At 42.6% G+C, this 144,179-nt stretch overlaps 4 protein-coding genes across 13 annotated transcripts; all 4 read left to right on the plus strand.

Annotated features, from left to right (window-relative positions):
* Positions 1–25,587: 25,587 nt before the first annotated feature.
* Positions 25,588–55,180, plus strand: LOC132884740 (membrane-spanning 4-domains subfamily A member 4A-like). Of its 3 annotated transcripts, none has more exons than XM_060918639.1 (8): positions 25,588–25,680; positions 45,172–45,362; positions 48,136–48,249; positions 48,341–48,397; positions 50,888–51,034; positions 52,082–52,195; positions 52,798–52,878; positions 53,377–55,180. In XM_060918639.1, exons 2-8 carry the CDS (start codon positions 45,201–45,203, stop codon positions 53,464–53,466), a joined length of 765 nt encoding a protein of 254 aa, XP_060774622.1. In that variant the 5' UTR covers positions 25,588–25,680; positions 45,172–45,200; the 3' UTR covers positions 53,467–55,180. The 3 variants fall into 3 exon arrangements, with proteins under 3 accessions (XP_060774622.1, XP_060774621.1, XP_060774623.1); XM_060918638.1 differs by lacking the exon at positions 25,588–25,680 and adding an exon at positions 42,942–43,046; XM_060918640.1 differs by lacking the exon at positions 25,588–25,680 and adding an exon at positions 44,874–44,895.
* A 2,256-nt stretch (positions 55,181–57,436) lies between these two features.
* LOC132884742 (membrane-spanning 4-domains subfamily A member 15-like) lies at positions 57,437–76,436 on the plus strand. Of its 2 annotated transcripts, none has more exons than XM_060918641.1 (8): positions 57,437–57,524; positions 61,176–61,354; positions 65,785–65,895; positions 66,052–66,108; positions 72,236–72,361; positions 73,157–73,270; positions 75,823–75,903; positions 76,083–76,433. In XM_060918641.1, exons 2-8 carry the CDS (start codon positions 61,205–61,207, stop codon positions 76,173–76,175), a joined length of 732 nt encoding a protein of 243 aa, XP_060774624.1. In that variant the 5' UTR covers positions 57,437–57,524; positions 61,176–61,204; the 3' UTR covers positions 76,176–76,433. The 2 variants fall into 2 exon arrangements, with proteins under 2 accessions (XP_060774624.1, XP_060774625.1); XM_060918642.1 differs by lacking the exon at positions 57,437–57,524 and adding an exon at positions 61,529–61,599 and having other exon boundaries at positions 61,274–61,354; positions 76,083–76,436.
* A 1,176-nt stretch (positions 76,437–77,612) lies between these two features.
* LOC132884261 (high affinity immunoglobulin epsilon receptor subunit beta-like) lies at positions 77,613–94,551 on the plus strand. Of its 2 annotated transcripts, XM_060918081.1 has the most exons (8): positions 77,616–77,693; positions 80,497–80,569; positions 80,701–80,773; positions 81,566–81,673; positions 81,770–81,826; positions 82,086–82,232; positions 94,059–94,169; positions 94,314–94,551. In XM_060918081.1, exons 3-8 carry the CDS (start codon positions 80,732–80,734, stop codon positions 94,317–94,319), a joined length of 471 nt encoding a protein of 156 aa, XP_060774064.1. In that variant the 5' UTR covers positions 77,616–77,693; positions 80,497–80,569; positions 80,701–80,731; the 3' UTR covers positions 94,320–94,551. The 2 variants fall into 2 exon arrangements, with proteins under 2 accessions (XP_060774063.1, XP_060774064.1); XM_060918080.1 differs by lacking the exon at positions 80,497–80,569 and having other exon boundaries at positions 77,613–77,693.
* Positions 94,552–103,888: 9,337 nt separating this feature from the next.
* LOC132884262 (membrane-spanning 4-domains subfamily A member 4A-like) lies at positions 103,889–139,389 on the plus strand. 6 transcript variants are annotated; one of them, XM_060918084.1, is made up of 8 exons: positions 103,916–103,951; positions 118,355–118,415; positions 118,640–118,742; positions 118,828–118,947; positions 120,048–120,104; positions 132,424–132,573; positions 134,258–134,366; positions 138,433–139,389. In XM_060918084.1, exons 2-8 carry the CDS (start codon positions 118,357–118,359, stop codon positions 138,552–138,554), a joined length of 720 nt encoding a protein of 239 aa, XP_060774067.1. In that variant the 5' UTR covers positions 103,916–103,951; positions 118,355–118,356; the 3' UTR covers positions 138,555–139,389. The 6 variants fall into 6 exon arrangements, with proteins under 6 accessions (XP_060774068.1, XP_060774070.1, XP_060774067.1 ...); XM_060918085.1 differs by lacking the exon at positions 118,355–118,415 and having other exon boundaries at positions 103,889–103,951; positions 118,635–118,742; XM_060918087.1 differs by lacking the exon at positions 118,355–118,415 and having other exon boundaries at positions 103,912–103,951.
* Positions 139,390–144,179: the final 4,790 nt, after the last annotated feature.

Below are 144,179 nucleotides of genomic sequence, written 5' to 3' on the forward strand. Positions count from 1 at the left end.
CAACCTTCTTGAAAGAGGAGTTTGAAGAGTTTATGCTTTGTGGGTTCTTGGTAAACTGACAAGCTGCATTTTTCTTTTAAAAGAAAAATGAGATGATGGGGGTGACACGGTGGTGTAGTGGTTAGCACTATCGCCTCACAGCAAGAAGGTTCTGGTTTCAAGCCCAGTTGCTGGCGAGGGCCTTTCTGTGTGGAGTTTGCATGTTCTCCCCGTGTCTGTGTGGGTTTCCTCCGGGTGCTCCATTTTCCCCCACAGTCCAAAGACATGCAGGTTAGGCTATTTGGTGGCTCTTACTTGTAGGTCTGAATGTAAGTGTGAATGGTTGTGTGTCTCTATGTGTCAGTCTTGCGATGATCTGGCGACTTGTCCAGGGTGTAACCCGCCTCTCACCCATAGTCAGCTGGGATAGGCTCCAGCTCACCTGTGACCCTGTACAGGATAAGTGGCTACAGATAATGGATGGATGGAAGTTCAAGAAGCAGCTTTGTGACCAAAAGGTCACCAGTTTGATTCAGCTGGACAATGTGTGCATGGGGGGAGTGAATGAACACATCCATGGGCAAGACACATAACATCCCCCCCCCCCCCCCCCCCCGCTCCTCGGTAACAGACGCCACTGCTAACATCCCCAAATGGGTTAAATACAGAAGAGAGAAACTCGAGAAAGAGTTTCATTGTGCTCAAATGAACATCTCATCTCATCTCATTATCTCTAGCCGCTTTATCCTTCTACAGGGTCGCAGGCAAGCTGGAGCCTATCCCAGCTGACTACGGGCGAAAGGCGGGGTACACCCTGGACAAGTCGCCAGGTCATCACAGGGCTGACACATAGACACAGACAACCATTCACACTCACATTCACACCTACGGTCAATTTAGAGTCACCAGTTAACCTAAGCTGCATGTCTTTGGACTGTGGGGGAAACCGGAGCACCCGGAGGAAACCCACGCGGACACGGGGAGAACATGCAAACTCCACACAGAAAGGCCCTCGCCGGCCCCGGGGCTCGAACCCAGGACCTTCTTGCTGTGAGGCGACAGTGCTAACCACTACACCACCGTGCCGCCCTCAAATGAACATGAGATGAATAAAGTCTTTTAAAAATTTTCCTAAAAGTAACGTTAACTCGGTTCCTGTTTCCCCTTTGGGTTATATGAGGGTTTTCCAAAATCAGACATTTACCATTATGAATATTTGAAGTAAAACAAACATTTTTTTGTGTTTATTAAATTAAATACTTCTGAGAACAGGATCAGTGTTATACTTTAATGACTTTTTGAAAATGCTTCTTTTTCAAACTGGCTTCATTTTAACCTTTGCGCTTTTGCTTTCCAAATATTTTTGCCATTTTACAGTTGGTCTAGTGTATCGTTATGTAGCACTTTGAGATTTGCCTCAAATGTGAAATGCAGTATACACTCCCCGGCCACTTTAATAGGAATGTGTTGTTGATTCTAAGATCCCTGATCTTGGCTGCAGGAGTGGATAGACTGGTACCAAAATCCAGAATTGTGACACCCAAAGGCATTTTTGAGACAAAGTCGGCAAACAGTCTCATTTTGTCAGTTTGGGTGTGCCGAATTCAAATCTGCAATATGCCGAGCTCTATCTGATCTCTGTTGACCTCTAGAGGTCATTGAACTTTGGGCCTGTAAACGTCTCAGCTGAACCCAGTTTCTCAGCTTTCTCAGGAATGAAATGTACTAAAATGATTAATGAAGTTAGCAAATGGCCTTGTTTGTTAAATGTTTGGGTGCTGAATTCATTTTTCATTTGTAAAACGACATATGACCTCTGATAACCTCAAGGTCATTAAACTTGGCCTAAAGGCCTATGCATTTAACGGCATTTTTAAACTGACTTTACTCCCCCAAAAAGAATATGAACAGACAAAAAACAAATAGAAAGGAACAAATACAACATGAAATGCCAGTCCATGTACATGTGACTTACTTTTCACAATGAGAATGCCTAGGCGATCACCTTACATAACATTGCATTACATTTAGCGGTTATTATTTATACAAAGCTACTGAAAAAAGGACAGATTCAGCAGCATACAAAATGTGGGGGTATACAGGGTATACAGGTTAATCAGTGTTAGTATATATGAGAGTTTTTTTCTTTGTTGTTTGTTTTTTATTTTGTTTTGTTTTAAACGGGGTAAAGGCTTTACGCCGTGAACAATGCACACCTGAATGCAATTAAGGAATTGTGTATACTTAGAAGAGACATGAAGACTGTTTACAAGATCACAAAGAAACTATGTGGAAACCAGAGCACCAACCAAGATCAGCCAGTCAAAGCAGCAGACGGCACTACCATCACAGAAGAGAAGGGAAAGCTGGAAAGAACGAGAGAACATTTCAGGGGTATACTAAACAGACCAGAACCACAAGTACTCTCAAGTATAACAGAGGCAGACAATGACCTTGACATCAACATGAATGATATTACTGTTGAGGAAGTTAAAGAAACAATTAAAAAATTGCAGAATGGTAAAGCCCCTGGGGAGGATGGGGTGTGCCTGGAAATGCTTAAGGCAGAAAAACAACTTACACCTCAAATACTAAGAAACATTTTGCAGAATATATGGGACCATGAAGCAATACCAGCTGTCTGGAAAACTGGAGTGATTGTGAAACTACCCAAAAAGGGGAAATTGACAGATTGTAATAACTGGAGGGGTATCACCTTATTATCAATTGCAAGTAAAGTCTTCAGTTGCATCATTCTTCAAAGGATTAAAACAGCAGTAGATAACATATTAAGGCCAGAACAGGCAGGTTTCCGGAAGGGACGCTCATGTATTGATCACATTTTTGTACTGAGATAGATTTTAGAGCAGTCACAAGAATGGAACAGCCCTCTGTATGTCGTGTTTGTGGATTTTGAGAAGGCGTTTGATAGCCTACATTGGGATTCTTTGTATAAGATACTCCAGCATTATGGAATACCTCAGAAGCTGGTAAACATCATCAGATCAATGTACGAGAACTTTGAATGTAGAGTTATCCACAACAACATGTTGACTGATCCGTTTAATGGAAATACTGGGGTTAAACAGGGTTATATCCTCTCCCCTCTGCTCTTCTCATTGGCCATTGACTGGATAATGAAAAATGTCACCCAGGAAAATCAACATAGCATTAAATGGACCTTAAACAAAGTTTTGGAAGACTTAGATTATGCTGATGACTTAGGACTACTAGCACATTTACACCGTCATGTACAAGAGAAGACAGGAAGACTCCACATAACTGCTGGTACCATAGGGCTACGGGTAAATGAAAAGAAAATACAAGTACTTAGAAACAGAACTGCTACAAAAGACCCGGTTAGTTTGAATGGCAAGCAGTTTGTAGATGTGAAAGAGTTCACATACCTAGGCAGCGTGGTAACGTCTGACGGGGACTGTACTAAAGAAATAAATACACGGATTAACAAAGCAAATCGAACCTTTGCAATGCTCGGCCCACTCTGGAGAGACACCTCAATCCATACTAACACAAAAATTAAGATATACAAGAGCAAAGTGCAAAGTGTTTTATTGAATTGAGCAGAGTGCTGGAAAACCACAGCTACTATCAGACACAAACTTAAAGTCTTCCAAAATAAATGCCTAAGACACATATTGGGGATCTTTTGGCCAAACACCATTTCAGATGAGGACCTTCACAGCAGAACAGGAGTGGCGCCCCTGGAGAAACCTATTGCAGCCCGCAGATGGACCTGGCTTGGCCATGTATGTCGAATGACTCCCAACTCAATAACAAGGAGTGCATTAAAGTGGATGCCAGTTGGAAAAAGAAACAGAGGCCGCCCCAAAGAGACCTGGCAAAGAACAATAGAATGAGACCTAAAAGAGAAAGGACTGACTCTGGATACAGCCCCAAGTATTGCCTCAGACAGGGCCAGATGGAGAGCACTCTTCCTAATGCCTCAAGGACCACTAGGCCCAGAAGAGGATTGAGTGAGTGAGTGAGTGAGTGAGTATACCTATTTAAGGACTGTGCTGATGCACTATCAGTGCGAAGTATTACGATACACCAGTATGCATTACCGAGCCTTGCTACCCGTGTTCTCGATTTCCTGGTTTCTTGATTCCTGTGCCTGTTTCTTGTTCTTGTTCTCATTTTTGCTTTGCCTCTGATATCCAGTTTGCGCCTTGCCCGACCCTTTTGCCTTTTATCACGTTTTTGATCTTGCCTGCCGATTTGGACTGTTTGCCTGTGTGTGTTTTACACACTTGTGTGTATGTGTATACAGTGCAATGCAATAATGAGTACACCCCCCCTGAAAAATGACATTTTTCACAGTATTAAAATGAACACAAACAATATGTCCCAAACAGTTCCTTGATGATGTTTATTGCACTATGTTCTTACATTATAACTCAAGCAGAAAGGTGAAAAGATGCCTTAAATTACATATTTTTCTGTTTCCGTGAAAGTGGGGTGGAGCAAAAGTGAGTACACCCCACAACAAACTCAATTACATCCAGTACATTTAGTACTTTGTATGGCCTCCATTATTTGCAATGACAGCCCCAAGTCTCCTTGGCATGGAGTGCACAAGTTGACAACATTTGGCTACATCAATCTTTTTTCATTCTTCAAGGATGACATCTTTCAGAGCCTGGATGTTGGATGGAGAGTGATGCTTAACCTACCTCTTCAGTATTCCCCAAAGATGCTCTATATGGTTCAGATCAGGTGACATACTTGGCCATGGAATCACTCTCACCCTGTTCCTCTTCAGAAAGTCAGCAGTGGCCTTAGATGTGTGTTTTGGGTCATTGTCATGTTGAAAAATGGCACGACGACCAATGGCCCGAAGTGATGGAAGCATCTTAGCTTTCAGTATAGAGCAGTACATTTGAGAATTCATGATGCCATCAATGAAATGCAGTTCTCCAACACCCGCAGCACTCATGCAACCCCACATAAGAACACTACCCCCTCCATGTTTCACTGTGGGCACCATGCATTTTTCCTTGTACTCCTCACCCTTGCGACGCCAGACTGTTTTGAAGCCATCAGTTCCAAAAAGATTGATTTTGGTCTCATCACTCCAGAGTATAGAGTCCCAGTAGCCTTCATCATTTTCAGCATGTGCCCTGGCGAACTCTAGACGGGCTTTTTTGTGACTGGGCTTTAGGAGAGGCTTCCTTCGGGGACGACACCCATGCATGCCATTCCGCTGCACTGTACGGCATATTGTGTCACGTGACACATTCACTCCAATTTCAGTCTCTACTTCCTTAGATACCTGTTGTGCACTTGCATGCCGATTTTCCTCAACTTTTCTCATTACAAGCCACTCCTGCCTGGGTGTTAATTTTCTTGGCCGGCCTGTACGTCTCTGTACTTTGGCTGCAGTTCCATCTGTCTTGAATTTTTGGATCACTTTTGCAACCATGTTCTTACTGATAAGTAAGGCTTTACTGATCTTCTTGTAGCCCTCACCTCTCGTGTAAAGCAATAATCCGCTTTCTCAGATCCAGAGACATTTCCTGGCCATGAGGTGCCATTGCTGATGTAGTAAGCGGCAGTAAGGAGAGTTTAGTTTATGTCGACTACGCCACCCACGGGAGGTCTAATCTCCACCTGAGAAGTTACTGGTGCTCAGACACCAAGTTATCAGTCACCATGTCTTTTCACATCAACAAAAGGCAACCAGGTTCGTGCAAAGATGAATCAGAGACAAGGAGTTCTATTTCCAATCATACAAATGTTTATTTATTAACAATGTAAATTGAGTAACAATGTTCAGAAAGTGGAATTTAAAAATTGGCATACACATTCACACCCATACACGCAGTCACAGACATGCACCAGTTGTGGGATAGATAGCAGGTTGTACCGGCCAACCTAAATCATACAAAAACACAATAAGCCAAATAAATGTAAAAAACCAAACTAGCAGGAAGGGCTTACCAGAGGGAGACTCCAGCAAGGAAGTGGGCTGGAAGGACCACACACACACGAATGCTACACTGTCCACCCAAGTGACACTACACTGCAAATAAAAGGTGAAGGACACAAAATACCCACCACCAGATGCTCGGGGCCCCCTACTGGCCGTGCCTGATCCTGCCAAAAGGAGAAAGGAAATAAAAAATACACAATAAAAACCAAACCAACAACGTACACTTGCACACTGCCGTTGTGCGCAGCCCCTTTCAGTTAGGACCACCAAGGCACACAATTAGCAGGGTCTTCAATAGACTCAAATTATTAAAATGCCATAATAAACAAAGAATGAATAGCGACAAAGCAGCAGCTGGTGAAGCAACTCGCACAGCCAGGTCCAGGTAATGATGGAGGGAGGTTAGCTGCACCTTCCGACCAGGTGCACGGAAGCCTAAGAGCAACGATAGTAAGCATTACTGACTAGCTAAGTATCAATACAACAGTGACTCTAGGGGAAGAGAATTACTTACCAATAACCTGTCACAGGAACAAATAAGCCAGTCACCACGGACACGACGCAGATGGCTCGAAATGCGTTACACTACAAGTAGGAAAACATTAGCCAGCCAAACACCAAAACCAAGCTGAGCAATTATGTTAGCCACAAACGCACAAGAGTAGCCACATACCGGAGCGCCACAGGTAGAGGTCTAAGCAGGCAATGGAAGACACGGGCAGAGATCTTAAACAGACAACGGATGACTGCGGACAACAGAGCCTGCAATGTTTTGCATCTGCGCTGTAGATGTAGCCACATCAAACGCGGCCAAAAGACAAGCAGCTCAAACCACAGACAACAGCCAATGAAGCAGACAACTCGCTTGCTTGGCTGCCATAGCGTCGCACTTTTAAAGAGCTAGAATTAAATCACATAATGACGTCAGTGTAACTGCGCACTCTGGTGACATCAGCTTAAAGTGCAGGGCACCGCTACACTGACAGCAGGAAATGGGAAAGGGTGGTTTGCTTTAGGTAACAGCCTTTTGTAGCCAACTGCCTAATTAACACCTGTGTAATGACTAATTAGACTCACCTGTGGTTAATTGTTTGTTCAGGACCACATTGGTAGCCTAAAAAGTTGCTTTACTCAGAGCCCTTCAGTGGGGTGTACTCATTTCTGCACCACACAAATTTCACTAAAACTGAAATAAAAATCATTTAAGTTATATTATTAGCCTTTGTTTTGAGTTCAAAAGCTCAACAGAACCTGTGTTTAACTTAGTCTGGGAACATTTTGGAAATATATCTTTGTGTTCCTTGTCATATTGTGTGAAATGTTACTTTTCAAAGAGGGTGTACTCATTATTGCATTGCACTGTATATAGTCATGGTTATTATTAAACTGATATCCTTCTGCACTTACATCTGCCTCCCTCACGGACCTGACAGAAAACTTCACCATACAATGGAGGTAGCAGAAGCATTTCAGTACGCGATTCTACAGCGCTTCCGGGTTTCCATGTCTTAGCCCCTTGCCTCATATTTCCGTCTGAAGTCTGACTGGAGTCCCCCAGCACCTTACTATGAAATATATCATCCTAGGGGATTCAGTCTTCATTGTGAATTCTTCTATGAGGACCTCCAAGAGTTCAAGCCACCAGAACCCATCTGGGTAAGCTTCATCCTCACGTTTATTGTTAGACGAGCATGCAGATGGGTGGATTACCTGATCCAAGTTGAGCATCTGTGCAATTGAAGCTCACAGACTTTCTTTGCCATGCTCAAGTTCATTTTTGAATCTTTGGAAAAGGAGGAATCCCATTAAAATTTTTGGGGAGGGGCAATCATTCCGATGACTGATGCAGTGGAGGAGGCTGTCGCTCCAGAGCTCCCTACAGTGGCTGATGCAGTGGAGGAGGCTGTCGCTCCAGAGCTCCCTACAGTGACCGATGTAGAGACAGCAGAAGAGGCTGTCTCTCCAGAGCTGGTTTCTCAGCCAGAACCAGCACTTGAATTCATGCCTAAACCATAGTCTGCATCAGAACCCATGCCTGAACCTGAGCCAGCACCAGCATCCATTCCAGTGCCGGCGCCAGCATCTGTTCCTATGCCAGCATCTGTTCCAGGGCCAGCGTCTGCTCCAGAGTCAGTGCCAGAGCCTGCACCAATATCTGCTCCAGAACCAGTGCCAGAGTCAGAGTCGGAGTCAGCTCCAGAATCAGTGCCAGAGTCAGAGTCAGCTCTAGTGTCTGCTCCAGAACCAGGGCCAGAGTTGGAGTCAGTGCCAATATCTGCTCCAGAACGAGTGCCAGAGTCGGAGTCAGAGTCAGCACCAGTGTCTGCTCCAGAACCAGTGCCAGCACCAATGCCAGAGTCAGCGCCCGTACCAGAGCCAGTCTCGGAGCCTGCATCAGTGCCTACTCCAGAGCCAGAGCCTGGGTCAGCTAGAGCATGAGAGCCTATGCCAGAGTCGGCACCTGTGCCAGCTTCAGTGCCGATGCCAGAGTTAAGGCCAGTGCCAGAACCTGAGCTTGTTCCAGAACCCATGTCAGAGGATGTCAGAGTGACCTCTGCCTCAGCTGGCAATGAAGACATCATTGTCCTGCCACCACCCGGCTATGAAGACGTCGCCTTTGCCCCACCATTGCCAGGCCCTAACCAGGATGGAAGTAACATGCTGACAGAGCCCGAGCCCATGCCTGAGTCCAGTTCTGAGTCTAAGTGAAGTCTGTAGTTTGAGCTAGAACCAAGTCCGGAGTCCAAGCCAAATCCTGAGTGTGAACTAGAATCAAGTCCACAGTCCAAGTCTAGTCCAGAGCTTGAGTCCTCTACAGAGCCTGAATACAGCCTTGAGACTAAGTCCAAGCCAGTTCCTGAACTGCTACCTGAGTCTTAGCCAGAGTCCAGTCCAGAGCTCCAGCCATCTCCAGAGCTTAAGTCATCCCCTGAGCCCAAGTCATCTTCGGCACTTGAGAACATTTGCAGCCCTGTGTCCAAACCAGTTCCAGAACTTCAGCTTGAGTCATCTCCTGAGCTGGAGCCAGAGTCCAGCCCAAAGCTCAACTTGTCTCCAGAGCTTAAATCCAGCCTGGAGCTTGAGTCCACCTTCAGTCTTGGATCTGAGCCAAGTCCAAGACCCAAGTCAAGTCCGGAGTCTGAGCATGATTCCGGCCCAGAGCCCAAGTCAAGTCCTGAACTCAAACCCACTCCTAGTCAAGAATCCAAGTCTTGTCCTGAGCCTGAACCCCCACTGGGGTCAAGTATGATGGATTTTCATTCCCAGTGGGAGCTCTTTGGGAGGGGGTTCTGTCAGTCCTGCATGCTGTGGTGTGTGCACGTGAAGGCATGCCTCGGATTGTACATGCGCTGAGTGGGCTCCAGCATGCGCAACGTGAACAATGCGCCCCTGAACTCAATTAAGGAACTGTGTGTGTACCTATTTAAGGACTGTGCTGATGCACTATTAGTGCAAAGTATTACGATACGCCAGTACATATTACCGAGCCTTTCTACCCGTGTTCTTGATTTCCTGGTTTCTTGATTCCTTCACCTGTTTCTTCTTCTTGTTCTCGCTTTGCCTCTAATATCCTGTTTGTGTCTCGCCCAACCCTTTTGCCTGTTATCACATTTTCAAGTTCAAGTTTAAAAGTGTTTATTGTCATATGCACAGTCAGGACATGTCCTCTTGCTCAATGAAATTCTTTGTTTGCTGTCCACCATGAATGCCAAATACGAATAATTAAATAGTTGGTCAACCACCTCCCATATGCTTTGGCTGCATGTGAACCAATCCTCCACTGACTGGACTTGGCTAGGAGTGTCATCCCAAGGGAATAAGGGAGGCTGGTAGCCAAGTATGCACTGAAACGGTATTAGCTGTGTAACAGAATGTCTCAGAGAATTTTGTGCATAGTCAGCCCATGGGAGATAATGTGCCCAGTCCCCCTGATTGCACATGCAAAAAATTCTGAGGAAGCAGCTGAATTCTTGGTTAGCCCTTTCAACTTGCCCATTGGACTGGGGGTGGTAGCCGGAGGTAACGCTAACTGATACCCCGAGTCTATCCATGAAACTTATCCAGAAACGAGAGATGAATTGGGAGCCCCAATCACTGACAATGTCTTCTGGGATATGGTAGTATCTAAACACATGCTGGAAGAGGATCTCATCTGTTTGAGATGCACTGGGGATGGCTGGTAGAGGGGATAAGCTTGAGACCTTTCGAGAAAGAGTCTATGATGGCTGTGTTGCCTTCAGACAAGGGAAGGTCGGTGATGAAGTCGATGGCAATATGTGCCCAAAGTCTTTGAGGTGTTGACAGAGGACATAACTTGCCAGCGGGAGGCATTCTGGGAACTTTGGCCTGAGCACATGTGGAACAAGAGGCAATGTACCGGTTAATGTTGTAGGTGCAACACAGTCCCTTTAAGAAACTACAAATCCCATCAACCCACTTCTGCGTTGACCTACGTCATGCCTGGGCGGGATCATCTACGTCACTTCCTCCACGTCTCCATAAGGGACCCGGAAATCCGCCATACTTCCTCTTTGGCTTCTGTAACCATGCAGGAACAGACATAAAAAGAGGCACTCTCTCATCGGACCGTCCGAAACCACAACTTCTTTCTTGCAAGAAGAAAGATTCAGCGCGGTTTTTGTTTACCTTTGGCCACGGTAGACACTAGAATCGCACAATTTTAAACTCAGATTGAGTTACAACTGGTTTTTTATTCGTATTATAGTAATGTTACGAACTGCTGCCCAAGCAGTTTAATTTAAAAAGTTAGAAGCGACCGGATCCTTCTAATTAAAGCGCTGTGCACATTATTTGATCAGAGACTTTCTTTTCATCACAAACTACGAAGCATTCAGACCAAGAAATCCTCTGCTTTCCACAGAAGCTTCAAGGAGGCCTTCACAATGATGAAACTCCAAAAGTTTTGGAACATCTCTTTAATCTTCCACTGGGAGCAAGATACTGAAGTAAGAGACTGGCATTCAGGCAGAAAAAACTAGTCTTAGGAATTAGCTTTATGAAGAAGTGTGAATTTAAACTCAGGAACGGTTTAAATGTGTACAGTGTAGACCCTCAGGGTATTGAATTAATGATTGTTCTGTTTTTGTCCTCTCAGTTGTTTAATAGATAGGCTGTTGCATGCTTTCCTCTTTTCCTTTCTAACACTTTAATTTCATTATTACACATATTTTGACCTCATCAAGATTTCAGTGTTTTTAGTAGTGTTATAAGCTAGCTTAGCTAGCAACACAACACTAGTCTTTGCCTAGGCCACAAGGCCTCCACCACGTGGACTCACACTCACTCACAAACACACCTTAGCTAGCATTCCTTTGTCTTAGCTAGCAACACAAGGCTAATCTTTGTCTCCACATGTGGCCAACACATCTTAGCTAGAAACCAAAGCTAACTCCTTTGTTCTCCTCAAATCCCACGTGGTGACCCCTACACCACATGGACACACACAAACGTACCTAGCTAGCATCCCACAGTAGCCTTTTGCTTAGGCCATAAGGCCTCACACACACACACACACACACACACACACACACACAAACACATGCCATATCATATCATGATTCCAACTGCTATTATTCATTTTTATCTTTGTTATAATAAATTCAATTATTATTGAAACTGTGTGTTTATTTGTTGTGCCTATATACTTGAAGTCGCTCAATCTCAAAAGAATTCCAAGGTGCATATGAGTTATGTAATATGGTAAATGATCATAATAATATGGAATATACCATAATTTAGCTGTTTGATAATTTATTATTAAGCACCAAAATTAAAGGTATTATTTAATGAGACTGATTTAATAAATTAATGAGATTAATTAATGAGACTGATTTAATATTTAATGAGACTGATTTAATGAGATTGATCACTTAATTACCAATTGCACCTACAGTACAATGTCGATCAGTATATTTTCCCACCAATACTTGTATCTAAGCATTAGGTGTGTATGCTGGCTGCCTGGATGACCTGTGGTGGGAGATGAATGAGCCCAAGTAATGAGACGACCTCGAAACAGTTTTGGCACATAGAGCAGGCTGGGTGGTAGATTGTCAGGTAATGTAGATGGTTGGGAATGTCTTATCTCTCTGTCAAGGTCCCATGTGATGAACTGTATGAAGCATTGAGATGGAAGAATGGGGTGACTGATGGACTTTTGGTGTGCTGAACTGAAACTTCAAGAAAGTGCATCTGCCTTAGTGTTCTTGGAATCAGGGTGAAATGAAATGGTGAAGTTAAATCTGGTGAAGAAAAAGGCCCACCTGGCTTGGCAAGGGTTCAGCCTCTTGGCTGACTTGAGGTACTCAAGATTCTTGTGATCGGTGAGGATAATGAAGGGGTGCATAGCTCCCTCAAGCCAGTGTCTTCATTCTTCTAGGGCCAATTTTATGACCAGCAGTTCTCTGTTGCCAATGTCATAATTTTTCTCAGCAGAGGAGAGCTTCTTGGAGAAGGTGGCTATGGGATGGAGCTTTTGTTTTTCACCGAAGTGTTGGGATAGGACTGCCCCTACTCCCGTGTCTGATGCATCCACTTCTACAGTGAAAGGTTTGGTAGGGTCTGGATGCTGTAGGACTGGAACAGTGGTGAAGGACTTTTTGAGATGCTGGAACGCCTCTTCGGCCCAGGGATTCCACTGGAGGCATCTGGGTCCTTTCTTAAGTAGCATGGTTAGGGGGTTAGCGATGGTGCCAAAACCCCTAATGAACTGGCGGTAGAAATTGGTGAAACCAAGGAAGCGCTGAAGTTCTCTGATTTAGGTAGGAGTCGGCCAAGAGGTCACTGCGGATACTTTAGAGGAATCCATGCTGACTCGTTCAGCACTAATGATGTACCACAGGAAGATGTGTTTCTGATGAAACTCACATTTCTAGGCCTTGACGTAGAGGTGATTTTTGAGAAGACATTGTAATACATGTCAGCATGCTCTTGGTGACTGCTCTCATCAGGAGAGTAGATTAAGACATCATCGATATATGCGATGGCATACTTACCCAGCATGTCCCGTAGAACGTCATTGATAAGACACTGGAACACATTGACCGCTGAAGAAAGACCATATGGCATTACCTGGTATTCAAAATGGCTGGTGATAGTGCTAAAGGCGGTCTTCCACCCATCACCCTCTTTGATCCGGATCAAATTATAAGCACTTCTCACATCAAGTTTTGAGAAGACTTTGGCCAATCTTAACTGCTCTAGGGCTGCAGGAACCAGAGGAAGAGGATATTGATACTTAACAGAGACTTGGTTAAGTCCACGATAATCTATACAGGGCCAAAGTCCACCTCCTCTCTTCTCAACAAAGAAGAAGCCTGCAGAAGCTGGAGACTTGGACGGTCAGATGTAACCCTGCTTACACACCTCCTGAATGTATTCCTCCATGGCCACTTGCTCCTTCTAGGACAAAGGATATATGCGTCCATGAGGTGGTGACATGCCCAGCAGTAGATCTATGGTGTAGTCATAAGGTCGATGTGGTGGTAATCCACATGCCTTTCCCTTGCTGAAGACCTCCAGTAAGTAACATTCTTGTAACATTCCCTTGTAACATTCTGGAACCTTGTCCAGGGAATCTGGTTGAGGGCTTTCCACAGAGGTAGAGGCAAGGTTGATTCATGGGTGTGAAATGCAATTCTGGAAGCAGGTGGAAGATCATTGGAGGATTTCCTTATTTTGCCAGGATATCAGTGGGTCATGAAGTTGAAGCCAATGGTAGCCAAGGATGAGATTGTGATTGTCAGTGGTGGTGACATAAAGGGAGATGTGCTCTGAATGAAGAGCTCCCACCTGAATGTGAATAGGTGTGGTCCTAGTGGTGACTAGGCCATCTCCTTTAGGTCCTCCATCTATGGTCCGTATGTTGAGCGCGCTTTGCAAAAGGGTTGTTGGCAAGTTGAACTTCTGCACCACTGATAAGGTTTCCTTCTGCTCCTGAATCAATGAAAGCACAGCGTGTGTGTACGTGGCATCCGTGAGCTTTAATAGTACCGGAACTTTAAAGGATTTAGAGTTAAATCTTCTTACCAGGCTTGCTGTGCATGTAGGCTCTTCTACTGGTGCCTTACGGGGATGACGAATGGGACAGTTATTCAGTTGATGTCCTGAGTTTCCACAGTAAAAACAGTCTCTCCCTTCTTCTCCTCTCACGCTCCGATCGACAGAGCCTGGTATGTGAAACCTCCATGGGAGCACTGTCATCGGAGTTTGTGTTGTGAGGGAAATTTAATGGACGAACATTATTATTCTCTGTGTTTCTGTGTGTTGAGCTTAAGTGGCCTAGTGTACTGAGAAAGATGTTTTTCCAATGTTGTAATCGCCTTTCTGTGACCTCGGTGATGATAAGCAGGGAGCTTGAGTTCTTCCTGCTTGCATCTGCCTGCACATACCAAAGCATGCCAGGTGCACTCATGAGCAAAGCTTCATAGAAAATCTTGAGCCAATCATGTGAAGACACAGGCAGTAAAGCGAATGCCTTTAGAGTACATAGATAACAGCCACTAAAACACAACTCAGAGCACACGCATACTCTGATATCACTGGAGGTGATGTTCTGCTTTAATTTTCTTTCTTTCCTATCTTATAGTTCTTTTACATGATTTACCATAATAAATGACTGAAAAGACAACTGCTAAGCGATCTGAAGTGTTTATTAGAAATTTCCATTTCAATTTGGCATCCCCTGGGTGGGCCATATGTGTCTGATCCTTGGACAACGGAAGACTCCGAAGGTTACGGTGCGGAGCTGAGAACTCGGACGAGAGACTGGACCGTCAGGTCTCACCGAACGTGTAAGTGATAACTTTGCATTCTTGTGTAAAGAAATTAGTGGAAACAGTATTTAAAGAATGATACAAGATATGGACAGAGATTTGTCCTAGTATTTAAAGAATGATATAAGAGACAGACAGAGATTTGTCCTACTCAATGAAGACTAAGAGATGGATAATAAGAATAGTCCACTAAGAATAAGAGATGGGCAGAGATTGTCCCAGTCAAGGAAGACTGATATCAGAGATGGACAGAAGTTTGTCTGAGCCCAGGAGGACTGCTAAGCTGTGGTACCATCAATATGTTTGCCGAAACAGATAAAACACAATTTTGAGACAATAAACCGCGAGTAGTTTATTGGGTTGTGGAAGAGAAAAATCCGCCCAAGTGCCGACTGGGTAATGGCTCACCTACTTGAGCGAGGGAAGTACAGGTGCGTGTCTCAATGGACTCATGTTCAGCGATTCATAACTGGGAGAGAATTGAGTTTTGCTCCCTTTGTTCTGTGTGAACAACTGGCCCGTCGTAGGAATGGGATAGAGAGGCTCGATGACGACGTCGCAAAGACACACCGGTGTGCATGCAAAATATTGATGAATTAACAGAGTACTGTCCTCCTCCAAATTCTGAAACAGAGAAACAGATTTTGTACATGTGCGTGAGTTGTCTTTGAGGTTGTTGTGCTAAATGATACCTACTTTAGTTTAAGGCAAATGTCAGATAAATTGTTTACTAATAAGAACACACCTAAAGGATTATTGTGTCGCATTTTTGGACATAGTCCAACCTGTTCTTCTTGTGATCCTGATAAAGAAACTCAGCCGCTGTTGTCACAGCCTATTAATATAACAGTGTACAATGGGGAACAGAAGCAGCAAGTTAGGGAAAGGAAAGGAAGAAGCAAGTAAGCCTGAGGCTACATGTGCTATAATAAGTGGGTGTTCCTATGACAACCCAAACATCCAGCTTATGAAAACCTTGTATGGCGAGGATTGTTTGGCACAGTTTGATATATGGATAAAGGACTTAGAATTCCCTGAAAAGGGCAATTTTAGTCCCAGGCAGATAGAATGGTTAGAAGAAAAGTTGAAATGGAAGGAAAAAGAAGAGTCTGCAGATAACGTTAAGTTCTTAGGGGACTGGAGGGCGTTTTCTGCATGGAAAGAAGAAACACTTAAGAGAGAGTACAAAAGAGAGAAATGACAGGCAGGGCTCTCACCCTCTTCTCAGTGTTTGAAATTTCAGATGGACCCTGACCTGGAGTCTGCCCCACCACCCCGACACACACTGCCTCCTCAGTAAGACGGAGCATCATTCCCACAAGCGCCTCACCCACAGAGAAGGGGAGAAGTCAAGACAAAGAAAAAAACTGAGCCTCTGGAATCTCTCCCAGCCTACCAGCCACCTCCAGCATCAGCGCCTCTCGCTTCTCCATCACACACGAGATCCGGTCTTGCATATGGCGATGGAAGAGACACCCTCCTGGACCTGACCACATGCTCACCAGTGGGTCCACAAGGCCGTAAACTAAAGTCTGAAGTCCTTCATCTTCCAATGGTGGAAGCGGCTGGAGCTGACAGCATGCTTCTAGTCCACAGACCCTGGACAACAGCTGACATGAAGGAAAGCATAGCTTCTCTTCCCAATGTGAGAGAGGTAGGAGGAAAGAGATTTGGTAATGAGCTGTTGATATTTTGCAGAGAATTCCGACCAACCACCCATGAACTTCGCCGCCTACTCATGATCAAGATAGGTATAGATTGGAACAAAGTTTCCAAAGAGTGGCCGGAAGCTGACCAGCGAGCGACTACACCAGACTGGAGCGTGGCTGTCAATGGTGAGTATAGAGATACCATCACTGCTCTCTGTGCTCGTCTGGACAGTGCTTTTCCCTTGAACATAGACATGACTAAGATCAATATGTGTAAGCAAGAAGATGGAGAAGGTGTGTCAGCGTTTCTCGCCTGTCTCACCGCCGTGCATGAGAAACACAGTGGCCTGACCAGACCCGTGATCCTGGCTGGAGTGGAAGACACTTCTGAGGTCTGGGAAGCGCACCTGCGGAACAGTTTCATGAACGGTATGAATCCAACAGTGGCCAAGTCAGTAAAGCAGCTCTGTCTCCTGTGGGAAACCGCCAGCCTCACCAAGATCAAGCAGTACACTGTGCATGCAGAAAAGCTGCTGAAAGAGAAGGAGAAGACAAAGTCGGCACAGAGAGACCAAGACCTACACACCGCCACTCTCACTCTTTTCCAGACTGTTCAGCCTGAACAAAGAGGAAGAAGAAGAGGAAGAAGAAGAGGAAGAGGTCGAGGTAGGGGCCGAGACAGGACGACCTGGAGTGACTCGTCCTGGATAAAAGGTGCAACCTGCTACAACTACAATCAGAAGGGACACATTGCTCAAAATTGTCTCCACAGTAGCAGCCAGAGGCCCTGTGAGGAGTACAGCAAAGCAGACTGATGAGCGGGCTCCGGGAACGGGCCCCACACAGAGAACAGGGGAGGTAACACATACACACACCTGATGATACACATACACATAGACAGGAGCATTCACATAACGTTAAATACAACTACATTAGTAGCAGCACCTGCATGCAACAGCAAGACTACACAGAAACGCCCGATACACCAGTCCAGATAGATACACCTGAAGTTGCATTGAGTTTGTTAAAATACACAACTACTCCCTTCTCTAAACTCCCTTGTATACCCCTCACTGTGTGTGGGCATGTGTTAACATTTTTAGTAGATTCTGGAGCATTACACTCAGTGATACAACATGGGGTACTTCCAGTAGACCCACCACTCAGCTCAAATTCTATTCAGACAATGGGCATCTCAGGACGACCTGTAACCAAAACTTTCTCAGTCAACCTCCCGTGTAAAAGCGAGGGAGGAATAGTCACGTCCCACTCATTCCTCATCTCACATACATGTCCAGTAAATTTGTTAGCACGTGCAAATTAGGAGTAAATCTCACATCCACTCCAGATGGACTAACTATTGAAGTAAGTGAAATGTGCGGTGTGCAGTATGGGTTTGGAAGCCCCCTCTATGTGTATGTCTGGTGGCTCTGCTCAGATCAACTCACACAAACTCCAAAACACCTTGTACAGCTCACACACTTGAACACCTCATCAGTTGACACAGATTATATGAAAGAGGAAGATTAACATTGTACAGCACATGTTCACCAAGGGCAAGATGTAGAGTTTGAAAAGACTTGGTTTGCAGACCCCCATATACGTGAAAGATTGACCCTCAAAACTACATATTGGTCTAAACATTATTGCGCTGTGCAGGTCCATTTTACTCATTGTCCAAACAACTGCATCAATGTTCATCGCAGTGTTCTCAAACATGTTATACGCGGCCTCGTGTCAGAAGATTCTGAGGTCAACTGCTGCCAACATGATTTCTTGACATCGTTAATTCTATACCCCATGTCTCGTTAGCAAAGCCACGAGCCACCCATTAGAAAGACGTGGGGAAATGGGTCAAGAAGTGTGTAGTCAATGGCAATGAATGGTCCCAAACAGAGGACCCTAGTGTGTTGTTTTGCCAAAGCTTGGAGTCTACAAACAAAGTCATACTATGTGTGTGTATGTTAAGCGCAGCGTAATATTAGTCACTGATGACCGGGATCCTGGGGACCCCGGCCATAGTGGCCTGTTTGTCTCTGTTTCCACAGCCATAACTCCAGCAGAGGTGCACCCCAAATTGGCGGGAGTTCCAAATTCCGTTTGGGTGAAGGGTAAACATGATGTATGTAGGCCTAATAAAGAATGCTGAACCAGTGGTGATCACCCCCAAATCAGATTTCAGGCCTAGACAGACCCAGTACCCACTCAAACCAGAAGCAATCGCAGGTATAAAACCGGTCTTTGATTCGTTGCTGAAGGCAGATGTAATTGTCCCTTGCCAGGACTCTCCAGTGCGCACTCCTATTTTCCCGGTTAAGAAGGCAAGAAAACCGTCCCAGCACGATGAGTGGAGGTTTGTCCAAGATCTGCAAGCAGTCAATGCTGCGGCTTTCCTTCATGCACCTGATGTCCCTAAAGAGCGCTCTGCAGACCACACCCACTCTGGGACTGCCTGACCCCAATAAACCATTTGTTCAAACTGTAGATGAAAAGAAGGGTTTATGACATGTGTTCTTTTGCAGAAACACAGGGATAGATTGAGACCTGTAGCCTATTTCTCCAGCAGGCTGGATCCAGTGGCGGCTGGACTTCCTGTTTGCCTGTGTGCAGTTGCTGCAGCTGAAAAGGCAGTAACTGCCTCCAGAAATATTGTGGGGTATTCTAACCTCACCCTTTTGGTCCCACATGCTGTCTCCCTGCTTCTGTTGGAGAAAAAGACGTCACATTTGTCAGCACAGAGATGGTTGAAGTATAACACTGTCATACTTGATATCCCTAACATCATTGTGAAACGTTGTATTGTTCTGAATCCTGCCTCTCTTCTCCCTACAGAGGACGATGGAGAACCACATGACTGTGTTGCTCTCACTAACAATTTTTGTTCCCCCAGGGCAGACTTAAAGAGTGACTGTGGCAGCGGGGGTGTGGTCAAGCGCCGGTCTGTGACAGGAGGGCGGAGTCAGGGAAGGTAAGTGGCAGAATCACTACACCTGACGTAAATTAACCTGCGTTTGTGTGTGTCTTCCCAGTGACCGTGCCCTATTTAAAGAGGGAGAGCAGAGAGCAGAGGGGCTCTCCCCCGAACCAGACATCGGTTGTGCATGTGGCTGTCTGTGTGTTTGATTAAATTGTTCGCTGAAAAGTGTGACGATAAAACCGTTATCAACCTGAGCTCTGTCCTGCCGTCTTCTGTGCTCCGCCCATACAAGAGAACTGCCACAGCGACCCTTTAGGAAATCCAGACATGGTCCTCTATGTGGATGGTTCAGCCTCCAGAGACTCAGAGACGGGAAAGAACAAAGTAGGTTTTGCCGTAGTGTCAGATCACGAGGTCCTCAAGGCATCGTGTCTGCCCTCAAACCCGTCGGCGCAGGCCGCAGAGCTCTGTGCCCTTATCGAGGCATGCAAATTGGCTGCAGGGCAATCTGTCAATATTCTTACGGACAGTAGGTACGCATTTGGTGTTGTGCACGATTTTGGCACCATTTGGAAACACAGAAATTTTCTCACTAGCACAGGATCTCCCATCGCACATCATAAACTGGTCTCTGAGTTGTTGGATGCTATTCTACTCCCTAGAGCCATTGCTGTGTGTAAGTGTGCTGCCCATACTAACAATACTGATCTTGTGTCTCAAGGGAATGCCAGGGCGGATGCGGCAGCTAAGTGTGCAGCCTCAGCTTCCAGTTCACCCTCTAACCTTGCTTTTCCTCAGGTTTCTACCCCCTGTTTAGAGCTAGCAGATCTTCAGAGCACTGCCACCCAGGACGAGAGACAAGTCTGGAAACAGGCCGGCTTTATCTTTGCAAACTTGGTCTGGGTTTGTCCCTCGGACCGTCCCTGTCTACCAAACGCATGTTACCTTTCTATGCAAAATTGGCACATGGGCTCACCCATGTGTCAAAAGGGGGGATGGTAGCAGAAGTAACAAAGAGGTGGGTCACAAAGGGGTTTTCAAATTATGCTGCGAAATTTTGAAAGCAATGCTTGATATGCGCACAACATAATGCAGGTCAAGGTATCAAACTAACTCAAGCAGCACACCCAATACCAGACAAAACATTTGGTCTTCTCCAAATGGACTTCATTGAACTGACACCTAGTGAAGGGAAAAGGTATTGCCTGGTAATAGTTGACATGTTTTCAAAATGGGTTGAAGTATTCCCCACAGCTAAACAAGACTCAGAGGCAGTAGTCAAAGCACTCCTGAGAGATATAATTCCTAGGTGGGGTATACCTAGAAAAATCTCAAGTGACAATGGAACACCCTTTGTTAATGCAGCCCTAAAGAATATAGGAGCATTCCTAGGGATAGACGAGAAACAACATTGTGCCTACCATCCTGCCAGTGCGGGAGCAGTAGAGAGGGAAAATGGGTCACTTAAAAATAAACTAAGCAAAGCTTGTGCAGAAACAGGGCTAGGATGGACAAAGGTCCTCGCTGTAGTACTCACACAAATGAGGATGCAAATTAGGCCTAAATATGGGTTAAGCCCATTTGAAATTCTGTTTGGATGAGTACCCAACATGGGGATAGGGCCAGCCCAAGGAACACTGCCGGACACCACACTGTGTGATGATGCAATGTTGAATTACTGTGCAATGTTGTCCTCTGCTTTGAAATCTATCCACAAACAGGTAAAAGAAGCACTTCCCAAGCCCACTGAGGGACCTCTGCACGATCTACAACCATGGGATTGGATAGTGGTGAAGGACTTCCGACGAACCAAGTGGAACAAGCCACAGTGGAATGGCCCATTCCAGGTCCTGCTCGCAACCCCAACGGCAGTGAAGGTCATGGGCAGAGTGATGTGGATCCACGCTAGCCACTGCAGGAGGGTTCCTGAACCGGCTGAGCAGGAGGAAGAGGAAGGCCTAAGTGACCCAGACGCTGACTAAAGCTCGTGAGGAAGAAAGGCATCACTGCATGGAACAGTGCGAGTATCACATAAATCATGCATACACCCTCAATAGGGAAGAGTATTTCAGTGTCTAGCCGATAGATAAGTCTTAGGGTTTTGAGTTTCCTCCAAGTCCCGGTGAGGTGGGATGAGGGCTGATAGGGCGTGCCCACCCTCTGAGCACCAATAAACATCAAAAAGGGCAAGGGTTAACTCGGAGACATAGTTAACATAAAATGAAGGGGGTAAATCATTATAAGCTAGGTCCTGTCATGGGCCTGAGCGTCCTGATCCTGCTGGGGCTCATGGGAGGATTCGTGTGGTGGTCGATACAGGGAACCCAGGCTGACACAGAGTCAAAAACAGTTGGTTTAGTGGATGGAAGACTCTGATTCCGTCCACCATACCGGTCCTGGGCTTAGTGATTGTGATGCTATGTTTGCTCCCTGTTTTCTGTCAATGTTGTATGTCTGTGTTTCAGAGGCAGCTGACAAATATCAGTTACCAGATGGTGAAAATTGACCCAGATGACTTGCCTGACTGGCCTCCAAACCCACACGAAGACTACAACCCACCGTTTGATGACGTCAGCACAGCTGATATAAAATTAGCCCTACCTTAAAACACTTTCATTTATGGTTGTTTCCTGTTCTATTGTTTCCTGATCTATGTATATAGCTTGCTAGCATTAACTTAAGACGTCTATGTCTTACAAAACAGTCTTATCATTATCCCTGTACCCTCAATAACGTGTTAAGTCGAATCTTTCTGGGAACTCTTACCACTGAAATTGTGTACATTTCTTTCTTTAGCAATTACTATCCTGTAGGATAAAAAGGGGGGAAATGTGAGGGAAATTTAATGGACGAACATTATTATTCTCTGTGTTTCTGTGTGTTGAGCTTAAGTGGCCTAGTGTACTGAGAAAGATGTTTTTTCCAATGTTGTAATTGCCTTTCTGTGACCTTGGTGGTAATGAGCAGGGTGCTTGAGTTTGTCCTAACTACGCATCTTCTCATGATGTAACCACCTCTCCTGACCTCGGTGGTGATAAGCAGGGAGCTTGAGTTCTCCCTGCTTGCATCTGCCTGCACATATCAAAGCATGCCAGGTGCACTCATTAGCAAAGCTTCATAGAAAATCTTGAGCCAATCATGTGAAGACACAGGCAGTAAAGCAAATGCCTTTAGAGTACATAGATAACAGCTACTAAAACACAACTCAGAGCGCGTGTGTACTCTCACATCACTGGAGGTGATGTTCTGCTTTAATTTTCTTTCTTTCCTATCTTATATTTCTTTTATATGATTTACCATAACAAATGACTGAAAAGACAACTGTTCTGAAGTGTTTATTAGAAATTTCCATAACAGTGTCAGATTTAGCGCTTTCCTGAATGAAGGGTCTGTGAGTCAGCAGATGATCCAGTTGAATCGCTAGATCAATCAGCGAGTCCAAAGTGAGCCATTCATCCTGGCATGTGAGTTCACTTAGAACTGTGGGGTGTAGACCCTGGCAGAAAACAGCTTTCAAAGCGGGTTCGTTCCATCCACTAGCCGCCGCTATTGTTCTGAAATCGAGAGCATATTCTGCTACACTTTGGGAACCTTGTGAAATGGTTAACAGACTGTCTCTGATTTCAATTCCCTCTGGTTTGTGGTTAAAAACTCTTTTTAACATGGAGAAGAATTGCTCATAGGAAATCGACTGATCTTGTTCTTTGTCCTAAATTGCACTGGCCCAGTGCAGCGCTTTGCCTGTGAGAAAAGTAATAAACTTATCAATCTTGTGCTTGTCAGAAAGGGTAGGCATGGTAGCGAAATACATTGAACACTGAAGCAAGAAACCCTTGCACTCGGTGGGGTCTCTGGCAAATTTCCCTGGAGGTGGAAGTTGTAGCGCAGAGTTGGAGAGGGACTCAGGGCACTGTAGGAGGGCCTGTGACATCACAGTTGCTCACTGCGACATGCGGGTGTTGAGGTCCACTAACATCTGTTGATGTTCTCCTAATAGGCATTCCTGAGCATTCAAAGCTGTCTGCTTCGCATCCTCTGCTACATCCATAACTGTGAAGTATCTTGTCAGAGTTCAGACACTTGCTAATGTATGCACAGAGGAGAGTGGGGAAGTAGATGGTTGACAAAGCCAAGACAGAAGTGAGATCAGGAAACAGGCATAGGTCAGGCGATCGGCAAACGACGTAGAATAGGCGAGACAGGAATCGTAGTAGAATAGCACAAGCAAAACATCAGAAAACAGAGCCAAATGGGAGAATGCAAGACTTGGCATGTATTAGGCAAACAGGATGATACTTCGCAATGGGGTGTTGTGTGAGTGTGACTTAAGTAGGGTGAGTGCTGATTAGGGGAATGTGTGACAGCTGTAATTAGTACTCAGGTGACAGACGGCACTGTGGTTCTTGGGGAATGTAGTTCTGAGTGTCCATGTTTGTAGTTTGTGTGTTTTCAGTGGAGTTACTGACAAACAATGTCGTTAATCGTGACTCATAGTTTTACCGCTTCCAACTGGCAAAAGGAAGTGAGGTTTATAAAACAACTTTGTTTAAATTCTCCTCACACTGGATTTATCAGAGTTATAACAAGCATGAAAACATATCCATCATTCTAAACATATCACATCGTGCAATCAGGAAGCGTGGCAGAACTCCACTGCACATGGCCCATAGGATCACATGTATGTTCACTGATGTGACATCACATCCACATGTCAGCACTCACTCATGAAACAGGCCTCTGTGCACCCTTACCCTAGGCTGACACTTGCACGACTTTTGGCCACGATTTTGTCGTGGCAATTCGTGCCATTTTGGGGCACGAACTGGGAGGCTCCTGCACTGTTCACGACTAGTTCACGCATAGTTCACGACGAGTTCACGAATGCGTGCCCGTCCACATTCACGAACTGGCACGACGAGTTCACGCATAGTTTGCACATAGTTTACGCCCTTCCCGCATTGGCACGATGAGTTTGCGCAATTCGGACGGTGTCGTGCCGACTTGGGCATGCCTGTGTCATGCACAACCTCATCCTCATCAGATACCCACACGCAATTTCAGAAGTGGACCGCGAAGATCCGGACACACATGATCTGATCCCTGGTGGATGGAGGACTGACCGACACCTGCAGGGGCTGCTGCCTCTAACCGGCCATCATACCCAGAAGGATGCAAAGGATCAGCGAGACTACCTGTCACATTACTACATGTCCCCTGCTGGTGCTGTCCCTTGGCAAGAAAGAATGGTAGTAGCTTCATGAGCTGCACCCACAGTTGTTCCATTTTTGAAATAAAAGAAACGAAACTCCCCCCCCAAAAAAAAGTCATAAAGGAATAGAAAATAAAAGACATTAATGAAAAAAGCAAGAAAAAAAATTGCGAATGGCGAGAAGTGTCCGGGAAGCCCTATATATACCCCCGCACCGATGCGAGCGCCACTGTCGCGCAGTAGTCATGAACTGCTCGTGAACTCGTCGTGAACTGCTCGTGCCATGCTCAAACTGTTTGTGAAGTGCGTAAACTAGTCGTGAATTGCTCGTGCCATCAATGCGTGACCATGTCAGTGGGAAGGCACGGCCACGCTGCGACGCACACCAATTCGTGAACATGTCGTGAACTACTCGTGAACTCGACGTGAGCTGTTCGTGAACTATTTGTGGCAGTTCGTGACAGTCGTGGCATGGCGCGCACTTCCACGCACTGGCACGCATCCTCCCGCATCGTCCCGACGAGTTCACGACGAGATCACGAACAGTTTGCGCATAGTTCACGACCCGGTCGCGAAATTTTGTCGTGACCAAAATTTTGAACATTTCAAAATTCTCGTCCCAACATGGCACGCAGTCACGACGGGTTTACGCACACTTCACGCCAGTTTACGACTAGTTTGCGCACTGGCACGACTCGAGTCGTGCCAATGCGTGCCACGGAATCGTGCAAGTGTCAGCCTAGCCTTAGTGCTTGGGCCCACGAATCCCTGCTTGCAGTTATATTTATCATTGCAGTCATGTTCCTGTTGCTGTGGACTTTTAAAGTTTACTCCAGGTCATGTTTCTAGGCAGCGCTGATGGTAATCGTTCTGCTCCTGCTGAAAATACTTCTGCTCTGTGGAACAAAAACAACAGCAGGCTTGGCTCTGATTCTCTCTGGAGCTCTGTGTCATGTTCAGACATCACATCTGGTTGCACAACTGCTTTGTGGGATTTTTTTTCTTTTCTTTTTTCATTCAGGTCTTGTATCTCGACTCAATCTCGAGGCAGGAAATCTGCGTCACTGGAACTGTAAACATCATTTCTGAAGAATAGGAGGAGTTTAGGATAACAGTACACTGACGAAATGAAAGTGTTGAGAGAGAGAGAGAGAGACTGCACTGCTAAAGGACAGGAGGTAAAATAAGCCTTTTTGTCTTTATTAAACTAAATGATTTCTATTGTTTTTAACAGACATGTAACAGGAGCAGATCAGTGTTTTCTTTAAAGAGAGGTAAAGGAGTGAAAAATGTTTTAAAATGGCTTCTTTTTCTGGTTTTGTCTTGCAAACTGGGTGACTGTAGAATTTTACTCCATAGTTTTACCTCAAATGTCAAGTTCAGTGTGAATAAAGTGATTATTTTCAGGATTGGACACAATACTGAGAAATGATACTGAAGTGAAAGTATAAATAATGTGTTAAAAAGTCTTGGTTAACAATGGATGTAGAAAGTCAGAAGAAAAAAAAAAGTAGTCCAGGGTTATTTTGAAATGCATTTGATTATAAAAATTAAATATTTTCAACTGATTTGATCTGATGAAATTAATGTAAGGTCACATCTAATATGTTGAAAAAAATGTTAAAATGTAAAAAAAAAAAGTCGTCAAACCTACCTAAGGACTCTTTGCCCTCATCAGTCCTGGTTATTTATTTATTAAACATACTTAAACTGAGAACCTTTTGCAAGGTCTTCCTTCACTGTAATTTATCAGCTTTAAGCTTCCCAGCTCAGAGACATGAATATCAGAAAACCTGTGACCATTTCACCATTTCAACACAAACGAAGGCAGATGTTTTAGCTCAGATTAGCTCATCTACAGAGAGCCACCCAAAACTAAAACACACTTTTACATGGTGATAAAAAAGGATAATGTGTTAAACTTTATAGCATACATGATATCATGGTTCAACAAAAAAAGACATGATGTGATAAATGGTGAAAAAAAATCACAATTTAATATACTGTGTGTCAAGATCACGAACATCATGGGTGGTAACTAGTGGGAAATACACCACTCGTACTTTTCATAGAAACTATGTCCAGGATATTGAGTATCATATGTCTCAATATTCTCACTCATGAGGAAATCGAGGAATTGTTTTGATAAATTTGGGGACTTTTTGCTTGTGAATGTCTCGATATAAAAAAAGAAAATCATACATTGGATTGAAGATATGAAGTTTATCTTCTTGTGTTGAAAAACTTGTATTTTTCAGACAAAATACATCACGGATCTGAGTGAGATATTTAAATAATATTGGCTGGCTTTTTTTCATGGTCTATCAGATATATTCCATTCAGCTAGCATGATACTGAACGAGTCGAAGGCGAGTAGCTGAATGGAATACAGTGGATATAAAAAGTTTACACACTCCGGTAAAATGATGAGTTTTTCTGATGTGCAAAAAATGAGACCATGATAAATAATATCAAAACTTTTCCCAGCTTTAATGTGACCTATAACCTGTACAATTCAATTGAAAAACAAAAAAATCTGTTTGGGGATAAAACATAAAAAGTAAAAAATGTACAATAAGCTGGTTGCATAACTGTGCACACCGTTAAACTAATACTTTGTTGAAGCACCTTTTGCTTTAATGACAGCATTCAGTCTTTTTGGGTTCACACCTGCCATCAATTAAAATGACTCTGATTAACACCAAATAAAGTTCAGACATTTACTCAGTTGCATTCTCCAGCAAAAGCAATAAGCTGTATATCTGATATACCATGAAATAAAGCCATTATTATTATTATTATTATTATTATTATTATTATTATTATCCATACACATTCATTTCAGGTGTTCAACGCGTCTTTCTCTTTCAAAATTCTCTCAAAATCTTACATATTTAATGAAACAAAACTGGCGGCCATGTTTGTTTACAAACTGTCCCAGTCGCTCGCTAGTGCAGAAGTTTTATGTCTCTGACGTGTGATGTCATGTTGTCTTGACAACCATGCAATATTGTAAACCATATTCAGTGTTCAATCTCCACTGGGTAGAGTGATGTAATACATGTAGGATAAGCGATATGCTAACAATATTGCATGCTATCAAACTGAATGAATGAAATCTGCTCGAAGGGAATAGAACACATTTTTATTCCATCGAACAAGTTTCCTGTGTGTATAATAACTCCCAGTATTTCACTCCGATAACATCACTCCCAGTGTTTTCCCTCTGACTAGACGCACGTTGTCAAAATGGTGAGTCCATTCAAAATTAAAAATCTTTTTATTTTTATTGACGTGTTTTTTTTTCATTCCGGTCACTTGTGATATATACATTAACCACTTGAAGATAAACTTCGCACCACCGTGTAATATCCTTTATACACACACATACACACACATATTATATATATAGGTGGCACGGTGGTGTAGTGGTTAGCGCTGTCGCCTCGCAGCAAGAAGGTCCGGGTTCGAGCCCCGTGGCCGGCGAGGGCCTTTCTGTGTGGAGTTTGCATGTTCTCCCCGTGTCCGCGTGGGTTTCCTCCAGGTGCTCCGGTTTCCCCCACAGTCCAAAGACATGCAGGTTAGGTTAACTGGTGACTCTAAATTGACCGTAGGTGTGAATGTGAGTGTGAATGGTTGTCTGTGTCTATGTGTCAGCCCTGTGATGACCTGGTGACTTGTCCAGGGTGAACCCCGCCTTTCACCCGAAGTCAGCTGGGATAGGCTCCAGCTCGCCTGCGACCCTGTAGAACAGGATAAAGTGGCTAGAGATAATGAGATGAGAATGAGGTGAGATAAAATGCTTTCCTGTGTTAAAACGCTGACTGCTTGCTGTGCACAGAGCTGCATTTCTCTCCTGGAAAAACTAATTCATTTAAAAAATGCTTTACAACTCATACATTTACTGCACATTTTTTTTATCACTCGTAAATGACTTTCCATTGCTGTTAGCTCATCCGGCTGACAGGAGATGAGTTTATGCCATCATGTGTCATCCATCATCAGGCGTCATCCACATTTCATGAAAATCGCTTCTTGTTTCTCAATTCTTCACTGATCTTTATTATTTTTTGGCAGAAAGGTAGGTCCACCTGGGGCGCATATAGCTTCTACCTAAATGTGCATAATTGCAATTAATAATGAATATACGGAGTAATTAAACAATCCCTAATGAGCAGTTTCCACACAAATCACTTCTCCCTCAATTCTTCACCGATGTTGATTCTTTCTAGCAGGAAGGTAGGTATACCTAGGGTGCATATAACTTCTACACAGATTTGCTTCATTATAATTATTAATGAAGTTACAGATTAATTAAGCCTTAATGAGCAGTTCAACAAAAATCGGTCAATTCCTCTCCATTTTGGAAAATCTTTCAGGCATTTTAAATCAGGCATCACTCTGCTGTGGTCCTTTAAGCTGCACTTGATTATAACTCCTGAAAGTGTGTCGGCTTCATTGCAACATCTTCATTGAGTTAGATGAAGTGAAAACTGCAGCATAGGAGACAAAGATGTTTGAGAAAAAGGATGTTTATCAGCACTTTGTGTCCTACTCTGCAATTTTCACTACATCTACACTCACCGGCCACTTTAATTGGAACTCGTTGTTGATTCAAAGATCCCTGTTCTTAGCTGGAGGAGTGGAACCCAGTGTGTTCTTCATGTCTGTTGTTGCATGCTGAGATGCTTTTCTGCTCACCATGGTTGGAAAGAGTGATTATTTGAGTTACTACAGTGGATATAAAAAGTGTACACAGCCGGTTAAAATGATAGGTTTTTCTGATTTAAAAAAATGAGACCACAATAAATTATTTCAAAACTTTCCCCACCTTTTATGTGACCTATAACCTGTACAATTTAATTGAAAACCAAACAAATCTGTTAGGGGTAAAAACATAAAAAATACAAGCATGTACAATAAGGTAACTGCATAAGTGTGCATTGCTGGGGGCTAGCAGAAACACCAGCATGTCCACTGTGCCCGGGACTAGGCTCCCTAGAGCACATCCTAAGCTGTTGCCCTAAAGCCCTGGGAGAGGGGAGGTACACCTGGCACCATGACCATGTGCTGAAGGCAGTAGCTGACGCCATCTCCTCAGAATCCAGCAGAGGAAACATCAGCTCCCATCAAGGCACAACATCACCTTCATCAGGGCAGGGGAGAAACCTCAGGCGACACACAAGGTCTTGACTAGGCTACTAGCCACAGCCCATGACTGGCAGTTGAAAGTGGACCTTGGGAGGCAGCTGAAGTTCCCAGAGTGCATTGCAAGGACGTTACTCAGGCAAGACTTGGTCTTAACATCTGAGCCCACTAATCAAGTAGTGCTGATGGAGTTTACAGTCCCCTGGGAAGACCGGATGGAGGAGGCCCACAAACGCAAGAAGGCCAAATACCTGGAGCTGGTAGAGGCCTACAGACAGAGTGGCTGGAGGGCCCACTGTGAGCCAATTGAGGTGGGCTGCAGAGGTTTTCTAGGGCAATCTGTGCACCAGGCATTCAGGCTCCTTGGCATCAGTGGGTTGCTAGAAAGAAGATCCACCAGAAACATCAGTGAGGCTGATGAAAAAGCCTCAAGGTGGCTGTGGATCAAGAGAGGAGATACATGGCATAGCGCACTGCTTGGCCACAAACCGGGGACTGATCATCCCTGGTTGGGTTGCCCAGGTGAGGGTGTCTGATGATGTCAGACCCGAAACACCCAATGACCCTGGGTTCATCACTGACTATGTGTCCAAGCCCCACCGTCAAGGTGTTTCATGGAACTATCATTACTGGCCTGCCAGTGACTTCCAGGAAGGGCTGGGTGACAACCATGAATACTGTAGTGTGGTGACGACTGGAGAGACAGTGGCCAGCACAGAGAGATGACAACCTGGGCAGCGAGGGTTAGCACCCTGAGCTGCAGCTCCTGTGAGGGAGCCCCTACACTAAGCTACAGAAAGTGCCAAGGAAAGATACCCCCAGGGGTGCCCGGGGGGGGGGGATGAGCATCCCAAACAGACGGATCTCAGGGTACAAGACATGAGCGATGGATCATCGACACCAAGAGCAATCTGTTTCTGTGGCAAGGTCTGTAAGAACCTGAGAGGCCTGAGGATCCACACAAGGAGGAAGCAAGTTGAACAATGCATAGAGCTAATGTCTAGCATTGATCCTGGTGAGACAGAGGAGGAGCAGGACCTGAAGCAACCCCACAGTGTCCAGAACCTCCACACTCTACATGCTGCCCCTAGCAAGCCATCGGAACATCGCCGGATCTTATGGCCTGCTGCACACAAGGAGACTGAGTGGCGCCAGTTGGATGAAGACGTTAATGCTACCTTTGAAGTAGTGTCCAGGGGGGGAGTTGATCAGTGACTCCAGCTGATGTCTTCTCTGATCATCAGCATTGGCACTGAGAGATTTGGCATCAAAGAACCAAAGGCCAAGAACACCGTCAGGCCAAACTGGCATGAGACCAAGATCTCCCAGCTCAGGAAAGAACTGAAGGCCCAAAAACAGCAATACAGGAAGGCAAGTGAGGAGGAAAGACCAGCCCTTACAGAGCTTCGGAACAACTTAAGACAGAAGCTTATCTCCCTTCGACGTGCTGAGTGCCACAGGAAAAGGGGCAGAGAGAGGGCTCACAAGCGCACTGCCTTCATAGCAAATCCATTTGGATTTACTAAACAGCTGCTAGTGCAGAAGGGAAAAGGGACACTGGCCTGCCCAGAAGAGGAGATGAATCAACACCTCTGTGACACATACAGCGACAGCAGGAGAGAGGAAGATCTGCCCCCCTGCAGAGAGCTGATTACAACCCCCAGAACCCTCCACCCCATTCAACATCAAAGAGCCCACCCTGGCAGAAGTCAGGGGCACAGTGAGAGCTGCTCGGACCAGTGCAGCCACAGGGCCAAGTGGAGTGCCATACAAAGTCTATAAACATTGTCTGAGACTCCTTGAGAGGCTATGGAGACTTATCAAGGTAGTATGGTGGAAGGGAAAGATAGCCAAGCAGGGGCGATATGCTGAAGGTGTCTGGATACCTAAGGAGGAGAATGCAAGCAGCATCTCACAGTTTCGCACCATCTCCCTGCTCAGCCTGGAAGGCAAGATCTTTTTCAAGATTCTTGCTAACAGGCTAACTGAGTACCTCCTGAGGAATTCCTATATTGACACAACAGTGCAGAAGGGAGGAGTTCCAGGCATACTGGGCTGTTTAGAACACACAAGAGTGGTCACTCAGTTGATAAGGGAGGCAAGGGGAAACCGAGGGAACCTGGCAGTTATTTGGCTTGACCTTGCCAATGCCTACAGATCCATTCCACACAAGCTTGTTTCAACAGCTTTAACAACATACCATGTACCAGAGAAGATCAACGAACTCATTTGGGACTATTACAGCAGTTTTAGTCTGAGTTGCTAGGTCCTAACCAGGATGGAAGTAACATGCTGACAGAGCCCGAGCCCATGCCTGAGTCCAGTTCTGAGTCTAAGTGAAGTCTGGAGTTTGAGCTAGAACCAAGTCTGGAGTCCAAGCCAAATCCTGAGTGTGAACTCGAATCAAGTTCACAGTCCAAATCTAGTCCAGAGCTTGAGTCCTCTACAGAGCCTGAATACAGCCTTGAGCCTGAGTCCAAGCCAGTTCCTGAACTGCTACCTGAGTCTTCTCCAGAGCTTGAGCCAGAGTCCAGTCCAGAGCTCCAGCCACCTCCAGAGCTTAAGTCATCCCCTGAGCCCAAGTCATCTTCGGCGCTTGAGAACATTTCCAGCCCTGTGTCCAAACCAGTTCCAGAACTTCAGCTTGAGTCATCTCCTGAGGTGGAGCCAGAGTCCAGCCCAAAGCTCAACTTGTCTCCAGAGCTTGAATCCAGCCTGGAGGTTGAGTCCACCTTCAGGCTTGGATCTGAGCCAAGTCCAAGACCCAAGTCAAGTCCGGAGTCTGAGCATGATTCCGCCCCAGAGCCCAAGTCAAGTCCTGAACTCAAGCCCACTCCTAGTCAAGAATCCAAGTCTTGTCCTGAGCCTGAGCCTGAACCCCCACTGGGGTCAAGTATGATGGATTTTCGTTCCCAGTGGGAGCTCTTTGGGAGGGGGTTCTGTCAGTCCTGCATGCTGTGGTGTGTGCACCTGAAGGCATGCCTCGGATAGTACATGCGCTGAGTTGGCTCCAGCATGCACAACGTGAACAACGCGCACCTGAACACAATTAAGGAACTGTGTGTGTACCTATTTAAGGACTGTGCTGATGCACTATTAGTGCAAAGTATTACGATATGCCAGTATACATTACTGAGCCTTTCTACCCGTGTTCTTGATTTCCTGGTTTCTTGATTCCTTCACCTGTTTCTTCTTCTTGTTCTCGCTTTGCCTCTAATATCCTGTTTGTGCCTCACCTGACCCTTTTGCCTGTTATCACATTTTCAAGTTCAAGTTTAAAAGTGTTTGTCATATGCACAGTCAGGACATGTCCTCTTGCACAATGAAATTCTTTGTTTGCTGTCCACCATGAATGCCAAATACAAATAATTAAATAGGCAGAAGAAGTAATACAAAGTAAAGTCAGTATAGTGCAAAAATAAAAGCAAAGAAAAGCAAAAGCAACAAAATAAAAGAAAATCCAGTATAGTACAAAATAAAGGTAAATGTAGTGCAAAATAGGTAGTGTAATACAAAAATAAGGCAATGATCAGATGTAGCAGCAGAAGGGCAGTAATGTGCGAATGTGCAAACAATGTAACCAGATGTAAACAGTCAAGGAAACAGCAGCAAAAATGGCAGTAATGTACAAACTATGTAACCAGATGTAAACAGTCAAGGAACAGCAGCAAGAGGCACAATAATGTGCAACCATGTGCAAACAATGTAACCAGTTGTAAACAATCAAAGAACAGCAGCAAAAAGGGCAGTAATGTGCAAACAAATGTAAAGAGATGTAAACAGTCGAGGACAGTTTACAGGGAGTTAGTCCATGGCTATAGACTCTTGTCAGCTGTTCAGGAGTCTGATGGTGATGGGAAAGAAAGAGCTCTTTAGTCTGACAGTCTTACATTTCACACTTCTGTACCTCTGGCCTGAGGGTAGAAGTGTGAACAGTCCATGCTGGGTGGGTGGGGTCTTTGAGGATGGAGGCAGCTCTCCTGTGGACTCTGCAGTGGTAGATGCTCTGCAGAGAGGGCAGTGGAGTTTTGGTGATCCTCTCAGCAGTCTTCACCACCCTGTGCAGATGTTTGCGGTCCATAGCTGTAGCGCTGCTGTACCACACAGTGATGCAATTGGTCAGGATGCTCTCAATCACGGAGCTGTAAAAGTTGCTGAGGATCTTGGGCAACATACCAAACTTCCTCAGCCTCCTCAGAAAGTGCAGTCACTGTTGAGCCTTCCTAACCAGCTGTGTGGTGTTAGGTGTCCAGGTGAGATCCTCACTGATGTGAACACCCAGGCATTTGAAGCTGCTCACCCTCTCCACCTCAAGCTCCCGGATGAACAGTGACCAATGAGGTGAAGACACCAGACTGGCCACCTCCTTCCTGTAGGGCGTTTTGTCACCACCAGTGATGCGTCCTATCACTGCGGTGTTGTCCGCGAACTTCAGGATGACGTTGTCCTTGTGGGAGGCGACACAGTCATGGGTGAATAGAGTGTAGAGGATGGGGCTGAGGACGCATCCCTGTGGGGTGCCAATGTTTGTGATGATGCTGGATGAAGTCCAATTACCAATCCTGACAGTCTGAGGCCTGCCAGTCAGGAAGTCGAGGAGCCAGTCACAGAGGGTGGGGTGCAAACAAAGTCTGGAAAAGTTTATGGATGAGTTTGTGGGGGATGACCATGTTGAAGGCAGAGCTGTAGTCAACAAAGAGCATCCTGAATTTTTTTTTTTGTCTTGCCTGCTGATTTGGACAGTTTGCCTGTGTGTGTTTTACATGCTTGTGTTTACATGTGTATATATAGTTACTGTTATTATTAAACTGATTTACTTCTGCACTTATATCTGCCTCCCTTGTGCACCTGACAGCTTTTAACACCAGACATAATCACAAAGCAGCTTTACAGAAAATTAAAGTCTTTAAACATATGATATAATTTTATCCCAAAATAAATTTATTTATTCCTGATGATGAAGCCTGAGGTGATGGTGGTAAGGAAAAAACTCCCTCAGTCGACACGAGGTAGAAACCTCGAGAGGAACCAGACTCAAAAGGGAACCCATCCTCATCTGGGTGACAACAGATAGCGTGATTATAAATTACTCACTTCCATAACTGTGTCCTAAAGAGTCACAAAGTACAACTGTGTCACCAGGAAATTTATTATAGTTTTAACAGGAAGTCTGTTTTGTTGAAGTTATAAACTTCATTGATGGAGACTTCAAGTGAAAAAAGTTATCAGCCATCACAGCAAAACTGTACGTTTTCAAAGGTATGTTCCAAGTGAGACTTTCAACTGTCCACATGGGGCTGTCCTCCACAATACAGGAGCAATGTGATGAGACTCCAGCCAGAAGTAGGGCATCAGGATGGATCAAGCAAGTCTGAAGAACAGAAGAGGTCGGCATCTTACTGGTGTCTCAGGATTGACATGCAACTCAGAGAGGGATAGACAGAGGGAAGTGATGCAGACAGGGGAGGATCATGTCCATAAACCATCAATAAAACTATTCCTCTTCTCTATGTTTGTGCCTGCTTGCATTTTTATTCATAAAATCAGAAAATTACTTCATAATCCACGATCCATTCCAAGTTCCAACCAATTCCAGGTTCATTAACATTAACATTCATTAACATTATTTATAATCAGGAGCCACATGGGCCCATAGGGGACCTTTTTTTTTTTCATGATATCTTCCTTCATATTCATCATAAGTGCTAATGGGCGAGGTTTGCTGTGCCTGGCAACAAATTATTATTATTATTATTATTATTGGGTGGCATGGTGGTGTAGTGGTTAGCGCTGTCACCTCACAGCAAGAAGGTCCGGGTTCGAGCCCTGTGCCTGGCAAGGGCCTTTCTGTGCAGAGTTTGCATGTTGTCCGCGTGGGTTTCCTCCGGGTGCTCCAGTTTCCCCCACAGTCCAAAGACATGCTATTAGGTTAACTGGTGCCTCTAAACTGACCGTAGGTGTCAATGTGAGTGTGAATGGTTGTCTATGTGTCAGCCCTGTGATGACCTGGCGACTTGTCCAGGGTGTACCCCTCCTTTTGCTCGTAGTCAGCTGGGATAGGCTCCAGCTTGCCTGCGACCCTGTAGAACAGGATAAAGCGGCTAGAGATGATGAGATGACAATAAGCTGGTTGCATAAGTGTGCACACCCTTAAACTAATATGTTGTTCCATAAGTTCCAACCAATTCCAGGTTCATTAACATGACACAAATTGAAGATGATGTCCTGTTGCTTTTTAATCCAACCTAAACACTGCCACTTGTACCATATTTCTTTACAAAGAAAATAAATATGCTAAAATGCTTTCCTGTGTTAAAATGCTGACCGCTTGCTGTGCACAGAGCTGCATTTCTCTGCTGGAAAAAAAAATTTCATTTTAAAAATGTTGTCCAAATTATACATTCACTGCACATGTTTTTCATCACTCGTAAATGACTGTTAGCTCATCCAGCTGACAAGTGATGGTTTATGCCATCATGTGCTGTCCGTCATCCAAGTCGTCCACATTTCATGAAAATCACTTCTTGTTTCTCAATTCATCAATGTTTATTCTTTTTGGCAGAAAGGTAGGTCTGCCTGGAGTGCATATGGCTTCTACCTAAATTTGCATAATTGCAATTAATAATGAAGATATGGAGTAATTAATCAATCCCTAATGAGCAGTTTCCACACTAATCACTTCTCTCTCAATTCACCAATTTTGATTCTTTCTAGCAGGAAGGTAGGGGTACCTAGGGTGCATATAACTTCTACCCAGATTTGCTTCATTATAATTATTAATGAAGTTACAGGTTAATTAAGCCTTAATGAGCAGTTCTACAAAAATCGGTCAATTCCTCTCCGTTTTGGAAAATCTTTCAGGCATTTTAAATCAGGTGTCACTCTACTGTGAGTCAAATTGTGGTCCTTTAAGCTGCACTTGATTATAATGCCTGAAAGTGCTTCAGCTTCACTGCAACATCTTCACTGAGTTAGAGGAAATGAAAACTGCAACATAGGAGACAAAGATGTTTGAGAAAAAGGATGTTTATCAGCACTTTGTGTCCTACTCTGCAATTTTCACTACATCTACACTCACTGGCCACTTTAACAGGAACTTGTTCCTGAGTCTAAGATCCCTGTTCTTGGCTGCAGGAGTGGAACCCAGTGTGTTCTTCTGTTTGTTGTTGCATGCTGAGATGCTTTTCTCGTCACCATTCTTGGAAAGAGTGATTATATGAGTTACTACAGTGGATATAAAAAATGTGTAGACACCCCGTTAAAATGATTTTTTTTTTTTTACATCAGAAAAATCTGAGACCACAATGAATAAATTCAAAATTTTTCTCACCTTTAACATGACCTATAACCTGTACAATTCAATTGAAAATCAAATAAATCTGTTGGGGGAAAAATAAAAAATAAAAACATGTACAATAAGGTGGTTGCATAAGTGTGCACATCCTTAAACTAATACGTTGTTGAAGCACCTTTTGATTTAATTATAGCATTCAGTCTTTTGGGGTTGGAGTCTATCAGCCTGCCACATCTAGACTTGGCAATATTTGCCCACTCTTCCTTGCAAAAGCGCTCCAAATCTGTCAGATTGCGAGGGCGTCTCTTGTGCACAGCCCTCTTCAGGTCACCCCACAGATTTTCAATTGGATTTTAAAAGGCCCAATGTAACATGGCTGGAGTTTTTTGCAAATGTTGGGTTCTCGGAGGTTCTTTGTGGCCACCCACACTCTGTTGCCAGGAGAAAAGTTAGGGTTGTCTCCTCGGTGTTTGTCTGCATATTCCTTATATTTGGTATTGACCATTTCGAGACATTGGTCAACCTCCTCCTATATGCTTTGGCTGCATGTGAACCAATCCTCCATTGACTGGACTTGGCTAGGAGTGTCATCCCAAGGGAATAAGGGAGGCTGGTAGCCAAGTATACACTGAAATGGTATTAGCTGTGTAGCAGAATGTCTCAGAGAATTTTGTGCATACTCAGCCCATGGGAGATAACGTGCCCAGTCCCCCTGATTGCACATGCAAAAAATTCTGAGGAAGCAGCTGAATTATTGGTTAGCCCTTTCAACTTGCCCATTGGACTGGGGGTGGTAGCTGGAGGTAAGGCTAACTGATACCCCGAGTCGATCCATGAAACTTATCCAGAAACGAGAGATGAATTGGGAGCCCCGATCACTGACAATGTCTTCTGGGATATGGTAGTATCTAAACACATGCTGGAAGAGGATCTCAGCTGTTTGAAATGCACTGGGGATGGCTGGTAGAGGGGATAAGCTTGAGACCTTTCGAGAAAGAGTCTATGATGGCTGTGTTGCCTTCAGACGAGGGAAGGTCGGTGATGAAGTCTATAGCAATATGTGCCCATGGTCTTTGAGGTGTTGGCAGAGGACATAACTTGCCAGCGGGAGGCATTCTGGGAACTTTGGCCTGAACACATGTGGAACAAGAGGCGATGTACTGGTTAATGCCGGTCAGCATATTTTCCCATCAATACTTGTTTCTAAGCATTAGGTGTGTATGCTGGCTGCCTGGATGACCTGTGATGGGAGATGAATGAGCCCAAGTAATGAGACGACCTCGAAACGGTTTTTGGCACATAGAGCAGGCCGGGTGGTAGATTGTCAGGTAATGTAGATGGTTGGGAATGTCTTATCTCTCTGTCAAGGTCCCATGTGATGAACTGTACGAAGCATTGAGATGGAAGAATGGGGTGACTGATGGACTTTTGGTGTGCTGAACTGAAACTTCAAGAAAGTGCATCTGCCTTAGTGTTCTTGGAATCAGGGTAAAATGAAATGGTGAAGTTAAATCTGGTGAAGAAAAAGGCCCACCTGGTTTGGTAAGGGTTCAGCCTCTTGGCTGACTTGAGGTACTCAAGATTCTTGTGATCGGTGAGGATAATGATGGGGTGCATAGCTCCCGAAAGCCAGTGTCTCCATTCTTCTAGGGCCAATTTTATGACCAGCAGTTCTCTGTTGCCAATGTCATAATTCTTCTCAGCAGAGGAGAGCTTCTTGGAGAAGGTGGCTATGGGATGGAGCTTTTGTTTTTCACTGAAGTGTTGGGATAGGATTGCCCCTACTCCCGTGTCCGATGCATCCACTTCTACAGTGAAAGGTCTGGTACGGTCTGGATGCTGTAGGACTGGAGCAGTGGTGAAGGACTTTTTGAGATGCTGGAACGCTTCTTCGGCCCAGGGATTCCACTGGAGGCATCTGGGTCCTTTCTTAAGTAGCATGGCTAGGGGGTTAGTGATGGTACCAAAACCACTAATGAACTGGTGGTAGAAATTGGTGAAACCAAGGAAGCGCTGAAGTTCCCTGATGGAGGTAGGAGTCGGCCAAGAGGTCACTGCGGATAATTTCAAGGAGTCCATGCTGACTCCTTCAGCACTAATGATGTACCCCAGGAAGATGTGTTTCTGATGAAACTCACATTTCTAGGCCTTGACATAGAGGTGATTTTTGAGATGATGTTGTAATACATGTCAGCATACTCTTGGTGACTGCTCTCATCAGGAGAGTGGATTAAGACATCATCGATATATGTGATGGCATACTTACCCAGCATGTCCCGTAGAACATCACTGATAAGACACTGGAACACATAGGCCGCTGAAGAAGGACCATACGTCATTACCCGGGATTCAAAATGGCTGGTGGTAGTGCTAAAGGCGGTCTTCCACCCATCGCCCTCTTTGATCCGGATCAAATTATAAGCACTTCTCACATCAAGTTTTGAAAAGACTTTGGCCAATCTTAACTGCTCTAGGGCCGCAGGAACCAGAGGAAGAGGATATTGATACTTAACAGAGACTTGGTTAAGTCCACGATAATCTATACAGGGCCAAAGTCCACCTCCTCTCTCCTCAACAAAGAAGAAGCCTGCAGAAGCTGGAGACTTGGATGGTCGGATGTAACCCTGCTTAATAGCCTCCTGAATGTATTCCTCCATGGCCACTTGCTCCTTCTAGGACAAAGGATATATGCATACATGAGGTGGTGACATGCCCGGCAGTAGATCTATGGTGCAGTCATAAGGTCGATGTGGTGGTAATCCACATGTCTTTCCCTTGCTGAAGACCTCCAGTAAGTCCTTGTAACATTCTGGAACCTTGTCCAGGGAGTCTAGTTGAGGGCTTTCCACAGAGGTGGAGGTGAGGTTGATTCATGGGTGTGAAATGCAATTCTGGAAGCAGGTGGAAGACCATTGGAGGATTTCCTTATTCTGCCAGGATATCAGTGGGTCATGAAGTTGAAGCCAAGGGTAACCAAGGATAAGATTGTGATTGTCAGTGGTGGTGACATAAAGGGAGATGTGCTCTGAATGAAGAGCTCCCACCTGAATGTGAATAGATGTGGTCCTAGTGGTGACTAGGCCATCTCCTTTAGGTCCTCCATCTATGGTCTGGATGTTGAGTGCGCTTTGCAAAAGGGTTGTTGGCAGGTTGAACTTCTGCACCACTGATAAGGTTTCCTTCTGTTCCTGAATCAGTGAAAGCACAGAGTGTGTGCGTGGTATCCGTGAGCTTTAATAGTACTGGAACTTTAAAGGATTTAGAGTTAAATCTTCTTACCGGACTCGCTGTGCATGTAGGCTCTTCTACTGCCGACTTACGGGGATGATGAATGGGACAGTTATTCAGTCGATGTCCTGAGTTTCCACAGTAAAAACAATCTCTCCCTTCTTCTCCTCTCACGCTCAGATCGACAGAGCCTAGTATGTGAAACCTCCATGGGAGCACTGTCATTGGAGTTCGTGTCAGGTTTAGCGCTTTCCTGAATGAAGGGTCTGTGAGTCAGCAGATGATCCAGTTGAATCGCTAGATCCATCAGCGAGTCCAAAGTGAGCCATTCATCATGGCAGGTGAGTTCACTTAGAACTGCGGGGTGTAGACCCTGGCAGAAAACAGCTTTCAAAGCGGGTTCGTCCCATCCACTCACCACTCTATTGTTCTGAAATCAAGAGCATATTCTGCTACACTTTGGGAACCTTGCAAAATGGTTAACAGACTCTCTCCGATTTCAATTCCCTCTGGTTCGTGGTTAAAAACTCTTTTAAACATGGAGAAGAATTGCTCATAGGAAATCGACTGATCTTGTTCTTTGTCCCAAATTGCACTGGCCCAGCGCAGCACTTTGCCTGTGAGTAAAGTAATAAACTTATCAATCTTGTGCTTGTCAGAAAGGGTAGGCATGGTAGTGAAATACATTGAACACTGAAGCAAGAAACCCTTGCACTCGGTGGGGTCTCTGGCAAATTTCCCTGGAGGTGGAAGTTGTAGTGCAGAGCTGAAGAGGGACTCAGGGCACTGTAGGAGGGCCTGCAATATCACAGTTGCTAGCTGCGACATGCGGGTGTTGAGGTCCACTAGCATCTGTTGATGTTCTCCTAATAGGCCTTCCTGAGCATTTAAAGCCGTCTGCTTCGCATCATCTGCTACATCCATAACTGTGAAGTATCTTGTCAGAATTCAGGCACTTACTAATGTATGCACAGAGGAGAGTGGGGAAGTAGATGGTCGACAAAGCCAATACAGAAGCGAGGTCAGGAAACAGGCATAGGTCAGGCGATCGGCAAACAACATAGAATAGGCGAGGCAGGAATCGTAGTAGTATAGCACAAGCAAAACATCAGAAAACAGAGACAAATGGGAAAATGCAAGACTTGGCATGTATTGGGCAAACAGGATGATACTTTGCACTGGGGTGTTGTGTGAGTGTGACTTAAGTAGGTGGAGTGCTGATTAGGGGAATGTGTGACAGCTGTAATTAGTACTCAGGTGACAGACGGCACTGTGGTTCTTGGGGAATGTAGTTCTGAGTGTCCATGTTTGTAGTTTGTGTGTTTTCAGTGGAGTTACTGACAATGTCGTTAATTGTGACTCATAGTTTTACCACTTCCAACTGGCAAAAGGAAGTGAGGTTTATAAAACAACTTTGTTTAAATTCTCCTCACACTGGATTTATCAGAGTTATAACAAGCATGAAAGCCTTCTTGACAGGTTTTTCTACTGATGTGTAGGAAAGCGAGAATAGACAGATGAGGAACTTCTGAGATTGAACTAGGTGGCAATTTGAGAAAGAACTTTCACCTCAAAGTTACCATCTGGGGACTAGTACTAGTACAAACAAAGACCTGTCGGTCAGACAAGTCAAATAATTTGGATGTACCGTAAATGTGCCCAGGTTACAATATTGGTTAATTTTCTGAGAAAATTAAGCGTTAAAGAAAAATGTCCTCTCCTGAACAAATGCCCAAGACTCCCAACACTATTAATTCTCTCTCACTGACTAGATGTTAAATGTTCGCTCTCATCAAATGCATAGTTTAACATATGAAATTTGTGGCTCCAGGTGTTTTGGATGTAAATTGCTAACTTATATGTTAAGTACTTTTAGGATAATAAGGATAAATAAACCTTCATTATTGTAAAGGTCCAAGAAATAATATAATGGTCCAAGAAACTGTCCAAAAGGTTCTTTTTTCAATCAGAAAACATGTTCAAAATTGTTGCCATAGTTTTCCTGAGTAATTTTTCATTTGAAAAGTGATGTTAAACATTCTGTCCTCTCCTGAACAGAAATATGGATTTTGTGACCTGATTTGATTTGCGCGGTGACCGGAAAGTAGATACAGTATGAAGTTGAAATTTTCTAGTCACCTACCAGATTGGTGTATCTTTCTAAAAAGGCATTTTAGCTGATTTCCTGGACCTATTTCTCATTTCTAGCTCTATTGATATGTGAAGTGACTCCTAAAATAGACTGAAAAAATTCACCAAAAACTAGATTTTCCAAAATATGTCCACCATTGATAAATATTTTGGTGTCTCTTTGTTCCATTAACATCTCTGCAATAATTAGGTGGAATGTAGGGGACTCAATCCACCAATTAGGCTTAAATCTGAATGATAATGTAAAAAAATCCAAATTTGTGAATTTTACCTTCCTGCTATGTTAAAACTAATAAATTTTGGAATTTGAAATGACTTGTAGCCTTGATACTTGAGGTACATGTTACCCAATATGTATTCTATGGAATTCAAGATGGATTTTTGCATTACATTGAAGTTCATTTTCAACTGTTTTTGGGACTTTTAAGGCAACCTTTGGTGTGAAAGTGCCCAATTCAGCAGGCTTGGCTCTGATTCTCTCTGGAGCTCTGTGTCATGTTCAGACATCACATCTGGTTGCACAACAGCTTTGTGGGATTTTTTTTCTTTTCTTTTTTTCATTCGGGTCTTGCATCTCGGCTCAATCTCGAGGCAGGAAATCTGCGTCACTGGACCTGTAAACATTTCTGAAGAATAGGAGGAGTTTAGGATAACAGTACACTGACAAAATGAAAGTGTTTAGTCGCAGAGAGAGAGAGAGACTGCACTGCTAAAGGACAGGAGGTAAAATAAGCCTTTTTGTCTTTATTAAACTAAATGATTTCTATTGTTTTTAACAGACATGTAACAGGAGCAGATCAGTGTTTTCTTTTAAGAGAGGTAAAGGAGTGAAAAATGTTTTAAAATGGCTTCTTTTGTGGTTTTGTCTTGCAAACTGGGTGACTGTGTAGAATTTTACTCCATAGTTTTACCTCAAATGACAAGTTCAGTGTAAATAAAATGGTTATTTTCAGGATTGGACACAATACTGAGAAATGATACTGAAGTGAAAGTATAAATAATGTGTTAAAAAGTCTTGGTTAAAAATGGATGTAGCCAGACAGAAGAAGAAAAAAAAAAGTTTTCCGGAGTTACTTTTAAATGCATTTGATTATAAAAATTAAATATTTTCAACTGATTTGATTTGATGAAATTAATGTAAGGTCACATCTAATATGTTGAAAAAAAATGTTAAAATGTAAAAAAAAAAAGTCATCCAACCTTCTGGACTCTTTGCCCTCAGGGCTCTGATCCACGTCCGTTTAGAAGGTGGGATGTTATCAAATTCCCGTTAGCACTGTTTACACTCATCAGTCCTGGTTATTTATTTATTAAACGTACTTAAACTGTGAACCTTTTGCAAGGTCTTCCTTCACTGTAATTTATCAGCTTTAAGCTTCCCAGCTCAGAGACATGAATATCAGAAAACCTGTAACCATTTCAACACATACAGTGGTGCTTGAAAGTTTATGAACCCTTTAGAATTTTCTATATTTCTGCATAAATATGACCTAAAACATCATCAGATTTTCACACAAGTCCTCTCACCACTCGTACTTTTCATAGAAACTATTTCCAGGATATTGAATATGTCTCACTATTCTCACTCTTGAGGAAATCGAGGAATTGTTTTGATAAAATTGCTTTTTTTTTTGTTTGTGAATGTGTCAATATAATAAAAAGAAAATTACATGTTGGATTGAAGATGTGAAGTTTATCTTCTCATGTGGAAAAACTTGCATTTTTCAGACAAAATACATCACGGATCTGAGTGGCATAATAATAATGTCTGGCTTTTTTTCATGGTCTATCAGATATATTCCATTCAGCTAGCATGATACTGAACGAGTCAAAGGCGAGTAGCTGAATGGAATACAGTGGATATAAAAAGTTTACACACTCCGGTAAAATGATGAGTTTTTCTGATGTGCAAAAAATGAAACCATGATAAATAATTTCAAAACTTTTCCCAGCATTAATGTGACCTATAACCTGTACAATTCAATTGAAAAACAAACAAATCTGTTTGGGGATCAAACATAAAAAGTAAAAAAAAACATACAATTAAGCTGGTTGCATAAGTGTGCACACCCTTTAATACTTTCTTGAAGCACCTTTTGCTTTAATGACAGCATTCAGTCTTTTTGGGTTCACACCTGCCATCAATTAAAATGACTCTGATTAACACCAAATAAAGTTCAGACATTTACTCAGTTACATCATCCAGCAAAAGCAATATATCTGAGATACCATGAAATTAAGCCATTATTTTGGGGGGCTTTTTTCAACTTTATTGGATAGGACAGTGTAGAGACAGGAAATGAGCAAGAGACGGGGAGGGATCGGGAAATGACCTCGGGTCATGACCTCAGTTTGGAATTGACCCCAGGTCCCCAGATTTATGGTGTGGCGCTTTATCCACCTGAGCCATGACACAAATATACACGCATATATGGCTTCTAGGGGGCCAAAGAAGACTCCTTATTTTATATGTTTCCATCAGTGTAACAATGAAATAATAGTGGATTGTCTTTATGTCCCTATTTTTAAAGCACACATGGAATGGACCTTTGAGATTCGCAACAAGTTCTTTGTAAGCCCAGTAACAAAATACAGTTCCTCAAATTTTCCACCCTTCTCTTCCTCTTCTTCTTTTTCTTCCACTTCTCCTTTTTCTTCCGCTTCTTCTAACTTTATATAAATATTATTTTCTCTTTAAAGCCTCAGAAACAACATTAGACTCTTGGAGTTGATTTAAAAACCTGTCCAGAACCAAGAAATAACATTTTAATGATGTTGTCATTTCTACTCCAGTTTCGTCTCACATTATCCCATCACACTGATAGTGAAAGTGTTTTTTTGTTCACAGATTAATCACACAGAGGTGCTTTATTAAAGATGGCCAGCGCTTCGATCCCGCTCACTAATGTGGGAAGTGGCTACACCATCGTCACTGACGTTCTTCCATCATCAACAGCCCCGACTACAGCCGGACAAAATCCCTGTCAGACAATCAGCCCACTGCAGAAATTCCTGAAAGGAGAACCGAAAGCTCTGGGAGTAAGTTATACAATTACATCATAAATAAATTAATAATAATAATAATAATAATAATAATAATAATAATAATAATAATAATAATTATTATTATTATTATTATTATTATTATTATTATTATTATTATTATTTAATCTAAATGGTTTTTTAAGTGTCAGACATTATTTAACAAGAAAATGCAATAACTAACCTCAAAAAAATGAACATAAAAACTTTGGTGTTTTTCTTCACATTGTTCATATTAAATTACTGAATAAAATATTTTAACCTCTCAAATGAATACACAAATATGGAATAATAAAATAAATAGGAAAACAGACAGTAAAAAAAGTAATTCAAAATAAAAAAATAAATTAACGCAGTGTAACCAGATATGAAGCAAAACAGTAATTATTATTATAATATAATTACAATATATTTAAAAATAATAATGACACATAAAATACATTTAAGCCTAAATGAAATTCATACATTAATAAAATCTGATTACATTTTTAATTAATTCTGTAAATATTAATATAAATAACCTAAAAAATATAAACTTTTTCTAAGACTATTTGATATCATCTTTCCATTTTATTTTATTACATAAAAAAATTAACTAAAAAGAAAACATCCTTTACACCAGCGAGCCAAAACTGTGTGACCTCCTGTCAAATTTGCTGTTGGTCATCTGCGTGCCGCAAAAACAGCTCTGACTCACTGAGACAAAGAATCTACAACAAGACCTCTGAAGGTGTGCTGTGGAGTCTGGCAGCAAGACGTTATCAGCAGATCCAGGACACCACCTGGAGCTCTTCATCATGTTCCTCAAACCATTTCCAATGTGCAGTGAAGGGGTGTACCTGGTCCTCAGGAATGTACGAGGTGAATGCAGGACCCCAGGGAGCATCACACCAGCTTTTCTTCTTCACATTGTGCATCCTGGTGCTTCCTGGTGACCTGCTTCCATCGCTTCAAGGTCCAGTTCTGACACTTTCATGCCCATTGTAGATGCTTTCTCAGGGCACAAGGGTCAGCATGGGGTCGGTGACTGGTCCTGCAGATACACAGCTTCATAGTCAGCAGTGTGTCGTGCCTCATTCCTCCTAATCGTCATTAATCATCAGTAACCTTTCCAGTAGCCCTCTTGTTGGTTTGGAGCAGATGGGATTGTCTTCATTACCCTCAGCACCGTGTCCCATATCCAACACATCGACACCAAGAACCGACTGTCACTTACCGTCGAGTCGAGTACATCGTACACACTGACACGTGCCGTCATTACAGGACACCTGTGATGGTCATCATGTTTTGGCTCGGTGATGTAAATGAGTGTGGTTGGGCATATCAGGTGAAAATTCAAATAAAATCCAAATTGTGCAACTTGAAACTTGTCTCATTGAATTCAGAATTGAATGCAGAACAACAGACTTTTTACAGAATTAAAATATGTTTATCCGTTCTTGAGATATTACAAATCAAAGGATGAAGAAATGGTTTAATTTTTAGAAAACTGTATGAGGATCACATCCAATCAGAACAAAAGGGTTTTTTTCTTAATAACTTTTCTATTTTTCAAGATATTTACATGGAAATTGGCAGCACATAAATGGTTGTATAGTGACTACAACATTTGAAAAATTAATAAAAACTAATTATGTAAATTAGTATTCAATTAGCATTAATTATGCTAATTAGGTAAGCCATTAAACCAGTCCACTCTCTTCTTCAAAGTTTCACCAAATGGCTTTATTTGTGCAGTATAAAGGTGATCATAACTCTCATTTATACATCACAAAGAAGGAGAAATCTATGTTATTTATAAAATCTGCATCAATAAGCACTGAACATCTCACATCTACCATTCTCTATTAAAATAAAAAAGTCATAAAAGGTTATTTCTAATCCCCTCTTTGTGCTCTGTAGGTCTTTGTATTTCTCAGTAGGGCCGACTAGTGTTTATATGAAAGAATATAAATGATTATTTCGGTTAATATTCACAGCTTTCAAGGCGAACCTCGAAAAAACTGTCTGACCCACATCCAATAAACAATTCACATTAACTGAACTGAATTGATGCTTACGTTTCTTAAAATCTCACTGCAACCACTAAGATCTCAATATGTTTCATCAAAACAACTCCAGTTTTGTTCGAAAATAGTTATTTATTTACATGAATCAGTTTGATTTGAAAAAAAAAAAAGTCAGTAAAGCTCTGAAAACTCACTTCAAAGTCTCAAAACTAGCAGAGGGAAAATTTTGCTGAATCCTTCATCAGAAACAATGAGAGCGAGAGAACAACGCTATAAAAGTGATCTGATTGATACTGATGAGTAATCCAGGGGGAAATCGATCAGGAGACAGAGAGAGAGAGAGAGAGAGAGAGAGAGAGAGAGCCTGACAACTTTCCCGTGACTCAAAAAGAAAAGCACCGGCAGTTTCCTGACGTCCCGTGAGCGGAGATTTTACTCTGTTGTACCGACTTCAACCTGCCGTTACTCCGAAAGCACTGAACACATCTTAACCAGATACATTTCTGTGGAAAGCAGAGATTATAAGCTTTTTAATGAGAGGATTCATGATAGAAAATATTCAAGAGTTAATCAATAACAGGTTTGGAAACTTAGATGAGCGTCTGCATGGACAATTTTCAAAGCGAGCGTCTGATACGTCTACCGAGTGTGATCATTTATTTGTTCTTCACTACAAATACTTTGCATAAGAAACATGAATATAGTTTGCAAAAATACTGCAAGTTTATTTGTGTGTTTCTGTTTTTTGTTTTTAACCACAGACTGTCCAAATAATGGTCGGTGTGTTGATGATCTTGTTTGGTATCGTGCTCGCGATCTCTCCTCCCAGCATCAGCGTGTTCTCTGGAGTCGTGTTCTGGGTTGGCTCACTGTTGGTAAGGCTTCTTCAGTTTTCTTGACTTTTATGTGTATATTATTCAGTGTCAGTTTCAGGGGGAAAATATATATATATTTCTGCACTTGCAGCACATCAGCGCTGGTTCTCTGGCTGTTGCAGCAAACAACAAACTGAATCACTGTGTGGTAGGTAAACACCAACAGCATTTTTACACCAACAGCATTACCTTCTTTCGTGTGGACACACCCACACACACACACACAGAAATGGATGAAAAGCAATTTGTCTTATATCGATTCTTTATTGAATTGCTGAGTGAATTAAATTAATGCTTTCTATCTTTTAATTTACTTTACGAATTAATTTCGCTATTAATTACATATGCTCCTCCAGTATATTGAAATGTGACCTATAATCACAGTTTAAGCCACCCTAAAATGAAGAGTACACCGGTGCTTGAAAGTTTGTGAACCCTTTAGAATTTTCTATATTTCTGCATAAATATGACTGAAAACATGATCAGATTTTCACACAAGTCCTAAAAGTAGATAAAGAGAACCCAGTTAAACAAATGAGACAAAAATATTATACTTGGTCATTTATTTATTGAGGAAAATGATCCAATATTACATATCTGTGAGTGGCAAAAGTATGTGAACCTCTAGGATTAGCCGTTAATTTGAAGGTGAAATTAGAGTCAGGTGTTTTCAATCAATGGGATGACAATCAGGTGTGAGTGGGCACCCTGTTTTATTTAAAGAACAGGGATCTATCAAAGTCTGAGCTTCACAACACATGTTTGTGGAAGTGTATCATGGCACGAACAAAGGAGATTTCTGAGGACCTCAGAAAAAGCGTTGTTGATGCTCATCAGGCTGGAAAAGGTTAGAAAACCATCTCTAAAGAGTTTGGACTCCACCAATCCACAGTCAGACAGATTGTGTACAAATGGAGGAAATTCAAGACCATTGTTACCCTCCCCAGGAGTGGTCGACCAACAAAGATCACTCCAAGAGCAAGGCGTGTAATAGTCGGCGAGATCACAAAGGACCCCAGGGTAACTTCTAAGCAACTGAAGGCCTCTCTCACACTGGCTAATGCTAATGTTCATGAATCCACCATCAAGAGAACACTGAACAACAATGGTGTGCATGGCAGGGTTGCAAGGAGAAAGCCACTGCTCTCCAACAAGAATATTGCTGCTCGTCTGCAGTTTCCTAAAAGTCATGTGGACAAGCCAGAGGGCTATTGGAAAAATGTTTTGTGGATGGATGAGTCCAAAATAGAACTTTTTGGTTTAAATGAGAAGCGTTATGTTTGGAGAAAGGAAAGTACTGCATTCCATCATAAGAACCTTATCCCATCTGTGAAACATGGTGGTGGTAGTATCATGGTTTGGGCCTGTTTTGCTGCATCTGGGCCAGGACGGCTTGCCATCGTTGATGGAACAATGAATTCTGAATTATACCAATGAATTCTAAAGGAAAATGTCAGGACATCTGTCCATGAACTGAATCTCAAGAGAAGGTGCATCATGCAGCAAGACAATGACCCTAAGCACACAAGTCATTCTACCACAGAATGGTTAAAGAAGAATAAAGTTAATGTTTTGGAATGGCCAAGTCAAAGTCCTGACCTTAATCCAATGGAAATGTTGTGGAAGAACCTGAAGCGAGCAGTTCATGTGAGGAAACCCACCAACATCCCAGAGTTGAAGCCGTTCTGTACGGAGGACCGGGCTAAAATTCCTCCAAGCCGGTGTGCAGGACTGACCAACAGTTATCGCAAACGTTTAGTTGCAGTTATTGCTGCACAAGGGGGTCACACCAGATACTGAAAGCAAAGGTTCACATACTTTTGCCACTCACAGATAAGTAATATTGGATCATTTTCCTCAATAAATAAATGACCAAGTATAACATTGAAATGAAACCACGAGTCCAAGAAAACGGATGATGTCCATGTTGGAAAAAAACAACAACAAATTTTAAGAACCCTAAGAAGGATTTTTTTTAGGGTGTGGAATATTGGATTCAAGAAGAAAAATTCATGAGTAAGATTTTAATTGGTGAGAGGCGGAGTTATCGTCATTTGCCTGAACATGGATATGAATATGAATCCTCTCACTAATTAGAAATCATGTACTGTATCAGAGTTCAGGGAGTGACTGCAGTCTGTTCATGGCAGATGGAGTGAATTACGTGAAGTTTCCAGAGAAACAGAACATTTCTGATAAAAGTCCTACATTTGATTTGTGTTTATATTTCATATATGAAGAACATGGGTAAAAAGTTGAAGGAGGGGGTGAATATTATGCAAGACACTGTAAATGGAGCTAGTAAAATGAAACAGGACAGACCGCTTCAGATAAGTATTTGATTCAAAAAATAAATCAATAAATCATTAAACAATTTTAATTTAAATCCATAAAGAAAATGTTTATGTTTAACATAAAGTACATCGCTGAAATCACTTTGTAATTATAAAAAAAAAGGCTTACTGTGGATGAGCCGACTGCTGATGGAAATTTATGTTAAATGTTTGCTCTTGTTCCTTCAGTTTGAGTTTCATTTCTAGAATTTTTATGGCTTCTGATTGAGAACTAGCTGGGGTCTGATGGGTTTTTTAATGTTTATTTATATACTTATTTATTTTACTCCTTTTTTTCCCCGCAGGTGAAAGCCACGATGGTGGTCAATATTTTGAGCACGATAGCTGCAGGAATTGCCATCATCATACTTTCCATAACTTTGGTGATTTTATCAATGTTCAGATCCTGCTACTATGGAGAGGATGATTGCAGGAATTGGTATCTTGCAATGGTATGATTTATTTATTTATTGCTATTTTAGCATGAGGTGTGTAATGGAAGAACATACCCAAATAAAATAAATTAAAAACAATACAAATAAAATGAGAAGGGCTCCACCAAGCCACATATTAGGATATACTCATCTGGGATGTTGATCCATACATGTATGGGACTATTGAAGACACAGATTTCAACTGATTATATCAGAATTTGGATCCTGATCTGGATCAAGATAAAAATCATATCTTGAACAAAGGATAATGCTCAAGCTGTCCACCAAATTTCATCCAAATCCATTCACTACTTTTCGAGTTATGTTGGGAACAGGCAAAAAAAAAAAATCCTGGATCCGCATACATACATATCTGGATTTGGATAAAAATTTAATCAATTGTTCCTCAGCCCATGGATCAACTTTCCTCCAAATTTCATCCAAATCTGTTCATTACTTTTTGAGTTACATTGGGAACAAACAAACAAAAAACAAACAAACAAGAAAACTCATCTCATCTCATTATCTCTAGCCGCTTTATCCTGTTCTACAGGGTCGCAGGCAAGCAGGAGCCTATCCCAGCTGACTATGGGCGAGAGGCGGGGTACACCCTGGACAAGTCACCATTTTATTGCAGGGCTCACACAAAGACAAACAACCATTCACACCTACAGTCATTTTCGAGCCACCAATGATCCTAACCTGCATGCCTTTGAACTGTGGGGGAAACCGGAGCACCCAGAGGAAACCCACACAGACACGGGGAGAACATGCAAACTCCGCACAGAAAGGCCCTCGCCGGCCACGGGGCTCAAACCCAGAACCTTCTTGCTGCGAGGCGACAGCGCTAACCACTACACCACTACACCACCATGCCACCCCCTATATGGTGTATATATATATATATATATATATAAAACACACACAAATCATAATTTTAAAAAAGTTAAAATATTTTCTGCATATTTTAATCCAAAAACATACAGTTCTGAACAAACAAACAAAGTGACTAAGTGGCAAGACTTTTTGACGTATTTTTTTTGTGATGGTGGATCTTCATTTCAGAGCTATAGCCATGGAATCACCGGCGTTCTGCTGGTTTTCTCTGTGCTCCAGTTTGCCGTCTCTATTGCAGTTTCAGCTTTCACCTGCAAAGCCGTCTGCTCCAGTGAACCAACCGTAAGGTTTTTTTTTTAGTAAAAGATGCAATATTGTCATGTGTCACATAGCTTTCATTCTCAGGAGATGGCAAGCTGATAAACAGACATGATTGCTTGATTTGATATCCGAACACATGCTTTGCCCTGCTACTGTCTGTTCACAATAAACTCATCAGAGCTCAGCTCCAAGCTAACTCAGCTGTCTGGACACTCGGTTACATCTTTCACTGATTAAACCCACCCGGTGAAAAAGCCTTCACTGGAATAGAAGGTCAGCTGTTCAGTGAAGCTCTACGTTCCTTCCATTTTTTAATTTCCTGTCCGTTTTTGTAGACAGCTTTCAGCAAATATTCATTTTATTTCTGGCTTCAGACAGCCAAGTTTGCTTGAACACTCACACAGTGTTAGAAGCATGATGACCTTGAGCCAGGAAATGTCTGTAGCTGTTAGGAAATGGAATCTGGTTCAGCCATGTTCTGAGATTCATGACAGCAACGAATGCGACCTTTATATTTCACTGGGATTAATATCGAGTATTGGAAGTGTAGTGAACAGTTTGAACTGTTGTGATGTGTATATTTTATTATTGTGTAACTGAAGCTCTGTGATTGTGTCCAACAGCTGAGCATCGTCAATGTGGTTCAGAACCCTGAGATGTATGTTCCTGTGGTCAATTCCTATCCAGCACAACAACCTCAGCCGGTAAGAGAAACCTGCAGGACGCCGTTATGAAGCGCCACAGCACTGAAGAATCCAGAGTCACGTTTACACACCAAACACATTTTAGTTTTTTGATCGATCTTTTTTGATTGAATAAAATCCCAACACGCCTGTTTGGTTGAAAAGTCCATCTTCAATGAGGAACAGAAGTTTATAAATCTTTTAGTTGTGGAAGTGAAGCTCACTGAAAGAGCATCTCCTCAGAGTGTGCGACATCTTCCAGTAATGCAGCTCAGCCATTTCAGTTAATCGTCACCACACACACACGACCCGACCGTGAGTACAACTGACGATCTCCCGGTTGAGAGGCGGATACAGTAACCACTAGGCTAACTCAAGGTCTACATAGTGTATGACCAACACCAACAGTTTTTCCTCTTTGTGATCCATCATTTACTCTTTACACCATTACGAAGCATAGCTGAGAAAAAATACATCGTGTTCTCCATTTCTTTATTTCCTTCTTTATTTATTTTACAGGGGGTCAGTACAATGAACGCTGTCGCCATGAGCAGTGCACCCATGGAAAGTCCTCCAGCGTACTGTGAGAAAGGCCACCCAGATGACTGAGGATAATTTGAAATAAGAAATGATTCTTAACACTGTTACTTCACGCATGATGGAAAACACAACCACGCTCTGTAGCGCTTACACAACACGACTTCCTGTAACCGCTAAACACACTTTCAACATTCATTTATTTTATACGGATATCGATTTGTTTGTTTGTTTGTTTGCTTCCTGAAGACTTTGCTTCTTTAAGATTTGCTCCAGTCCTTCTGAACACATATTTTCTGGGAAACTTAATTGTTTTCCTGGAAAAACAAAAACAAATAAAGAAATGTATACCACAGCGCTGTTGAATTCTGGATCCTGATTGATCAGAACAAAGGTGTTGATTAATTTTCTATAACAGTACCGCTGACTGTAGTGCAGCTGCAAATTATGGATTTATACATGGAGCTCCCGATGAGTGAAAAATGTGTTCGTAAATACTATTCGAACTGAATTATGACAACATTCATTATTCTTCTGATTCTTAATGTTTTGAGCAGGAAGTTTTCTTTTTCAGCAGAGACAGCTGGCAAACAGCTCTCATCTCATCCTCTCATCCATGCCATCGTTTTAAAGGGTCCCTCAGAGAAAAATAAACAAACATCGGCTAGAAACATTACACATTTTGTACAAATGTATTGTGATTCCCCAGTACTGTCGCACTGTATCACATAAAGCAGGGCTTTAAAATGCTTTTGTACTCCCGTTCACTTAAGTTCCACTTCAGGGCGTCGCCGTATTGCCATTTTGTGGGCGGTGTTAAAGGTCAGCAAGACGTACAATTATTGATAGGTTTCCTGCATCCTGATTGGCTCGCTGTTCCTGACACTGCGATGTCATCGGATGAACAAAACATTGTTGAAAACATGGCAGAATGCAAAGCCTGTGGTTGCAAAAATAATAAACATGATAATAAGGCAAAGCATTTTTTCTGTGTTTTATTGTCAACAACCAAACAACATAAACGACTTGCTAAACAGCAAACAGCAGCTACACAACTTGGGAACGGGTCACACTTTAGAAACGCTGGCTTTTGATAGAAATTCTGCTGTTTGCGAGGACCAATTTGAGCCCGATTGCTTTGAAAGGAATCTCCAGGTCGAGCTCTTGGGTCACACAGGTCGCGTTCAACTCAAACCCAGTACTGTGCCAACAATATTCCAACACCGTCCATAGAAAAGGGATTCAGGCCATGCTAGCTGATTAGCAAGAACAGTACAGACATTCAAATCTAATATATATTTCGGCACTGCATTAACAGAGAGCTCCCAATGAGCGTAAAATGTGTTCATAAATAATCCCACGTTATTTTTTTAAAGCAAATTAAAACAAGCACTGAATAAAAAAAATCTTGTGGAAATAAAGATACAAATTTCATTGTCTGGTGGTCAAGTGTTTATGAGATGTTGCCTTATGATTGGGTTCCCTTTGGTGCTACATGTACGTCGTTTGTACAGACATCGTACTGTCGCAAAAGCCATCAAAGATCAGGTCAACCATATTATCTTACATATGTAGCTTCACACGTGAGGAGCTCCGCTATTAATGCACTCACTTTAATAGGTTATCGTTTCCATGGTAACAGCTCGTTCACAGGGATTTTTCCAGTAGATGCGCCATATTTAAAACAAACAAACAAACAAACAAACAAACAAACAAAAAAACCTGTGTAATTGTTGATATGGTGAATTTTTCTGGTAAAGGTGATGTTTAATAAACATTCATGGAAGGAGTCTCCAGTGTCAGTCCTTTGTAACAGTCAGAGGTAAAGCTGTAACCACGTCATACGCCATCTTCAGGAAAGAGGAGTTTGTGCTTTGTGGTTGTCGAACCCTGTTGTGTGAGGTTGTGGAGGAAGTCTGGGCTGGAACAAGAATTAAACACCATGATAAAATTACTGGATAACAATTCCAAAGTATAAATCAATGTTAACTAAACCAGTGTTAAGTCAGTCTTATTCTCGTCTTGATATTCAAATAAAATCAGCTGTGTTTCAAATTACCGGATGTTTTTAGTCTTGGCTCATGCAAATACTGACATGGACAGTGTCAGACATGGCAACAACCAATAGATGAGCTCTGTCCATCTACAGGAAGCAGTAAACTGGGTACAGGAACACCTCTCAAAGGGAATCTATAAAGTGTCTGACAGGGCAGATGAAAACAGTGAAGGGCAGATGTTCTGATCAAGTAAAACAGTAGGTTATCATCCTGCGATCCTTATTTCTGCTTTTTTCATCCTGCAGGTGGCAATATCGTAGCATTTTTGACTCGATGTGAAAATTCCAGACATGACCTTTTCCGTGGGTTTGTGCATCAAGGCTGTGATATGAACTAGGAATATTTGGGCAGGTTGTCAGGTCATCACCTAAATTTGGTCTGGTGGTAGGTTTCATGAAATTCATTGATTTAAAATGAGATAGTTTCTGTCTGGCTAAATAATAACAATAACATGAGGCTCCTGTTTCAATATTCAAATAATGCATTTATTTCACAGCAGTAAATCTGTAAAACCAGAGGGACACATGAGCGACAGAGAGAGACACACGAGAGAGAGAGAGAGAGAGAGAGAGAGAGAGAGAGAGAGAGACATGAGTGAGAGGGAGAGAGAGACATGAGTGAGAGGGAGAGAGAGAGACACATGAGTGAGAGAGAGAGATGAGAGACACAAGAGAGACAGACAAACACGAGAGAGAGAGAGAGAGAGAGAGAGAGAGAGAGAGAGAGAGAGATACACGAGCAAGTGAGAGAGTGTGAGACTGAGACAGACAAGAGTGAGAGAGAGCGAGACACATGAGAGAGAGAGAGTGAGACACACACAATTTATGGAATCCGAGAACTCGGAACAGAGGTCTACCTACAAGACACAAAATAAAAGCATTCTAACCACCGAGACATGACCGCTACAAATCAACAAAATAATCACCAGCGGCATCAGGGTCATAAAGTTAAAAAAAAAATGAACAGATTTTCTCTGTCTTTCTGCTGATGCCATGCATCTCTCTCTCTCTCTCTCTCTCTCTCTCATTTACTGAGCTTTCACTGTCCATCATTTCCATTCTGTACTTTTCTCCATTCTATTCTTTTAAAAGAAAAATGCAGGAGGTTTTCTGGTGTGGTTTACCGCCAGCTTTCTGTTCTCTAGTTCTTGAGTATTGATTTTTGTTGCCATGATTACGCCTGCGGTATTCAGGAAAGAACTCAAGCTGCACCTGCATCTGAGTCCACCTGCTCAGTTTGTGGCAATCTTCTTGAAAGAGGAGTTTGAAGAGTTTATGCTTTGTGGGTTCTTGGTAAACTGACAAGCTGCATTTTTCTTTTTAAAGAAAAAGGAGAGGATGGGGCGGCATGTTGGTGTAGTGCACTGTTGCCTCACAGCAAGAAGATTTTGGGTTCGAGCCCCGGGGCCGGCGAGGGCCTTTCTGTGTGGAGTTTGCATGTTCTCCCCGTGTCCGCGTGGGTTTCCTCCGGGTGCTCCGGTTTCCCCCAGTCCAAAAACATGCAGGTTAGGTTAACATGGGGCAGCCAGTACCTGAGGTTGGGCTGAACCCACAACTGCTCCCCGGGGGCTCTAGCATAGCTGCCGACTGCTCTGGGTGTGTGTGTGTGTGTGTGTGTGCTCATTGGTCACGTGTGTGTGTGTGCTCAATGCTCACTTGTGTGTATGCATGTGTGCGTTCACTGCTTCAGATAGGTTAAACGCAGAGGACGAATTTCACTGTGTGCTCAAGTGTACATGTGACAAATAAAGTCTTCTTCTTCTTATCTGCCGTCTCTATCGACAGCAAGTCAGATAATGGAATAATTTCTAAACAGTCCCATATTGTGCAACTGGATGATTTCATTCACTTGTACAAGAGCTTTGATTAAATTGCTTGTTTGTCTTGTCTTGCACTCAAGACTGGAAATCTACCTCACTGGAAATTCTGGAATTTTTTTTCTGGAATACAGGAAGTGGGACAGAGGACAACAGATCAGCGATGTGAAATATACTCATTCAGAGGAGAGAGAGCGAGAGAGAGAGAGACGCGCACACACACACATACACAGACTGCACAGCTCAGAGGACAAGAGGTAAATGAGTATGAGATTTTTTTGTTTATTAAACTAACAGGATCAGTGTTTGCTTTAATGAGTTTTTGAATTTCTTTTTTTGTTTCATTTAAATGTAGGGGTTGGTGTTAGATGGCAATTGGGACGCAAGTCCTGTTCCTTTCTCCTGCCACATTTTGTTTATTTAAAATAAGTACATTTTGATCTGTGAGAATATAGCGAACTCAGTAACCTTATGTCTTCATTTTAACCTTCGTATTTTTGCTTTCCAAATATTTTACCGTTTTATGGTTGTATACCGTCTTGGTCTTGTGTGCTGTAATGTCGCCCTTTGAGATTAACCTCAAATGTGAAATGCCGTATAAATAACAAAATAAAGTTTAAAAAAAACCACACAAAGTCATATAAAAGATATAAAGTCTAAAAAAGACACATTATTAGAGGTAAGCAAAGTACTGAGAAAAGGGAAAGTATTGATAATGTGTAAAACTCTTACTGAATGAAAAGTGAAAGTAACAAAACAAAGATTGTGCTCAGGTGAAAGAAAAGAAAGTTGCGACATCTCAAGAAATAGAACATAAGGCTTTAACTGATGATAATGTCATGCTTTCATTGTAGGTGCTAAAGAATGCAACTGGACTTATTTGAAATTCTTGATGTTTCACCTCCCATCCAAAAGGCTTCTTCAGTTCTGTCTGACTAGTGGGGAGTTCCAGGTATTTATTATCTAGTGGACCAAAAGCAACCCAAAAGAGAGTCACTGAGGTCACATGGGTTGTTGACCCTCTCAGTCATCCTGTTGGTGTTGGGGTCACTGGAGGCCAGTGGCATGCACAGACATTTTGGGGGGCAAGTGCTCTGGGGGGAAAAAAGGGCACTTTTTTGCACATGTGGAACACCTTATTATAAAAGTCTGAGATTTAACCCTCCTCTTGTGTTCGGGTCGCCACTGACCCGTTCTAGTTTTTAAAGGTGTAAAACAACCACTTAATGTTAATTTATTACATCAAGGCTTTTTGACTTTGCCAGGAATCTCTAGTTGAACAAAATAGAAAAATAAATTTTTGTTTTCCTAAATCTGAAAATGGTCTAGCAAAAAATATAATACTTATGTGCAGTTGTTTCTGTATGCGACGGGCTACTTCACAACAAAATAATTACAGCTTGGGCTTAGAGGGCAAACAATACATTTTCACTTGATTCATGTGTTACCTGGCTGGTGGGGCAGGGGAAGAGCTGACTGACTGCCCGATGTGTTGTCTGCGCTACGACAAGGCCGTGGCTTCCAGGACGCTATGCTGCTGCAACCTCACATTGAATGCACTGCACGCTTGTTCACGTGACAAAGCAAGAGAGACAGAGGTCCGGTGTGTGTGCGGAGGGGGCACACATCGGGACATTATTTTCACACACGCTTTTAATGCTGCGGCTTTTCTAAAAGATCATGTTGACATTAGCCTCAGTAAACTGTAAAAAAAAAAAAATCAAAAGGGCACTTTTTTGGACAGAGGGCAGAGGGGCAGGTGCTTGAGCACCACCTTGTGTCTATCTGTGCATGCCACTGCTGGAGGCCGGGTGTGAATGGTGTTGGCAGCCTAGAGGGTCGTTAGGGTGATCTATGGGTCATTGAAGTCAGCTGAGTCTTGGGCCAAGTTTACATTAGACCGTATCTGTCTCGTTTTCTTCGCGGATGCACTGTCCATTTACATTAAACCGCCTGGAAACGCCGGGAAACGGTAATCCACCAGGGTCCACGTATTCAATCCAGATCGTGTCAGCTCTGGTGCTGTGTAAACATTGAGAATACGCGGATACGCTGTGCTGAGCTCTAGCTGGCATCGTCATTGGACAATGTCACTGTGACATCCACCTTCCTGATTCGTTGGCGTTGGCATGTGACGCGACTGCTGAAAAACGGCGTGGACTTCCGCCTTGTATCACCTTTCATTAAAGAGTATAAAAGTATGAAAATACTGCAAATACTGATGCAAATACTGCCCATTGTGTAGTTATGATTGTCTTTAGGCTTGCCATCCTTCCACTTGCAAGTGGTAAGTGATATGCGCTGGGATCTCACACACAGCGGCTCAGTCCCGAATCACAGCTTGTGCACTTCACTCGCACGCTCTGTGAGCTGCGCAAGGCCAGAGTGCGCACCCTCCAGAGGGCACTCACTGTTCAGGGCGGAGTGATTTGGAGCGCAGGATGCCTGCGGAGCCGAGCGTATCCGTGTATTGGTGTTGCTGTGTGCACGCAAATCGTGTATTGGTGTTGCTGTGTGCACACTAATCGTTTTAAAAACGTTAATCTGATGATCCGCTGATACGGTCTAATGTAAACATGGGCTTGGTGTGGATGTGTATTCAGTTTTCTGGGAAGTGTGCCAAGGACTGCATTGTAGGTGTCTGGTGTCTCAATAGTGTCTCAGATCACCTCCTCTGTTCAGTGATGGTCATTCCAGGTTGACAACGAGGGCTTCTTTTACTCCTCTTTCAAACCACCGGTCTTCTCTGGCTAGAATGCATACATTACAGTCCTGAACAGTGTGTTCTTTGTTATTGAGATGACTAGGCCAGGACTCTGTCGTCTATCTCCATCTCAATAACAAAGAACACACTGCTCAGGATGATAATATATGTATTCTAGCCAGAAAAGACCGGTGGATTGAAAGAGGAGTTAAAGAAGCCATCTTCATCAACCTGGAATGGCCAATCACTGAACAAAGGAGGTTGTCTGAGACACCACTGAGACATCAGCCACATACAATGCAGTCCTTGACACACTTCCCAGAAAACTGAATACACATCCACACCAAGACTCAGCTGGCTTCAACGACCCACAGATCACCCTAACTACCCTCTCAGCTGCCAACATCGTTCACACTTGGCCTGCAGTGACCCCAACACCTAAAGGATGACTTAGATGGTCGATGACCCACATATCACCCTAACGACCCTCTAGGCTGCTAACACCGTGCACACCCAGCTACCAGTGACCCCAACACCTACAGGGTGACTGAGAGGGTCAACAACCCATGTGACCTCAACGACTCTCCTTAGGGTTGCTTTTGGTCCACTAGATAATAAATACCTGGAACTCCCCACTAGTCAGACAGAACTAAAGAAGCCTTTTGGATGAGAGGTGAAACATCTTCAAGGAGTTCAAACAAGTCAATTTGCCTTCTTTAGCACCTATGGTTTACGATGACCTGGGTGACTGAGAACCTTCACAGACATGTCATGTTTTCATGTGAAAAAAAAAATTATGCAACTCTACCATTTTCCCTGAAAATATCTTTCAATCTCTGCAAGTTTGTAATATTTACCATTTGCTACAATCGGAGGCGAACTCATGTCAGCTTTTAACATTGATGCCAGTCTGCTCTTCCCAAATTGAAACCTGGGAAAGTGTGTGTGCATGAGAGTGAGTGATTTGTAGTTGCGAGCTGACTGAGCCCAGGTGTGTGCACTCAGTTATCACATGATCTTGTACATGAGCATGATGACGAAATGGAATCAAGCTCGGTCATGTTGTGATCGCTTCCCATGGAATTCACCAGAGTCTGACTCTGTGACTGAATTCAGTCCTGACGTGACACATTTTAGTGACGTCATCATTTCTACTCTGATTTCTTCTCACGTTATCCCATCATGCCATGTTTGTTGTTCACAGACTAATCATGCAGAGGTGTTTTATTAAAGATGGCCAACGTTGAGAACCCACTCACTAATGTGCAAAGTGGCTACACCATCATCACTCAGGTTCTTCCCTCATCAGCAGTCAGACAAAATCCCTCTCAGACACTCAGCCCACTGCAGAAATTCCTGAAAGGGGAACCAAAAGTTCTGGGAGTAAGTTACACAATTACAATGCAGCACTGAACATGTGCTTTTATTATTATTACCTCACCTGCAATGGAGTAAGCAGGGTGAGGTATTGTAATCAGTGTGGTTTGTTTGTTTGTGTGTCTGTTTGTTAACAATCTAGCATCCTGATGGTTGCACTAATTGACTTCAAATTTTCAGGGCAGGTGGGCAATGGACCGTAGATTACCTGGTTAAATTTTGGGAGTAATCAGGTCAAGGTCACCAGAAAGGTGAAAATATTTTTTTTGCGATAACTTTCTTCAAATTCATCATTTTCACTTCAAACCAAAACCAACATGTGCATCTTTCAATTCTGCTTCCAGCCATATGCTGCATGATGGGGTAGCTTGAACAGTCTCTGTAGCAGTTGGGAGTTAAAGGTCAGGGGGTCAAGGTCATCAGTCAAAATAACATTTTCCATTATAACTCAAAAATGGTTGCCGATAGACAAATGTTTACTATTATGACCATCTAGGAACTCCCATACGGCCTTTTATTTGGCACCATGATCTTGGACTTTGAATGACCTTGAAAGGTCAATCTCAAGGTCATGGAGTTTCAGAGGCCTATAACTTGAAAACGGTTGATGGTAGACAGATATTTACCATTATCAACTTATAGGAAGTGAAATATGGGCTTTCATTTGGCACCATGATCTTTGACCTTGAGTGACCTTAAAAGGTCAAACTGAAGGTCATGGGTTTTCAAAGGGCTATAACTTTAAAATGGTTCATGGTGGCCAGATGTTTACCATTATCAACAGACAGAAAGTCCCAAATGGGCTTTCCATTGCCACCATGACCTTTGACCTTGAATGAATTTGAAATGTCAAATTCAAGGTCATGGATTTTCATAGGACTATGTATAACCTGACAACTGATGATTAAGAAATATTACCATTATCAACATAGGTATAAAATAAGTGCTGCCGGGCGAGGTTTGTTTTGCCTGGCAACACTTCTTGTTGTTTTCATGATTTACGGCTTATATATTTAAATTGAGATATAGTGTTTAACATAAAAAGCACATTATTTTTTGAGAGTATTTTTAATATCAAGTTACTTCATAAATAAATGAATAGCATTACATGAATAATAAATAAAACTGTATGAAATAATGTGATGAATACGGAATAATATAAAGTGAATAAAATCTGGAAGATCAACATTGTTCAGGGAGATGAACATGATTTCAGAAAATCTATGAAATAATAAATATGAATAAATCTGAACTGGATGATATGAACTGTCCATGCTGTTTGGTGAAACATCTCAAGCAACCTCACTTATCATCATCATCATCATCATCATCATCAGGACATCTTGTAGAATGTGTGCTCAAACCACTTCACAAAACTCTTGACTCATCACCAGTCTTGAACTCAGTATCGTTGTTCACTCTGACCTTTCTTCAGGACTAAAGTTCTTGACTTACTGGGTCTAAAGGCTATCTTTGCCCTGGACCACCATCCATGTGCCTTCTATAATTGACCATGTTTTCAGGTCATCCATAAATGCTCGTGTTGGTGTCTGGTGCACATTTGACTTCATCACTCGTCAATAGCTTGGTCTCTAGGCAGATTCCACATGTACATGACCTACAGCAGATCTCTCAACATAGTCACTCTGTAAACATACTGTACATCTTCCGATGCTGCCTCTGGACACATTCTCAGTGATGTTCCTGGAATCACTGGGTGTTTCGGGTCTTTCAACATCATACACCTTCCTCCAGGTGACCCAGCCAGGGCTGATCAGACCCCAGCTTGTGTCCAGGTGGCTAGCTACTGGCTCCATGGCTCTTCTCTTTTGAGCCACAGCCATCTTGAGGCTCTTTCTGCCATGAGGTAATACTGCAGATAGCTCTCCTTCTCCTCTCTCCTACGATGCCCAGATTGCTAATGGCTATGACTCAGGAACGAGCTGCAAATCCTCTGCACCCTACTTCCATTGGGAGACACCTTGCTCTCCATCCAGCCTGCTAACAGGTGTTAACCAGCTCTGCGTACTTTGAGAGCTTCCTTTCAAAAGCTTCTTCCAAGCGATCTTCCAATGGAACTGTCAGCTGCAGCATCACAGCTTGCTTGGTTGACTCAGACAATAGGACAATGTCTGGTTGCATGGTGGTGGCTGTGATGTGGCTGGGGAACTTCAGCTGTCATCCAGTGTCAACCAACAGCTGCCAGTCTCATGCTGAAGTAAGAATGCCTGCCGATGCTGTTCTTTTGGTAAGATTGGTCTGCTCTCCCACTCTGACAAAGGCAACGGTCTTCTTGGAGGGTTTGCACCCCTTGGCCAAATCAAGTCCTGTGCTGATGGCTTCAGCTATGGACTTTAGGACTTGATCATGGCTCTGTCAGTACCGTCCCTCTCCAAGTGCCTTTTTGCAGCAACTGAGGATGTGTTCCAGGGTTCCTCACTTGGAACACAGAGGGCATGCTGGTGACTCTGCAATGCCCTATGTGTGCAGGTTTGCTGGACTTGCGAGTACATCGTACACTGCCCGGATGAGAAATTTGATGCAGTGAGGCTCAGCTTTCCAGACTTCTGCCAAGTCAAACTGCACTTCTGGTTCAGGAGGGTCTATCAAGATGTTGCACTCTCCCAACTCCTGCTTTCTTTGTGGGTTGCTGTATGCCTGCCTCAGATGTTGGTCTATATCCTCCTGCAAGCAGACCAGTTTCCCACTGTGCTTTTGCCCCAGCAGCTCCTTTGTGAATTTAAAGGGGTTAACAATGAAGGCTGCTCATTTCTGGGCCCTTTCATGCCACCACCTCCAATGCAACTCAGCCCAGTGGAGGACCTTGATCTTCTTGCAGAGGATGCACATCAGCTGTGTCAAGCCGGTGCATGCTTCCTCTTCCTCCTTCTTGTACTGGGCTGTCAATACTTTCATCTCCTGCTTGATGTTATGGATCCTCACCTCCCTGTGGTTCTTTGTGTGTGATGTTCCTGAACCTTTTTTCTCTTCCTCTCCGAACCGTTCAGCTGTGAAGCTGACAATGATTGTTGTCAGGCCTAGTAGCTGCCCGTTGGCATCACCCTTCACTGCCGCCTCTAGGATTCAATTGCCATCATTCTCAAACTGTTTCCACAGAGTGGTCATGTTAGCTGCAGGCCATTTAATCCACCTCCGGGTAGAGTTGATGCTCAAGTGATCTGTTTGCAACACTTGGAGGTTCCGGGTGCTATGGGTTGACTACGGACCTGGCTTCTTCTGCATCTCACCAGATTGGACACCTGTGCGATGTGTTGCTCTTGCTCCCACCAGACTTTTCATCTTCGCTTAGTGGATCTTCAGGCCGTGCTTGTTCTTGCAAACTTTGCCACATGCACACAGCTTGCTCATTATTGTTTGTCCGTTGCTTGGGTCTACCACTGTTGTGTCCATCCGAATGGGGTGCTCATCCTCCCCCCATCTCGGGTGCCCCTGGGGGTATCTTCCCATTGAGTCCATTGTAGCTTTATTGGGGGTCCTCCTCACAAAGTACACAGATTGGGTTGCTTGCCTGTTCATTCCCATATGCTGTCTCTCCAAGCTGTCACTGACTCTCCATTAGTCACCACACTTTTTGTGGTTGTCATCCAGTCTTTCTTGGCTGTCACTGATGACTCAGGGTGTTAGCTGTGAGCATACATCTTCCGATGCTGCCTCTGGATACATCCTCAGTGATGTGTCCAGAGGCAAGTGTTCTTGTACCTTCCTGGGCTCATGTTATTTCTTCAGTTGATGAAGAATTGAGTCATATTGAACTGGACAGATCCATTATGGAGTGTCAGGTTCTTCCTCAATTGATCACTGGGATCACCGGGAATATTTCCCCACCACGTTGTGGAGTGATATGGAACTTTATGAGTGCTGCATCATAGAGTCTTCTTTCACAGTCACCAGTTTGCTGGCATTCTTGCCTTCCTCTCGATGGCCTTCAGCAGCTTCCTGATCTTTGTAAACTTGGGAATTACATCTGGGCCTCTCTGATGATGATGTAACGCCATTTAAACCTTAAAGTTAGACAGCCTTTCAATTTCATAAAATCAAAATATTTTTAAAAACATGAATAAAATTGGAAGTCTGTGATTCGAATTCAGTAGCTTTCGGTCCACTAACAAAAATAATTGGGTGTCGGGGAAAATTCTTTTTATGACCTACACTTGAAAAATCTGAAAGGCAGTCTAGCTTTAATGAAATAAATCAATCAATAAAAATTCAGAAATAATTATTTAAAATAAAAAAGCAGATCAACCCTGCAACAAATCAATACTTAAATCTATAACTAATACAATTTGTAGCTTTAAAAAATAATAATATAAATCTTAATTCAGTGAATGTCAATGCTTAAAAAATAAAATAAAGTTGCATAAAATACCGAATAGTTCATACAAAAAAAGTGAGTATTTTTATTTCTTTTTCCACAGGTTGTCCAAATAATCTACGGTTCGTTGATGCTGATATTTGGTTTTATGTTCTTGGGCAGACCGTTTCTCAAATTTGTAATTATTGGAATTCCATTCTGGGGCTCGTTGCTTGTAAGTGTTCTTCAGTCTTATTGACTTAAATATACATTAAATAATAATAATAATAATAATAATAATAATAATAATAATAATAATAATTTTGTAGTTCCAGAAATTAATTATACAATTAAATTATATAATAACAGAAAAATATTTTCTTTCTCTCAGCACATCACAGCTGCTATTCTGACTATTTCTGCAAGCAAAACACTCCACCCCTGTGCGGTATGTAAACACAAATGACAAGGTTTTTCTTTTTTCCTTTTTTTTTTTACATTTTTTCACATTCTTGTTTATTAGACTTCATTTAAAAAAATGTGTTTTATGTTTGAAATAGTTTTGTTTTGCATCTTCAGATTTAAACCAGATGTGAGCATGGTCTAGTTGAGATTTTGTTACTGTCTTTATTATGCCTGAGAAAGACTGAAAAAAAAAAAACACTCAAAATAGGACTTCTGGAATATAGTCATTTACATTCACAAATTATATAATTTTATTCAACTCCTGAACCAGACACCCTGTGGAACCTTCTGGAAATCTTTGTCCTGATTTCTCATTGGATTGCACATGATTTCCAGAGTAACAGGATGCTTTAGACAAAAATAACTCATCATCAGCTGTGCAAGCAAATATTACAGCATAAAACACTTCACTTCTTCTTTTGATCCATAAAAGTCATTGCATTTTTTAAAGACAAATGTTATAACGTGTTAAATATCCACACTTATGGATTCTTTCAAAATGTTCATCAAATTGTGTAAGCCAACTGGAACGTAAAATTATGACCAGTCATGTTTGTGGTGAAGGTCAGAATTCACTCTCAAAGTTTCAATTTAACCCTCTGAGGTCTGAGGGTATTTTCTGGCACTCTAATGATTTTGTCATGCTCTGATTTTGTCAATTTTAACAAATCTAAGCTGTATTTTCAAAGTCATATGAAATTCATTTTTCAAATTAATTCAAAAGTCATTTTTGCATTCAATACAAGTTCAGTTACAATAATATTTCTGTAGTATGTAAGTCATTATTGTACTATTTAAAAAACAGATAAATGAAGATGCTTTACATCTTCATTAAGCAGTTTTAGAACTGTGTTGGAATTTGTGGAAAAAAAAAAAAACATGACCCATTGTGATAGACTGTTTTGGTCACTTGAGGTGGTTCTGTTCAGTCTCAGGAATGGATCAAGCACAAAAACTTAAATCTGCTCCATTGTTTTGGACAAATAACTGGCCATAAAAAATGTATGTCCTATTGTTTTGGGATAAGGGGTTGGCAGTGGGGAGGGGTATTCAATGAGAAGAGTAAAAATTTCCATTCATTCAATGAGAAGAGTGAAAACCCCTCTGACTGCCAACTCTTAATCCCATCAGGTCAAGTCCCAATGGGTAAGGTCATGTTTTTTTTTTTACACCTTCCAACACAGTTCTAAAACTGCTTTTAAAAAATCTTCATTTATCTGGTATTTGACTGTATTTTGGTATTTGACTCAATTCAGTGTGTCTTGAAATTAACTCTTGTACTATTTTACTCAGTTCAGAGCCACAATCAACTCTGTTAGTCTGTTACACAATTACTCTAATTTTGCTCCCGTTCCAACTCCACATTTTACTCTCTAAACTCAAAATAGAGCAAAATTCACTATTTTTGAGGAAAATACTTTTAACTCTAGAAAAAATTGCTGTCATTTTTCCTGTGTATGCACCATAGCACACGCATATCAATCAAGCGGCTCATCAGAAATAGAAGAAAATTTACACTTACTTGAGTTGATCTTTGGCTGGATCAAGTCGAAGTAAAAAAAAAAGAAAAAAAAAGGCACTGCTCATCATCAGTGTCGCAGTTCTCAAGACTGAATTGAATCGCTGTCCTGAATCATCCAAAGTGCCTCCTGAGCACCAAATCCACGTACCATCTTGCAACAAGTTTGACCTCCAAAGAGGTCGCTTAAACTATGTCTGATGTATTTTATCCTGTTTACAGTGGGCGTTCCCACAGTGAAAGAGAAACCAATCACTTTCACTCTTTCAGTTTTATCATGCCGTTACCATGTGAACAGTCTTTTATGAATGCATAAGTGGGCTCTCAGCACTCCAACTCCGGTATGACTGAGGAAGGTGACAAGTTTTATGTTTCATCTAATTTAGGTTATATAAAAAAATATATATATTTTTTTTATTTGGCAGTGGGCACATAGGAAAGTGCAAAGTATAAAGTTTATTTTAATATGTTTATCATGCTTGTAGGATGAAAAACTCGAAGATATTTATCTAAATACATGGCTTACTCATTCTAAACCTGCTGAGCTTCGTCGGAGAAGCTCTCGACCCCAGAAGGTTAAAGAGCATTATTTTGGAATTTCACCTTCAAATATCAGCTTCAAGCCCATTCTGATGGTATGTTGATGTGTAATCAGGAGAATGTCTTGTCTTCCATTCTGACTCCACACCCGGAACGCCAGTTATAGCACGGTATAACTCTGGTGGAGTGTCCCTGAGAGCTCCTGCAGGAACTGCATCACAGTTTATGGCACTCTGTCACACATCAACACCTAATAGTCTTCAGCTAGCTATAAAAAGAAGGTACCTCAGTGTTCTCAGTGTGGACATCACAGCACAGGCAACGAGACCAAAGAAGACGCTGTTGGAGGACACCAGGACGAGAAAACGAGAGAGAGAGTGACCAAGCAAGAGATGAGATGAGACTTTATACTTGCTTGATGTTTGGTTGCATTAGCAAAGGTGTCAACTCACTAGCTTTTGATTATAAGCTAAGTTAATGGAGGTTTTGCTGCTAGCACTCAGACATTGGTACTGGGAATAAACTCTTTAACTGGTTGATATTTCACTATGGGGCTCATTTCACCGAGTACGATCTGGAAAAATCGCATGCGACCACGCGCAACTATGATCGCAGCTATGTTTTCCCGTAGTCGCGGGCAAAATCCATGTGACCTAAACCCATTATTTTCTATGTACGCTCTATGTTCGATGTTATCTCGTTCGACCTTTGATGTGTACGCTCTACCTGCATCCTATACGCTCTGTAGATGCTTTACATACGCTCTACTTGCGTCTATCCACTCGATCTGATGCGATCTTAACACGACCAAGGCTCGTTCTGTTCGACCAGTCTGCAACATAGCGTCGATCTCTCGGCGATCTATCCTCGCAAGTGTGCAACCTCAGCCGATCAAGGCTCAATCTTGGCCGATCTAGCTACGTACGAGTTGCAACGTACCCTCGATCAATACGATTTAGCCTGTGATATAAACGTTATAGCCTCGCTCTGTACGCTCAATTCTCGATCTTTTCTAGACAGATTCTCACCTGAGCTACGCGCAAATTTGTCACGGTCGCCTGGATTTGCGTGCGACCCACTGCGACCATATAAAAAGGCCCGGCGATCGGTGGCCGACCATCAGTTTTTGACCAGCCTCTGAAGGGACAACATGGACCCAATCGGTCTGCATCATGCTATGTTATTACAGCACCATCAGGGGTGAAAGTAACTTTTATTTCTTGCCGGTATATTATTTTGAGTCATAGTGCGTGCACACAGTGCGTGCGGGAAAATACACCTAATTATTTATTATTGTCTACTTATCAAGCATTCACTAGGACTTCTTATCACTCAGTAGTACTAGTATAGTACTTTTTATCACACTATCACTCTTTCATCCACCTGTATCAGTTTTTGATTATAAATAAATTGCAAACACATAATTTCAACAACACAATTTAATAACATTTTTTTTAGCTGAACAGTTGAAAACTAACTTTTCATTTTGGACAATGGACACAGAACAGTGTAACAGAACAGAAAAGTGAAAGTTTTTAGGTAAAACACTTAAAATAAATTCCAAAGAGGCTTGAACGTTTGAGAAAGTGCGTGCGTTCTACAGTAAGTGCTTGTGTTCTCAGTGCGTGCCATGCATTGGTAGCCTAGTTACTCTGCTCTCTCCAACCAGACAGTAATCTAGAATCTTTGCCCCAACTTCCACTCATCTCATCTCATTATCTCTAGCCGCTTTATCCTGTTCTACAGGGTCGCAGGCAAGCTGGAGCCTATCCCAGCTGACTACGGGCGAAAGGCGGGGTACACCCTGGACAAGTCACCAGGTCATCACAGGGCTGACACATAGACACAGACAACCATTCACACTCACATTCACACCTACGCTCAATTTAGAGTCACCAGTTAACCTAACCTGCATGTCTTTGGACTGTGGGGGAAACCAGAGCACCTGGAGGAAACCCACGCGGACACGGGGAGAACATGCAAACTCCGCACAGAAAGGCCCTTGCCGGCCCCGGGGCTCGAACCCGGACCTTCTTGCTGTGAGGCGACAGCGCTAACCACTACACCACCGTGCCGCCCCCAACTTCCACTTGATTTACGAATTCTGATCAAAGTAATTTTTAAATAGCCTATCATGAAACATTAACATGTTTCTTTATATGCCTTTTTATTTGGGAGACTTTGCAACTAACGTCTGTCTGCTAAAACACTTTGATTACCAGCTGCGCACGTTATAGCACAAGATCTGGTTAAGCTTATTTATTTTTTTTTAGTTTTTAATTTTTTTTTTCAGAGACAGTATATTTTTCAGCCCTGTGATGACCTGGCTACTTGTCCAGGGTGTACCCTGCCTTTCGGCCGTAGTCAGCTGGGATAGGCTCCAGCTCGCCTGCGACCCTGTAGAACAGGATAAAGCGGCTACAGATAATGAGATGAGATGAGTATATTTTTCTTTCCGGTACGGCCAAATCTTTTAGTGGTACGCCGGACTGGCCAGGACCAGCTTACTTTCACCCCTGAGCACCATGCCCTGCAACTGCAGCAAGACTCTCTGGTTATACTTAATGCACCCTATTTACGGTATATGACATTCAGTACACGTAGCTTTAATAAGATTAGGCGAAGGTAGGTCGCTACTTAAGTGATGGTCAATCTTTATTGGTTGAAGAAGGTCACACCTTAATCCTTAGAATCCAATCGTGCCCATGGGAAGAATAGGGAGCGTACGGGTCTAGGGAAGGTCTGGGACAGGTTGCGCGGCGTGAGGCTTGATTGCAAAAGAGTGAAGCTAGATCGCACTGATCGAGTGAGTGTCGAGGATGGGCCGAGCAGCACAACCATGCGCGCAATCAGTTCTCGCTCGAGAAAACTGAGCATCGCTCATCCCCATTCTAGCCTCGATTGTCTCTCGACCAGTGCGTCCTTTCCTCTACCTTGTTCACTCTTTTGATGCTCTCTTTTAGGTCAAGGTTCAGTTTTTTGACATGTCAAAAAAACGAGCTACAATCTCTTTTTGTCGGGGAGACCATTCCTCAGCCACGTACAACCACGGAAGACCAAGGCGTGACCAACCCTCAGTCAACCGTCGACTGCGTACGACCTGCGGCAACCAAGCCATGCTCTGAGATCACAGATCGGTCTTACGGGAAGATTTCTCAGTGAAATGACCCCCTATGTTAGCCCGCTTGCCACCCAATTTAAAATTCCTACAGACTGTAATGCTGCTTTAAAGGAACAGTCCACCATACTTCCATAATGAAATATGCTCTTATCTGAATTGAGACGAGCTGCTCCGTACCTCTCTGAGCTTTGCGCGACTTCCCAGTCAGTCAGACGCAGTCAGACGCGCTGTCACTCCTGTTAGCAATGTAGCTAGGCTCAGCATGGCCAATGGTATTTTTTGGGGCTGTAGGTAGATGCGACCAAACTCTTCCACGTTTTTCCTCTTTACATAGGTTTATATGACCAGTGATATGAAACAAGTTCAGTTACACAAATTGAAACGTAGCGATTTTCTATGCTATGGAAAGTCCGCGCTATAATGACAGGCGTACTAACACCTTCTGCGCGCTTCGGCAGCGCATTGATATCTGAGCTCCGTATCAATGCGCTGCCGAAGCGCGCAGAAGGTGTTAGTACGCCTGTCATTATAGCGCGGACTTTCCATAGCATAGAAAATCGCTACGTTTCAATTTGTGTAACTGAACCTGTTTCATATCACTGGTCATATAAACCTATGTAAAGAGGAAAAACGTGGAAGAGTTTGGTCGCATCTACCTACAGCCCCAAAAAATACCACTGGCCATGCTGAGCCTAGCTACATTGCTAACAGGAGTGACAGCGCGTCTGACTGCGTCTGACTGACTGGGAGGTCGCGGAAAGCTCGGAGAGGTACGGAGCAGCTCGTCTCAATTCAGATAAGAGCATATTTCATTATGGAAGTACGGTGGACTGTTCCTTTAATAAATAGAATAGATTCTGATGTTTCTCAAGTCATGATTTTGACTTTTTATGTGTGATGATGATTTGCTTTTTTTTTATTTTCTTCTAGGTAAAAAGTGCTCTGGCAGTGAATATTCTTGGTGCGCTCACAGCAGCCATCAGCATCCTCACACTTGTTTCAGATTTACGGTCTCATTATGGGATCTGCTTCGGTTATGGATGCCGCGGGAGTATGGTAATGTTCATTGATGGGTTTATTGTCATCATGAGAAAATAAAGATCACTAAAAAATAAATAAATAAATAAATAATTCAGCTTTTTAATTTACAAAATTAGTTTAGTTTTAGTTTAGTTTAGAATTTATTGCCAGTTGCACAAATACACTGCAGTACAGGTACATTGGAATTCTTGAGCATTTTCCATGAGTGAGCTTTATAGACATTATTAAAATAAATAAATAAATTTAAAAAGGGGGATTTACAAAAATACGAAACAACATAAATTCTAAAATGTAAAAACATTATAATACACAATTATAACAATAACAAACAAACAGTGAGGGTACTAGATAGAGCTATGTAAGTCTGTCATTGAACTGAGTGCAACTGTGTAGGAAATTTACCCCTCTAAATTTAAGCTCTATAAAATTTAGTTTTACTTTTATGATTGGTTTAATGAAAGATCCTTTTATCCGAGAGCATACAGTATCATGTTTAATAATAATAATAATAATAATAATAATAATAATCATCATCATCATCATCATGGTTTCATTGTCATCATAATGATAAAGTAAGGACATGACATGAGAAGTGATAATATAATAAGAAGAAAAACTTATGAAACAACATGAGAAGAACAAAAGTAATGAGACAATAAAATAAAAATTAAAAAGCAATACATTATAAAAAAATTCTTAATTATAAAAGTGGAATTAAAAAAAGTGACTTTAGGTGATAGGGATCTTGAACCTGTGTGTTTTGGTGATGTTGGATCTTTTAATTTTTATTTATTTACTTTATTTTTTCAGGACTACATCAGCGGAATCCTCGGCATCCTGCTGGTTTTCTCTCTGCTCCAGTTCACCACATCCATCTCCATCTCAGTTTTTGCCTGTAAAGCCACATGCTCAAATGAACCTAATGTAAGTATTTAAGAAAAAAACTCTCCAAATCATGCAATATTGACTTTACTGTATTGTCAGCTTTATCCCGATGCACACTTCACCCTGTTTTCTGTCAGAGAGAAATGCCAGTCTGTTCATCGGCCTTAATGCTCATGAATCTTACCCAAATCAAATCCACCTTGTGAAAGTTCCTTTTACTTAAAACTAAAACAATATGATTACCTTCACATCCAGCTTCTTTAACTTTGATTAATCAGGCTTCATTGAGATAAACTGGTTTTAAACCACTGCCACAAGTCCTGGAGGAGTGGGCCAACTGAACATGAGGCTGTGCTCAGGTCTTTCTAAAGATCCAGGATGGAGGAGCTGCTTATTATTACTGTTTCGCAGAAGCAAGAAGCTTCTTCTGCTCCTCATGTTTCACATACATACATACATACATACATACATACATACATACATACATACATACCAGCTATGCATTGACAGAAAGCTGCTTAAAAAAAAAAAAATTAAAAACATCCGAAAAGCCGGCTGTAGATTTCAATCCCAATGTTATGGAAAATTCTGAACCTGTGTGGTAGAAAAAAAATTGGCCCTGACATGGATAGAAACAACACCACGCAGGTGTAAAGTTAAAAATATCATGACACTTACATTTTCTTGACCAAACAAGGCATCTAATTTTATTTTTATTTTTTAATGTGATCAAAAATGGGTAGAAATGATCAGGAAGACAGGCGACTAAATTGTAGATTTAAACAGCTGTATGTTAAGGAAGAGGCTCAGATGATCAAACTTAAATATATTAAGCTCAAAAGTACAGGAGACAAAAAAACAAGAAGTGAAAAACAGAGTCATTAAAAACCATAGTCAATGTCAGGGGCATTCCAATTCAGGAAGGTACTAAAGCTGTACTGCCTTTCAGATTTTTCAAGTGTAGGCTATAAAAAGAAAATAATTTTCCCGACACCCAATTATTTTTGTTTAGTGACCGAAAGCTACTGAATTCGAATCACAGACTTCCAATTTTATTCTTATTTTTTAAAAATAGAACATTTAATTAATTAAGAGCCACATGGTCCTAAATTCTCTGCTATTTTTTCCTGCTTCACCATGACCCAATTCAAGATACTACATCACGCATCACGTGGTGGGCTTTCCCTGCTCACGCAAGGCATTGTGGGATACAAATTTGAAACAGAAGAGAAAAATAGATGACATGTGTGTGCGAATGAAAGACCAAAGACCAACTACAGTAATGGAAAGAAAGCGAGAAGAAAAGACGTTATGTTCTAAATGAAGGAAAGGAAACGCAGGACCAAACTAATAAATATGGGCGCTCAGCGAGCACCTCGGTGTGATCAGCTGTTCGTTTAGCGACAGAATGATGGAACTGTCAGTGCACGCTCAAAGGGAAACCTGTAGATGGCAGTAATGCAACACTGTGGATGCCAGCTGCTGTAAAACCCAAAAGAAGAAGAAGAAGAAGAGGTAAACCTGCGCATGCACACACGGACTTCCTCTGTCTGCTTGACTGCGCGAAGCGAGTGATTTCATGCACATTATTTGCTTTAATCCTCTCAAATTAAATAACTTCCCAGCCACAGAATGGCCTGATATTTTGTGAGATATTACAGAAATAAACAGATATCACAATCACCACATTTCAGACGGAACTAAATTTCACCGATTTTATGAAATCAAAAGGCCGTCTAGCTTTAACAGTGATGTATCAAAAGCAGAAGGAGTCGTTAGAAAATATATGAGAAAAGGTGGTCAAGCCTCTAAAAATGTAATCACATCTGGAATGAGATTCATGCTTGGATTGACTGGCTCATTGCCTGACTTCTTTCCAGGAATGAACTCTTTGTCTGCAGCAAACTGCAGATTTTTGCAACCAAGAAGGACTCCAGATAAATTATTTAAATAATTTGAAGAAGTAAGAGCAATGAAGACTTAAGGACAGGACCCCATCCTGGGTGCATTTTCCTGCCACATTTTACCTTGTAAGAACTCCATACTCTTCCAAGGACATGATGGAATAAGATAATGCTCCATTTTCTGATGGTTTAATTAATTGCTATGGCGAAGAAGCAGCTTTGGGACCAAAAGGTTGTCACAGTTTAATTCCCTGGATCAGCAAGAATGGCTGAAGTACCCTTAAGCAAGGCACCTAATCCCCCAGATGGCACAGTGGTGCAGTGGTTAGCATTCGTACCTCATGGCACAAACCGTTTGAACCATGAGGAGTTTACATGTTGTGGTTTACATGCCTGTTTGGGTTCCTCTGGATGCTCTGGTTTCCTCTGACAGTCCAAAGGCTTCTTTGGTGCTTCTTGTCCAAAGTTAGCTGGGCTTGGCCCCCATAAGTGGTATAGATAATGGATGGATGGACCTTAGCTTGCAAGAACATCCATTGGCCAAAAGTAAGAATAACTTTTGTAATAACCATGGCCTAAAGGTGATATGATACTGCTTTGTTTTTTCATATAAAAGTATTGTACATGGCCATGTTGTGTATATATTGTTATTGTGTAACTATGGAGCTCTGTTTATGTGCCATCTAGCTGGATATCAACAACGTGGTTCCAAATCCTGAGGGATATCTTCCTGTGGACACTTCCTTCCCAGGTCATCAAGCTCAACTGGTAAGACAAACCTGAACATCATGAGGAACCTCCACATTGTTGGAGAGTCAGAAGATTTTACATTTTTAATTTTGGATTGAATCAAGTCTCAGTGCATTGAGATTATTGTGAAATTCAAACTGAGATGAAGGTTATTTAAACGTTCATTTATGGAACTTCATTTTTTTTTCTTTTTCCAGGGGATCAGCACAATCTACAATGTTGCGATGAACAGCCCACCTGTGGAAAGTCCTCCAGCGTACACGGAGATCAAAAGCGAATCGGACAACTGAAGATCATTTCAAAAAATGAGGAATTAACCTGTTAATGGTTTAAATAAATTGTTAATTATCAGAGAGAGGAATGATATTCACCTTTTGTAATCATAAACAAAGAGAAGATTACGGTATGTAATTTCCCAAACCAGTAAAAACCAGAATAAAGCAATCGAAACCACACTGGTGACTGTACATATGATAACAAAGAGAACTGCAAAGTGAGATATGATCCAACCAGATGGTATGATCTACACTCGCCGGCCACTTTAATAGGAACATGTTTGTTCTAAGATTCCTGTTCAGTGTGGAAAATGAGGGATTTTAAGCAGACGGTCACAGGACAGACAAATGTTGCCTGCCCGTCCAAATTTCAGGCTGTCCGAATGATGGGCCTTTCTATTGAAAACCACAGATTTTTTTTTTCGACATCGTATGTCTGATAAGAAGTGTATCGAGAAATGAGTCATTCCTGCTGCAAAGTGACAAACACAAACACAAAGACAAGCTGTTTATTCAGGATTTGGTGACCCTGTAACTGTTCAGTTCTCTCAGGACAGCAGTAAGAACACACGGCTCAGTGCGACTGATGTGATTTATCTGACAGTTACATGGCGTTAAATCATCAGTTCGCATTTCTCTTTCTGCTTCGGCTTGAAATACCAACGGGTCACAAATAACTGATTCCAAAACCTGACTTGCAAAATGTTTCCTTGCTGAAAAAGCACCTGTATAACAAGAATAGGACATTATTCTTGAACAATGAATATGCTGAATATTCTGAATATTAATCACAAGTGGGTGGAGTCAGTGAAAGCAACTTCAGATGTATTTCAGAGACCGAGGAAAAATCGCAACTCCCCAGGATTCCTCTTCAGGGCTTTCTACAAAAAGTGTTGTGTGGTTCAGGAAAACTTTTATGACCTGAAGAAAGTTTGCAGATGCTCCAAATTAATCCTGAACTTTTAGTTTCTTTTCTTCCTTTTTTTTTTTCACATGCACCGTATCAGGAGGTAATGTGAGCTATTCAGTGTTGAATGTTGTTTAGATGAACGCACATCTCGAAACATTCTCTTGAGCATTTTGATGGCTAGCAAAGATGGAAATGCTGACTAGGTCCAGGAACTGTCTATGCCAGTTTCATTGGAGAATCTGTGTACCATTATCGGAGAGCTCAGCCACAAATCAAAAATAAAGTCAAGGCAATAAAATCAAATACATTGGGCAATGGTAAACATATAATATTTCTTTTAACCCTGAGATTTGGATGAGATTTGAATGTTTTGCTGTGAGACTACTGGATCTCGCCCCAGTGTCCGATGAGTGTCATGGGCGTCATGCATAACAAGAGGTACAGCAATGTGTTTCGCAATTTAGCTTGAAACAAATGGGGGGGGGGGGGGAACCCTCTGGGCATATAAGTCAGCCACAGAAAAAAAAAAAGTTTTGCTAACGTACCAACCAGCGACTTCCTGTGAGTGAAGAGCAGTGAAGCGGCGGCAGAACAAAAGCTCAAGAAAATAATTTAATAACCAGGTAAATTCTTTTTTTTAACTTTACTTGCTTTTTCCCCCTTTCCTCCTCTTTTATAAAATTTTATTGTATGTTCTTAAAAACGATATACAATACACTCCAGAAGTGACACCACAATGGAAAAAAAAACTTTAAAAGTTAATTTCATTTAAATTTGTAAATCAGTAGCATTTTATAATTTTGAAAAAAAACCAAAAAATAATATAGTGAATATTATATATTGAAGATTGTGCAATATTTGTGCAAAAACTTAAATTTCAGCAAATTTGTGATTTTGATTGAATCCTTTACACCAAAGATCGATTTTAAAACATTTCTTTTAAACATTTCATGCAAATTTATATAAATATTCCTAAAGCTTCTGTATTGTTATGCTGGTGATATAATTAGTTATAAAAATGTATTAAATTAGAAAACAATGTCAAATATTTTAATTCATCACATGGTGAATTAATGTGCAGGTTGAATAATTGTGCATCGAAATCTCAGAAAATGTTTGAGTAAATAATAAATAATAGTGGGGGCGGCACGGTGGTGTAGTGGTTAGCACTGTCGCCTCACAGCAAGAAGGTCCGGGTTCGAGCCCCATGGCCGGCGAGGGCCTTTCTGTGTGGAGTTTGCATGTTCTCCCCGTGTCCGCGTGGGTTTCCTCCGGGTGCTCCGGTTTCCCCCACAGTCCAAAGACATGCAGGTTAGGTTAACTGGTGACTCTAAATTGAGCGTAGGTGTGAATGTGAGTGTGAATGGTTGTCTGTGTCTATGTGTCAGCCCTGTGATGACCTGGCGACTTGTCCAGGGTGTACCCCGCCTTTCGCCCGTAGTCAGCTGGGATAGGCTCCAGCTTGCCTGCGACCCTGTAGAACAGGATAAAGCAGTTAGAGATAATGAGATGATGAGATAAATAATAGTGTTAGGAATACATGAGTAACTTCCTCACCACTCAGTTAAAATAAATAAATAAACAAAATAATCACCTGGCACCAATAAATGTACTGCATAAAGCATGTAAAGTTTTATTTATAAAAATTATTCTATATTCTTCCTGAATACAGTATTAATACAAAGTGTAAGGAAAAAAACACTCACTGTGTCATGCGGTTACAATAAAATAATCAATGGTGTGATGAAGCAGAGATACTGTTACAAGACTGAAGTTGATTATTTTCCTGTAACAGCACATCATGAAATGTTCTATTGCTCTTAAACTTGCCAAGTTCCTGTGGTGTATTATTAAAGAATGAGACATTTTTCTATGTCTGCTTAAGGAGTTCTCCAAAATGGCAGTTATTTCATTTTTAAATGCAACCACAACAAACCACTTCCTGGGCACATTTCTGTAAACAGCGCTAAACCTGTCCCTTACAAAAAGCACACAGTTATCTTCTCGCATCAAAATTACAGCATCCAAGTGTACAGATAGCATCACATTTTAAAAACGCTGTGGTGTTTGTGTTTATGGAGAAAAAAAAATTTACATTAGTCAAAAGAAGCCCCGAGATTAATGTATTCATTATCTATAACTCTGGTCCGTCAGGGTTGCAGGTGAAACAGGAACCAATCCCAGTTGACTATAGGTGAGGGGCGGAGTTTACTTGGACAAGTTGCCAATGTATGGCAAGTCTAACACGGAGACAAACAACCATCACACTCACATTCACACCAATGGACACTTTAGAGTCACCAGTTGACTGAATCCATACATCTTTGGGCTGTCGGAGGAAACTGGAGAACCCGGAGGAAACCCACACAGGCACGAGGAGAACATACAAAATCAGGGCTTTCCCCAAAGTGCAGATACGTGGCGATCCATCGCACTCTGCGAAATCAGTGCCGCACTGTCACTTGCACACCTAAAAAAAAAAAATTATATATATATATATATATATATATATATATATATATATATATATATATACACCATAAATTGAACAATGCAGAGTATTTTCCACACCGAAATCTCATATACCCTTTGAAAATGAGTAATAACAATATAAATAGGAACATATTGTTATATATATATATATATATATATATATATATATATATATATATATATATATATATATATATAGTTCTAGACGATCCTGGTACTCGACCCAGAAGTGAAAAAGGGTTTCGCTGCGTGCACTGACTGCCTTTCGAAACCAGACATCAAACCATGTTCTAGGTGCTGGTCACTAGATGATGTGATGTGTGATTTGACTATTCTGCAGGCTTTTGTGTGGAACTTTTACCTGTTGGGCTGCAGGTCTGTAGTTGATAGCTGTATTGCTAATATTTTAATTTCAGCTGTGATATTGTTCAATATTATGCATTTTTGGTTGTGCAATAAAATGAACTTCCTCTGAATTGCCTGTTTCTTGTGTTTTCATTTCAAATCTGATTTTGCTATTTAATTTTGCCCCTTGCATATTTGACAAGGGGAAAAACAAGAGCAAATTTAACATTGTTGAACTGTGGCTAATTCAGCCCCGGATGCCACCAGAATTCATCACTTGAAGTCTCCAATTTCAAAATTTTCCAGGGGCCCATGCCCCCCCCCCCAGCAGCCACCCCTTTGGGGCCCTTTGGGCTAAGTGCCGCATCAGTAGCACCGCTCTGATATTTTTTTCTGAGGAAAACCCTGAACCTCCACACAACTTTATTGGAAGAGGTTCTGTTTTCGCCTTCATTTGTTTGTCTCTTCCCAACATAACTCAAAAAGTAGTGAATGAATTTGGATGAAATTTGGTGGACAGCTTTAGCATTATCAAGTGATTTGATTCAAGTGATTTGATTTTGATGTTGATCCGCGTCAATTTTACAGATTAGTAAACATCTGAATTTTCTAATACATGGCTTGGCGGAAGGAGGTATGCCCTCTACCGAACATCCTTCAAGTTAGTTCATGAACTATAACCATAAACATTTTTCATTCATGTGATATTTATAGCATCACTAATCTGGAACTACTGTGTGTGTGTAGTTACTGCATTTCTGATTAATACTGTACGCATGTGATCTTTCCCAGGTTTAAAGGATCACATCAACTCTCACTGAAAATGCCACTACCTTTGATGAACGTTGGCCTGAAATCACTGGGGGTAATTTCTTTTCATATTTTTATTTTTAACCTACAATGAGAATAAATTATGTAATTTGTGTTTCTTAGCCTCGGGAGGTGAGATACGAGTGCTCTGATGGAACCATTACTATATGATGTATTACAGATGTTTTCATATCACTAGACCATCAATGACGGCGTTTCTCACTCCGGCCCTGTCTCGTCCAGAAGGAAAGATCTAAAGTGGGCCACCTTGTGCAATAAATGTTGCAAGCTATACACACTATATACAAGCTATATCCACCCTAGGAATAAGGACCTATTTCCCAAAAAGAATCCAAAATAGTGAGGAATTGACCGAGAAGAAGTGATTTTTGTTGAACTGCGCATTAAGGCTTAATTAGTCCATAACTTCAATTATAATTGTAATGAAGCAAATCTGGGTAGAAGTTATATACACCCTAGGTACCCCTATCTTAATGGCAGAAAGAATGAAAACCGGTGAAGAATTGAGGGAGAAGAAGTGATTTCTGTGGAAACTGCTTGTTAGGGATTGCTTAATTACCCCATATCTTCAATTATATATTAATTGCAATTATGCAAATTTGGGTAGAAGCTATCTATATGCACCCCAGGCAGACCTACCTTCCTGCCAAAAAGAATAAAAATTGGTGAAGAATTGAGAGAGAAGCAGCAATTTTTGTGAAATGTGGACGACGCCAGATGGATGATGGACAACATATGGTGGCATAAACTCATCACCTGTCGGCCAGATGAGCTAATAAATAGAACAATATTTTAGGATTTATTATTATTTTTTTTGCTTCTGCAGATTATCCAGACAATGATTGGAGCTGTGATATTCATGTTTGGTTTCGTCATCAAACATACTCAGACTTTGGCTGTCCGTAGCTGCTCCGTATACTGGGGGTCTGTTTGTGTATGTTCTCTTTATCCTGCTTTAACATCACCTTATTTCACACTTTTATGTTGAACAAACATTTGATAATCTCAGTTTTGCTTTACCTCTGATCAGTTTTTCATCTCTGGTGTTCTGGCAATTTCTACCGTGGACTATCATCATCCCTGTTTGGTGGGTAGACACAACGACCTTCACTAAAATTCTGTACAAAAAGAGAAAAAAAAAGGATCCTCTCATTCCAAATGTATAATTGCAAATCATTCTGAGGAGCAATTACAACACTTTCCACCTGTTTGCAAAGAGTATGACTGTTATCGTTCATCACTAATTAAATATAAATGTAAATGATTAGAGGAGCATTTAGAGAAGTATTGTAAACATGATGTAGCTACCCTGTTCCACATCGCAGCTCCGTTTTCTTTCTCTTTAGGTGAAATTCTCGCTGCTTATGAACGTGATCAGCACTGTGGCTGCTGGCGTAGCCCTTGTGGTATTCAGTGTTGATCTGGGCCAACATGCTATAACACTACCAGAATGTTCTGATCTGGAATCGTGTGCCTTAGTTGCCCTGTATGAGGTTTGTACCTCACTTTCCTTTCACACTTCTCATCTCATCTCATTATCTCTAGCCGCTTTATCCTTCTACAGGGTCACAGGCAAGCTGGAGCCTATCCCAGCTGACTACGGGCGAAAGGCGGGGTACACCCTGGACAAGTCGCCAGGTCATCACAGGGCCCTTTCACACATAATAATACTTTATTTATTTGTTTATTTATTTCTTCATTTTTTTTACCAATGAAATAAATCACTCCAGCACATTTTATTATTCTGAGATATAATACTTTTGTATCATGAGGAAAGAAAATTTGGGAAAGTGCAATCCTTTGAATTTATCCCATTAAACTCCACTTTAACTATGATAACAAATGACCGTGTCCCTGTGTGACATCAGAAAGAGACATGTTCTCTAATGTCTCATAGGAGTAATAAAATACAGAATAAACTAGCAGCAGAATTGTGAAACACATTACATACAGTGTCTTGCAAAAGTATTCATCCCCCTTGGTGTTTGTCCTTGTCAGAATGCAGGCACTTACAGATGTATGTGCAGAGGAGAGCAGCATAGCAGACTGTAGACAAAGCCAAGACAAGAGACAGGAAGCGAGGTCAGGAAACTAGCAAGGGTTGTGGTGACATTGGTTAACCCCTCCCATACTGCTTGGCTGCATGTAAACCAGTCCTACACAGCCTGTACCTGGCTTGGCATATCGTCCCAGGGAAACTAGCATGGTTGATAGCTGAGTATGCACTGAAATGGTGTTAACTGTGTTGTAGGATGTCTGAGGGAGTTTTGTACATACTTGGCCCACGGGAGAAAATGTGCCCAGTCCCCCTGGTTACACATGCAGAAGATTCTCAGGAAGCAGCCAATTTCCTGGTTGGCTCTCTCAACTTGGCCATTTGATTGGGGATGGTAGCCAGATGTAAGGCTTACTAATACACCGAACCTCTCCATGAAGCAGGTCCAGAAACATGAAATGAACTGAGAGCCCCGGTCACTGACTATATCCTCTGGGATAGCATAGTATCTAAACACTTGCTGGAAGAGGAGTTCTGCTGTTTGGGATGCTGTTGGGATGCCAGATAAGAGGATGAGCTTAAGAGCTTTAGAAAAGTGGTCAATAGTTACCATAATAGTAGTGTTACCTTCTGAGGGAGGGAGGTCAGTGATGAAGTCAATGGCTATATGGGACCAGGTTCTCTGAGGAATGGGGAGGGGGCACAGTTTGCCAGCAGGAGGGGTTCTAGGAACCTTTGTTTGTGCACAAATAGAACATGATGCAATGAACTGGTTAATCTCAGTGAGCATGTTCTCCCACCAATACTTATTCTTCAGCATTTAATAAGTACATTGACTGCCAGGATGTCCTGTGGCGGGAGATAAATGGGCCCATGTGATGAGTCAGCCTTGAAGCCGCTTGGGCACATAGAGTAGACCAGGTGGGAGGTTAGTGGGGAGAGTTTGCAGTTGAGAATTTCTTATCTCTCTGTCTAGGTCCCAGCTGATGGACTGTACAAAACATTGGGATGGGAGAATGGGGTGGGTGACAGAATCTTGGTGCGAAGGACCAAAAGGTTCGAGATAGGGCGTCAGCCTTGGTATTCATGGAACTGGGGCAAAATGAAACTGTGAAATTGAATCTCATAAAAAAGAGCACTCACCTGGCCTGGCGAGGATTTAGCCTTTTAGCTTTCTTGAGATATTCAAGGTTCTTGTGGTCAGTGAGAATTATGAATGGGTGAGTGGCTCCTTCTAGCCAATGTTGCCACTTTTCGAGGGCTAGTTTAATGGTGAGCAGTTCTCTGTTGCAAACATCGTAATTCCTTTCTGCAAAAGAGAGGTTGTTTTCGCAAAAAGAAGGCTATTGGATGTAGTTTCCATTTCTCCCCAAAACGTTGAGTCATAATTGCCCCTACTCCCGTATCAGATACATTCACTTCTAAGGTAAAAAAAAGTTTGGTGGGATCTGGATTCTGGAGGACTGGAGCAGAGGTGAAGGCCTGCTTGAGATGCTGGAATGCTTCTTCGGCCATGGGGTTCCACTGGAGGCACTTAGGTCCCTTCTTAGGCAAAACTGTTAAGGGGGAGGCTATAGTACTGATACCCCTAATGAGCTGACAATAGAAGTTCACGAAACCCAAGAAACGCTGAAGATCTCTTGTGGATGTGGGCCAGGACATAACTGCAGAGACCTTGGAGGAGTCCATGCCAAGTCCTTCTGCACTAATAGTGTATCCTAGGAAGGAGATATGAACTTGATGAAACTCACATTTCTCTGCTTTGACATAGAGGTGATTCTCTAGCAGGCATTTGAGAACAGCTCTGACATGCTTCTGGTGACTTATTTCATCTGGGGAGTAAATCAGGGTGTCATCTATGTATGCAATGGCATATCTACCTAGCATGTCCCGTAGTATGTCGTTAATTAGGCATTGGAACACACTAGGCACTGAAGAAAGACCATATGGCATTACCTGGTACTCAAAATGGCCAGTGGTAGTGCTAAAAGTGGTTTTCCATTCATCACCCTTTTTGATCCTGATTAGGTTATACGCATTGCATAAGTCTAGTTTTGAAAAGATTTTTGTTGATCTGAGATGTTCTAAGGCCACAGGGGCAAGAGAAAGGGGATACGGATATTTGACAGATACCTGGTTCAAACCTCTGTAATTAATACATGGTTGAAGTCCACCACCTCGTTTCTCCATAAAGAAGAAGCCCGCAGAAGCTGGAGATTTGGAAGGGCAGATGTATCCTTGCTTAAGGGCCTTTTGGATGTACTCCTTCATGGCAGCCTGTTCCTTCTGGGACAAGGGATATATACGCCCCCGTGATGGTGACATGCCTGGCAGTAGGTCAGTTATAGGGCCGATGTGGTGGTAGCCCGCAAGCCTTTCCTTTGCTAAAGACCTCCTGTAGGCCCATGTAACATTCAGGAACTCCATCCAAGGAGTCTGGTTGAGGACTCTCCACAGATGTGGATGAAATATTGACTTGGGGATGAGAGATACAGTTCTGAAAGCAAGTAGACGGCCATTGGAGAATTTCCTTGCTCTGCCATGATATCAAGGGATTATGAAGCTGAAGCCATGGATAGCTGAGAATGAGATCATGACTCACAGTGGTGGTGACATAAAGGGAGATATGCTCTGAATGTAGGACTCCCACCTGGATATGAATCAGAGTGGTCTGCATGGTGACAAAACCATCTCCCATGGGTCCTCCGTTGATGGTCCTAATGCTGAGTGCGCTTTGCAGAGGGGTTGTGGGCAGGTTGAACTTCTGTACAGAAGTGCGGCTGATAAAGTTCCCCTCTGCCCCAAATCAATAAAAGCAGAAACGATGTGTGTGGAGGATGTCAACTTTAATAACACAGGAACCTTAAATGATTTGGAACTGAACTTTCTCACCAGACTCACAGTGCATGTTAGACCTTCCACTGGAGCTGTATGGGATGGACAAATGGGACAGTGGTTGAACTGATGCTCGGAGCTCCCACAGTAGACCCACAAACCCTCCCTTTTCCTTCTTTCGCACTCTGAGCATGTTAACTGGGTGTGTGAGACTTCCATGGGTGACCTCTCCTCAGAAGTTGTGACCGGTTTAGTGCTTTCCTGAATGGAGGGTCGGTGTGCCAACAGACAATCAAGATGAATGGCTAAGTTGATAAGAGAGTCCAGCATGAGTTGTTCATCTCTGCAGGCTAGTTCGCTAAGAATCTTGGGGAGCAGATCTTGGTGGAAAATGTCTTTCAGGGTAGGTTCGTTCCATCCAGTGGCTGCTGCTAATGTTCTGAAGATGAAGGCATACTCAGTCACGCTTCAGGAACCTTGTGAAATGGTGAGCAAACTTTCACCTACTTCAATCCCTTCAGGTTCATGGTTGAACACTCTCTTAAACAGAGAGAGGAACTGCTCATAGGATGTCATCTGCTCACTGTCCTTGTTCCACATGGTACTTGCCCAGCAGAGTGCTTCATCTGTGAGAAAGGAAAGGAACTTAGCGTTCTTGTGTTTGTCAGAAAGGTTAGGCATGGTGGCAAAATACATGGAGCATTGGAGTAAAAAAAACCTTTACAGTTGAGAGTGTCTCCAGCAAATTTCTCTGGTGTAGGGAGTTGTAGCATGGGGCTAGGAATGGACTCAGGGCGTGGTAGGAGGGCCTGCGACATCACAGTTGCTAGTTGCATAATTCGGGTGTTGAGGTCTGCTAGCATCTGTTGATGTTCTCCTAGTAAGCGTCCCTGAGCGTTAAGAGCAGCCTGCTTCGCCTCTTCCACTACATCCACGGTCAGCAAAGTATCCTGTTAGAATGCAGGCACTGACAGATGTATGTGCAGAAGAGAGCGGAGTAGCAGACTGTAGGCAAAGCCAAGACGAGAGACAGGAAGTGAGGTCAGGAAACTAGCAAGGGTTGGGTGATCAGCAAACAATGTAGTAGAGGCAAGACAAAGAGTGTAAACAAAATAAGGCAAGCAAAGGTCAGAAAATCAAGAGGCAGACAGAAAGTACAAGGCTTGTTATGGGCTGGATGAAACAAAACGATACTTCACACTGGAATTGTGTGAGAGAGTGCCTTAAGTAGGGGAAGAGCTAATCAGGGAGATGAGTGGCAGCTGTCATTAATAGTTTGGTGATGGAGAGCATGGTGATTCTTGGGGATTGTAGTTCTGAGTGTCCATGTTTGTAGTTTGTACATTCTCAGCAGGTTTACTGACAGTCCTGTTTTGTCGCATTACAAGCTGGAATTAAAATGGATTTTTTGGGGAGTTAGTACCATTTAATTGACACAACATGCCTACCACTTTAAAGGTGCAAATTGTTGTTTTATTGTGACACAAACAATAATTAAGATGAAAAAAATAACCCTGAAATCTGGAGTGTGCATAGGTATTCACCCTCTTTCGTCTGAAACCCCTAAAGCCTCGGTCACAACCGGCCGTATGTGCTCCTATGGCCGGTCTACGTGCAAAAAATGCAAGAAACGTACAGAGGGCATGCGTGAAACGCACAGAGGGCGTGTGTGTGACGTGCTGATTTTCGAGCCGTAGACTGGTCGCAGACCGGCCGCAGAGGTTCTTTGTCATGTCAAACAAACTCTATGGGCGCTTGCGTTTTTTTCAGGTTGCAAGACAAACTTAAGGCCAACGCGCATCTTTCTCCATGAACAAAAAAAAAACGCAGCAATTTGGGAAACGCCAAAAATCGCACAGCCAAAAAATCGTACGTCCGGTTGTGACCTAGGCTTAAATAAGAGCTGGTCCAACCAATTCACTTCATAAGTCACATAATTAGCTGATTAAGATCCACCTGCATGCAATCAAAGTGTCACATGATCCATCACATGATGTCTGTATAAATTAACCTGTTCTGGAAGTACCCTGACTCTGCAACACAACTTAGCAAGCAACATGAAAACCAAGGAGCCTCCAAACAGGTCAGAGACAAAGATGTGGAGAAGTATAGATCAGGATTGGGTTATAAAAAATATCCCAAACTTTGAATATCCCAGAGAGCACCATTAAATCCATTATAGCAAAATGGAAAGAATATGGCATCACTACAAACCTGACAAGAAAAGGCTACTCACCAAAACTCACAGACTGGGCAAGGAGGGCATTAATCAGAGATGCAACAAAGACACCAAAGATAACACTGAAGGAGCTGCAAAGATCCACAGTGGAGATGGGATTATCTGTCCATAGGACCACTTTAAGCTGTACACCTCACAGAGCGGGGCTTTATGGAAGAGTGGCCAGAAAAAAAAAAGTTATTGCTTAAGAAAACACGTTTGGAGTTTGCCCAACAGCATGTGGCAGACTCTCCAAACACATGGAAGAAGATTCTCTGGTCAGATGAGACTAAAATTTAACAACTTTGCCATCATGGGAAATGCCATGTGCAGCACAAGCCCATCCCCCTGAGAACACCATTCCTACAGTGAAGCATGGTGGTGGCAGCATCATGTTGTGGGGATGTTTTTCATCTGCAGGGACAGGAAAGCTGGTCAGGACTGAAGGAAAGATGGATGACATTAAATACAGGGCAATTCTGGAGGAAAACCTATTTGAGTCAGCCAGAGGTTTGAGACTGGGAGGAAGGTTCATGTTCCAGCAGGACAATGACCCTGTCATGCTCCCCCCCAGACTTTCACTCCGGAGATTTATTATCTCCCAGTTCAGCGCTAATCTGGATCCAGGACAGGACTTCCATCTTGCCGGCATTCACTTCCTGGTTTGCTCTGCTGTGCATAAAAAGGCCATTCTCAGAAGGGGACTTTGCCAGAATGTCTCATTGGTTTTTCATGTCATCTCTGTGCCCTTATTGCTTCTTGGATTTTTGTTCTGTTTTGCCTGTTCATTGCCACAGTTTCTTGCACTCATGTCTTGTCATTTTTTCATGTTTTTTGTGCTATGTTTTTTGTTTCCGTTTTTTTGTCAGGACTATTTTTCATGTTTTTTCATGCTAGCATTTTTGTCCTTGCCTGCCTTGTTTTTTGTCTGGATTATTTTGCTATTTTTGTTCATTTACTCATTGACTTCGATTAAATAATTTTTTATTTATTGGATTTTCTGGTCTGTGTTCTGCTTTTGGATCCAAACTCACCACATCTCGCCACCCATAACAGTACGTTCTGGCCAACATGGATCCAGCGGAACTGAACCATCTGAGAGCGGCTATGCTGCAGCAAGGAGTCCTCCTTGGGAGCCACTAACAGGAACTCAAGCAGATCACCCAGAACCTGGCCACCCTGTCCAATTCACTCAACCTCCTAGCCACACAACTTCAGCACTCCCAAGCCATGCCTACCCCTGCCCAGCCATTTCTTTCTTCACCTCCTGCCACTGTCGCTCCTCACGAACCAAAACTCCCTTCGCCTCAGCCTTACAGTGGAGAACCAGGTACCTGCAGATCTTTTTTGTCACAGTGTTCACTGATCTTGGAGCTTCAACCTCTGGCTTTCCCCACAGAATGCTCCCAGGTAGCCTATACCATCATGCTTCTCACTGGCAAGGCCAGGGAATGGGGAACAGCAGTCTGGGACGCTGACGTGCCCTGTTGTTCCAGCTTCAAGGAATTCTCTGAGGAAATGAGGCGAACATTTGACTGCTCTCTGTCTGGCCAGGAGGCGGCAAGAGAGCTCATGGAGCTGTGACAGGGGTCCCGATCTGCCTCGGATTATACCATAGAGTTCCAGACGTTGGCAGCATCATGCGGTTGGAACGAGAGTGCCCTGGTCGATGCGTTCTTACATGGCCTGGCCGATGCTGTTAAGGATGAACTTGTCTCTCGGGAACTGCCGTCGGACCTCTCCAGCCTGATAGACCTTGCCAATCGTATTGATGCTTGGGTTCAACAATGGAGGAGAGAGAGGAACCACCTCAACTTCAACCCCTCTCCACCTCCTGCCTCGTCCGTCGAACCCATGTAGGTAGATCGGGTACGGGTGTGAGCGGAGGAACAACTGTGCCAACGGAGCATGGGGGCTTGCTTCTACTGCAGTCAGCAGGGACACATCTGCCAAGCCTGCCTGCTAAAAGGATGAACCAGCCAATGAATCAAGGGGCCCTGGTGGGCAATGCTCAGAACCAGTCCCCTGCTGAGCGACCGTTGCTCCCCATTATCATCACTCTCAACAACTGGCATCACCATCTTCAGGCGCTCGTTGACTCGGGGGCAGACAGCAACCTGATCTGCTCCGCCACCGTCAAGGATCTTGGAATCCCGTTACTCACCCTCGAGGTCTCTCTCACCATCCTGACACTCAATGCCACTGGCTTGACCACCATCACTCACCTCACCACCCTGCTCACCCTAAGGATTTCAGGTAATCACTCAGAAATTATACAACTTCACTTCATGAACAACCCTCACATTCCCGTTATTCTTGGACTACCCTGGTTGATGCAGCACAACCCCCACTTAAACTGGACTAACCACACCATCTTAGACTGGAGTACTTCCTGCCTGGCCTCCTGCTTGAACTCTGCTCTGCCTCCTGCCAAACCACCACAGCCTTCAGCCAGCGAGTTTCCCGACCTCTCTCATGTGCCTCCGGAATATCTGGACCTCAAGCCTGTTTTCAGTAAGACCCGAGCAGTGTCCCTTCCCCCTCATAGGCCCTATGACTGTGGAATCAACCTCCTGCCCAGGATGGTGCCACCCAAGGGAAGTCTCTACTCTCTTTCCCCTGCTGAGAGACAAGCCATGGAGAAATATATCACTGAGTCTCTGGCAGCTGGGATCATCCGCACTTCCTCCTCCCCAGCAGGGGTGAGATTCTTCTTCATGGACAAGAAGGACAAGTTGTTCCACCCCTGCATTGACTATCGAGGTCTCAACGCCATCATGGTCAAGAACTGCTACCCACTACCGCTCATGACCACAGCCTTCAAACTACTCCAGGGAGCTAAGGTGTTTACTAAACTGGACTTATGCAATGCCTATAACCTAGTTAGGATCAGTGAAGAGGACAAGTGGAAGATGGCCTTCAAGACCGCCACAGGCCACTATGAGTACCTCATAGCCCCTTTCGGCCTGACTAATGCACCCGCGGTATTCCAGGCGTTAGTTAATGACATCTTGAGAGGCTTTCTTAACACCATTGACTTCATTTACCTGGACGACATCTTGATTTTCTCTCGCTCCCTGGAGGAACATCGAGGTCACGTCCGGCAGGTTCTTCAACACCTGCTAGAGAAGAAGCTGTTCATTAAGGCAGAGAAGAGCGAGTTCCACCAAGGCTCTGTCTCATTCCTGGGGTTCATCATCTCTCCAGCAAAGATCCAGATGGACCCCCTCAAGTTGGAGGCAGTCACTGACTGGCCCACCCCATCTTCGAGAGGAGAGCTCCAGCACTTCCTGGGGTTCGCCAACTTCTACAGGCGCTTCATCCGCAACTTCAGCATGGTGGCCGGACCTCTCTCAGCCCTGACCTTGACTAAGACCAAGTTCAAGTGGGGGGAGGAAGCAGATAAAGCCTTTTCCAGTCTCAAGAGCAGGTTTACCACAGCACCCATTTTCACCATACCCGATTCAACCAAGCAGTTTATCATCGAGGTCAAGGCCTCTGAGTCAGGGGTCAGAGCCATCCTACCCCAGAGGGCCAACAACAACAAGGTCCACCCATGCTCCTTCTTCTCCCGCCAGCTATCCCCATTCGAACAGAACTACGACATCGCCGACTGAGAACTACTGGCCATGAAACTAGCCTTGGAGGAGTGGAGGCACTGGCTTGAGGGGTCTGATCTCCCCTTCCTAGTCTGGACCGACCATAAAAATCTGTAGTACCTCAAGTCCGCCAAACGCCCGTTGGTCTCTCTTCTTCTCCCGGTTCAACTTCATGCTCTCCTACCACCCAGGCTCCAAGAACAGCAAACCCAACACCCTGTCCAGGATGTTCTCTTCCCACCAAGAGGAGTCCAAGCCACCCGAGACCATCCTTCCTCCATGCTGCCTGGTGGGAGCCCCCATTCTAGAGGTTGAGATGCTCGTGCAGAAGGCCCTGGAGCAAGACCCTTGGTGAAGGTAACTCCAACAACATTCCTTGTAACCATCTGTTTGTTCCTGGTCCTGTGCGAACCCAGGTGCTGCAGTGGGGTCATGGCTCCAAGCTGGCCTGTCATCCAGGAGCCACCCAAACCCTGGCTCTCATCCAGCAGTGCTTTTGGTGGCCATCCATCAAGGAGGACATCCAGGAGTTCGTGGCAGCCTGCGACACATGCTCCCAGAACAAGACAGCCAATCAACCCCCTGCCGGCTTATTAAGACTGCTTCCAACTCCACATCGACCTTGGTCTCCCATCGCCCTGGGCTTCATCACAGGACTTCCCAACTCAGGTGGCAACACATGTATCCTCACTTTTATTGACCATTTTTCTAAGACCATCCATTTCATTCCTCTGCCCAAGCTCCCTTCAGCCAAAGAGACCGCAGAACTACTCATCCACTACATTTTCCACCTACATGGTCTGCCTACTGACATTGTTTCTGACCAGGGTCCTCAGTTCACTGCACAGTTCTGGAGAGGCTTCTGTAAACTCATCGGGGCCACCTGTAGTCTCTCTTCAGGCTTCGACCCACAGATCAATGGCCAGGCAGAATGGGCTAACCAGGCTTTGGAGGTTGCGCTCTGGTGAATGGCATCCAGGGATGCCAGTTCTTGGAGCAAGTACCTACCTTGGATCGAATATGCACATAACACTCTCCCTTCCTCTGCCACAGGTCTCTCTCCATTCCAGTGCTCACTAGGTTACCAACCACCACTGTTCCCCAGCCAAAAGGAGGAGGTCACCATACCCTCAGCCCAGCTCTTTATACGCCACTGCAGGAGGACGTGGGCATTGGCCTGAAGAAGACTCATTTGCTCCGCACTCACATCCAAGAGGCAGGCCAGCAAACGTCGCTCCAAGGCACCTACCTACTGAGTAGGTCAATGAGTTATGCTCTCCATGCACCACCTGCCACTTAGGACTGTCTCTTGCAAGCTAGCACCCATGTTCCTTGGACCCTTCCTCATCAAGATGGTAATCAATTCATGTTCTGTTAGACTGGCATTACCACTCACCATGCGATGTGTTCACCCTACCTTTCATGTATCTCAGCTTAAACCTCTGGTCTCCAGTCCTTTGGCTGGCACATCTTGTGAGGTGTTGCCAGTATGCAGTGGTTAGTCTCATCTCATTATCTCTAGCCGCTTTATCCTTCTACAGGGTCGCAGGCAAGCTGGAGCCTATCCCAGATGACTACGGGCGAAAGGCGGGGTACACCCTGGACAAGTCACCAGGTCATCACAGGGCTGACACATAGACACAGACAACCATTCACACTCACATTCACACCTACGGTCAATTTAGAGTCACCAGTTAATCTAACCTGCATGTCTTTGGACTGTGGGGGAAACCGGAGCACCCGGAGGAAACCCACGCGGACACGGGGAGAACATGCAAACTCCACACAGAAAGGCCCTCGCCGGCCCCGGGGCTCGAACCCAGGACCTTCTTGCTGTGAGGCGACAGCGCTAACCACTACACCACCGTGCCGCCCCTGCAGTGGTTAGTACTGAACAAAACTGGTCCAAGGAGCTGAAGGACAACCAGTGAACTGGCGACAGAGTCATGGGTGTCGAAGGCTCATTGGGAAATGAAGGCTAGCCCATATGGTCCAATCCCACAGATGTAGCACAAACTGCTGAAAAAGCTACTTCTGACACCTTTCTGTTTTTGTCAGCATTAAATTTTTCAGAAATTTGTGTGACAGTAGTTCTTCTTTTCTTCTGGATTGGATCATATGAGCTAGCCTTCATGCCGCAATGAGCCTTTGACACCCATGACCCTGTTGCCAGTTCACCGGTTGTCCTTCAGATCCTTGGACCACTTTTGGTAGGTACTAACCACTGCATACCAGTGTTGCCAGATTGGGCGGTTTTAAGTGCATTTTGGCGGGTTTTGAACATATTTTGGCTGGAAAACGTCAGCAGTATCTGGCAACGCTGCTGCATACCAGGAACACCCCACATATTGTGCCATTTTGGAGATGCTCAGACTCCGTCATCGCGCCATCACAATTTGTCAAAGTCACTCAGATCCTTCCACTTGCTCATTTTTCCTGTTTCCAACACATCAACTTCAAGAACTGACTCTTTCTTGCTGCCTGTCAGTGGGTTTAATGTTATGCTTCTTCGGTATATCTGTAACTAATGTGTTATTTACTTCAAGGTGCAGTTTTGGTTTAATAAAGCATTATTCAGTACAGCAGACAAATGCATTTTAATTCCCCCCCCCCCCCCCCCAAACATGTACATATGTCCACATTGAAAAGTGAACTGAATTTTTTTTTCTAGGTTTTTCTTGGCACCTTTAGAGTGCTCCTGGTTTTCTCTTTACTTGAGATGTGTGTGTCGATCTGGTCATTTGTCCTGATCTGGAAAGCCAGAGACTCCACTGAAGCTAGGGTTGGTATCTACAGTATCTCCTCTTTTCCTTCACTGTTCCTGAAGCATTATCAATCTTACCTTCCTCTGTTGTCAAAGTGAATTTTAAAGCATGCACACAGTAAACCATGATCTTGAATAGATGTTTTCTTTTTTTCACTCCAGTCTTAGGCAAATGTTCATCAGCTCAACAATCCATGGGAGGAAAGCCTCAACTCACCTTAATGCATCTTCAGAGTTTTTTTTTTATGTCTTGTTGTGTATGCTTAAAACATATGACATGATTTTCTTTTTTTAAAATGTACCAAATGGGACCAAATTAATCCTGACAAAATTGTTTATCTTCAAGATTACACTGATTTTATGATGTACTTTTCTGATGTGTGTCAGTAACATATTTTCCTGTACTGCTTTCAAATAAAATAAATAGAATTTAATCTGCCACAAGGATGGTTTCTGCATGCTGATTGGTCAGAAGGAAGGTGTTGATTAATTCTCAAGAACAGCATCTCTGACAGTAGTGCAGATGCAAATCACAGGTTTAGTAGGCATTCATCAATCCTAGGGGATTATGGAGTTGTGCCCTGGGCATCTATCCAGGAACAGCATCTGTTGTGACTGTGGAGTCTGATGCAGGAGCGACAGTCCCTGCCGCAGTGGGCGCAATTGAATGCTGAGGCAGGTCTCTTTGCTGGTGGCAGGGCCTTCCTCTGGAATTGTTTCTCTTCAGCTTGCTACATCAGCACAATTTCAAACTGCGTGAGTCCCTTTTGCACTTTGTGCTTCCAGATGTGACAACATCATTTTATTGGCTGGGGGCTGCCCAGGTTGAGGTGGGCAACAGCGAAATCCTAGGATTTCTCCCACCATCAGAAGCGACCCCTAGCGTCTCACTCTATGCCAATCAAGTAATAGGCTTAGAACTGGTACCTGCCGCTTCCCTTATTGTATCGACACTGTCAAGTGATGCTGGAGTGTCCTATCCAGGGCACAAGCCTGGGTATATTGTATGGAGAACCAACTGTTGCCCCTCTCCACATCACTGATGTGATCCAAGGGAAAGGCAATTGCCAATACAGCTTGGCAATGGTATCATTGCAGGAGTTGCCAGAGTATAGCTGAAAACAGTTGCAAACCGTCTTAGGGGCTCCAGCTCCGGATTTTTCCTCAGTGTTGACTCCTGAAGCTTTTCCCATGAACAGGAATGCCGCAAGGCAGCAGAGGTTTGAGATCAGAGTTTTCCTTCTCCTAGGTGGACTGCCTTCCCAGGCTGATGAGCTCTGCCAACCAGAAGCAACTAGCTTTAAGGTGCCAGAGACCCGCTTTTGCCCCTTCTGCTGTCAGTAAGAGCAGTTAAGCCAGTAGTTGGACTTGGTTGTCAGAGACTATTTGAGTTGCATGCCGAATGGGAGCACTTTTTAGACAGTGGGAGCTTATCCCTGCTACCACTCACAGCTATGACAACATAGAACCAAATCACAGGTTTATACATGTATTAAATGCACCTGTTCTAATACATTATCAGTTCTATGGCAACAGCACATTCGCAGGGAGGCATACAGCAGAATCGCCACATGAATATATATTTTAAAAATTGTTTATATGGTGTTTATTGCTGCTATGGTGTGTGTGAGAACAGGAATTAATTATAATTAAAATATAATGTACAGTAATAAACAACAATAATACTAATTTATTTTTTGATTTATATGCAAATCAGTTACAGTGGTGCTTGAAAGTTTGTGAACCCTTTAGAATTTTCTATATTTCTGCATAAATATGACCTAAAACATCATGAGATTTCCACACAAGTCCTAAAAGTAGATAAAGAGAAGCCAGTTAAACAAATGAGACAAAAATATTATACTTAGTCATTTATTTATTGAGGAAAATGATCCAATATTACATATCTGTGAGTGGCAAAAGTATGTGAAGCTTTGCTTTCAGTATCTGGTGTGAGGCCCTTGTGCAGCAATAACTGCAACTAAACGTTTCCAGTAACTGTTGATCAGTCCTGCACACCAGCTTGGAGGAATTTTAGCCCGTTCCTCCGTACAGAGCAGCTTCAACTCTGGGATGTTGGTGGGTTTCCTCACATGAACTACTTGCTTCAGGTCCTTCCACAACATTTCCATTGGATTAAGGTCAGGACTTTGACTTGGCCATTCCATAACATTAACTTTATTCTTCTTTAGCTATTCTTTGGTAGAACGACTTGTGTGCTTAGGGTCATTGTCTTGCTGCATGACCCACCTTCTCTTGAGATTCAGTTCATGGACAGATGTCCTAACATTTTCCTTGAGAATTCACTGGTATAATTCAGAATTCATTGTTCCATCAATGATGGCAAGCTGTCCTGGCCCAGATGCAGCAAAACAGACCCAAACCATGATACTACCACCACCATGTTTCACAGATGGGATAAGGTTCTTATGCTGGAATGCAGTGTTTTCCTTTCTCCAAACATAACACTTCTCATTTAAACCAAAAAGTTTTATTTTGGTCTCGTCCGTCCACAAAACATTTTTCCAAAAGCCTTCTGGCTTGTCCACATGATCTTTAGCAAACTGCAGATGAGCAGCAATGTTCTTTTTGGAGAGCAGTGGCTTTCTCCTTGCAATCCTGCCATGCACACCATTGTTGTTCAGTGTTCTCCTGATGGTGGACTCATGAACATTAACATTAGCCAATGTGAGAGAGACCTTCAGTTGCTTAGAAGTTACCCTGGGGTCCTTTGTGACTTCGCCGACTATTACATGCTTTGCTCTTGGAGTGATCTTTGTTGGTCGACCACTCCTGGGGAGGGTAACAATGGTCTTGAATTTCCTCCATTTGTACACAATCTGTCTGACTGTGGATTGGTGGAGTCCAAACTCTTTAGAGATGGTTTTGTAACCTTTTCCAGCCTGATGAGCATCAACAACGCTTTTTCTGAGGTCCTCAGAAATCTCCTTTGTCCTTGCCATGATACACTTCCACAAACATGTGTTGTGAAGATCAGACTTTGATAGATCCCTGTTCTTTAAATAAAACAGGGTGCCCACTCACACCTGATTGTCAACCCATTGATTGAAAATACCTGACTCTAATTTCACCTTCAAATTAACTGCTAATCCTAGAGGTTCACATACTTTTGCCACTCACAGATATATAATACTGGATCATTTTCCTCAATAAATAAAATGACCAAGTAGAATATTTTCATCTCACTTGTTTAACTGGGTTCTCTTTATCTACTTTTAGGACTTGTGTGAAAATCTGATGATGTTTTAGGACATATTTATGCAGAAATATAGAAAATTCTAAAGGGTTCACAAACTTTCAAGCACCACTGTATGTCATCAGCTGTATGTCATAATTTTTCTATGTAAAAGTCTTTTTTTTTCCTCAGGTCACATGTTTCTTGTTGTATGTACGGTAGGTTCTCCAGGAAGTGGTTTGTGGTTTGTGAGCAGTAGCTTGCATAGGAGCTACATAAATATTCCATTCAGTGACTTTGTTCCAATACTATTTGAATAATCCTCAGGAAGTGGGTGGCTTTTTTCTTCTTCCTTTTTTAATTTCAGTCCTTTCCACCAAAACTAACATAGCATAAGAAAATAAACATAGCAAAAAAAGAAAAGAAAATGAACAGTAGAAATTAAATCTTATAGTCCTGTTCATGAGAAGGGTGTCGACCCAACATCTCAACTGGGAAGAGAGCTTGACTGGGCCTTTAAAATTTTAAATATGAAACTGTATGAGAATCAAACAACCCAATCTGAATTGATTCAAGAATTCTGCCATATTTGATACTTGAAATACATTGTGCATGTATGCAGGATAGAAAATAATGCTATATCTTTGATAAAAGAAGAAACTGGAAGAGGATGGAAGATCTTCTTCTTCTTCTTGGAGTGGACAGGCAGCAGGTCCTCAAAACCATGCTCATCAAGAAGGACTTCCTGTGCTTGTTGGATGTACAAGTTCCATCAGCCAGGCAAGCGCAACCCCAAGGCTGACCGCATGCCATGTGGAGAAATTCAATGATTATGTGTGGACAAAGAAAAGAGGATCTGCTCATGATCCAAAAAACATATGAGCTCATTGGTCAAGCATGGTGGAGTTAGTGTCATGGCTTGGGCTTGCATGGCTGCTTCTGGAATGGACTCAAGAACTGGCTTAAATGTATTTTTATTTTTCAAATTTCTCTGCATTTTCAAACTTCTTTTGAATTTACTATTGAAATAGAAGGAAAAAATCAGCGAAGTCTCACATATCAATAGTATTCTGCATATTGTTTTGAAGAATGCATACAATTATGTTTAAAAAGGCAGGAGAGGAAAATCAGAAAGATTGACCTGATGAAAGTGTTTTCTCAGGCTTTTGCTCTGCTGCAGCTTCACCGCCCTCACTCCCAGGAAGTCACTGGTGCCAATTTCATAACAGCATTTCTGCAAGTGTTTGTGGCTGACTGACTTAAATTAAGCAGGGGGTGGGGGGGTTGAGTTTCATGCCAAGTTGTTAAACATGATGTTGTCCCTTGTGTTACTGTGACATTTCAGCTCATGCGCTCAAACCAAAACTTTCAAATCTTATGGAATCAATTTTGTGCCAAAATGTTCATACAATACTTTTGAAATATCAAACAAAAACGACAAATCAAAATACAAAAAAAGTCAATTTTTTTAGACTGGCAAACAAAGTATTCATGTAATCGTGCAAAATATATAAGTCTATTACTCTTCAGAAACCTTTTATTTTTGTTCTGCATCTTTCTCAGTTTTGTTTGACGTAATTTATTTTGGTTGCGATTCCAGCTTTCTCGTTTGCACTCCCTGACTTTTTGCTTGCAGTTTTGGCACAAACTTCATGTGTGGGTGGGCTGTCTAGGAACACATTCCCATTGGGTAACTTGTGTTTGACTGACAGCTACACTCAGCCATTCCCCCGGAGGCTGTTGCGGCCATTTCCTACTCGGATTCTGGTGGACTGTTTGACGAGTGACCGATCCATTGACGGTAAACATGGATCGAGTGGACTTCAGTGGCAACTATGATATTGAATTAATTCAACAAAGTGTAAATTCAATATCATAGTTGCCACTGAAGTCCATTCGATCCTTGTTTACCATCAATGGATCGGTCACTCGTCACACAGTCCGCCAGAATCCGAGTAGGAAATGGCCGCAACAGCTTCCGGGGGAATCGCTGAGCGTAGCTGTCAGTCAAACACAAGTTAGCCAATGGGAATGCATTCCTGGACAGCCCACCCACACGTGAAGTTTGTGCCAAAACTGCAAGCAAAAAGTCAGGGAGCGCAAACAAGAAAGCTGGAATCGCAACCAAAATAAATTACGTCAAACAAAACTGAGAAAGACGCGGAACAAAAATAAAAGGTTTCTGAAGAGTAATAGACTGATATTTTGCACGATTACATGAATAATTTGTTTGCCAGTCTAAAAAAATTGACTTTTTTTTTCTTTTTTTGTATTTTGATTTGTCGTTTTTGTTTGATATTTCAAAAGTATTGTATGAACATTTTGGCACAAAATTGATTCCATAAAATCTTAGCCTTGTAATGAATTTCAAAGCATAGTGACCTCGAGACTGTATTTAAGTGCATTGCCTAGACCATGGGGTCTCAAACTTTTCTACTTTAAGGCCCACCTATTCATACTTGTAAAGAGTCGATGCCCATTAAAAGTGATAAATTACTTTGGCTCATCTATTCTATTAGAATCTAATAATCTACTGTAAAGTGTATTAATGGGATGCAACATCACTCCCTGTTACAGATGGGAGCCCAGGAATTAAATAAATGTAGTAAAAACAAACTGTTTTAATTGTACAGTAGGTGTTGTATTTAAAACTGTATGGATGTGCCAGAAGCCAAAGCATGCATGCAGGGTTTTCTCAGTCAAAAGGTATTAATGATCCAAAAGTGGAATCTGGTCCGTTAACACAAGAACTTATTGCCATGTTTTTGTTCAGCAAAAGAAGCAAATTATTAAAACCAAGAAGTACACTCAAAAGAAGTGGATATAGAAACCACTCAATGGGATTAGATCCTTACATGTTAACAAAGAAGGACTTTTCCTATGAGTTGGATAAATGATCCATCCGTTGAGTTCCCCAACATCTCAAACTACCTGGTGCTGCAGACATCATTCTACACAGATACAGAGATGAAAACCTGGAACAGCACGGAGGAGTGCAACTTTTTATATGTGGGTGGGTTAAAGATCTGGGGATCAGGACACTACAAGCTAAATCCTGGATTGATTTGCCTAGGTAAGGAGGAATTTCTGGGCTTTTTGTACGTATTTTTGCGATGGTTGCTAGGACGCTACAAGTTTAGTATCAGGTGTAAACAAACCACAGCCACTCGATTCCCAACTTTCCCTTCTCTTCTCTTCCAGCAGGCATCACAGAGTCATAGAATTTACTCCAAATGTATTTATTTATTCAGCCTGCTACTCTCTCTCTCTGTGCACACACAGGTTAAATGTGACAAAATAAAGGCTTATTCTTCTTAATTTACCCACAAATGTATTTTATTCCGGGCGGCACGGTGGTGTAGTGGTCAGCGCTGTCGCCTCACAGCAAGATGGTCCGGGTTCGAGCCCCGTGGCCAGCGAGAGCCTTTCTGTGCGGAGTTTGCATGTTCTCCCCGTGTCCGCGTGGGTTTCCTCCGGGTGCTCCGGTTTCCCCCACAGTCCAAAGACATGCAGGTTAGGTTAACTGGTGACTCTAAATTGAGCGTAGGTGTGAATGTGAGTGTGAATGGTTGTCTGTGTCTATGTGTCAGGCCTGTGATGACCTGGCGACTATTCCAGGGTGTACCCCGCCTTTCGCCCGTAGTCAGCTGGGATAGGCTCCAGCTTGCCTGCAACCCTGTAGAACAGGATAACGCGACTAGAGATAATGAGATGAGATGTATTTATTCCACTTGAAAAGTATACGGCAAACCAGCTACCGGATTTGGGACACAACAACAACCTGAACTATTTAGTATTTGGCTTCAATCTTGAAAAAAATTCACAGCTCACTAGATAGCGCTTTGTGGCCCATGGCCCAGTGGTTGAGAAACACTGGCCTACACCATGAGGGTTGCACTTGCTTGGCTGATGGAAATCATATATCCAACAAGCGCAGGAAGTCCTTCTTGTTGAGCATGGTTCTGAAGACCTTCTTTGAAAACATCAGTTGAAATGAAATCTCAGAAAAACATTTCAGGATTTTGCTCTCTCTCTCTATCCACTTGTAGCATACTAGAGTTAGAGCCGGAGGTCAAGATCTGAAAATCGCAGAGTCGTATCTGAGAACTAGAACATGAGAATGATTTGAATAGCATTGAAACAAAGTCTGAATTTTCTCAGTCATATCAAAATCATGCTCTTTCTCCACATCGAAGACACTGAGCTCAAAAACCACATTGTTCCACAGAACCTGGTCACATCCGGAAACCACCGTCCACAACTGTTTCATTGTTCTAAAAGTCTTTTAAAGAGACTTTTATCAACTCAGAATTGTACAGCTGTGATTTAGAACTGCACTTGTTCTAATATATATATTGTAGGTGCATTTGGGTAATTGAGTGATCAATCTCATTAAATCTGAAGGTTAATAATTAAAATTGAATCAGTCTCATTTGAATCATACCATTGAATCGTTTCATTGAATCAGTCTCATATTATCATTAAATCACTCATGGAATCAGTCTCATTAATCAGTCTCATTAATTAATACCATTAATTTTGGTGCTTAATAATAAATTACCAAACAGCTAAATTATGGTATATTCCAAATTATTATGATCACTTACCATATTACATAAATCATATGCACCTTTTAGAATTCTTTGGAGATTGGGGACTTCAAAGATATTGGAACACAAATAAACACACAGTTTCAATAATAAATGAATTTATTGTAACAAATATAAAAATGGATAATGGCAGTTGAAATATATACAAACAGTGAGATGTGTGTGTGTGTGAGATGTGTGTGAGTGAAAGGCCCTATGGCCTGAGCAGAAGGCTAGCGTGGGATGCTAGCTAGGTATGCTCGTGTGTGTCCACGTGGTGTAGGGATCACCACGTGGGATTTGAGGAGAACAAAGGAATTAGCCTTGTGTGGCAAAGCTAAGACAAAGGGAAGCTAGCTAAGGTGGGTTTGTGAGACATGTGGCCATGTGTGGAGGCCTAGATTAGCCTTGTGTTTAGCTAAGACAAAGGAATGCTAGCTAAGGTGTGTTTGTGTGTGTGGAGAGAGAGAGAGGCCTTGTGTGTGGCCTACAAAAAGGATTAGCTCTGGTAGCTAACTCCACGTGTGTTTGTGGGGGAGGAGTTGACCACGTGGTAAGGCCTATGGCCTAGCAAAAGAAAGAAGCTAGCGTGGGATGCTAACTGAAGTGTGTTTGGGAGGCCAGGTGAGGCCTGTGACCACGTGTTTGTGTGTGTCAGGCCTGGTGAGGCCTGGTGACCACATGTTCGTGTAGGCCTAGATTAACCTCGTGTGGCTAAGCTAAGACAAAGGGATGCTAGCTAAGGTGTGTTTGTGAGTGGCGGAGGACTGCCATGTGTTTCTAAGACAATACACTTAGCTTTGGATGCTAATGGGACAAAAGAAATTAGCCGTAGGCTAATTTCACTAGCTTATAACAGTACTGAATCCACTGAAACCTTGATAAGGTCAAAATGTGTGATAAGGAAATTAAAGTGTTAGTCAGGAATAAAGAGAAGCATGCACAGCATATCTATTAAAACAACTGAGAGATTAAAACAAAACAATAAATCAATTCAACACGCTGTGTGTTTACAGTGTAACAAACCATTCCTGAGGTAAATTCACACTACTTCAATAAAAGCTAAATTCCTAAGACTAGGCTTTTTTATTATGCCCAAAAATGCCAGTCTTACGCGAGATTATGAGAAGATGTCCCGAGACTTTCGGAGTTTTCACCGTTGTGGAGATCTCCGTGAAGTACAGGGGATTTCTTGGAAGAGGTTGAGTTCACAGGAGCCCGTAGAGACTTCTGTAGAAAAACAAAGAATTCTTGATCTGATGCTTTGTAGCTGGTGGGAAGAAAATCTTTGTAGAACAATGTGCACAGAGCTTCAGTTAAAAAAGGGTCCAGCCGCTCTCTTAACTTTGAATTAAAACTGCTTGGGCGGCAGTCGTGATGTCACTTCTAATACGAATAAAACTGGTTGTAACTCAAGCTGAGTTTAAAAATCGCGCGACTCTGGAGTCTACCTTGGCCAAGGGCAAGAAAGAAATCGCGCTAAATCGTGGATCTTGCAAGAAAGAGGTCTTTTTGGGTTTGCTCGGGTAGAGCGAGCCTCTTTGTGTCCGTAGACCGCTGGTCCCGGGACGGAAAGAGGAGGAAGCGGAAGCGTGTTCTGTTACTTATGCTTTCCTGTAGGATGTGACGTTGGTGATCCCGCCCCTGTGTAACGCAGGTCAATGCGGAAGCTGGTGATGGGAGTTGTAGTCCTTAAAGGGACTGTGTATTGTACCTACAATATTATATATATATATATATATATATATATATATATATATATATATATATATATATACACACACACACACGTTCATGTCGGTTAATTTCAAATCTTGTGTTGCTGGATTTAAGACAAATATTAAAGATGACAGACTTGTTCATGCCTCACCACAATCAGGTCAGTCAGCCACAAACATGTTCAAGCAGGTAAAAAAAGAACATTTGTGTAGTTAAAAAGCAAACAAATAAACACTCCACTGGCTCACAAGTCAAACACAACCAAGCCACTTGAAACAAGCACGCTCTCTCATCAGGTAAATATTTTTCTGTCTTTTCTTCATGTTATAAGATCTAACGAAATGAGTTCAATTGTTTTAAAATAATGATTTGTTATTTCTAAACCATTAACATACATCTGTAACTTGTCATTTCAAACCGGTACATTTCCAAGCAATATGAAAATAGCAAAAGTAATTCCATTGTATAAATCTGGGGACAAACACAACTTCACAAATTACAGACCTGTTTCTTTACTTCCTCAATTCTCCAAAATTCTTGAAAAACTATTCAATAACAGATTAGATAAATTCATTGAAAAATACAAACTACTCAGTGATCGTCAATATGGATTTAGAGCAAATAGATCAACAGAGATGGCACTAATGGAATCAATTGAAGAAATCAGTAACTCTATAGATGATAAGAAACATGTCGCTGGGATATTTATTGATCTTCAAAAAGCTTTTGATACTATTAATCATTATATATTAATTAATAAGATGGAACAATATCGGATAAGGGGAGTTGTATTAAATTGGATAAAAAGTGATTTGAGCAACAGGATTCAATTTGTGAAGTTGGGTGACTCTATCTCAACTCAATATTGATTGTGGTGTCCCTCAGGGGTCAGTATTAGGTCCTAAACTGTTTATTCTTTATATAAATGATATGTGCAATGTATCAAAGATATTTAAGATGGTATTATTTGCAGATGACACAAATATGTTTTGTTCTGGAACAAATTTACATGAGTTAAAAAACAATCTCTTCAGAATTGTGCAGGTTAAAAAGTTGGTTTGATTGAAATAAATTATCATTAAATCTGTCTAAAACAAAAATCATGTTATTTAATAATTATAAAATGAATAGGGCAATAAATGTACAGGTAGATGGTGTTGATATTGAAAGAGTTTCTAATAATAAATTTCTTGGGGTAATAATAGATGATAGAATTAATTGGAAATCACATATAAAATACATACTAATGAAACTATCAAGAAGCATATCTGTGTTGAGTAAAGCTAAGCATGCCCTGGACTATCATTCACTCTGCATTCTTTACTGTTCCCTGGTTTTACCGTAATTAAATTACTGCTCAGTGGTGTGGGGAAATAATTATAAATGTTCACTTCATGCAATAACTATACTTCAAAAAAGAGCTATAAGAATAATTCATAGTGCTGGTTACCGAGATCATACTAATTCACTATTCTTAAATTCAAAATGTTTAAAATTCAGGGATATTATAGAATATAAAACTGCCTTAGTAATGTACAAAGTAAGGAATTATAAAGTACCAAGGAATATACAAATAATGTTCTCGGATAGAGAGGGGGGCTATAATTTTAGGGGGAAATTGAAATTTAAAATTTGCAGTGCTAGGACAACTTTAAAAATGTTCAGTATCTCTGTTTGTGGAGTAAAGCTATGGAACAGTCTGAATGTGGAGCTCATGAAATGTACAACTATAAACCAGTTCAAAAAAAGGTATAAGGAACAGATCTTTACGAGGTATAGGGAGGAGGAATTACAATAACATGCTATTGATAATATAAGTGTATATATGTGGGTATGAGTACATACGGATATATTATATAAAAAGTGAGTACTTGTGTGTATATATATATATATATATATATATATATATATATATATATATATGTATGTATGTATGTATGTATGTATAGTGCATAACTGTATATAATATATAAGCATAATATGCATAATTATGTGTAGCAGTTCGGATGGGTGGGTGGAGCACAGAAGGACGGCAGGCCAGAACTGAGTTCACAAAACCCGTTTATTTTAGCTTTTCAGCCTTAACTATACACATATACACACACACTCCCGTCGTCTGGTTGGGGAGAGAGCCCACTCTGCTCTCGCTCTCTTCCTTAAATAGGGCACGGTCACTGGGGAAGACACACAAACACATTAATCAACCTCAGGTGCAGTGATTCTGCCACTTACCTTCCCCGACTCCGCCCTCCGGTCACAGACCGATGCTTGGCCACGCCCCCGCTGCCACATTATGATATGGGCGTCTGTGTATGAATGGATGTGTATAGTCAGAGCCGGCCCGTGGCATAGGCAATATAGGCAAATGCTAAGGGCGCTACGTCCATCCAGGGGCGCAGAAACGGGGGGAGAAAAATTATGACTTCCACTATTCTGAAAACGAATCAGCATTATAATGTCTTAGGCTAATTTAATTGTACAGCAAAGCATGTAGTCAGGGTGCGATTTGTCAAAAAAAGCGGGGTGTGGTGGTGGTTGTTAATCATGAAACAATAAGCGCTCAACAGTGGTTCGCCCTGTCTATAGTGTGTCTTTGGGTGCGCAAGTGCGCATCCGCGGCTATTCTCTGTTTTGGCCATGTAATAGCCTAAGTGTTGTTGGCTAAAGAGTGTTTTTGCATAACGTAGATAACTGACATAGATCTGTTGCTTGTTTTGAATATGGCTGCACTTGGAGCAGTCTGTCGGTGTCGTTGAGCAGTCTGGGCTGAAGTAAAGGTCTTTTATGCACCGAACACGTTTCGCAGCAAGATATCCCAATGGCGCCTGGCACGTTTTTTTTTTTTAATAAAACAAAGTTGCTTTGTTGATCTGTGTTCTCATTAAAATGACAGTTTAGCAGCTCATTCAAGCAACCATGTTGCAAAGAGCTTCCTGGAGGAAAATATAATAAACGCATTGAAAACAAGAAAATATCTCAGTGTGTCAAGACTGCAGGGAAATGAAACAAGCACTCAGATGTGTTCTCTTTACCAGCGCCGGCGAGCGCAAAGTGTGCCCAGGGGCGCCAACGGCGACCAAAACCCCACCAAAAAGGAGGGATGGAGTTATTGAATGGAGATGTTACCAAGTGCATCAGTGGTGTACAGTGTTTTCAACCACTGTGCTGCCAAACTCTAGTACCGCGGAACACTAGTCTGCTGTGAGAGATCACCAAGTGTACCGTGGAAAATTATAGAATGACTGTATATTGTAAATATTGGCAACAGTGTTTTAGTTTCAGTCAACATTTTCTATTGGTGACGTGCCTTGAGATTTTTTCATTGAAAAAAGTGCGCCCTGGCTCATGAAAGGTTGAAAACCTTTTTTACAAAACCTCTGAAGCGGCTGGGGATGTAGAAATACGCGCTCCTTACCTCTGCTGTTACACTACCTGTGACAGTAGCTTCTGCTGAAAGAAGCTTTTCAAAATTAAAACTACTGAAGACTCAACAATGAGTCAAGAACGTCTGAATGGGCTTGCTCTGATGAGCATCAACCAAGAGATCTCAAGAGAAATATCATTTGATGATATTATCAAGGAATTTGCCATTAGGAAGACCAGACGAGTCCCATTGTAATGTTACTTCAATAACAAAGTACCCATAATAGCACTTTTGTTTGAAAATACAGCCCACTGATGTCCTAACAGGGTGCTTAAGTTTGCACAATTTAGAATTGTAGAATTTTTTATTCATTTAATTTGTTAATTCTTCAGAGATGACAACTTTTAATAGCAAAAAAGAAACTAAAAATAATTTCTTGTTTATTGTCCATGCACTACACTTTGAACAGGGTGCGGAAGAGTTTTTGCCCATTATATGGAGATATGTATTGAATTTGTGTGGTCATTTTACTTTGTGACACTTTATGTGAATAATGATAAAAATAATAGCAATAATGAAAAAGATAAAAATGACTTCTTGTTTATTGTCCATGCACCGTACATTGTTTAATAGTAATAGAATAGAGTGATTAGATTAAAGTGTTATTTAGATGTTATTAGAGGGTTTTTTTCTTGGGGGGGGGGGTACCAAAACTCAATCTCGCCTAGGGCAGCCAAAGACCTAGAGCCGGCCCTGTATAGTGCTTAATTTGTGAAGTGGGAGGTCCCAGAATGCAGGAGGTGGGTGGGTCCGGCGGCTCAAAAAAAAAAAAAAAAGGCGGGGGGCGGTTTACTATAACTTTACGCACACGCCTATTGCATGATATGTATTGCAACAGCACCAGTTATCAAATCCTGGACAACAATGGACAACACTCAGAATGTTCTCCAAACAGGCACTCAAGTTCACTCTCGCTCTCCACACATACATTAAGGCAGCGGTCGGGAACCTTTTGGCTGAGAGAGCCATGAAAGCCACATATTTTCAAATACATTTTCGTGAGAGCCATATATAAAAAGTGACGCTGAATACAACTAAAATGCATTTTTACGTATGACCAACAATTTGAGTGTAATACGGTATATTCTTTTTCATAATGAAGAGGCTCTTGACATGCCGTCTTCCTCCTGTCCCCCGCTGAATATTTTGACGCAAACGTAGCTTGGCGTGTTTCGAAGTGCCTCTTTATTTCATTGTTTCATCGATGCAATCTTGTCATTGTATAGGTCTATTGGACACAAAGCAGAAACCTCTCACCCCACAAAGGCGAATTCCTCTGTCCATTCCTGTTGAAATGTACGGTAGCCTACCAGTCACCTTTTTTTCCCTTTTCGCCATGTTCTTTGTCAAAAGGCTTTGCTTTGTGGACAGCTAACTGACTTTTTCATTAAATGGAGGTGGACTTCTTGATCTCAATGTGAACTGATTCATCTGCGAGCCAGATGCAGTCACCAAAAGAGCCACATCTGGCTCCCGAGCCATTGCAGACCCCTGCATTAAGGCAACAACTGGATCAACAATTAACAAATCAAACACAGGTTACAATATATTGATGGCCATAATAAAACACAGCAGAGTAAAGACTTAATCTTGCTTGTGTACCTGACTGAGATTATAAAGAAAGTAAATAAATAAAACGGTCCTGGCACTTGCACCCACAACGCAGCCCCATAGACTGTAGAACGCATTTGAACATTTGAATTGGCAAAATAAATAAATAAATAAAATAATATCAGACATTATGATCTTAGAAAACGCTTTAGTGACGAACAGTTACAGACAGTAATATGTCGTGATATTATGTTATAAAATATTTTTTATTAGGCTATATATTAAATTATATATTAAATTTATCTTCTAAAATAACAGACTGTACTCATATCACAACCGGTTTATTTCACCATTGGAGATCAGATCACACAAGACATGAGTTAAATGACTCATTTTAAGGATTTAAGTAGGGTATTTAAAAGCATAGCCTAGGATTTCAAGCATATTTCAAGTTTAAAAGCAGTGCCAGAAAACATAAGTGCCAGCAAACAAATAAAGGGTTTACAAAACAAGTTGGAGAATTCATTTTTAAAATTTTAGTAAACTTTCTTGGGTTTTTTTTGCCATTTTTACCACAGCGCCAGCTAACGGCTACAAAAAACCTGGTGTTCTACTGAGCAGAAGTATACACCCCATGCCCCCCCCCTTCCCCTTTTGCATGGATTTTGTGGATGTCATAGGAGAGAAATCAACAACAGATATCAAAATCAAAACCGAACACTAAACAAATTTTTATTTACTTATTTATTTAATTTATTGTTTTTTTTCCCCTTTGTGATGGTCACGGAGGTGATCTGATCCATTTAAATAGCTGCCGAAACACTGAATGAAATGAAAATAGCTGCCGGATCCGACGACGGAGGGTCCGGATCTTGTTCCGTCATGTTCCGGCTCAAATTAAGCCCTATATATATATATTTGCATTAGCATTGATACATAATTAACTTTAATTCTTTTTTTATTGTTGTAAATTTTGTTAATTATGCCTTAGATATCATGGTAATGTCTAAATAATGTAATGTATCTACATTGGTTGTAAATTTAATTAAATTCATTCAAGTACGAAGTAAGTAAAGAGCAGTGTCTCTCCCCAGGGATTTCAAAGATCATCCTGGTCAACTGTCATTCTGAAACAGCATTTTGCTTCTTCAAATAGTGTCAAAATCCACTCTATATGTTTCGCAAACACATTCAGTCAGTAAACAAGAAGTCGATGTGGAACAGACCTGAAAACAGTACACATGGTATAGAACCCCAAGCTGAAGCTCGATACCAAAGATCAAGCAGTTGTGATTTGTAGTTGCTGAGAAAAGTATTACAAAATTTTTGTAAATCCACCCTATATGCTTTGTAAATACATTCAGTCAGTAAACAGGAAGTTGATGTACGACAGACCTGAAAATGGGATACACAGTATAGAACCCCAAGCTGAAACTCAGTACCAAGCAGTCGCGGCTGGTAGTCTTTCAAACAGGGGAGGCTGGTCGGTTACGATATTTCCAGATTTTAAAAGAAAAAAGAAAAAACACATCAATTTTGCCCATACTCTTGCCTCTGATCTGGCTGATTGTTGGCAGGGTCACAAACTGTGAAATAACAGGTTCTTTTGGCCCATTAGCCTACTGTCCAATATACATGATGGTGGTGTTGGGGGGGTATATTTTAACATTTTATATTTTAAAACTGTGGCATGTGGCATGTTGTTTAAAAATTGATCATTATTGAAAGCAGCTCTTTGTCAGGAACCTCAGCAGTAACAGCAGAGTGTTCTGGAATAGGCACAAGCACTGACCTTGGGGAGCCAAACATAGAGCTGGGTGCCACACATTTCATTCAATGACACTTTCCCTATATTTTACTTATTTTGACTGAGAAATGTTTTATTGACTATTTTGATAACCCTTCACTTTTAATCCAGGTCTGTAGTGTGAAATGTTCTCGGCTGTGTTTTTGTTTAAAAATGTTTTCCAAATTGTAGCTGTGTTTAATTCATATCCAGAGAAATATATATTCCAATATAATATACTCAGCATAAACATTTTAAATAGATTCTATATTTTTGGTCCATCCATGACATATTACTAAAGTAGCCTATTTACTGTTGTTGATGTGGGTCACTTGCTGTTAGCCAATTCACTTTCTCGTACCAGGAGAGCTGAAAGGAACGAGTATTATTCCCGACCTTTTTCACCAAGTCAATTTGAGGCGTTGGTCTACCCTGCTCTTTAATTTTAATTTTTTCCTCGAAAGGAAGACTGGCAAATGGCTTCGCCAAAATTAAATCAGCAATGCTTGGCATCCGTGCGCAGCTTTCTTGCTAGCTGACTAGCCCCCTCAAGTTCAGTCACTCAAATAAACGAAATTTCTGGAACTAAGATAGCAAACTTGACAACACTACACTTTATTTACAATGAAAATATATACAAACTAAAAAAGCTGGTAGAAACCGTATGTAATGAATGAAATCGAAATGTAAGCTGATCTCTTACAATACACCACAGCACTTGCGATTCCGCATGGGACTGAACTGAAATTCACTGCCGCCTGTCTATAGTTGAAACGAGCTGTCAATCAAAGAAAATATCCGTCTGCTTTCACCAATCACCAGTCTCCTCGTGGAAAGCTTTGCCATGTCCCTCCCACTGTGAGGCTGGGAGTCCGTGGGCGGGCGTTTTCGCAGTATTTGTCCAATAACCGTCTTTCATTTTGATATTGAAAAGTGCATAGCTCCCAAATGCCATTGAAGTGCACTGAGGCTGGGCTGCATCGCGCTGTCACGAGGGGGAAAAACTCACGCACACATTAGGTGAACTGGGGAAAGTTATAACGGAATGATTTTGCACTGTAGTTGGGTTGAGCACATATATTTCTATGATTCTGGATCTGAAATAGCAATGTTATAAGGTCGGCTATAACATAAGCCTAGTGCAATTCATCCTACATGATGTTCGTCATTTTTAGAGGAGGCTGAGCCTCCCTCGTTGTCTTAGAGCAATCGCCCGTGGTACCAAGTGGCTATGATTTGTGGTTGCTGAGAAAAAAGGTGTTTGGGACGGACGGAGATATGGAGATACCAGCGGAAGGAGGTAAACGCTCCTTCGGAGTGGGAGTATAAAAATAAAAAGGAAGAAATAACACAATGTATGTCCGCAGTTCAGGTTTGACCCAAAACAGGAAACCGGTGTGTTCGTTTTCATGTGAATGAGACAGAGACAGATGTAAAGATCTTCAGTAGATTGTGGATGTGATGGGTGACGCTGTAAACATGATGTTTGCTCAAGAAAATGTTCTGTCAGTGACTTTATTCATGTACAGCATCAGCAGATTAAATGTTTTGTATTTTAAGGTTTAATATTTTGAGTTCTCTTTGAAACTTGGACAGTTTACAGCTCATACTGACATTTTTTGGGAATGGTAAAGACACACTTTTGTGATGTAACGTGGCAGAGTGAATATTATTATTATTATTATTATTATTATATTTTGAATAAAAATATCAGTTAGTGTCGATCAGTTTTGCAGCACACTTTGTCATCTTAATCTCAGGGGGAAACATTATCGGAATGTCGCCTGTGTAATCTGAATAAACATGATGGAAGGATGGAGTTGATTCACTTTAAGTAAAGTTCCACCAGTCACTTTAATAGGAACATGTTGTTGGTTCTAAGATCCCTGTTCTTGGCTGCAGGAGCGGAACCCAATGTGTTCTTCTGTTCTGCTGTTGCATACTGAGAAGCTTTTCTGCTCACCGTGGTTGTAAAGAGTGATTGTATGAGTTACTATATCCTTCCTGGCAAAAAAGCTCAAACTGCTCAATCTGTCCATTTTCTGATCTCCACCTTCTCTTATCAACAAGGCGTTTGTTTCCACCCACAGAACTGTCACTCACTCGTTCACTGTGTTTGTTTGTTTTTTTGTTTTTCGCACCATTCTGTGTAAACTCTACAGACTGCTGTGTGTGAAAACCCCAGGAGGAGATCAGCAGTTTCTGAAAGACTCAAACCAAATATACTCCTCTGGCTCAAACCAACACCCATACCACAGTGAAAGACAGAAAGTCACACTTCACTGTGAGATCACAATTTTTCCTGTTCTGATGTTTGAACATTGTGAACATTAACTGAAGCTCTTGATTTGTTTCTGCGTGATTTGATGCATCGTGCTGCTGTCGAGGGATCGGCTGATTAGAGAACTGCAGAAAACAGCAGGTGGATGATGGGGTGTTCCTAATAAAGTAGCCAGTGAGTGACCGTATATGTTGAGATTTTTTTTTTGCATGCTTCCACTTTAAGTTAAAAGAACAAATTTATTTGTTAATTAATTAACAAATTTAAAAAAATCAGCCATTTTGACCTGAACAGAGCAGAAGGTTTAATAAAATAAATAAATAAATAAATAAATAAATAAATATGGGCGCTCAGCGAGCACCTCGGTGTGATCAGCTGTTCGTTTAGCGACAGAATGATGGAACTGTCAGTGCATGCTCAAAGGGAAACCTGTAGATGGTGGTAATGCAACACTGTGGATGCCAGCTGCCATAAAACCCAAAAGAAGAAGAAGAAGGTAAACCCGCGCATGCATACACGGACTTCCTCTGTCTGCTTGACTGCACAAAGCGAGCGATTTCATGCACGTTATTTGCTTTAATCCCCTCACATTAAATAACTTCCCAGCCACAAAACAGAATGGCCTGATATTTTGTTAGATATTACAGAAATAAACAGTTATGACAATGACCACATTTCAGAGGGAACTTAATTTCACCGATTTTATGAAATCTAAAAGCCGTCTAGGTTTAAACAACACTGTGGCAGCGGGGGCGTGGCCAAGCAGCAGTCTGTGAATGGAGGGCGGGGTCGGGGAAGGTAAGTGGCTAGGTCATTACACCTGATGTCAATTTGTGTGTGTGTGTGTGTGTGTGTGTGTGTGTTTGTTGCAGGGATGGAGTATAAAGGGAGGGGGAGAGGAGAGAAAAGGCTCTCCCCGACCACAACACTTGTGTGAGTGAGTGAGAGAGAAAGAAAGAAAGAAAGAAAGAAAGAAAGAAAGAAAGAAAGAAAGAAAGAAAGAAAGCTGAAAAGCCGAATAAAGTGCGTGTGTGTAAATACAAACTCTCCCCTGCCGTGCTTCTGTGCTCCACCCACACTGGGGTTTACTACAGTGGTGCCGAAACCCAGGACACACAGAAGGGAACCGCCCCATGGAGTCCTCCCCGTTCAAAGAGCTCATCCTTGCCCTCGCTACTGCCCAGCAGAACCAGCATCAAGAGCTGATCACCCTCCGGAAGGAGCAGCAGCAGCGCTTCGAAGCCTTGATGCTGGCCCAGCAGGAAGATCACCAGGCGTTCCAGAACCGGCTCATGTCAGCAGGGCCGCCGGCTGCCGCTGCCACCACCCTCATGAAGATGGGACCGCAGGACGATCCGGAAGCATTCCTCGCTCTCTTTGAGAAAACAGCCAAGGCGTGGGGGTGGCTGCTGGAGCAGCGCGCAGGGCGCCTCCTCCCGCTCCTAACTGGCGAGCTGCAGCTTGCAGTGCAGCAGCTCCCTGCTGACAGCCGGCTGGTCTATGCAGACCTGAGGAAAGCCATCCTGCAGCGGTTCAGCCGCTCCCCGAAGCAACACCGTCAGCGCTTCCGGACGCTGACACTGGAGGATGTCGGCCGGCCATTTGCATTCAGCCAGCAACTCCGGGACGCCTGCCGGCAGTGGCTGAGGGCGGAAGACCGCGACGCCGAGGAGATCATCGATCTGGTGGCACTGGAGCAGTTTATCTCTCAACTTCCGGAAGGAACGGCGGAATGGGTCCAGTGTCACCGCCCGGTGTCACTGGAACGAGCCATCGAGCTGGCGGAGGACCATCTGGAGGCGGCTCTGACGGCAAGCAGACGAGGCGCCTCCCCTCGCTTCTCTTCCCTCTCTCTCTCTTCCTCTCTCCTGTCTCTTGTCCCCCTCTCCACCCCGTTCCCCTGCCACGAAGGTGGCAGCTGGCTCCTCCCCAGCTGGCCCATCGCACTCATGGTGTCCTCCTATCTCCCTCTTCTGTGTCTGTGTTGTCTCCCCCTCAGGTGAGTGACACCCATAACACCAGCGCAGAGGGAAAGCCTGGGCCAGTGTGCTGGCGCGGCAGGGAATTGGAGTGTCTCCCGAATCAGAGCCCTGCAAGGGAGGTGGGGGCTGTCATCCGGATCCCTGATGCACTGGAAACCGCCCCCGATCGGGCCGGAACGTATCGCGTACCAGTGAGTATTCAAGGGCACACATTTCACGCTTTGGTGGATTCCGGTTGTAATCAGACCTCAATTCACCAATGCCTGGTGCAAGGTGAGGCATTGTGGGGAGCACAAGTGGTGAAAGTGTTGTGTGTGCACGGGGATGTTCACCATTACCCTCTAGTGTCTGTCCATATTCTATTCCAGAGCCAACCGCATAAAATGAAGGCGGCAGTTAATCCTCGTCTTACCCACTCGTTGATCTTGGGTACTGATTGGCTGGGATTTAAAGGATTAATGGAGTATTTAACATGCAGTGGGTCCTGCCCTAGTATGTCACGGGAAGATCCTGGTGTGGCATTGGCTGGAGAAGCTGTCACAGAGCCGTCTGCGTCAACACCGCGTCAGAGTGAGGAGCACTCCGCTCCTCCTCCCTCTCTCGGGGATTCTCTTGGGGATTTCCCGATAGAGCAGTCGTGAGACGAGACTCTGCGGCATGCGTTTGACCAAGTGAGAGTAATCGATGGTCAAACTCTTCAGCCAAGCGCGGCGCCAACCTTCCCCTATTTTGCCATTATTAAAGATAGATTGTACCGAGTGACGCAGGACACTCAAACCAAGGAACGAGTAACCCAGTTGTTAATCCCAAAGAGCCGTAGGGAACTCGTATTCCATGCGGCTCACTTTAATCCCATAGCTGGACACTTGGGGCAAGACAAAACACTAGCCCGAATAATGGCCCGGTTCTATTGGCCTGGGATTCACGGGGATGTCCGTCGGTGGTGTGCGGCGTGCCGTGAATGCCAATTAGTAAATCCCGTGGCCACTCCAAATGCGCCGTTGCGCCCTCTTCCTCTTATCGAGACCCCGTTTGAGCAAATTGGGATGGATCTCATCAGGCCATTAGATCGGTCAGCATGGGGATATCGCTTTATTTTAGTTCTGGTGGACTATGCAACGCGATATCTGGAGGCAGTGCCTCTCCGCAATATCTCAGCACGCAGTATTGCGGAAGCGCTCTTCCGCGTTATCTCCCGGGTCGGGATTCCGAAAGAAATCCTGACATACCAAGGCACCTCGTTTATGTCACACACACTGCACGAGCTGTATGGGTTACTGGAGATTAAGTCCATCCACACCAGTGTATATCACCCACAAACGGATGGATTAGTAGAGCGATTCAACCAGACACTCAAAAACATCTCATCTCATCTCATCTCATTATCTCTAGCCGCTTTATCCTGTTCTACAGGGTTGCAGGCAAGCTGGAGCCTATCCCAGCTGACTATGGGCGAAAGGCGGGGTACACCCTGGACAAGTCACCAGGTCATCACAGGGCTACTCAAAAACATAATCCGGAAATTCGTTAGTGAAGATGCGCGTAATTGGGATAAGTGGCTCGAACCCCTGTTGTTCGTAGTACGAGAGGTCCCGCAAGCCTCCACAGGGTTTTCTCCCTTCGAATTATTATATGGGCGTAAGCCACGTGGCATTCTGGATGTGCTGTGGGAAAATTGGGAGGAGGGACCTTCACCGAGTAAAAATGAAATCCAGTACGTTCTTGACCTGTGCACAAAACTTCACACCCTCACGCAATTAACACAGGAGAATTTACGGCAGGCACAAGAACGTCAAAGCTGGCTGTACGACAGGGGCACACGCCTTAGAGAATTCACACCGGGAGAAAAAGTACTCGTATTATTGCCTACGTCGAGTTCTAAATTAGTCGCCAAGTGGAAAGGGCCCTTTGAGGTCACACGGCGAGTCGAGGACGTCGACTATGAGGTAAAGTGAATGGATAGGGGTGGGGCACTGCAAGTATACCACCTCAACCTTTTAAAATGCTGGAATGAGGGTCCCCGTGGCATTGGCGTCAGTTGTCCCAGAGAAGGCGGAGCTGGGGCCGGAGGTAAAAAAGATATCGCAGACCATTCCGGTCCCTTGTGGGGACCACCTCTCGCCAACCCAACTCACGGAGGTAGCCAAGTTGCAGAAGGAATTTTCCGACGTGTTCTCGCCCCTTCCGTGTTGTACCCACCTCATAGAACACCACATTGAAATGCCCCCGGGGGTGGTAGTATGTAGCCACCCTTACTGCTTGCCCAAACACAAGAAAAAGGTGGTTTGGGATGAACTCAAGGCCATGCTCGAAATGGGCATAATCGAGGAGTCCCACAGTGACTGGAGCAGCCCAGTGGTCCTGGTTCCCAAGACTGATGGGTCGGTCCGGTTCTGTGTGGACTATAGAAAGGTCAACGTGGTGTCTAAATTTGACGCGTACCCAATGCCTCGCATTGATGAGTTGCTTGATTGGTTAGGCGCTGCTCGCGTTTATTCGACACTGGATCTAACCAAGGGATATTGGCAGATCCCCTTGACTCCTCTATCCCGAGAGAAAATGGCCTTTTCCACACCATTTGGTTTACACTAATTAATCATGCTCCCCTTTGGGTTATTTGGGGCGCCCGCTACGTTCCAGCGGCTTATGGACAGGGTCCTCCGCCCTCATGCTGCCTACGCAGCTGCCTATCTAGACGACATAATAATCTACAGTCATGATTGGCCGTGGCACTTGGAACACCTGAGGGCTGTTCTAAAGTCGCTGAGATGAGCGGGCCTCACAGCTAACCCAAAAAAGTGTGCGATTGGGCGGGTGGAAGTACAGTATCTGGGGTTCCACTTGGGTCATGGGCAGGTGCGTCCCCAAATTAACAAGACTGCAGCGATTGCGGCCTGCCCGAGGCCCAAGACCAAAAAGGAGGTGAGGGGTTCTTGGGGCTGGCTGGCTATTATCGTAGGTTTATACCTAACTATTCGGACGTCACCAGTCAGCTAACCGACCTCACTAAAAAGGGGGCTCCAGATCCGGTCCAGTGGACGGAGCAATGCCAACAGGCCTTCTTGGAGGTAAAAGCTGCACTGTGTGGGGGGCCACTTTTACACTCCCCTGACTTCTCTCTCCCCTTTATTTTGCAGACTGATGCATTGGACAGGGGGCTGGGGGCCGTTTTGTCCCAGGAGGTGGAGGGTGAGGAGTGCCCGGTGCTGTACATCAGCCAGAAGCTGTCAATGCACAAGAGCAAGTCCAGCACAATTGAAAAGGAGTGTCTCACCATCAAGTGGGCAGTGCTCGCCCTCCGATACTACCTGCTGGGGCGCCCTTTCACTCTCTGTTCGGACCACACGCCCCTCCAGTGGCTCCACCGCATGAAGGATGCCAATGCGCGGATCACCCATTGGTATCTCGCGCTCCAGCTATTTAAGTTCGAGGTGATCCACAGGCCGGGGGCGCAGATGGTGGCGGCAGACTTCCTGTCCCATCGGGGGGGGAGTCAGCTTCAGGCCGGATGGCTCCCCAGCCTGAGTCGGGCGGTGGGGGTATGGGGCATCAGGGGTGTGGCCAAGCAGCAGTCTGTGAATGGAGGGTGGGGTCAGGGAAGGTAAGTGGCTAGGTCATTACACCTGATGTCAATTTGTGTGTGTGTGTGTGTGTGTGTGTGTTTGTTCGTTGCAGGGATGGAGTATAAAGGGATAGGGAGAGGAGAGAAGAGGCTCTCCCCGACCACAACACTTGAGTGAGTGAGTGAGTGAGTAAGAAAGAAAGAAAGAAAGAAAGAAAGAAAGAAAGAAAGAAAGCTGAAAAGCCAAATAAAGTGTGTGTGTGTGTGTGTGTGTGTGTGTGTGTGTGTGTGTGTGTGTGTGTAAACACAAACTCTCGCCTGCCGTGCTTCTGTGCTCCACCCACACTGGGGTTTACTCCAAACACTTCTTAACATTGTCATGTCTGTTCATAGCACAGGAACCAACCTACCATCATTATCATGACCCCTGTAACAGCTCCAGCTGATGCCCAACTCTCCCAGTGCAGGGTGTTTCTCAAAGGCGAGCCCAAAGCATTGGGGGTAAATACTTTTATCCATTCATAATAGTGCTGAATTAACAGTGAATATTTTACTCTTTAATCAATTTGTTTCTTTTTCTCCACAGATTGTGCAGATCATGATCGGAGTCATGACCTTCTTGTTCGGAATCATTTTAACCACATCTTATTTTACGGTTATGACCATCAGTGGGATCAGTCGGATCACTCTGTGGGGATCACTGATTGTAGGTTATTTTGGGGCTGCATTTACAGCACCTTATTTTTCACATTACGGCTCAGAAGTGACTTTGCTTCGTATTTTATATCACGATTCAATGTAAAATAATCCAGAAAACTATTGAAGCATGATGGTGGTATTACGATGTTTGCTGATTGTCTGACTTACTCGGTCACTTTTGGACTTTTGGTGCTATATTCTTTCTTTTTTTTAAAGTTAGGAATATATATATATATATATATATATATATATATATATATATATATAAAATGTATGTGTGTGTGTGTGTATATATCTCATCTCATTATCTCCAGCCACTTTATCCTTCTCCAGGGTCGCAGGCAAGCTGGAGCCTATCCCAGCTGACTACGGGCGAAAGGCAGGGTACACCCTGGACAAGTCGCCAGGTCATCACAGGGCTGACACATAGACACAGACAACCATTCACACTCACATTCACACCTACGGTCAATTTAGAGTCACCAGTTAACCTAACCTGCATGTCTTTGGACTGTGGTGGAAACCGGAGCACCCGGAGGAAACCCACGCGGACACGGGGAGAACATGCAAACTCCACACAGAAAGGCCCTCGCCGGCCCTGGGGCTCGAACCCAGGACCTTCTTGCTGTGAGGCGACAGCGCTAACCACTACACCACCGTGCCGCCCGTGTGTGTATATATATATATATATATATATATATATATTTTTTTTTTTGGTATTGGTCTTCAAAAAGATTTTATTGGTATACAGGCAGGGGAAATCCAAAACATAAGGCAGATACATGGTCAAAACAACAACAACATACACATATTGACATGATGTACTGTGCATATTGATTTTCTAAACTATAGTCTATCGAGAAACAACCATGATGATATAACACTGAACATGATGCTACCACCACTGTGCTTCAATTTTATGTCCTAGCTTCTGTACATGATTAATATAAAATAATTTAAAATACAAATTTAAATCCTGGTTGTTACATAACAAAATATGGGAAAGATTACAGGGGTAAATACTTATGCAGTCACAATAACCCTATTTTGACTTGTTTTTATGTGAGTATTTGATAAACAAAACAGTTGCATTTCTTTTTTTAACAGGTTATAAGTTCTGGTTCTCTGTCAGTCGCTGCAGTGAACCACTCTAATTCCTGCCTGGTAGGTAATTTTTAAATTTGCTTTTTATCCATTTTTAGTTTTCCATTCGAACCTCCTACACTGTGTTTGTTTCGTTGTAAAGCTGTGGGATGAAGGAAAACATCCAGTCACTGATGATTTAAAGAACAAAAAGAACCCGAGAAAGTCAGCATTCTCGCTTGTGTCAAAACCGACGGCACTGATGCATAGTGAGAACATTTATCTGGAAAACCACACTGTGACCTCGACTGCTCATGGTGTAGCATCGAGAAACCATAAAACACACCGTCTGACATCTGTCCTACATACATACAGGAAATTATACTATGGTGTGAAGATATGAAGAAGTTTATTTTGAGTGACATATTTTTCAACACAAGAAGATAAACTTCACATCTTCTCACCACCATGTAATGTTCTTTATAATATGGACACATCCACACACTCACAAAAAAACGCAATTTAACCAAAAGAATTTTAACTTTGAACAAGTTCACCATCTAGTCAGCCGGGAAACACTGGGAGTGACATCATTGGAGTGAAATATCAGGAATTATTATCCACAGAGTAAATTTTTTCAATGGAATAAAAACGTGTTCTGGTGGCACGGTGGTGTAGTGGTTAGTGCTGTCGCCTCACAGCAAGAAGGTCCGGGTTCAAGCCCCGTGGCTGGCGAGGGCCTTTCTGTGCGGAGTTTGCATGTTCTCCCCGTGTCCACATGGGTTTCCTCCGGGTGCTCCGGTTTCCCCCACAGTCCAAAGACATGCAGGTTAGGTTAACTGGTGACTCTAAATTGAGCGTAGGTGTGAATGTGAGTGTGAATGGTTGTCTGTGTCTATGTGTCAGCCCTGTGATGACCTGGCGACTTGTCCAGGGTGTACCCCGCCTTTCACCCATAGTCAGCTGGGATAGGCTCCAGCTTGCCTGCGACCCTGTAGAAGGATAAAGCGGCTAGAGATAATGAGATGAGATGAAAAATGTGTTCTATTCCCTTCTAGTGGGTTCCATTCATTTGGTTTGATAGCATGCAATATTGTGAGCATATCGCTTATCCTACATGTATTACATCACTCTACCTAATGGGATGAGAATGAGCATTGAATATGGGTTACGATGTTGCACGGTTGTCAATACAACATGACATCACACGTTAGAGATGTAAAACTTCGGTGCTAGAGAGCAACTGTGATGATTTGTAAACAAACAGCGCTTCCAGGTTTGTTTCATTAAAAAAATACAGAAGATTTAGAGAGAATTTTGAAAGATACGTTGAACACCTGAAAGGAATGTATTATAATAATAATAATAATAATAATAATAATAATAATATTGGCTGGCTTTTTTTCATGGTCTATCAAATATATTCAATTCAGCTACTGAACGAGTCAAAGACGAGTATCATGCAAGGTGAATGGAATATATCTGATATATCATGAAAAAATCCAGCCAATATTATTTAAATATGTTGCTTGGATCAGGCAGTGTAGTGGTTAGCACTGTCACCTCACAGCAAGAAGGTCCAGGTTTCAGCCCAGTGGCCGGTGAGGGCCTTTCTGTGTGGAGTTTGCATGTTCTCCCCGTGTCCACGTGGGTTTCCTCCGGGTGCTCCGGTTTCCCCCACAGTCCAAAGACATGCAGGTTAGGTTAACTGGTGACTCTAAATTGAGCGTAGGTGTGAGTGTGAATGATTGTCTGTGTCTATGTGTCAGCCCTGTGATGACCTGGCAACTTGTCCAGGGTCTACCCCGCCTCTCGCCCGTAGTCAGCTGGGATAGGCTCCAGCTTGCCTGTGACCCTGCACAGGATAAGCAGCTGCAGATAATGGATGGAGGGTTACTCAGATCCACAATGTATTTTGTATGAAAAATGTGAATTTTTTCAACACAAGAAGATAAACTTCATATCTTCTGGCCAATGTGTGATTTACTTTTTATGATATCGACACAAACAAAAAGTACCCGAATTTATCAAAACGATTTATCACTTTCCTCACAAGTAACACACACACACACACACACACATATATATATATATATATATATATATATATATATATATATATATATATAATCAGTTTGTAATGTGAGCAAGAAACCTGAATGTGTAAACCCTTCTTTGCTGAAGTGTGGGTGGACTTGGAGGAAGAAATCGGGCCAGGCTACACAAGCGGACATACACTGTGTGCACAATTATTAGGCAAGTGAGTACTCTGACCCTACCATTATTTCTATGCATGTTTTCCAACCGCAAGCTAGATACACTTGAATGCTAATTGGATTTAAGCATTCTCAGGTGGTATTTATTTGTGTAATGAGGGAGGGTGTGACCTAAAGTAATTAATACCCTATATTAAGGTGTGTATAATTATTAGGCAGCTTCTTTATCTCAGGCAAAATGGGCCAAAAAAGAGATTTAACAGACACTGAAAAGACAAAAATTATAAAATGCCTATCAGAGGGATGCAGCACTCTTGAAATAGCTAAGCTATAGAAATGTGAGCACAGAACAAGCAAACGTTTTGTTGCAAATAGTCAACAGGGTCGCAAAAAATGTGTGGAGAAGAAAAGACAAATTAACCGCAAAAGACTTGAGAAGGATTAAACATGAAGCTACCAGGAACCCATTATCCTCCAGTGCCACAATATTCTAGAACTGCAACCTACCTGGAGTGTCCAGAAGGACAAGGTGTTCGGTGCTCAGAGACATGGCCAAGGTAAGGAAGGCTGAAACACGACCACCACTAAACAAGACTCACAAGTTGAAATGTCAAGATTGGGCCAAGAAATATCTGAAGACAGATTTTCCAAAGGTTTTATGGACGGATGAAATGAGAGTGACTCTGGATAGACCAGATGGATGGGCCCATAGCTGGATAACTAATGGACACAGGGCACTTTGACTCAGACAGCTATTATTAAGGATGAGCTAGTTTGACCATTTCAGGTTGAAGATGGACTTAACATCAACTCCCAAACCTACTGCCAGTTTCTAAAAGATACATTCTTCAAGCAGTGGTATGGGAAGAAGTCTGCATCATTCAAGAAGGCCATGATTGTTATGCAGAACAATGCACCATCACATGCACCCAAGTACTCCACTGCTTGGCGAGCCCACAAAGGCCTTAAAGATGACAAAGTAATGACATGGCCCCCTTCCTCACCTGACTTAAACCCTATTGAGTACTTGTGGCCCCTTCTTAAGCATGAGATTTACAGCGAGGGAAGACAATACACCACTCTGAATAGCATTTGGGAGGCCGTGGTTGCTCCTGCACAAAAAGTTGATCGTCAACAAATCAAAAAACTAACAGACTGGATGGAAGGCTCATGGCAGTTATTGAAAAGAAGGGTGGCTATATTGGTCACTGAATATTTTTGAAATGCTAGAAGTGTTTATTTGTTAATTCTGAGTTGTTTATTTGTTACACTGAAAATTAAAATAAACAAGTGAGATGGGAAACTTTAAGCTTTTCATTTAGTTGCATAATAATTCTGCACGCTAAATGTTGCCTAATAATTCTGCACACTTATATATTCCCCTGAGAAGGCCTAAACTCCCCTTTCCTTTGTTAATCATTCTGGTTTTAGGTTTATTAACAATTTGGATTGACTGAGAGCACTGTATTTGTTCAACGATAAAATTAATCATCAGGAATACAACTTGCCTAATAATTGTGCACACAGTGTAGAACAGATATGGGTGAAGAACTTATCTGACAGGGTACTCACCCAACCAGAGAAAGATGTTCTATCCAAGGGACTTAACTTTGCAGTTTCACCAGAGCGGATACCAGTGGTAGACCTCATCACAGCCACAGAGTCAGCCATCAGAAACAACAATCTGACCAACACAGAGGCAGAACAACTTGGACTGAAGATATCAGCTGCTCTGTCAAGTGCAAAAGCACCCCCCTCCAACCTCACCATCCAAGAAAGGAGGGCTCTTACATTGCTTCAAAGAGACCACAACATCACCATCCTTCCTGCTGACAAAGGGAGATGCACAGTGTTGCTAAACACAGCGGACTACCACTCCAGGATGACCAGTCTCCTCAGTGACACTACCACCTATGAAACCTTGAGGCGGGACTCCACAAGTGGTTACAAAAAGAAAGTTGTTAGCTGCCTGCAACAACTAGAAAAGGACCAAGCCATCAACCGATCTCTGTACTACAGATTGTACCCTGGGGAAGCCGTTCCTCTCATATACGGACTCCCCAAGATTCACAAGGAAGGAGCTCCACTCAGACCTATCATCAGCAGTATAAACTTTGTTACTTACAACATTGCCAACACCTAGCCACCATCCTGGCTCCTCTCATTGGGAATACACCACATCACATCAAAAACTCCCAAGATTTTGCTACTAAAGTTGCAGACCTCAAACTAGACTCTGATGAAACCATGGTTTCCTCCAATGTCACTTCTCTGTTCACCTGCATTCCCACCACAGAAGCAGTTGAATCTGTTAGAAAATGACTCCTTCGAGACAGCACCTTATTGGCTAGAATGAACCTCACCACGGACCAGATTTGCACCCTGCTTGACCTCTGCCTGACTACCACTTATTTCCAGTTTAATGAAAGTTTCTACAGACAGAAGCATGGATGTGCCATGGGCTCACCGGTATCCCCTATTGTGGCCAACCTTTACATGGAGGAAGTGGAACATAAAGCTTGACCACTTTTTCAGGAGTTGCTCCCAGCCACTGGTTCAGATATGTGGATGACACCTGGGTTAAAATCAAAACCCATGAGGTGGAAGCCTTCTCTAAGCACATCAATGCAGTGGATATTAACATCAACTTCACTCGGGAAGACGTCAGTGGGAATAATCTAGCCTTCTTGGATTGTGATGTACACATTAGACAAGACAGAAGCCTGAGCATCGAGGTCTACCGCAAACCCACACACACAGACCAGTACCTACTCTTTGACTCTCACCACCCACTGGAACACAAATTGGGGGTCATTAGGGCCTTGCAACACAGGGCTCAGAATATCCCAACAACGATAGAGGGAAAAGAGAAGGAGCAGAATCACATCAAGAAAGCACTTCAGAACTGCAGGTATCCCAACTGGTCTTTCCTCAAGAGCAGAAAAAGGAACAGAACGGACAAGGAGGATAACAGGAACAAATGCAAGAACATTGTCATTCCCTACATTTCTGGTCTATCTGAGAAACTCAGGAGGATCTTCTACAAACACAACATTCCGGTACATTTCAGACCCAGCAACACCCTGAAACAGAAACTGGCCCACCCTAAGGACAGAATAGCCAGACACAAACAGGACAACATAGTGTATGCCATTCAGTGCAGTGAGGATTGCACAGACTCGTATATTGGGGAGACAAAACAACTGCTTCACAGGCGCATGGCTCAACACAGGAAAGCCAGTTCCTCAGGCCAGGATTCTTCTGTCTACCTTCATCTTAACAACAAAGGACACTCATTTCAGGATTGCAACGTATGCATTTTAGCCAGAGAGGATCGTTGGTATGAGCGAGGAGTGAAAGAAGCCATTTTTGTCAACCTGGAATGGCCATCACTGAACAGAGGTGGGGGTCTAACACATCATTTATCAGCCACCTACAATGCAGTCCTTGGCACACTTCCCAGACAACTGAATGCACACCAAAACCCAGCTGTTTTCAGTCAGTGCATTTACATGCACATAGAGAAAATCGAATTTCTGCCATTGCTCGACTGAAATTGAAGTTCTAAATGCCATGGATACACCTTAGCTAGGCTGAAATCGAACCGAACTTGATTTCTTGTAATCGAGCTACATGACCTAGATTATGCGATTTTAGCTGAGCTACTTAGTGCATGTATACCCTATCGAGCTACGTAGTCGAGCTACTTACTTCAGCACTTCCCCTTCCGGAAGTGACGAGTGACGAGACCACAAGCGGGAAACACAACAGCCTCGGTCGGCATGACAACGAATCATGACAACGGCATGAATCTTTTCTTTTTGTGGCATTGTTTGCACTGTTAAAATTTAGCTCACTTACTGTATCACCAAATACATCTGTACAGCTGTTGCATAGCTGTGAATTGTGTACATAAACAAGCCATTGTATGTGTGTGTGTGTGTGTGTGTGTGTGTATACAGTATATATATAATATAATGTCCAACATCTGAAGAATGTCAATAAAAACAAAACAATTGAACTTTTTGTGTGTTTATTAAGACATAAGTTAAATTGTAAGCAAAAAAAATTTTTTGTAAGCAAAAAATGGACTTTAGAAAAATATACAATTGTGCAAAATAAGTTGTCTTACAAAACAGTGGTCTGCGCAGGACAGTTTGTAGCCATACAGTCTGTTCGAGCAAGCCTAACAGCTTGAGCATGGAACTTGTGAACACGGAACTGCCAGTGTTGCCAGATTGGGAGGTTTTAAGTGCATTTTGGCAGATTTGAACATGTTTTGGGCTGGAAAACGTCAGCAGTATCTGGCAACACTGCTGATAACTTTGTGTATACACTTGAATAGCTCTTCTTCATGATGACAACTGGACGTGTACCAACACGATGGGGCGTGTAGCGCCACCTGTGGCTCGGGTGCACAATGTACCTCACACAATAGCTCGATTTCCTTGTGTGCATCAGAGGTGGAAAGAGTACTAAAATATTATACTCAAGTACAAGTACTGTTACTCTGATGAAATTTTACTTAAGTACAAGTAAAGTTACCAGACAAAAAATCTACTCAAGTAAAAGTAAAAAGTAGATCATTTAAAATTTACTTTGAGTAAAAGTAAAACGTTACTTTTAACAATGGGTGTTTTCTGCCTCCATTGTGTTGTGCAAAAATGAAAAAGAAGAGGAAACAAGGATATATGTACATCTCAACCCAGACGTTTTATTTAAAGGAAGTGTATCAAATTGAATGCTTAGGATAATGCTGCATTAAAACTGAGACAAACAAAAAAGGTCAGTACACACAGTCATGTCGTTTACATCGCCCTGACCACACACAAAACATTGTACACGAAATATGAAAGTGAAATGTTGCACCGAAATCTCGTAGCTTGCCTGTGTGCACTGTGTGTTATTGAACAATTTAATTCAAACATTATTTGTTTTGCTTAGTATTCCTTTCTGGCCTGTTGGATGTAGAATGGTAGGAGGACTGATCACGTCAGGTTGGCGAGCTAACTTGCTTGCATGATTAGCCAACCGAATAACAGACTAGTTACTGTTATGTTACAGTACCAACAGGTTGCTACTTCAACATTAGCAATGCCATCCACTATTTTTGGAATATAACCAGCCTATTGTCGGTTTTACTATGGAAAGGAAACATTATGATCAGGGGCGCAGATACGTTTTTTGAACTGGGGGGGACAAAAAACTGGGGGGGACAAAGCTGCCAGCAAACCAACCCCAACCCCGATATGCCTGTCAAACTTGTTGTGGGTAACCATAGCAACCAAGCTCGAGCTCGCAACCTGTGCAGTCTGCGCAGCTCAACCAACTGAATATCAGTCTTTGTTTTGTTTTATGTGAGTTGTTGCAACTATGTATACACTGCTGTGCACCTCAATAAACCGAATGGTAATTAGTCTTTTGATTTTTCCATGAGGTTTGCCTTATGCAAAGAAAGACAGCATAGACGTTTTTTCCTCCCTATAAGTGGGGGGGACCGAACGAGGTGAATTTAAATCTGGGTGGGACGAATCCCACCCGTCCCACCCTCTATCTGTGCCCGTGATTATGATGCCAATGACAATACTTACCTCAACATGCTTGCGCAGATTAGACGTCGAATTTTTGTATGCCGCAATGGTTGTCTTCTTGGGCACACAATCTGCATTGCATAATGAAACTGTCACCCCTTTTCTCTACAAAGCTGAAGTGATCACGTATGTAGGGCCAGGGGTGCACTTCATTACTGGAAGAAATTGCGTTTTCTGCAGGGTCGTCCACCACAGGTTCCTCGGTCTCCTCCATGTCCGCAGGGGCGCTTTATCAACACCCGTGGCCCAGGGGCTAGGCCCCTCATAGGCTACCTGTCAACCCTACACTTACCACTGGCCAGGAAAACACTTATTTTATTTGCAATACGTGTCAAGCATTTACAGTGTAAGCACGTAATTAGCCTAGAAGCCTACGATAGGTTACGTTTAGCTCAGCGTAGCTGCGCAAGGCCCACGCTCACATCGCTCAACACATCCGACCACAGAGGGAGAGAAGAATGCGTGCATTATCATTACACAGCCAGTTCTGATTATTACCACGGACAGTACAGTGATACTGCGTAACTTTCATGCAGGGGCATGGCCAGAGATAACCACACAAGCGCGCGTGTGCTAATGTAGACCTATGTGTTGTAAACATAAAACACACACACCTACAGACAAGTCCTTTTAAAAAATAAAATGCATAAAAATAGCTCGGCGGCATGAAAACAAACATTCACTGCAAGACAAGGTGCCCTAGAATCGCCATCAGTTTTTAATATCTATATGGACTTTGTTGTCAGGATTGCACAGCATGAGATATCAAAACTGTACCCAGATACAGGCTTCAAGTTCAGATATTGCATTCCAAATGAGGTATCCACAAGATAAATGTGTACGAAAGCACGAGCATCAGGAGAGGGTTGCATAACAGAGATTCTATACGTAGATGATCAGGCCATACTCGCTGGATCCATCGAGGAGCTTCAGAATATTCTTCAGTTGTATGATAAGACCTACACCCACTTTGGTTTACAAATATCATATGTCAAAACAGAAACAATGGCTTTTAACGTCAATGAGGATATCAAATGTAAACCAAGTATCATTTCCCTTGGCGGCACTAATATTAAAAACGTCCGCACCTTTAAATATCTTGGTTATAATGTCAGCAGCTGTGATGAATCCTCACACTTCCTGCATGCTAGGATAAGTGCTGCATTCATGAAATGGAATGAACTGAAACACGTTCTAACCGACCACCGAATACTACTAAAAACCCGTATAAAGTTCCTAGTGGCATGCGTTCGATCTCGTCTCCTGTACAGCACACAGGCATGGCAACTATCATCCAGTGAAATTCACAAAATTGAGGTAGTGTGGCACGGCTTCCTAAGGAAAATGATTAAAGGTGGATATAAACGAAAGAATGCCCCTGACCAAAAGAACACTACAAATGAAGATATAGACTGGAGCTACAAGATGTCCAATGCTGACCTCCGGAAACTGACAGGAACCCAGGGTATAAAACTATCCTGCTACGTACAACAACTAAAATATATTGCTCACGTTTGCCGGATGGGCAATAACCAAGTGCAAAAGCAGCTCCTGTTTGACAAAAATGGTTACAAATGGACGAAATGGGAAAATCTGCTGGGCATAGACACCCAACAGATAAGACGTATGATGATGGACAAATCAAACTTTGAGCAACTGCTGCAACTGCTACAGCAGAAGCACTCCTAGAGAGTTTAACTTTTGACAGGGGAACATGATGATGATGATGATGAAGGTACTTGTCTCGGCGGCCACATGAAACGTAAACACCATGGACAGCGGCCAAACTCATAACTCTACAGACCGAAATACATGAAACCAAGTCCTACTAGGGTCTGTTTTACCAATCTATGTTCAAGCATCATGCAAGTCTTCCTTCTCCTTGAATGAGACTGTGCATTCAACTGCCTTTTTGACATGACTGCATCGAAATACCACTCAACAATATTTCACGCACTCCATCAAGAAAAAAGTTAAACATGATGAACACGGGCATACTGTTTTGAGCGTACGATTTTTTAAAAAGAAACTAGCTACATCAAAGTCCTTCAATAAACCCATCCTTTAGCGCAAATGAGCTTAACCTAGTTCAAAGCATGACGCTAGCAGTAGCTGCATAAGGCAAAATCATGTGGGCCTTTCGTCAACAACAAGCCACGGCAGACAAACATTAATAATCAAGCGTCCTTACCTTAAAACGTTGTCTTGACCACAGAACTTCTCAAGTATTTCACTTAAATCCACACGGGTTAACAACACACCCAACACAGCTAGCGAGAAATGTGGATCTGCGCTAGCTTTGTATTGCTATTCCCCTCAGTATGCTTACTCTGTCTGCTGCCCGAACTGTGAACATTATAGCCTACAATCTTTTCATCAATTTCTTCAGTAGATGCCGTTTTAGACATTTTATTATCCCCATCAAAATATGCTATGATACTAACAGGATTATAACTCAAATCACACGACACGTATTCAAATCACAACTGATTTATTTTACTGTTGGACAGATCATAGCATATCTAGCCTAGCTGCACATAGCCTAGCTGCTGGTAGGCTGATAACTGATAAGTAGCTGATATTCTGAACAGATTGGTGATCCTTACCTTAAAAAGTCTGTGACTTTCGGCAACGATTCTATCATTACCTGCATCTCTCTTTTTTCCTTTTATGCGCCCCGCTAACATGTGAACGCTTCATCTTTCAAAGCCTCTAAATTTGTGTCTCAGTAGTCTGCAGTCTTTGGCGCGCTTTCGTGCGTGACGTTACATTTTGTTACATTTTATTCTGGTACAGTTGTGGGTGTTCGTTTTGCGAACCACATCCACCATGTCTCTTACAGCAGGCTACTGTGCGCTCATTTATTTCTAACCTTATTTCTATCCGTACATTAATGTAGGCCCACGATTCTGACAGTTTATTATTTTATTAATATTACAAGGCCCCTGATTGGCTGTGGCCCAGGGGCTTGAGTCCCCCGAAGCCCCCCCTTAAAGCGCCGGTGCATGTCTGCCATCGTCTGTGTGAGACTCGCGCGCGCGACAACTGTCCTTCCCATGATTCATTTCCAGAACGCATTTCCCCTTCTCCGTTTTAGCCTTTTTTTATTTTTTATTTATTTATTTATTTTTACTCAGTAATGGTTGTGATGTAAAATGTACCGAAGTACACTACTTAAAAGAAAACATACTTAAGTAAAAGTAAAAGTACACTCTTTAAAAATTACTTGAAAAAGTATAAGTACACAAAAAAGCTACTCAAGTACAGTAACGCGAGTAATGTAATTCGTTACTTTCCACCTCTGGTGTGCATGTAGGATTGGATTTCTCTGGCACCCCTGCTGGGACCCTTAGCTCGATTACCGACAGAAGCTCAATTTCGATGTGCATGTAAACGCACTGAGTGACTCACAGGAGGACAGAGAGAATCAGCATTCCATTGATCACCCTAATGGGCAATCCATTGATCATCCTAACGACTCTTGAGGCCGTTCACAACCAGCCCCCAGTGACCCACACCAACAGGATGACTCAACAACACCTTAGATGAGCTTTTCATCCATGAGAGGATAAATACTTGATGCTCCCTACTAATCAGACAGAACTGAAGAAGCCTTTTGGATGAGAGGTGAAAGGTCTTCAAGAATCTTCAAGCAAGTCCAGTTGCTCTCTTTTTCCACCCACAGTTTACCATGACCTGGATGACTGAGAATCTTCACAGACTTCTTTCCTGAAGGTGTCAGAAAGCCTAATGTTACAGCTTTCCTCTAACTGTTAAAGCGCTGACACTGGAGACTCCTTCCAGATATGTGAAATAAACATCTCCTTATAGAAAACACCTAACCAATTCTCACCCACCAGCTAAGTCTGTCCGTTTACCAGCATGGGAGGATGGATCCAGTACCTTTTTGAACTGCTTTCTGGTAGAAAAGCTTTATCTGCCCTATTCTACATGGCTAGTGTCTCTGTGAGTGACAGACGAGAGAGAATATGCCCCTCCCACCCTGAGGGCACAGCCACATTTATGGTTTTCTATTGCCCCACTTAGGAACCTCAATTTTTTTTTATTTGTTCTAAAACCATGGCATATGAGAACAGGCGCATTAAAGCTGTACTGCCTTTCAGATTTTTTAAGTGTAGGTCATAAAAAGAATTTTCCTGACACCCATTTATTTTTTTTTAGTGACCAAAAGATACTGAATTCGAATCACAGACTTCCAATTTTATTAGTTTTTTTTTTAAATAGAACAATGAATGAATTAAGAGCCACGTGGCCCTAAATTCTCCGCTATTTTTTCCTGCTTCAAGTATTGAAGATACTACATCATGCATCACGTGGTGGGCTTTCCCCGTTTGGGCAAGGCATTGTGGGATACAAATTTGAAACAGGAGAGAAAATGGAGGACGTGAGTGTGCGAATGAAACGTGAAAGACCGATTACAGTAACGGAAAGAGAAAACAATTGGTCAGTCCTTCTGAGCAATCAGAATCCAGAATTGAGGAGCTCTCTGGTATAATCTGATTTACTGTGAAGTTTGATGACAGAGTAACTCTCCTGTTATACATTACTGTTTTCTGTTTCCTCTCTTGTTAGGTGAAAGCACCGTTGGTGATGAATGTGTTCAGTGCTCTGGTTGCAGGAATCACACTCATTCTGTTAACAATAGACATGATATTCATCATGGACTGGTGTTACTACTCTGATTACAACGGATATCCCAGCTGTAATTCCATCAGGCATCTGGTTTGTATCTCACTATTGACAAAGCACTTTCTTGTGATTTGTTTAAGTTATTGGTAAATCCTACTATTTCACCAAGTCCCCAAATCACATGATGAATTTTTGCTCTTGCATTCCCACTAACCCGAGACATGCTGATGTTTTTGTTTGTTATTTTGTTTGTAAGATGTCCTTCATTTTTATCAACCTCAAATCAGAAAAAGTTGGGACGGTATGTCGAAACTGAAAACAACGATTTGTAAATAATCTTTGATGCGTATTGCACTCAAAATAATCTAACAGCACATTATTCAATGTTTTACATCATGAATTTTATTGTTTTTTCAAAATAGATTTTGAAAATTTCATGTTTGATTCTTGTGAAACATTTAAAAAAAAGTTGGGATGGTGAATTATTTACCACTTTATAATGCTGTATGGGTCGTTGTTATACTTTTTGCCTGAAAATTCTCCACACATTCTCTATTGGGGACAGAGGGGACACACCCACTTCTTCCACAGCCACGCCTTTGTAATGTGTGCAGAATGTGGTTTTGCGTTGTCTTGTTGAAAATCTCAGTGTACTTTTCTGCATTAATGACAATCAAAGAAGTGTGAGTTCTCTTTGCCAAGGGCACTGACCCAACCTCATACCCTTACACACCCTGGCTTTTGGACTTGTTCATAGTAACAGTCTGGATGGTCCTTTTCATCTTCAGAGCACACTGAATCCATTTCTTTCAAAAAAAGATCTGGAATACTGATTCATCGCACCACAATACATGTTTCCACTGTATGATGGTCCATCCCAGATGTCTCCGAGCCCAGAGAAGTCGATTGCGCTTCTGGACACAGTTAACATAAGGCTTCCTTTTTGCACAGTAAAGTTTTAACTGGTGTTTGTGGCTGTAACTCCATATTGTAGCTTGATAAAGGTTTTTCAAAGTAATCCTGAGCCCATGTGGTTCTATCAGCTATAGATAAATTCCTGATGCAGTGAGGGATCGAAGGTCACGGGGGTTCAGATTAGGCTTGAGCCCTTTCCCCTTTAAACACTGAAATTCCTCCAGATTTCTTGAATGGTTTAATGATATTATGCACCATAGAGGGTGAAATATCCAAATCCCTTCTTATCTTTGAGGAACATTGTTTTTAAACATTTCAATTATTTTCTCACACATTTGGTGATAAACTAGAGATCCTCAGCCCATCTTTACTCCTCAAAGACTCGGCCTTTCCTGGAGACTGATTTTGACATCACCTATTTCAAATCACATCATTATTTAATTGTTTTACCTCATTACTTGCCCTAAATTGCCCCGTCTCAACTTTTTTTGGAATGTTTTGTAGGCCTGAAACACAGGAATGGATGTATAGCAACAAATGAAATGATGCTGATCAACAAAATGTGAAATATCTTGGGTTCATTCTGTCTGTAATAAAATACAAGTCGAAGTACATTTACAAATCACTGCTTTTTTTTTTTGCATTTCCCATACTTTTACAACTTTTTTTTTTTTTGATTTGGGGTTGTTAATAGTGCTTTTAAAAGTGTTTGTTTGCATCTTGAAAAAAATGTCCACTGTATTTTCTTTTATCAGAATATTTCCTATTTCCCACATTATTATTATTATTATGCAAAACTACTTACGAACATATGCACTTGTTTACTTATTTACCTATCTATTTACTTGTTTGTCTGCACCAGCTGTATAGCATCCATGGAGTGCTCTTTGTATTCTCTCTACTCGAGTTAATCATTTCTATCTGCACTTCTGCCTTCGCCTGTAACGCCCACCTGCTGCACTCAAACTCATGTGAGTATTATATATATATTATATATATCAGCAGATATATTATATATATCAGCTGGATAGTACAGTGGTAACGCTCACTGACTACGATGCAGGAGATCGGGGTTCGAACCCTGGTCGGGGCAAAACATCATCCAGTAAGGGTCCTTAGCAAGACCCCTCATGATATATCAGCCTACCTCAGGAATGAGTGAAGACATAACTGATAGAGTCATACCGGGTCAACAAGGTCTGCGTCAGTTGCTAGGGAACCAGGGCAAACTGATGAGAAATGGGCTACTGGAACAAGACATCGATGGACGAGGACAGAATGCTACTATACAAGCAATCCCAGAGAGAGGGGATACATGCAGCGAATGTGGGACCATTGGATACTTTGAAGCCCAGTGTTCCAACACTCTATCACAACTAGAGATTAACAACGATGCTACGGCAAGGGGGAGCCAGGAAGACAGGTCAGTGGGGAGATGTCATCATCCCCACAACCAGAGATTGGGTACCAAGCCCCAACAGCTAACAGCCTCAACACAAGAGCTGATCTTCCTGAGAAGGAAGATCATGACCCAACTGGAAACCCGGAGCCCCCGACGAATACCGAAGCTGAATTGCCAAGTACCTTCAGAAGATCTACTAGTAGCTGCTCTGAAGACAATCTCCACAAGAACCATCACTGAGACCAACAAGCTGATACACAGTACAGCAACAGTAATCATGGAGATGGTTGGACACAAGGTGGGCTCGGGACATAACAAACAGTATCCACCATGGAAGAGGCGATTAGAGGCCAAGATAAAGGCAGCACGGAGAGAAGTTAGCCAGCTAGCTGAACTACAGAAAGGGAACATGGTGAATAAAGGGGCACCCAGGAAGCACAACTCACTCTCCATACCAGAGGCACTCGAAACTGCCAAAGCTCTGGCCACCCGGTTGAAGAGATACACCAAGGAGGGAGAGGCCAGGAGAATAAACAAGCTGTTCTCCACTGAACCAGCCAAGGTGTACTCTCAGTGGCAGGGGAACAACAACCAGTCAGACCCACCAAGAGCTGAGGTGGAAAAATATGGGAAAGAAAGGCATCACACAACACCGATGGTTAGTGGACCTAAGAGCTGACCACAGCAACCTCCCAGAACAAGAACCAGTAACCATCTGAATGGCAGACATCCAAGAAAGAGTGTCAAAGATGAAGAGCTGGACAGCACCAGGCCCCGATATGATCCATACGTACTGGCTGAAGAAGCTAACTGCACTCCATGAACGATGGACCAGCTGCTGAGGGATGGGACCCAGCCAGAATGGCTAACCCAAGGCAGGACAGTTCTAATCATGAAGGACCCCCAGAAGGGACCCATCCCATCCAACTACCGGCCAATTACCTGTCTCTGCACAACATGGAAGGCCCTGTCAGGCATCATTGCGGCAAAAATGAGTAAGCATGTGGCTCAATACATGAGCGAGGCACAGAAAGGAATTGGCAGTAACACCAGAGGAGCCAAGCACCAGCTACTGGTTGATAGAACAGTCGCCCAAGACTGTAAGAAGAGACAGACCAACCTGTGCACTGCCTGGATTGACTACAAGAAAGCCTACGACTCAATGCCACACACATGGATACTGGAATGTCTGGAACTGTATAAGATCAACAGGAACCTAAGGACCTTCATCCAGAACTCAATGGAAATGTGGAAGACAACCCTAGAGGCCAACTCAAAATCCATTGCCCAAGTCAACATCAAGTGCGGCATATACCAAGGAGATGCACTATCACCACTGCTGTTCTGCATAGGCCTGAACCCCCTCAGTCAGATCATCACGAAGAGCGGCTACGGGTACCGATTCCGTAGTGGGGCAACAATCAGCCACCTGCTCTACATGGATGACATCAAGCTGTATGCCAGGAATGAGCGAGAAATAGACTCGCTGATCCACACCACCCGGATCTACAGCGATGACATAGGGATGTCATTCGGATTGGACAAGTGTGGCCGGATGGTCTCAAAGAGAGGCAAGATGATCCGGACTCAGGGGATTGACCTACCAGAGGGCAACATAGGTGATATCCAAGACAGCTACAAGTACCTTGGCATCCCACAGGCTAATGGAAACCATGAAGAGGCCACAAGGAAGTCAACCACAGCCAAATACCTCCAGAGAGGAAGGCAAGTCCTGAAAAGTCAGCTGAATGGTAAGAACAAGGTCCAAGCCATCAACATGTACACACTACCAGTCATCAGATACCCCGCTGGTATCATAAACTGGCCAAAGGAGGAGATAGAAGCCACAGATATCAAGACTAGAAAGCTCCTCACCATGCTTGGAGGGTTCCACCCCAAGTCCAGCACCCTGAGACTATACACTAAGCGGAAAGAGGGAGGCTGAGGGCTAGTGAGCCTCAAGACCACGGTCCAGGATGAAACATCAAAAATCCGAGAATACATCAGAAAGATGGCCCCAAAGGATGAACTGCTAAGTGAATGTCTCAGGCAGCAGAACCCTGATGAGAGTGCAGAGGAGGAGGAGGAACAGACAACCTGGAGAGACAAACCCCTACATGGCATGTACCACCGTCAGATAGAGGAAGTGGCTGATATCAAGAAATCCTACCAGTGGCTGGATAATGCAGGACTGACAGACAGCACAGAGGCACTAATCATGGCAGCACAAGAACAGGCCATAAGCACAAGAGCCATAGAGGCCAGGATCTACCAGAGTAGATCAGACCCAAGATGCAGACTGTGCAAAGAAGCCCCTGAAACAGTCCAGCACATAGTAGCAGGGTGTAAGATGCTAGCTGGATCAGCATACATGGAGAGGCACAACCAAGTGGCTGGGATAGTATACAGGAACATCTGCAACCAGTATGGAATAGAAGTACCCAAGTCCCAATGGGCCATACCACAGAAGGTGGCTGAGAACAACAGGGCCAAGGTTCTGTGGGACTTCAGCTTCCAGACTGACAAACAGATCCTGGCTAACCAACCGGACATAGTGGTGGTGGACAAAGAGCAGAAGAGGGTGGTGGTGATAGATGTGGTGATCCCAGCTGACGCCAACATCAGGAAGAAGGAACATGAAAAACTTGAGAAGTATCAAGGGTTGAAAGAGCAGCTGGAACGGATGTGGAAGGTCAAGGGTTGCGTGGTCCCCATGGTAGTGGGGGCACTTGGGGCAGTAACCCCCAAACTGGGAGAGTGGCTCCAGCAAATCCCAGGAACAACATCTGAAGGCTCAGTCCAGAAGAGCGCAGTCCTAGGAACATCGAAGATACTGCGCAGAACCCTCAAACTCCCAGGCCTCTGGTAGAGGACCCGAGCTTGAGGATGACATGGATACCACCCCCCCACCCCCCCACCCCCCGCTGGGGGTGAGAAGGAGATTTTTTTTATATATATATATATAATCTGTATGATCGAGTTTTTTCTTATGAATAGCTTTTTGAGTTGTAACAGGTGAGTTTTCGAAACCCTATGTTTATCTCTGCCAACTTTGTTGGATGAGGTTATGTTTTTGGTCTCTGTTTGTTTCCAGTGTAACTCAAAAACTAGAACAGATTTGTATGAAGTTTAGTCAAAAGGTGATCCATGGGCCAAGGAACAATGGATTCAATTTTGATGCAAATCCGGATATGTATGCAGATCCAGGATTTTTTTTTTTGTCTTCTCCAAACATAACTCAAAAAGTAGTGAATGGATTTGGATGAACTTTGGTGGACAGATTTAGTATTATCCTTGGATCAAGTGATGTGATTTTGATGTTGATAATATGTGGCTTGGCAGAGGTTATAGACTCTACCAAGTGTCCTAGTTCAAACTGTTTTCTTCACTGGAGAGCACATCAACATCAAAACCATTTGTATTAATTTTGTAGTAGTCATAGAAAATAGTCAAACTCAGCCAGAAAATTGACTCAAACATGTATGTAACCTGATTCTGAAGATGTGAAACTTTTCCTGTCTAAATATTGTTGTAACCTTCAGACTCAATTCATGGACCATTATAACTTAAAGTGAACTTAAACAGATTGTGAATTATATTTGTGTCCTGATGGTCTTTCATGAAATCTGTTACAGCCAAGGTATGCACTGCCGATGAATGCACAGCCAAGGTATGCACCACCGATGAATGCACCGCCGATGAATGCACAGCCAATGTATTCACCACCGTTGTATTCACCGCCGATGTACAACCCTGACTTCTACAACCAACAGGTTCCACATCAATCATCTATGAACACCAACAAAAATTTCTAAAGTTATTTCCTGAAACTTTGCATACTTTTCCATTCAAATCCCTCTTCCTGATGTCTCTGTGTTTTCTTTAAGTTTTCCATCATGTATCACATGTCTAAAAATGACCTGTGCAGAAATGAATGTCAAAGGAATGTTGACTTTTTTTAACCTGTATGATTAACTTTCATAAAAATTCTCTGACTCACTCTGTAACCGCTTATATCCATTCTTCTCTTTCTATGACACATGCGTCAGAGTGACGTGTCAAGTCATTGCATATAAAATAAAAAGGATTTGAATCGTACCACAGCACACTTGAGTTTTGGATTGTGATTAGTCCAAAGGTGTTGATTAATTTTCTCAGCTGTGATAGTAGTGAAGCTGCACACCACAGGTTTTTATTACAGTTTATGGCAAAGACTAGTGAAAGAACAATTGTTGGAAACAAAGAAAAGAAGAATGAAATATCTTTAATTTTTCTTATGTAGTAAAAATTCATTATGTCTGATAATTATAACTATTCTTTTAAGTTCGTTTCTTAAGACACGTATTCCATGCACACACTCTTACACACACACTCTCACACACACACACACACACACACACACACACACACACACACACACACACACCTACTCATAAACACACCCTCACACAGACACACATAAACACATGATTTCCCTCTCACATTTTAACATCCACTCGCCCCTACACTGCAATACTGGCATATAGCTTATTACTTCTGATCACCATTAGTGCCTTAGTTATCATCATCTACACTACTAATTCTTATTTGTATGCATTGTATCACCATTTATATTGAGTTATTCCTTGGCTGCTGTTGTTGCTATATCTGATCAGTATCAGTTTGCTAATTCATGTCAGCTATTTCAATAAATGGTATCTTTGGAATAAACTGTGTCCTGTTTATTGCTACAACATCCACTGAGTGCCAACCTCTGCCAAACAAGTATTCTAATTGCCTTCGCCCATTTAGTTCTTATATGAATGTTATAGATTCAGAGTAAACGTATTACATTAGAGCTACAATACTCAATAAACTATAGCAACATCACCACCAAGTAATTCCAATGATTTTAGTAGTTTAGCTATAAACTATTAGACACTTGAATTAATGATTAATGAATTTATGAGACTGATCCCTTTCTACATGAGACTGATTTGATAAGCCTATTGCACCTACACCCCTATTAAATATTTGGAACATTCCCCATGTGACATGGTCAACATTTCAACATCAAAGGAAGAAGAAAAATTAAAACTATTCTTTTAAGTTAGTTTCTTAAGACACGTATTTTTAAGTATGTTACCTCGCTTGTTGACAGTTTTGGCGAACACTTCCGCCTTCTTCAAAACAGTCACCAGATGTCGAGTGGTGACGTGCCTGATCAGCTGATGTTACTCTATGGAGGCGTGAACGTCCCGCCCAATTTGACAGGTAGTCCACGCCTCCTGCTGTCAGGTCGCTGGCCCAGGACTGCGCTCCAGGTGTGTGACAGCGCGTATGCTCCCTCATCCCGGTTCATCATCCTCTGCGCCCACTTACATATCTCCACTGCCTCCAAAATCCAACGCTGATATCTATTCTCTTCAGCGCGAATGACTCTGGCCTCTTCCCAATCCATAATATGATTTTGTCGTTTGCAGTGGTCTGAAATGGCTGATTTTAAGTTTTCTTGGTATGCTTTTTCTTTTTCGGATCATGTGAGTCTTTTTGTTGTTTCTTTTTCACATTCTAATTGGTGTTCTTTCCTGCGAGTGTGGAAGCATCTGCCCATTTCACCAATTTAGACTTTATTGCATGAACGGCAAGGGATTTCATATATGACATTGCATTTATTGTCCAGTTGTATTTTGTCTTTGGGGTGAACTAGCAGCTGTTGGAGGTTCTTGTATGGTTTGACCGGAGTGTTGATGTGGTATTTCCTCATGGATCGTTGGATGCGTTCTGTAACTCCTTTTATATATGGTAATGTGACAAAGCCCCGGTTTGTTTTTCCTGTGTTTTTTCTTGTTTGTTTGTCTCTTCCCTTTTTTTGTGTCTGTGATTTTCCTTTTCGAATTGCCCACGGTGGATATTGGCAGTTTTTTAATGCCTGTTGGATGTGTTGTTCCTCCTCCTGTCTGTCTTTCTCCTCCGTGATGTTCTGTGTTTGGTCGTATAGTGTTCTGATTACTGACATTTTGTGTGCGATGGGATGTTCAGATGTCCAGAGAAGATATTGGTCGGTGTGTGTAGGTTTTCTGTATGTTGTAATTCTGATATTACCTTCTTCTGTGTGGTGTATTTTTAGGTCCAGAAATGCTATTGTCTTGTCCGTTTCCTCTTCGTGTGTGAATTTGATGTTGCCTGTCTTGTCTATGGAGTTTAGATGATCCGTGAATTGTTGTGTGTGACCTGTTTTGGTTATTTCAAGAATGTCATCAACGTATCTTTTCCAGAAGATAGGTTTGCAGTCATCCGGTGCTGTTTCTATGGCTCGGGTTTCCAGATCCTCCATAAAAAAGTTGCATAGAGTGGCAGATAGCGGGTCCCCCATTGCAAATCCCTCTTTTTGTCTGTATATTGTACCTCTGTATTGGAAATATGTGGACGTGGAAATGAAATGTACAGTAATAGTTTTGTTATGTCCTGTGCTGTAAGTTTTGTACGTTTTTTCAGGGTTCTGTCTGCTTTTAACCGGTTTTCTACTATGTTAAGAGTGTTTGTGACCGGTGTTTTTGTAAAGAGGGATATGACGTCATGTGATACAAAGATTTCATCCTTTTTTATCTTGATTTCCTTTAGTTCTTTCGCCAGTTGTTTTGAGTTTTTGCGACCTGACAGCAGGAGGCGTGGACTACCTGTCAAATTGGGCGGGACGTTCACGCCTCCATAGAGTAACATCAGCTGATAAGGCATGTCACCACTCGACATCTGGTGACTGTTTTGAAGAAGGCGGAAGTGTTCGCCGAAACTGTCAACAAGCGAGGTAACATACTTAAAAATACGTGTCTTAAGAAACGAACTTAAAAGAATAGTTATAATTATCAGACATAATGAATTTTCACTACATATTAAAAATAAGTTATGGAGAAGATTGTGCCAAAGAGGTACGCTGCCTGGAAAAACTAAAGAAAAAACTGGCGCGACAAAGAAACCATCTCCGCTTCAATCTCCGCTGCCGGGACGAAGGCGTCATTCCAGCAAGCCTCTACATAAAAAATCCAATACCAACAAAAAACGCGGAAAGGACCATCGAAAGAGCGCGAATGACTCTGGTAAGAGAAAGAATTAGATGCACGACAAACAAAATCAACAATTTAAATACAGAAATAACACAAAGAACACAAGATTTCAAACTCTGGTTCAAACTCAGCAGTGACATGGAAAAAAGTATGGAAGAACATCTAAATGCAATACAAGAACAAGAATTCTCAAAAACAAAAACACGCCACATTAAAAAACTAAATAGGCTTATCAAAAAATAACAAAATAAATGCAAGGACAAACAAATAAATGAAAAATGGATATGCAACCTGTCTAAACACACACTAACAACAGCAGAACGCACTATACTCTCACGGGGACTAAACTATGCCATCACACCAAATAAAATCCCAAATGAAGAATTCATACTGGCTACGGAACTAGCATGCTACAGGACCAAGGACAGAAAGCCACATTAAGGAACGAAATAGCAGGCATCCTCACCTCAGCTAAACTGCCACCCAGAAACACAACAAAACAGGAAATGGAAGCCATCAGAACACTCGCAAAGAACAAGAAAATAACAATACTACCAGCTGATAAAGGGAGGACCACGGTTATCATGGACACTAATCAATATGAAAAACAAATGAATGAAATGCTCATGGACCTATACACATATGAAATACTCAAAAAAGACCCGACGGAGGAAAAGAAAAAAAGACTAAAACTATTACTCAAACCATTAATGGATGACAACAAAATTGATAAACAAACATACAACCACCTCATCCCCACAGCAGACATCACCCCCCGGATATACGGCACACCGAAAATTCATAAACCCGGAGCACCACTAAGACCCATGGTAGACAGTATAGGATCAGTTACTAACAACCTTTCCAAGACACTGGCAGACATAATTAAACCACTCCTCGGACTTACGGAATACCACTGCAAAAACTCAAAACAACTGGCGAAAGAACTAAAGGAAATCAAGATAAAAAAGGATGAAATCTTTGTATCACATGACGTCATATCCCTCTTTACAAAAACACCAGTCACAAACACTCTTAACATAGTAGAAAACCGGTTAAAAGCAGACAGAACCCTGAAAAAACGTACAAAACTTACAGCACAGGACATAACAAAACTATTACTGTACATTTCATTTCCACGTCCACATATTTCCAATACAGAGGTACAATATACAGACAAAAAGAGGGATTTGCAATGGGGGACCCGCTATCTGCCACTCTATGCAACTTTTTTATGGAGGATCTGGAAACCCGAGCCATAGAAACAGCACCGGATGACTGCAAACCTATCTTCTGGAAAAGATACGTTGATGACATTCTTGAAATAACCAAAACAGGTCACACACAACAATTCACGGATCATCTAAACTCCATAGACAAGACAGGCAACATCAAATTCACACACGAAGAGGAAACGGACAAGACAATAGCATTTCTGGACCTAAAAATACACCACACAGAAGAAGGTAATATCAGAATTACAACATACAGAAAACCTACACACACCGACCAATATCTTCTCTGGACATCTGAACATCCCATCGCACACAAAATGTCAGTAATCAGAACACTATACGACCAAACACAGAACATCACGGAGGAGAAAGACAGACAGGACGAGGAACAACACATCCAACAGGCATTAAAAAACTGCCAATATCCACCGTGGGCAATTCGAAAAGGAAAATCACAGACACAAAAAAAGGGAAGAGACAAACAAACAAGAAAAAACACAGGAAAAACAAACCGGGGCTTTGTCACATTACCATATATAAAAGGAGTTACAGAACGCATCCAACGATCCATGAGGAAATACCACATCAACACTCCGGTCAAACCATGCAAGAACCTCCGACAGCTGCTAGTTCACCCCAAAGACAAAATACAACTGGACAATAAATGCAATGTCATATATGAAATCCCTTGCCGTTCATGCAATAAAGTCTATATTGGTGAAACGGGCAGATGCTTCCACACTTGCAGGAAAGAACACCAATTAGAATGTGAAAAAGAAACAACAAAAAGACTCACAAGATCCAAAAAAGAAAAAGCAAACCAAGAAAACTTAAAATCAGCCATTTCAGACCACTGCAAATGACAAAATCATATTATGGATTGGGAAGAGGCCAGAGTCATTCGCGCTGAAGAGAATAGATATCAGCGTTGGATTTTGGAGGCAGTGGAGATATGTAAGTGGGCGCAGAGGATGATGAACCAGGATGAGGGCGCGTACGCGCTGTCACACACCTGGACCTGGAGCGCAGTCCTGGGCCAGCGACCTGACAGCAGGAGGCGTGGACTACCTGTCAAATTGGGCGGGACGTTCACGCCTCCATAGA

The sequence above is a fragment of the Neoarius graeffei genome, chromosome 4 (genome assembly GCF_027579695.1).
Source record: "Neoarius graeffei isolate fNeoGra1 chromosome 4, fNeoGra1.pri, whole genome shotgun sequence".
In the NCBI taxonomy this organism is placed as follows: Eukaryota; Metazoa; Chordata; class Actinopteri; order Siluriformes; family Ariidae; genus Neoarius; species Neoarius graeffei.

Bases quoted from the DNA above. Each gene is read 5' to 3' on its own strand.
- LOC132884740 (XM_060918639.1), top strand. From the start codon at position 45,201: ATGGCCAGCGCTTCGATCCCGCTCACTAATGTGGGAAGTGGCTACACC. The intron at 45,363-48,135 runs GTAAGTTATACA...TTTTAACCACAG, and splicing joins GAGAACCGAAAGCTCTGGGA to ACTGTCCAAATAATGGTCGG. The intron at 51,035-52,081 runs GTATGATTTATT...TCTTCATTTCAG, and splicing joins GGAATTGGTATCTTGCAATG to AGCTATAGCCATGGAATCAC.
- LOC132884742 (XM_060918641.1), top strand. From the start codon at position 61,205: ATGGCCAACGTTGAGAACCCACTCACTAATGTGCAAAGTGGCTACACC. The intron at 61,355-65,784 runs GTAAGTTACACA...CTTTTTCCACAG, and splicing joins GGGAACCAAAAGTTCTGGGA to GTTGTCCAAATAATCTACGG. The intron at 73,271-75,822 runs GTAAGTATTTAA...TGTGCCATCTAG, and splicing joins CATGCTCAAATGAACCTAAT to CTGGATATCAACAACGTGGT.
- LOC132884261 (XM_060918080.1), top strand. From the start codon at position 80,732: ATGCCACTACCTTTGATGAACGTTGGCCTGAAATCACTGGGG. The intron at 80,774-81,565 runs GTAATTTCTTTT...TTGCTTCTGCAG, and splicing joins TTGGCCTGAAATCACTGGGG to ATTATCCAGACAATGATTGG. The intron at 82,233-94,058 runs GTTTGTACCTCA...TTTTTTTTCTAG, and splicing joins CCTTAGTTGCCCTGTATGAG to GTTTTTCTTGGCACCTTTAG.
- LOC132884262 (XM_060918084.1), top strand. From the start codon at position 118,357: ATGGAGTATAAAGGGATAGGGAGAGGAGAGAAGAGGCTCTCCCCGACC. The intron at 118,743-118,827 runs GTAAATACTTTT...TTTTCTCCACAG, and splicing joins GCGAGCCCAAAGCATTGGGG to ATTGTGCAGATCATGATCGG. The intron at 120,105-132,423 runs GTAGGTAATTTT...CTCTCTTGTTAG, and splicing joins ACCACTCTAATTCCTGCCTG to GTGAAAGCACCGTTGGTGAT.